Source organism: Dasypus novemcinctus, chromosome 12 (assembly GCF_030445035.2).
Source record: "Dasypus novemcinctus isolate mDasNov1 chromosome 12, mDasNov1.1.hap2, whole genome shotgun sequence".
NCBI classification, from domain to species: domain Eukaryota; kingdom Metazoa; phylum Chordata; class Mammalia; order Cingulata; family Dasypodidae; genus Dasypus; species Dasypus novemcinctus.
In genome coordinates this window covers 32844329-32951794 of record NC_080684.1, presented here as the reverse complement: position 1 = coordinate 32951794, position 107466 = coordinate 32844329, and the positions used below count along the sequence as shown (strand labels likewise).

At 42.0% G+C, this 107466-nt stretch overlaps 2 protein-coding genes, 1 long non-coding RNA gene and 2 pseudogenes across 4 annotated transcripts; 4 read left to right on the top strand and 1 right to left on the bottom strand.

Moving 5' to 3' along the window:
- Positions 1-19512: 19512 nt before the first annotated feature.
- On the bottom strand, positions 19513-21895 carry LOC101441508 (spermatogenesis-associated serine-rich protein 2 pseudogene; annotated as a pseudogene).
- A 5236-nt stretch (positions 21896-27131) lies between these two features.
- On the top strand, positions 27132-28864 carry LOC139440150 (uncharacterized). The gene is made up of 2 exons (XR_011650246.1): positions 27132-27435; positions 28076-28864. It is a non-coding gene; the product is annotated as an uncharacterized lncRNA (long non-coding RNA).
- Positions 28865-33931: 5067 nt separating this feature from the next.
- Positions 33932-85832, top strand: SP1 (Sp1 transcription factor). Of its 2 annotated transcripts, none has more exons than XM_004467440.3 (6): positions 33932-34064; positions 35125-35273; positions 35587-37099; positions 74276-74444; positions 79816-80015; positions 80462-85832. In XM_004467440.3, the coding sequence occupies exons 1-6, from the start codon at positions 34058-34060 to the stop codon at positions 80773-80775; spliced, it is 2352 nt and encodes a 783-aa protein (XP_004467497.1). In that variant the 5' UTR covers positions 33932-34057; the 3' UTR covers positions 80776-85832. The 2 variants fall into 2 exon arrangements, with proteins under 2 accessions (XP_004467497.1, XP_004467498.1); XM_004467441.2 differs by lacking the exon at positions 33932-34064 and adding an exon at positions 34572-35016.
- LOC105747004 (cytochrome c oxidase subunit 4 isoform 1, mitochondrial pseudogene) lies at positions 55742-58001 on the top strand (annotated as a pseudogene).
- Positions 85833-92903: 7071 nt separating the features above from the next.
- Positions 92904-100694, top strand: AMHR2 (anti-Mullerian hormone receptor type 2). The gene is given in 12 exon segments (XM_071218731.1): positions 92904-92943; positions 93508-93702; positions 93928-94119; positions 94399-94473; positions 94663-94775; positions 94909-95139; positions 98337-98451; positions 98591-98763; positions 98959-99106; positions 99278-99414; positions 100269-100457; positions 100459-100694. Coding segments are annotated over 12 exon segments (1761 nt in total). The 3' UTR covers positions 100612-100694.
- The last annotated feature ends 6772 nt before the right edge of the window (positions 100695-107466 follow it).

Below are 107466 nucleotides of genomic sequence, written 5' to 3'. Positions count from 1 at the left end.
AAAGCTTTGTTTGTGGTAACAGGAAGCTAATTAGTCATCTCTAAAGAAATAAGTAAAGTAAATACTACTTCCAGGAAGATGACTAAAAGACACGGGACTCTTCTTTCCCAGAAAAATACATAGAAGATAGGCAGAAACGGCCCAGAAAAAAATCTTCTAGTATACCAGGGGAAGGCTGGACACTGTCCAGAAGACAGAGGGACAAAGGAAAAGAATTGCAACAGCAAAACTGTGAGTTAAAAGCAGCAGCAAATAAATACAATCAGAAATGAAAAGGGGAAATTACAACTGACCCCAGAGAAACAAAAAGGATCATAAGAGGATATTATGGGGGTAAGCAGATGTGGCTCAAGTGATTGGGCTCCTGTCTACCATTAGAAGGTCCAGGGTTTGATTCCAGGGGCCTCCTGGTGAAGGCAAGCTGGCCCACGTGGAGTGCTGGCCCTTGCAGAGTGCTGGTCTGTGTGGAGAGCTGGCACAGCAAGATGATTAAACAAAAAGAGACACAGAGGAGAGACAATAAGAGATGCAGCAGACCAGGGAACTGAGGTGGTGCAAGAGATTGAGTGCCCCTCTCCCACTCTAGAAGGTCCCAGGATCAGTTCCTGGTGCTGCCTAAAGAGAAGACAGACACAGAAGAACAATGGACAAGAAATGAACACAGAAAACAGACAGCAAGTGCAAAAACAATGAGGGGTGGTGGTGGAAATAAATAAATCTTAAAAAAAAAGAGGATATTATGGGGAATCAGATGTGGCTCAAATGATAGGGCTTCTGCCTACCATATAGGAGGACCTGGGCTTGATCCCTGGGGCCTCCTGGTGAAAAGGGAGAAGAGAAAGCGTGTCTGTTCAGTGAGCTGAGTTCTCATGCGAGTGCCAGCATGGTGAGCTGAGTGCCCTTGTGGTGAGCTGAGTGCCCGCATGGTGAGCCAGTGCAGCAAGATGATGATGCAATGACAACAAAAAAGAGACAAAGGGGAGAGTCAAGGTGAAGCGCAGCAGAAACCAGGAACTGAGGGGTGCAGCTGACAGGGAACCTCTTTCCACATCAGAAGTCCCCAGGACTGAATCCCAGTGAATCCTAGAGGAGAAAAGGTGAGAAGAGAAGACAAAAATAGAAAGAGATACAGAAGATCACACAGCAAATGGACACAGGGTGGGGGGAGGAGGAGGGAAAGGGATTTATTTATTTATAAATAAATAATAAATAAATCTTTTAAAAAAAGAAGACAGTGAGCTGGTGCCACAGGCAGGTGTGGCAAGCTGACACAACAAGAGACACAAGAAGAAAAACATAATGAGAGACACAACAAAGCAGGGAACAGAGGTGGCTTAAGTGATTAGGCACCTACCTCGCATATCGGAGGTCCCCAGTTCGGTTCCTGGTGCCTCCTAAAGAAACTGAAAAGAAGATGAACAGACACAGTGAGTGCAAACAATGAGGGGTTGGGGAAAGTAAAATAAATAAAATAAATAAAATAAATCTTTTAAAAAAAGGATATTATGAGATATTGTATGCCAGTAAACTACATGACCTACATGAAATGGACAAATTCCTAGAAATGCATAAGCAACCTACACTGATGCAGCAAGAAATACAAGAACTCAACAAACCAATCACATTTAAAGAGATTGAATCTGTCATCAAAAATCTTCCAAAAAGGGAAGCAGCTGTGGCTCAATCAGTTGGGCTCCCGTCTACCATATGGGAGGCCCTGGGTTCGTGTCCCGGGGCCTCCTTGTGAAGGCAGGCTTGCCCGCATGCTGCGGAGGGCTGCCTGGCCTGCAGACTCCATGGAGTGCTGCCTGGCCCGCAAGCAACACGGGAGCTGACTCAGCAAGGTGACACAACAAAAAAAGGAAGACAAGCAAAAAAAAAGAAACACAGAAGAGCGTGCAGTGAATGGACACAGAGCACAGACATCATGCAAAAAGCCATAAGGGGGGGATAAAAAAATATCTTCCAACAAAGAAAAGTCCAGAACCAGATGGCTTCACAGGTGAATTATACCACATGTTTTGAAAAGAATTAACATCGATCCTGTTTAAACTCTTCCAGAAAATTGAAGAGGAGGGGAAATTATCCAACACATTTTATGAAGCCAACATCACCCTAATACCAAAGTGAGATAAAGACACCATAATAAAGGAAAATTACAGGCCAATCCCTCTAATGAACATAGATGCAAAAATCCTCAAGAAAGTATTTGCAAATCAAATCCAACAGCATACCAAAAGACATATACATCATGACCAAAGTAGGATTTATTCCTGGTATGCAAGACTCATTCAACATAAGAAAATCAACGTAATATACCATATTAACAAACTGAAGAAAAAGCAACACATGATCACCTCAATTGATGCAGAAAAGTCATTCAACAAAATCCAGCATCATTTCTTGATAAAAACACTTTGAAAGATAGGAAAAGAAGGAAATTCCTCAATATGATAAAAGGCATATATAAAAAGCCCACAGCCAACATTGTACTTAATGGGGAAAGGTGGAAAGCTTTCCCTCTAAGCTCAGTAACAAGACAAGGATGCCCACTGTCACCATTGTTATTCAACATAGTACTAGAAGTTATAGCTAGAGCAATTAGACAAGAAAAAAAAAATAATAAAGGCATCCAAATCAAAAAAGAGGAAGTAAAACTCTCACTATTTGCAGATGACATGATCTTATATTTAGAAAATTCTGAAATGTCTACAAAAAGCTACTTGACCTAATAAACAAGTTCAGCAAAGTGACAGGATACAAGATCGACATGCAAATATTGGTAATGTTTTTGTTCACTAGTATTGAACAATCTGAGGAGGAAATAAGGAAAAAAATTCCATTTACAATAGCAACAAAAAGACTCTAATACCTAGGAATAAACTTAACTTAAAGATATAAAGGTCTTGTTCACAGAAAACTATACAACACTGTTAAAGGAAATCAAAGAAGACCTAAATAAATGGAAAAATATTTCCTGTTCATGGATTGAAAGACTAAACATCAAGATGTCTGTCCTACCTAAATTGATTTACAGATTTAATGCGATCCCAGTAAAAATCACCACAGCATTTTTTACTGAATTGGAAAAGCTAACTATGAAATAACTAAAGACATATTGAAAAAGAAAAACAAAATTGGAGGAATCACACCACCAGACTTTAAAACATATTATAGGGAAGTGGATGTGGCATCAGTGATAGAACTTCTGCCTATCATATGGGAGGACCTGGGTTCGATCCCTGGGGACTCCTGGTGAAAAAGAGGAAGAGAAAATGTGCCTGTGTGACAAGCCAGTGCCTATGTGAGTGCCCACGTGGTGAGCCAGTACCCTATGTAAGTGAGTCACGTAGCAAGATGGTGATGCATCAAAAAAGAGATAGTGGGAGAGTCTAGGATAAGCACAGCAGAAACCAGGAACTGGGGCAGCACAATTGACAGGGAACCTCTCTCCCTATCAGAGGTCTCCAGGATCAAACCCTGGCGAATCCTAGAGGAGAGAAAATGAGAAAAGAAGACAACACAGAAAGCAAAAAACAGCAGGGCAGGAGGAGGGGAGGGGGGGGAATAAGTAAATCTTTAAAAACAACAACAACAACATACTACAGGGAAATGGATGTAGCTTAGGCAACTGGGCTCCCACCTATCACATGGAAGGTCGCTCACATGGAAGGTTGCTGGTTCGGATCTATTTGGTGCCTCCTAAAGGAGACAGCAAGTTGATGCAATGGGCAGGTGTGGCAAGCAGACACAATAAGAGGGTGCAACAAGAGACGCAGGGAGGAAAAACATAATGAGAGATACAACAAAGCAGGGAGCAGAGGTGGCTTAACTAAATAGGCATCTCTCTCTTACATCAGAGATCCTGGGTTTGGCTCCCAGTGTCTCCTACAGACACTGGGAAGATGAACAGATACAGCAAGTACAAATAATGGGGGTGGGGTGGTATAATGGTTAGGCTATTGTGTCAACTTGACCAGGTAATTCTGCCCAGTTGTTTGGTCAAGCAAGCACTGGGCTAACTGTAATACAAGGGCATTTATGGACTTTAGTCACATTGACTTTACTGCAATGGTAAATCATAGATAGCTGGTTATAATTACATCAGTCAGGGAGATTGTCATCAGCAGGGGTGACGCTTAACCCAATCAGTTGAATGCCTTAAATGGGGAAGTGATTCCAGCATTGGAAGAGAATTTCCCAGCTCATCTTTGGATAGCCATCATCTCCCAGAACTTGTCAAGAACCTTCATTGGACCTTCATTGCGGCCCCAGGTTGCAGCCTGCTTGTGGAACCTGGACTTGTGCATCCCCATGGCTGTGTGAGAGACTCTTATAGAATTGCATACCATTGACAGGTATCTCTCATTGACTCTGTTTCCTTACAGAACCCTAACTAATATAGATGTGGTGCAGAGAAATAAATAAATTTTAAAAATCTTTTTAAAAATTGAAAAAAATACTACAAAGCTAAAGTGGTCAAAACTGCATGGTACGGACACTAGGATAGACATACTGACCAATGGAACAGAACTGAGAGTTCTGATATAGATCCTTATATATACCGTCAGCTGGTATTTGACAAGGCCACCAAGCCAATTCAACTGGGAGAGAATGGCCTCTTCAATAAGTGGTGCTTTGAGAACTGGATATCCATATCGAAAAGAAAGTGAGAGGATCACCATCTCACACCCTATACAATAATTAACTCAAGATACAGCAAAGATCTAAATATAAGAGCCTAGACCATAAAGTTCCTAGAAGATAATGTAGGGAAACATCTACAAGATCTTGCAGTAGAAATGGTTTCATAAACTTTACACTCAAAGCATGAACAATGAAATAAAAAATAGATAAATAGACCTCCTCAAAATTAAAAACTTTTGAGCTTCAAAGGAGTTTGTCAAAGTGAAAAGAGTGAATGGATGTGGCTCAAGCAGCTGGGCACCTGCCTACCACATGGGAGGGCTCAGGTTCAGTTTCCGGTGCCTCCTAGAGAGGACAAGCAAGACATCTAGCTGATGCGACAGGCTGACTCAGATAGATGACACAGTGAGATGACGCAACAAAGAGATTCTCTGAGGAGACAACGATGAGAGACCCAATGAGCAGGGAGAGGAAGTGGCTCAGGTGATTGCAAGCCTCCCTCCCATGTGGGAAGTACCAGGTTTGGTTTCCAATGCCTCTGAAAAAGATGAACAGAATGCAGACAGTGAGCACAAACAGCAAGGGGTGGGGAGAGAAATAAATTAATAAAATAAATCTTTAAAAACAAAAAAACGAAAAAGCAGCCTATTCAATGAGAAAAAATATTTGGCAACCACTTATCCAATAAGGGCCTAATATCTAGCATATATCAAGAAATCCTACATCTCGAAAATAAAAAGACAACCCACTTAAAAAATGGGCAAGAGTTTTGAGTAGACACTTCTCCAAAGAAGAAATACAAACAGCTAAAAAGCACATGAGAATATGCTCAACATCACTAGCTATTAGGGAAATGCAAATCAAAACTACAATGAGGGACACGGATTTGGCCCAACAGATAGGACATCCACCTACCACATGGAAGGTCCAAGGTTCAAACCCAGGGTCTCCTGACCCGTGTGATGAGCTGGCCCACACGCAGTGCTGATGCGCGCAAGGAGTACCATGCCACGCAGGGGTGCCCCCCCACATAGGGGAGCCCCATGCGCATGGAGTGCGTCCCGCGCAAAAAATTGCAGCCTACCCAGGAGTGGTGCTACACACACGGAGAGCTGATGCAGCAAGATGATGCAATCAAAAGAGACACAGATTCCCAGTGCCACTGACAAGAATGCAAGCGGACAGAGAAGAACACACAGCGAATGGACACAGAGAGCAGACAATTGGGGCAGGGAAAAGGGAGAGAAATAAAAATAAATCTTTAAAAAACAAAACAAACAAAAAACTACAATGAGGGAAGCAGATATGACTCAAGTAGTTGGGCACTTGCATAGCACATGAGAGGTCTCTGGTTGGGTTCTAGTGCCTCCTAAAAGACAAGCAAGGCACAAGGCATCAAGCTGATGCAGCAAGATGAAGCAATGAGATAATGCAATGAAGAATGACCACAGGTAAGCACAGTGAGAAACACAACAAGCAGGCACAGAGGTGACTCAAGTCCTTGGGTGTTTCCCTCCCACGTAGGAGATCCCAGTTTCAGTTCCCTGTGCCTCCTAAAAAGAAGATGAGCACACAATGAATAGGCACAGAGAGCAGACAGAGAGTGCAAAACAATGAGGGTGGGGGGAGAAATAAAATAAATCTCTAAAAATAAAAAAAAATTAAAAACTACAATGAGATATCATCTTACACCCATTAGACTGGCAGCTATTAAAAAAAAAGATGGGGAAGCAGACTTGGCCCAATGGATAGGGCATCCGCCTACCACATGGGAGGGCCGAGGTTCAAACCCCAAGCCAACTTGACTTGTGTGGAGCTGGCCCACGCCCAGTGCTGATGTGCGCAAGGAGTGCCCTGCCACGCAGGGGTGTCCCCTGCATAGGGGAGCCCCACGCACAAGGAGTGCTCCCCGGATGGAGAGCCGCCCAGTGCGAAAGAAAGTGCAGCCTGCCCAGGAATGGCGCCCGCACACACGGAGAGCTAACATAGCAAGATGACACAACAAAAAGAAACAGATTCCAGGTGCCCTGATAAGGATAGAAGCTGTCACAGAAGAACACACAGGGAATGGACACAGAGAGCAGACACCTGGGGGAGGGGGTAAGGGGAATAAATAAAAATTAAATCTTTAAAAATAAAAATAAAAAAATGAAAAAACAGAGAGGGAAGCAGATGTGGCTCAACTGATAGAATGTCTGCCTACCATATAGGAGGTTCAGGGTTCGAACCCTGGATTTCCTGGCCCATTTGGTGAGCTGGCCCACGTGCAGTGGTGCTGCGCACAAGGTGTGCCATGACACTCAGGGGTACCCCCCACATAGGGGAGCCCCATGCGCATGGAGTGCGCCCCACGTAAAAAATTGCAGCCTACCCAGGAGTGGTGCCACACACACGGAGAGCTGATGCAGCAAGATGATGCAACCAAGAGACACAGATTCCTGGTGCCACTGACAAGAATGCAAGCGGACAGAGAAGAACACACAGCGAATGGACACAGAGAGCAGAAAACTGGGGCAGGGGAAGGGGAGAGAAATAAATAAAAATAAGTCTTTACAAAACAAAACAAAAGAGAGAACTATAGGTGTTGGAGAGGCTGTGGAGGAAAGGGAACACTTATCCACTGCTGGTGGGAATGCAAAATGGTGCAGCCTTTGTGGAGGACAGTCTGGCGGTTCCTCAGGAAGCTAACTCTAGAACTCCCATACCGTCCAGGAACCCCACTGCTGGGTATCTATACCCAGAAGAACTGAAAGCAGGGGTATGAACAGATATATGCACACCGCTGTTTATAGTGGCAGTATTGACTATTGCCAAAAGGTGGAAGCAACTGAAATGTCCATCAACAGATGAATGGATAAGCAAACTGTGGTCTATACATACAGTGTAAGAAGGAATGCAGTAGTAACACATGGCATAACGTAGGTGAATCTTGAAGACTTTATATTAAGTGAAGAAAGCCAGGTGCTGAAGGACAAATATTACATGACCTCACTGATGTGATTTAAGCCAATTGAGCAGACTCACAAAACTAGAGTCTGGAAGATAGGTTTACGAGAGCCAGAAAGAGAGTAGAGTGTTGTGGGCCTGATGTTCATATGGGCAAAACCTATGATAAGGTGGAAGGGTGTGGGTGGGCAGGGGTGGGGGTGAGTGTGGTGCAGTGATGTGATTGGGATTGACAGTGATCGTGAGGGGGAGTAGCGTGGGGGGGTTGGGTTGGACTGTACAATACAGTGAACCCTAATGTAAACCATGGACTACAGTTAACAATACAGTTATAATATTCTTCCATAAATTGTAATAAAGGTATCACACTAATGTAGACTGCTAATATTAATAATAGGGAAAAACTGTCGGGGAGGGGTGAGATGTGTGAACTTTGTATGTTCTGCATGCTTTTTCTATAAACCTACAACTTCTCTAAAAAAAAAAATAGAATCAAAGAATCATGATCTCCTACTCAGTTCAGGTGTTTCCAGCCTGGATTAGGCTTTCCTTACATATTCACCCTTAACACTGCAATTTCTACTGTCAAATTATCTGAACAGTTCATCTCAGTATGCTGGGATTGATTGAATGTTTTGTATCCCATCCTCTGCCTAAAATCTTTCAGTATTTTCCCTTACCCTCCAAGATAAAGTCCAGACTTCTTACTGAGGAATGTAATTCCTTCGGGCGCTGGGTTATCTTTACTTCTTTCATCCATTCCACCATTATCAAGTGTCTATTATGAAGCAAACACTACACTAATCAATGCAGATAAAGGGGCAAGCAGGAGCAAGATAGTCTCTGCCCTTGAGGAGCTTCCAATCTTTTTGGGAAAACAAAAGTTGCACAAGTAATTACAGGGTTATATAGGGCCCTAGGCTGATCCAGGAATTGAGGAAGCTGTCCTGAGGAGATGACAGGCTGAGTCCAGAAAGGTGGCTGGGATTAAGTTGGGGTTGGAAGGAGGAAGAGGAATGTTCCAGGCAGAAGAAACAGCTTTGTGCAAGGACCCTGAAATGGGGCAGAACACGCATTTTGGAAGAACTGAAATGGGTAGCCAGAGAGGAGGAGACCAGTGACCAAACTTGATGAAGGCCAGATCTTTACAAAGTGTATTCTAAAAAGAAAAAAAAATAACAAAAGTAAAAAAAAACCAAAATGTGTACTGTAGAGCATGTATTAGATTTGGGTGCTCCCAGATCTCATCGCCCTCTCCCTCACCCATAATCCTTTTGAAAATATTTATTTATTTATTTCTTCCCCTCCATTGTCTACTCTCTGTGTCCATTTGCTGTGCATTCTTCTGTATCTGCTTGTATTCTCATTAGGCAGCTCTGGGAACTGATCCTGGCATCTTCCGGAGTGAGAGAGGTGATCATTCTCTTGTGCCACCCCAGCTCCCTGGTCTGCTGAGTCTCTTATTGTCTCTCCTCTGTGTCTCTTTTTGTTGCGTCATCTTGCTGCGTCAGCTCTCCCTGTTGGCTGGCACTCCTGTGCAGGGCAGCACTCCTGTGTGGGGCACTCTGCGTGGGCCAGCTCACCACGTGGGCCAGTTCGCCTTCACCAGGAGGCTCTGGATGTCAAACCCTGAACCTCCTATATGGTAGATGGCAGTCTAATCGCCTGAGCCACATCCATTTCCCCCTCACAGATCTTTTGGGTTTCTTTTACAAATGGTTAAGCTCATCTCCTATAACTTGTTTTGATTAGCCAAATTATCAGAATTTATTTACAACTCTTGGGGTTGGCAGTGCAATTTCTCATCTTGGTTGGGTCAGTCACTGGAGGGTGTTTTGTGCCTTGTATAGGTCCAAGCCCAGGTGCTGGGGATATAAAGATAAATAAGACCCGACCCAAGGTGTAAAAGAAAACGATGGACAGGTGTGATCTGTGAAAAAATAAATTCTATTGAATATATACCCAAAACAAAGTTAAATGGCAAATGACTGGGAGAAAATATTTCCAATATATATTTATTTATTTATTTATTTTAAAAGATTTATTTTTTATTTATTTCTCTCCCTTCCCTCCCCCCCCCCCCCCCGGGTTGTCTGCTCTCTGTGTCCATTCAGTGTGTGTTTTTCTGTGACCGCTTCTATCCTTATCAGCGGCACTGGGAATCTGTGTTTCTTTTTGTCCCGTCATCTTGTGTCAACTTTCTGTGTGTGCGGCACCATTCTTAGGCAGGCTGCAATTTCTTTTGCGCTGGGCAGCTCTCCTTATGGGGCGCACTCCTTGTGCATGGGGCTCCCCTACGCGGGGGACACCCCTGAGTGGCACAGCACTCCTTGCGCACATCAGCACTGCTCATGGGCCAGCTCCACACGGGTCAAGGAGGCCCAGGGTTTGAACCACGGACCTCCCATGTGGTAGGCAGATGCCCTATCCATTGGGCCAAGTCCGCTTCCCAATTTATATATTTTTAAAGGATTAGTATCCAGGACATAAAAAGTATTTAAAAATGTAAAATGCTAATGGATAGATGGATGGATGAATGGATGATGGATGGATAAATAGGTAGGCAGAAAAATAGCATGATTTGGAAAATGTGGCAAAATGTTAAAAGTGGGTGGATCATGATATCTGGATGAGGTTATTTTGGAATTCTCTGTATTGGGTTTTGTATTGTTTTTGCAACTGTCCTGTAAGTTTGAAATTATTTTTTTTTAAAGTTAAAAAAAAAAAAGCAAAATGCTCCAGCAATTTTAGAAAACAGTTTGGCAGTTTCTTATAAAATTAAAATTTTATCACAAGAGGGACAACCAGCAAGATGGTGGCAGTGTAAGGAGCTCCTAGAGTCAGCTCCTGCTACAGGGCAGTTAGTAAACACCCAGAGCTATCTAAAGCACCAGTTGGGCGGCGTTTCCAGGAGACCAGAAGAGCATCCCGCAACATCCTTGAAAGAACGGAAGGAGGAGACTGCTCATCTGCAGAAAAGATTCGTAAGCAGAGCACTCCTTGCCACAGAGGCCAGTGTCCATCCTCCAGTGGAGGCTTAAACTGCCTCGGGAGCTGTTCCATAGCTGGGATTGGAAGCTCCATTTCCCTAAAACAGGGGAGGAAGGAACGGTTGGCCACCGATTTCAACTACTAATTAGTAAATTTGGCTGGCTAAAGTATAGCCCTAAGAACAGCTAAAGTTTAAACCTGTTCAAGGTGGAAAGAGGCTGGTAGCCACTATTTTGACTCTGCCCCCAGCATGAGGGGAATCCAGGCTGACTGAAAATCACAGTGATGGTAGAGACCAGTTTCTTTCACACAGATTGGCCTGCAGCCCTAGCCTAGGCTTCAGCTCCACCTCTGGCAGGGAGGAACTGGTGGGCCCTGCACCAGCCTATCCAGGTAACTGTAGTACATTTGGCTGGCACAGACTGAATAATCCGAAGTCTACTGGAGCAACTGCGGTCATCCTGGACCTGCATTGCATAGATTGCTGCCTACAGCTGCAGCTCCATCCCTGCCTCAGGCAGGGGAGAAAGGGGCATGAAGCTTTATTAGTCTCTCTGGGCAACTACAGCCTAGGTCTGCACAACTTGGATTATTACACATAGCTGTGGCTCTGTCTCTACCCCTGGCAAAGGAGAAAGTTGAGAGAAGTTTTTCATTGGTCCCTGGGGAAATGAGGGCAGCTTCAGCTTCCACAGCATATAGCACCAAATATATCCTTGGCTCCTACTACACAAGCAGCAAGGGAGAAAAGGCAGGAAGCCCTAAACTAAAGAGAAAAACTGCACCTAGAATAAATATCTTAGTAAGCCAGATGCCAAGACACCAACAAAAAATTACAATCCACACCAAGAAACAGGAAGATATGGTCCAGTTAAAGGAACAAGATAAGCCTCAAGATGACATAAAGGAGTTGAGAACATCATAGATGTCCAAACAAATCTCCTTAATAAATTCAATGAGATGTCTAAAGAGATTAAGGATATTAAGAAGACATTGGGGGAAGCAGACTTGGCCCAGTGGTTAGGGCGTCTGTCTACCACATGGGAGGTCCACGGTTCAAACCCCGGGCCTCCTTAACCCGTGTGGAGCTGGCCCATGCACAGTGCTGATGCGCGCAAGGAGTGCCCTGCCACGGAGGGGTGTCCCCCGCATAGGGGAGCCCCACGCGCAAGGAGTGCTTCCCGGAAGGAGAGCCGCCCAGCGCTTAAGAAAGTGCAGCCTGCCTAAGAATGGCACTGCCCACACACAGAGCTGACACAACAAGATGACACAACAACAACAACAAAAAGAAACACAGATTCCAGTGCTGCTGACAACAACAGAAGTGGACAAAAGAAGACGACGCAGCAAATAGACACAGAGAACAGACAACCAGGGTGGGGGGGGGGAGGGGAGATAAATAAATAAATAAATCTTTAAAAAAAAAGAAGACATTGGATGAACACAAAGGAGAATTTGAAAGCATACATAGAAAAGTAGCAGATTTTATGGGAATGAAAGGTGCAATAAATGAAATAAAAAATGCATTGGGGAAATAAAAAGAGATTGTAGAACCAAAAAAACAAAAAAATGCATTGGGGGAAGTAGTTATGGCTCAACTGGTAGAGTGTCCACCTACATATGGAGGGCCCAGGGTTCTACTATACCCAGGTTCTCCTGACCCATGTGGTGAGCTGGCCCACGCGCAGTGTTGCCGTGTGCAGGAGTGCTGTGCCATGCATGGGTGTCCCCCAGATAGGGGTACCCCACACACAAGGAGTGTGCCCCACAAGGAGAGCTGCCCAATGTGAAAAAAGTGCAGCCTGCCCAGGAGTGGTACCACACACATGAAGAACTGATGCAGCAAGATGACACACATACAAAAAAACAACAGTTTCTCAGTGCCACATGATAAGAATGCAAGCAGACACAGAAGAACACACAGTGAATGGACACAGAGAGAAAACAGGGGGAAAGGGGAGAGAAATAAATAAAATAAATCTTAAAAAAAATGCATTGGAATCATAAAATAGCAGATTTAAGGAGGCAGAAGAAAGGATTGGTGAGCTTGAAGAAATTGCCTCTGAAAGTGAACATACAAAAGAACAGACGAAGAAAAGAATGGAAAAAATTGAACAAGGTCTTAGAGAACTAAAGAACAGCAATAGACATGCGAACATACATGTCATGGGTTTCCCAGAAAGGAAGAGAAAGAAAAAGGGCAGAAAGAATATTTGAAGAAATAATGGTAGCAAATTTCCTACCCCTGTTGAAGGACATAGATATCCATGTCCAAGAAGCACAACATACTCCCATCTGAAAAAATCCGAATAGATCAACTCCAAGACACATACTAATCAGAATGTCAAATGCCAAAGACAAAGAATTCTGAGAACAGCAAGAAAACGCAATGCATAACATATAAGTGAACTCAATAAGATTAAGTGCTGGCTTCTCAAGAGAAACCATGGGGGCAAGGAGACAGTGGTATGGTATATTTAAGATACTGCAAGAGTAAAACTTCCAGCCAAGAATCTTATATCCAGCAAGACTGTCTTTCAAAATGAAGGTGACTTTAGAATATTCGCAGATAAATAGAAACTGAGAGAGTTTGTAACCAAGAGACAGGATTTGCAGGAAATACTAAAGGGTGTGCTACAGCCTGAAAAGAAAGGACAGGAGAGATAGACCTGGAAGAGAGCCTAGAAATGAAGATTATATTAATAAAAGTAACTAAAAGTGTCAAAAGAGTGATGAAAATAAAATATGACAGATAAAACCCAAACATTCAGGAATAAACTTAACCAATGATGTAAAGCACTTATATTCAGAAAACTACAATTCAATGTTAAAAGAAATTTTAAAAAGGTCTAAATAATTGGAAGAACAGTCCATGCTCACAGATTGCAAGACTAAATATCATTAAGATATTAATTCTACTCAAATTGATATACAGATTCAATGCAATCCTGATAATAATTACCAGCATTTTAAAAATAAATGGAAAACATGATTATCAAATTTATTTAAAAGTTTAAGGGGTTCTGAATAGCCAGAAACATCTTAAAAAGGAAAAACAGGGAAACGGACTTTGGCCCAGTGGTTAGGGCGTCCGTCTACCATATGGGAGGTCCGCGGTTCAAACCCCGGGCCTCCTTGACCTGTGTGGAGCTGGCCATGCGCAGTGCTGATGCGCGCAGGGAGTGCCGTGCCACGCAAGGGTGTCCCCCGCGTGGGGGAGCCCCACGCGCAAGGAGTGCGCGCCCGTGAGGAAAGCCGCCCAGCGTGAAAAGAAAGAGCAGCCTGCCCAGGAATGGCGCCGCCCACACTTCCCGTGCCACTGACGACAACAGAAGCGGACAAAGAAACAAGACGCAGTGAATAGACACCAAGAACAGACAACCAGGGGAGGGGGGGAAATTAAATAAATAAATAAATCTTTAAAAAAAAAAAAAGGAAAAACAAAGCTGGAGGACTCTCATTTCTGAACTTTAAATCATATTACCTAGCTATAGTTGTAAAAACAGCATGGAACTGGCATAAAGACAGAAACATAGACCAATGGAACCAAACTGATGGTTCAGAAACAGACCCTCACATGTATGACCAAGTGATTTTTAAAAAAGATTTATTTATTTATCTCCCCTTCCCCCCCCGACCCTGGTTGTCTGTTCTTTGTGTCTATTTGCTGCATCTTCTTTGTCCGCTTCTGTTGTTGTCAGCGGCATGAGAATCTGTGTTTCTTTTTGTTGCGTCATCTTGTGTCATCTTGTTGTGTCAGCTCTCCGTCTGTGCGGCACCATTCCTGGGCAGGCTGCACTTTCTTTCACGCTGGCTGGCTCTCCTTACGGGGCACACTCCTTGCACGTGGGGCTCCCCTACGTGGGGGACACCCTTGCGTGGCACGGCACTCCTTGCGCGCATCAGCACTGCGCATGGGCCAGCTCCACACGGGTCAAGGAGGCCCAGGGTTTGAACTGCAGACCTCCCATGTGGTAGACGGACACCCTAACCACTGGGCCAAGTCCGCCGCCCACCAAGTGATTTTTGACTAGCCCATCAAACCCGCACAGCTCAGACAGACTAGTCCATTCAACAAATGATGCTGAGAGAACTGGATATCCATTGATAAAAGAAGGAAGGAGGATCCCTATCTCACACTTTATCCAAAAATTAACTCAAAACGAATAAAAAACTTAAAATATAAAATTCTAGAAGAATTCTAGAAGAAAATGTAGGAAAATATCTTCAAGACCTGGTGGTAGGTGGTAGATTCTTAAAGGAGATAAGAGGAGGACTGAGATGAACTACCGATGTTTAATGTATGTAGATGTTCTAATTAGCTTTACTGTGAAAGTGTGGAAATGTATAAGAGTTGATGATAAGGCATTAGAGTGAGTAACAGCTAGTTTATAAATGGGAATGTGACTGAAAATGGTAGTCTAGGGATATAAATACCAATTGACAGAATGCTAGAGAATAATCTAGGGATTGAATAGCACAGTAAACCTAGAGATGGATGAGAATTGTGGTTGATGATACACATGCAAGAATGTCCTTTGTTAGCTAGAGCAAATGTATATCACTTTTGCAGGGTGGTGGGAATGTGGAGAAGCATGGGAGTGACCTATGGACTGTGGTTAGCAGTAATAAAGTAATATTTTTGCATCTATGCCAAAGATGTTCTGTGTTGATAATGGAGGAGTATGGAAAATGTGTGCCAAATGTACCCTATGGACCTGGCAATAATTGGTTGTATTATCTCATAATCTGTAACATATATTCCGCCATGGTGTGGTGTGTTTGATAGAAGGGTGTTGTTTGGGAATTCTTCACATGTGTGTGATTGTTTTGTAAGTGTACAACTTCTGCCATAAAAATATCTTTCAAAAATAATAGGGTGGGTTGGGGGAAAAATACACCAAATGTAAGATAAGGGCTAAAATTAGTAGTAAGATTTTTACAATATTCTTTCATAATTTGTAACAAATGTCTTACAACAATGAAGGTGTTGGTAGAGGGTTGATGTATGGGGCCCCTGTATGATGTTATGCATGTTTGCTTTGTAAGTTCACAACTTTTACTATACACTTATTGTTTATGTATGTTCATATATAAATGATATAAAAATAATAGTAGGGTAGGTTGGGAAAAATATTTTGGTTAGTAGTAATATTTTGAGGATGCTCTTTAATTATTAGTTAAAAATGTTTAACAACAATGCAAAGTATTGGTGGTAGGGTGAAGTATGAAAGCCCTGAGTGACGCTATATATATTTGTTTTGTAAGTTCATAACCATTACTAAAACATTTATTGTTTATCTATGTTCATGTATGTGATATGATTCAATAAATTTTTTAAAAATTTACCATAAAACCCAGTTATTCATCTCCTAAGTATGCAGCCAAGAGAAATGAAAATATAATCACACAAAGATTTATACAGTAATTCATAGCAGCTCTGTTCATAATAGGCAAAAACTGAAAATAACCTAAATGTCCATCAACAGACAAATGGATAAACAAATTGTGGTATGTCCATAAAATGTAATATTACTCAGTAATAACAGGGAACAAGAAACTGATATACCCAATAACATGGAGGAATTTCAAAAATATTATGTTGAGTGCAAGAAGCCAGACCTTACCCTTGGCCCGCCCCCCAGAAAAATAGAGAACATATTGCATTATTCCATTTCTATTAAGTTCTAGAAAGCTTTATACAAATCTAATCTCAAATCTAATCTACAGTGACAGAAAGCAATTCATTGGCTGCCAGGGCCTGGGGTGGGTGGTAGTTAGTAGGATTGTCTGGGAGGATGGGGCTCAAGGGAATATTTTAGGGTAATAGAAATGTTTCATATCTTGATTGTTGTGGTTACTCAGTTATATACACTTGTCTAAACTCATTGAAATGAATATTTAAAACTGGTGCATTTTTTTTTCTTTTAAATAGGTGCATTTCATTGTTTAAAATTATACTTTCCTAAAGTTGTTTTTTTAATCTCAAAAAAAAAAGACAATCGAAAGGGAGAAAATATTAACGATATTTTAAACAAAGATTATTCCCCTTGTTTGTAATTAATTTTTCTGCTTGCAGTGTAATTGATACCTTTTTTTGTTTTTTTTAGGAGGTACCAGGGATGAAACCCAGCACCTCGTACATGGGAAGAAGGCACTCAACCATTTGAGCTACATCCACTCCCCATAATTAAAACCTAATATATGGGAAACGGACTTTGGCCCAGTGTTTAGGGCGTCTGTCTACCACATGGGAGGCCTGCGGTTCAAGCCCTGGGCCTCCTTGACCCGTGTGGAGCTGGCCCATGCACAGTGCTGATGCGCACAAGGAGTGCCGTGCCACGCAGGGGTGTCCCCCGCGTAGGGGAGCCCCACGCGCAAGGAGTGCGCCCATAAGGAGAGCCGCCCAGGGAGAAGGAGGGAGCAGCCTGCCGAGGAATGGCGCCGCCCACACTTCCCGTGCCGCTGACGACAACAGAAGCAGACAAAGAAACAAGACGCAGCAAAAAGACACAGAAAACAGACAACCGGGGGAGGGGAGGGGAATTAAATAAATAAAAAATAAATCTTAAAAAAAAAAAAAACCTAATATACATAAGTTGCTACTTTAAGGCCAACATTTCAATAGAAAAATGGAGAAAGATATGAAAAGACAATTCACAGAATACAAAATACAAAGAGACGATAACATAGAAAAGTCACTTTTTATATATCGCAATAAATCAGGAAATATAAATTTCAATAATAGATTGTCAATGACAAAAATTTTTTTTCACAAATTAATTTTATTGATATTTATTAATAAAGCATACAATTCCTCCAAAGTGTACAATCAATGGTATTTTGTATAATCACATGGTTGTGCATTCATCACCTCAATTATCATTAGAACATTTCCATTATGTCAATAATAATAATATTAAACCAAAAAATTTTAATTGGAGAGAATTCAGGGGAATCATCTTTGTTACAGTGTTGGTATGAGTGTAACTGGACATATTTTGGAAGGTAATTTGGTAGTGTATCAAAAATTGAAATGTGCAGAATGTGGACTTAGCAATTCTACTGCTAGGAATCTATACTGATAATACTAATAAGCATTAGGTATTAAGTGCTAACTGTGTGCTGGGATTCTACGACAATTACTGAGCACAGAGTCTAAGTGACTTGCCCATGGTCACGTAGCTAGTGAGTGTTAGGGCCTAGATTCCCAACTAGCAGCCTGTCTCCAAAATTTGTGCTCTTTAATCATTTTGCTATACAACTGTCCACTCCTAAATGCCATATGTAGGCACAAATATAGATGTACAAGGATATTCACTGCAGCAGAGTTTCAAATATTAAAAAAGAATGAGGTAGGGAAAATATACCAAATGTATGCTACGGACCATAGTTAGTGGTAATAGTCTGGTGATATTATCTCAGAATCTGTAACTGATGTTCCACAACAGTGTGCTATGTTGGTGAAGGGCTGTTGTATGGGAATTCTATACATGTGCAGATGGTTTTGTAAATTCACAACTTTCTTAATAAAAATATATTTAAAAAAAAGAATGAGGTGGGGGAGCAGATAGCTCAGAGACTGAGTGCCTGCTTCCTAAGTACAAGGTACCTCCTAAAAACAAAACAAAACAAAAAGAATCCTCAGTAACTTCTGAAAACAAACAAACAAGTGAAAAACCCAACCAACTCTCATTGGGGAGCAGATATAGCTCAGTGGTTGAGTGCCTGCTTCCCATATAAGAGGTCTTGGGTTCAACCCCTGGTTCCTCCTGAAAAAAAAAAAAAAAATGAATGAAATAAACTAACCTGAAAAGATCCTTACTCATTTAAAGTTAAAAAAAAAAAAAAAAAGGCATGCTATAGCATAATACTTGTAGTACCTATTTACCTAAAAATACCAACAACAAAAAGATAAGTAACAAAGCGCATAAATTGAAAAGAGCAGAGGCTGAGGCTCTTTTCTATTTTGTTCACTGATGTACTCTCATTACCGTGCCAGAACAGTGCCTGGCATGTAGTATGCGTTGAGTAAATACCTGTTGAATGCATATAAACCTATGTATACGTATAGAAAAGAGACTGAAAAGCTACAAACCAAACGGCTAGTTGGTGAACATGGTTACCCTGCCTCTGGGAGAAGAGAGTATGGTGCATGGGAGATATTTGGTGAGGGAGATGTGCATATACTAAACAAACTTCTGTTACAATCTTCTCCAAAGAGATGATGTTCATGTATTACTTAGGTGGCAAAAATACATACACACACAATAAGAGTTAAAAAAGACTGACCACATTTTCATTCAATTTCTCTACAATCATTCCAGATAAATAATAATATTGAGGCAGGTTAGTATAGTGAAACGGGAAAGGCGGCTGGGGCCCAGCAGACCACATGGCCGTGAGACCCTGTCAGGGAACCTCCCGAGGGATCCCTAGTCATGAGATTAATTCAGTTTGGGGTCAAGGGAAAGCCCCGGATACCCTCAAAATGTCTCACTATCGGCTCCTGAAAACTAACAGGTGGGGCAAGCAATCAGAACAGCAAACGGCTGGAGTCCCACCCCTATATTATGAAAGGGGGGGAAGACTTTATTTATTTATTTTTAAAGTTTTTTAAAATTAAAGTTAATAGATTACAAAGAATGTTACATTAAAAAACATTAAAAAAAAAAAAACAAGAAACATAAGAGGTTCCCATATAACCCACTCCCTGCCCCTCACCACATCATTTTTGTAAATTGTATTTTTCTGAGGATACATACATCACACACAAAATGTTACACTAAAAAATATAAGAGGTTCCCGTATATCCCCCAAAGAAAGACTTTTAAAAGCCCTGAGCTGCGGCCCCAACTTGGAACTCACCTTGCAGTCAGTGCTTGGACTGAGTACTTTTCTCATTTTCTTTTTTTTTTTTTTTTGGGGAACATTTATGCAGTGTTTTTATTTATTCAACTATAAAGACTGACTGCAGCAATTTTTTTGATGGGTAACATCTTAGATTAACAATAATTATATTGCTATAAATTTAATTCAGCATCAGAACAGGATTCAGGGAAGAGGGAAAAGAAAAAAATCTCCAAACACTGAAAGGGAGAAACATCTTTTTTTTTTTCTTCCTTTTTTCCCCTTTAATTAAATGCTACCTTCCCATAGACTTCTCTGGTTTGCAGTCTAAGGTAAAAGGAAACAAGGCTTTGGGCATTTTGAAGAAAATGCAAGTTAAGCTATGGTGCCAAGCAGGAGACTGAAACCCAATTTGACTGTCAAATCTTAGGCACATTTTGGGGGTAAAGGCAGATTCTCTGGAGTGCAGCACTCTGATACCTGGAACTAGATGAATACCATGAGTTATTTCTGTAACGACCCACACTGTCATGTCGCCCTTGGTTCATGGGGTCGTTGGACTTTTGGCCTTGTGGCCTGTAGCCTTGTCCTCCTCGTCTGTTCCCCGGCAATACCTCTCGATGAGGCTGATAGGGCCGGCCACTGGAGTTTGCTATGGCAGCAGGAGTCTCTCCTGGTGCAGAGTTTTTCTTACTAGCACTTGTAAGGCTGGGAGCAGAGGCACAAGTGGAAGAGGAAGCAGGAGAGGCATCACTTGGGTTACTCAAGGACACAGACGTAACCGAGCTACAGCGGGATCTAGTAGAGTAGCTATTCTTTGGATGGGACACTTGTCCAAATGAATCAATGCTCCTCTTTAGGGTTTCTACATCACAGGTGAACCGGGCTACTCGTCCCAGATCCTCATCATATTTACGTTCACTAACAAAGTGTTTGATATCAGCTCTGAGCTCAACCAATTGCTCCTCTGACATCCGAACAGCCACATCAGTCATCTTCTTCAGAAGTTCGGCTTTCTTTTGTCGGCTGAGCAAAATTTCCATTGCTTCAGCTTTCACTTTGTCCATTTCAGCAAGTAATGCCACTTCTCGGTCCATTAAACAGCTCTGAAGTTCAGCAAAAGCTTGTTTCATTTTCTTAATGGAGGTATCCATCTCTTCTTTAACTACAACTCGATATCGTGCAAGAGACACTGTGCAGCGCTGGAGGTCTTTAACAGATTTTTCAATATTGGAACCTAGCTTTTTGTTAGTAGAGGACAGTGGAACATCGTCCATTCCCAGATTTGAACACTGAAGTCCTGTGGTCGGTCTTGAGAGAGATTTGGCAGCATTCCTGGATTGTTGAGAATTCTGAGAAGAGTTCATAGTCAGAGACTTGGGCTCAAAATCAGAGACACTGTTCTCAGGCATGGATCCTGTTCTATTCAGCAAATCTGGTGTTGCAGACTCAGGATCCTCCAATTCTCTGGCATCTATTGAAAGGGTCTCCAAACCTTCACTGAGTGAGTCCACAGATTCAGTGTCATTGATGGCACCGTTCACATGGTAACCATTAATATCACCTTTCTCTGAGGAAGGCACAGAATGCTCCACTTGAATGGAAACTGATTTACTGGAATCTGGGACACTTGCTTCTGTGGTAGGTTTTGGTTTGCTTTTCTTCTTTTTGTTCTTTTTCTTGCCTGTTACGGTCCATTCTTTGAGTACTTCACTGGCACTACCTTCCATGAATGCTTGTACTGTTTTGTCCACACAATTATCAAAGTGCTGCAAGACCAGGATAATTTCATTGTTGCTCTTATTGGGAACTATTGCACGCACTGCATTTATCTTCTCTTTCATATTCTCAAAAGTTCCTCCCTGGGCCAGCACAGTATTGGACTGCAAATCAAATATGAATCCTGATATATCCTTCTGATTTTGTTTCCTAGACATTGCAGTTTCTTTTATCTCAAAAAATACAGAAGAAAAGGATTCTTTTGTTTGTCTTGGTTCTGAGTGTTGGTATTATCTCTGGTTTTAAAAGTCAGCAGCAGAATTCTGTGGTTGGAAGGATGAAATACAAAATCCTGCTTGTTTGAAATTCCGCTAACTAGGTGTTATCTCCGTTTCCTTATATCAACTTCTTGTCAGGAAATATCATTGCAGACATTCATGTCTCTTTTTTCAAAGGAAATTCTTAGCTTAATGTGATTCCAAGTTAGTTACAGGTGAGTTTCACTGCATTCATCAAATGTGATGGAGCCTCTTATGATGAGATCCTTGTAGAGAGGGTTCATGCAGGATATGCAGATAGGCTATCAAGGCAATTTACTACGCCGACCCCCGCCGTCGCCGCGTCCACACAGTTCCGGGCGCTCCAGGGTCTGAGAAGAGGAAAGGATATCCTCCGCCGCCTCCTCCGCCTCCTCCGCCTCCTCCTCTAGGGCTGCCGCCGCCGCGCTCCTCCCCCAGCGCTCGCGGAGCCGGACGCCGCCCCACCCCCACCGCCGCCTCTGCCCGCGCCCCTGCTCGGCCCCGCGGCGGGCTGGAAATCGCAGCCGCGGCGGGGGGCCAGAGTGCCAGCCGATCCCCACCGACCCTCGCCGGGGCTCGAGCTGTTCGCCCCGCCCCGGAGCCCGCTCATTTTCTTGTTTCTTAAAAATCTCTTTACTCCCTTCCTACCCTATGGCATGTCCTTAAATTATTTTATGTGACAGATGACAAGAACCTAGAAGCTCAGAACCCAAAGCCTTCCGCTAACAAGACCCTCATTTTATAAATGAGGCAACAAAGAGGCTAAATAACTTGCCTAAAGTTGCACAGTTAAGAAGCCTGGATTGGGAAGCAGATTTGGCTTAACTGATAGAGCATCCACCTACCACATACGAGGTCCAGGGTTCAAACCCCAGGCCCCCTGACCCCTGTGGTGAGCTGGCCCACACTCAGTGCTGATACATGCAAGGAATGCCTGGCCACAAAGGGGTGTCCCCCGTGTAGGGGAGCCCCCCACACAAGGAGTACACCCCGCAAGAAGAGCTACCCCGCACGAAAAAAGTGCAGCCTGCCCAGAATTGGCGCCATATACATGGAGAGCTGATGCAGAACTAAGTATTGTAGCCCACAAGAGGTTGTAGAAGTTGCAGTGGGGGACGTAATGGAAAAGTGCGGGCAAACTAGGGAGAGAAGGGATGCTTCTGGAAAGGATTCCTTAAGCTAAGATTTGAAAGGGGAGAAGGTCACTCTAGGCACACATTTGTGTGTGTGTATCAGTCAATCTCACAAGACAACCAATCACTGGGCCTATTCTGGGCATGGCTAGAGCTTTATATAGCCTCTAAGTGAAAGGTGGTGCCTGGGAAGATTTGCTTATCTTGTAGGATGAAATATTTGTTCAATAAGATTCCCTAGAGCCACAACATGGAGCCTATTTTGAAGAGGATCAACCTAGAGGCAAGGAAACCAAGTGAGCAGTAATGGAGATGGGTGTATTAACAAAGGCAATGACTAGGAGTGTGGAAAGAGAGAGGAAGAGATGGATCGGAAAGATCTTTGTGAATCACTGGGGCTTGATGACTGATTTCATGTGCCTTGAGGAGGGCTGAAAGAAGAGTCGGAGTTTGTTGGGGAGAAAACTAGGTGCAAGCTCTCTGAAAAAGGGATGGCTTGTGTATGTACCTCCTTCCTTGCACTTAAGACAGCATATTAGCTGGACATGAGCGGCCTCTTCTAGGCTATAAGTTCCTTGAGGCAGGACCATGTCTCCTCCATCTGGCCTCTCCAATGTCTAGCCTTGCACAGAACACGTTTCATCATTGAGTGAAAAACATCAGTCGAGAGATTGACTTTGCTCTGGGGTGGAGGTGAAGGAAGAGGAGAATGGTGCATATGTAAATAAACACTCAGGCTGGGAGGCAGGAGGTTCTCCAGCCTACTCCCACCCACCTCTGCCAACATCAGAAAACTGCCCCAGGGGGCAGGGGCGTTGGGGGGGGGGGGAAGGGGGAGGATTGTTTAAATTCTCCTGAGTCCTCTCCTCTGGGCTAGCCACACTGTGAGATAGATGATGACTGGCTGGGACTTGGGTGGCTTCAATGTGGGGAAGAGGGTCTCCCCTTAATTCTGCCGCCACCACCCAGAAACTGATTCACAGAAGGTGCTGCAGGAGAAGGCTCAGACTTCTTCCCTCCTCTAAACCACAGGAATGGATGGCAAGAGGCGGCATGCCTTTGGCTTTATGCCGTAGGCTGATGTGGCAAGGGGAAAAGAGGAGAGCGCAGCTGAGAAGGTGCTGAACTTCCGCAGAAAGGAAAGGAGATCACGGGCCTGATTCTGGGGTTGTGAAAGAAGAAAGAAACCAGGAGGTCTTTAATTATTATTGTTATTTATTTACTTTAAAAGTTTTGTAACCAGGAACAGATGTAGCTCAATTGGTTAAGCGCCCGCTTCCCACGTATGAGGTCCTGGGTTCGATCTCTAGGACATCCTGAAAACAAAAACAAACAACAAACGAATGAAAAAATCCAACTTGAGAGTGCCACTGTAGCTCAGCGGTTGAGCTCTGGCTTTCCCTGTATGAGGTCCCAGGTTCAAAAAATAATTTTTTTGGTAACCATTTATATTATTAAAAATTGTTTAAATTGGAATAGAGAAGAAAATGAATCTGATATATCTATCATCGTGACCTAACAATTACTAATATTGGCCATATTTAGGACATTCTTTTTTTTTAAGTATTTTAAGATGTTTTACAGACACTTTGACATTAAACCCTTCAATGTTTTAGTAAGCATTGCTAAGAACATTTTCTTATACAGTCTCAATGCTTATTTCATGCCCCTCAAATTAACAGTAATTTCTTTTTTTCTTTTTTTTTCTTTTTTTAATATTTATTTATTTATTTAATCCCCCCCCTCCCCCGGTTGTCTGTTCTCGGTGTCTATCTGCTGCGTCTTGTTTCTTTGTCCGCTTCTGTTGTCGTCAGCGGCACGGGAAGTGTGGGCGGCGCCATTCCTGGGCAGGCTGCACTTTCTCTCGAGCTGGGCGGCTCTCCTTACGGGGCGCACTCCTTGCGTGTGGGGCTCCCCTACGCGGGGGACACCCCTGCGTGGCAGGGCACTCCTTGCGCGCATCAGCACTGCGCATGGGCCAGCTCCACACGGGTCAAGGAGGCCCGGGGTTTGAACCGCGGACCTCCCATGTGGTAGACAGACGCCCTAACCACTGGGCCAAGTCCGTTTCCCCAACCGCAATTTCTTAATATCATCTAATACCCAATGAATATTTAAATTTTCTCAACTCCCCAAAATGTCTTTTTACAGTTAATTTGTTCCAATCAGGATCACATTGCATGTGGTTGTTATGCCTCGTAAACCTCCTTTAAGCTAGAATAGCCTATCCTCTCCTTTTTTCATTGCCATTGACTTGAAAAAACAGTCACTTGCCCTATAGAAAGTCCCATCTTTTGGATTTTTCTGATTTGCTTCTTTGTGTTTTCAAGTATCTTCTTCTTCTATCTCCTGTGTTTTCTGCAAACTGGAGATCAGAGCTAAACGCTTGCATGGATTCAGGTTCAATATTTTTGGAAGGAATATTTATTAGGTGATGCACTACACTTCATATTACATCAAGGCACATCATACACATGTCTGGTTGTCTGAGGCATCCTTTTTTAAAAAAGAGATTTATTTTATTTATTTTTTAACTCCGTCCCTCATTTTGTGCTCGCAGTCTGCTCATCTTCTTTTTTTAGGCAGCACAGGGAACCAAACCCGGGACCTCCCATGTGTGAGGCAGGTACCTAATCTCTTGAGCCACCTCCAGTCTCTGCTTATTGTCTCTCATTGCTTCCTCATTGTGTCATCTCATGGCGTCATCTTTTTGTATCAGCTCACCATGCCAGCCCATCACATCAGCTCGCTGTCTTGCTCACATTTTTTAGGAAGCACCAGGAACTGAACCCAGGACCTCCCACGAGGTAGGTGGGTGCCCAACGGCGGCTTGAGCCACATCCGCTTCCCTGGAGCGTCCTTTTTGAATTTGCTGGAGGAGGTTCAACCTGGCTGGTACTATTTATGGGCCTGGTTGTTGAGCTCTGACTGGGCGTGAACCTCCCTTGCTGCTGGCCTGTCCAGGCATAGAGTGGGATATGGTCAGGGAGGACGCATTCAGAGAAGCATAGCTAAGGGACCTTGATGTTGGCAGACTGGACTGGCTCAGACCTTGTGGGCAGGACTGAGCAGAAGGTCGTGGGACCGAGGGGCCACACAGGTAGTGAGCCTCCCTTCAATCTGCCAGATGTTCCTCGCAGGAATGGAGAATAACCAGACTGAATTTCCTAGAATTGGGGGCAGGACTGCTCAAGGACCTGTTCACCCTGTCCTGCCACTCTCCATTTGTGGAGAGCAGCAAGTCGTCTTCTTCAGCTCTGGACCCTTGGGTGGTAGTCATGGTAGTGGATTGGCTTAGGGGAAATTCCTGACTCATTTTATGGACTTAGCTCAGTTTTTCTTGTTCTCAGGCTTCCACTTCCTGTTTTAAAATACTCTTTAGTAGCTCTTAAACTTTAGAAGGTCAGAGCTAGAAGGAAACTCTGGGGTCATGCAGACTAGTCCCCTCGCTGGAGCATTCCTATTCTCCCTCATCCTTCCTTAGCAATAGGTGCACATTAGATGGTGAAAGGAGAGAGCAGAGTGCAGAAATTCCCCAAACTTCCCAGTCTTTCTGTCTACCTTCATAACTTTTACTGTAATCATGTACCTACTGCTTGTTCCATAGTACATGATTTCTATTTTTCTTTATCCTATCAATATCTGTGAAATCATTGGTTGGATGCCTAGTTCAATTTCTTTCTAAAATTCATTAAAAGAACACATAAAGAAATACTGCAGTTCCACCAGTGGAAAGGGCACTACACTTAGGAAGTGCTAGAGAAGCAGACTTGGGAGTCAGGAAGCTGGCTTAACTCTGCCTTTTGATATAGGTTGGTACCTCTCAAATTCTGAATTGATGTCCTAATCTTATGAAGGGGATAATGTAATATCTACAGGTGTTAGTTCTTATTCTATTATAAGAAAGAAATTCTTCCTGGAAGATTCTCAGGGACCTTTGTCGAGGCACCGCTGGTCACCTACAGTGGTCGAGGGAGGGCAAGAGCAGAGAGGAGAAAGGCGGTGGCGAAGGTTAACACGACAGGTTAAGTCGGACAGGACAGCGGAGGTTGGTGACCTTCTCTGGAGGCAAAAGTCTGCGGAGCCCCGGCTCTCTCCCTCATCTCCCCGGCCACCCCGAGGAGGAACTGACGGTGTTTCAAGACCTTTCCCCTGGATGAGCCACCCGCCCAACCTGTTTTTCTCCCTGGGGAGGGAAGACTTGAGGAAGAAGCAGGAAGTCAAGTGTCAGCACTCAGCTGCGGCGGGCCTCCCGAGCAGCCAGGGCGAAGCGGGAGGGAGGGGCTTCGGCCCGGGAGCCGCGGCGGCCCAGCCCCGGCCGCGCGCGCGCAGCAGAGCCGAGCCCCGCCCACGCGGCCCCCGCCGGGCGCGCGGCCCAGGCCCCACCCCGCGCCTCCGGGCACCGCGTGGCCCGGGCGGGTTTGTTTACGAATCCGTCTCCCTCCTCCCCTGGCCCAGCCCTCCGCCCGCCCCCGGGGTGGCCCCAGCTGGGTGGGAGTGGGAAGCAGGACCCGCCTCGGGCCGCCTACGAGCCGCTGCCCTCCGCGTCCTTCCTCCGGCCGCGGCGGTGGAGGACGGGGGCGGGCGGGTCCTCTTCCCAGATCTGCTACGCGTGTCGGGGGCCCATTCTCCGTTCCTGGGAATGGGAAACTGGGGGTGTTGTTGGTCTCTCCTCAGCTCCCAGCTCTGGCGGGACTGAAGGCTACTCTTCCCAGGAGAAGAAGAAAGGGAAACTGCTTCATTTTTAGTTAAAAGAATTTTTTTTTTTTAAATGTTGAACTGCTAGGCAGGTCCCCAGGTGCCCTTGGGGTGCAGGAGAGAGGCTGGGGTGGGGAGTGTTAATGGCGAAGGTAAATTGTCATTAATCACCGTCTTCCTCTAACCGTGTCTGGCCCTTGCTGCAGCTCCCAGTTCTGGTTAGCTCAGGTTCCCTGAGGAGTTTAGACATTCTGGGGGAGGGAAATGTTTTGATTATGTGTTAGTTCTAAATTGGAGTTTCTAGGCATCAGATTTAAATGTTCTGAAAAACTGTCGATTTGTGAGTCCAGCCTCTCCAACCTCTCTGGCTGCCCTGAGCGGATCTTTTCTAGCTCTCAAGAATGCAGATGATGGGACTGTATAACACAGGGAACCATGTGGTGGGAGATGGACTGTGGTTAACAGTACAAATACGAGTGTTCTTTCATGAACTATAACAAATGTATAACACTAATACATAGTGTTAATGATAGGGGGTTAAGGAAAAAATATACCAAGTGTACGTTATGGACCATAGTTAGTGGTAATAGTCTGATCGTATTCTTTTATAATCTATAACAAATGATCTACAACCATGTAAGGTTTTGATGGAGGGGTGATAGATGGGAATTCTGCACATTATGCATGATTGTTTTGTAAGCTCGTAACTTGTCTTAAAAAAAAAAAAAAAGAATGCAGATGGATTGTGGAACTTGCAGTCTCTTAGCAATGTCTCTTTTTCTTCCCCACCAGGCCCCAAGCCGCCTTTCCTTTAACTTGGCAAAGGTCTTCAAGGTCCAGAAACTGTCAGCTGATCTACGGTCTGGACTGTGTTCTTGCAGACCTCTTCAGAAGAGAGACATTCAAGAAGGTTGGGATAGCATTCAGCTCCAGCAATAACTAAGTTGTATTCTTGACTATGCTTTCCAACCTTCACAGAAAAATTCATCCCCCCTGCCTTCTCTCCAGCCCTTCTTCCTCACCTGCAGGGCATTCAGGACCACCACAGTCATAGACTGGTTGCTGGACTAAATAAATACCTTCCTAGTGCAAGGGACGGTCTAGGCAGGGGTGAATCACAATGCATCTCAGGTAAGGAGAGAAAAATTCAGATAGGGTTCCAAAGGAGTCATTTAAATAATGATAATGATAATAATGAATATTCGCACAGTGTTGGACTTCTCATCAACAGGTTCTGGGTTTCTCCAAACAGAATGAAGCCCACCTTACAGTTCTTTTCTGGATAAAGCTCTTGCCTTTTCAAAGCCCTAAAACATCTGAGAGGGGGGAGCAGATGTAACTCTAGTGGTTGAGTGCCTGCTTCCCATGTATGAGGTCCTAGGTTCAATCTTGGGTACCTCCTGAAATAAAAAGAAAAAGTCTGAGAGGTGTGCAAAGAATTCTAGAAGCTGAACCATCTAGCTTCTAGCATCGCCATTTCACCGTGAATGACCTTAGCCTGCTCATCACAGACTTGTGATGTGAAAAACCTAGGTTTGTTTTCTTGTTCAGAGAGCTAGAAAATAAAGGTTAAGAAGACTTGAGGCTTGATCATCTTATAGAGTACTCTTACTTTTCCTCTTCTAACCTAATTTATCCTAGAGTGGTCAGAACAGGTAAATAGTAAAATTTCAATTAGTCTGTTTTGTACATAACAGATCTAGTTGAAAGCCTATTAAGAGAGATTACAACAATGGTATAAAAGGAGAGTTTTGAGTATTTTTTAATAATTTTTTTAATTAGAAAAATTGTGGGTTTAGAGAACAATAATGCATAACATACAGGATTCCCATATACCATCATATTATTAACACCTTGCATTAGTGTATTAAATACATTTGTTACAATTGATGAAAGCACATTTTTACAATTGTACTATTAATGATCATCCCTGGTTTAATTTACGGTTCACTGTTTATGTTGTGCAGTTCATCTGTGTATTTTAATTTTCCAAGTATCAGATTGTTAACTGGGACATTGATCAAAACTGAGCTGAAGAGCAATTTCAAAATCAGGAAGAATGATTTAACCCACTGCATAAGGCAATCAAATGAAGGCTGAGACTCAATTCTGAGCACTGTAATAGCTGGTGATTTTTCAGGCTTCCCCATTGCTTACATGTTTGTGTCCCAGCTACATGCCAGGTACTGAGGATACAAAATGAAATGCCATCAACTTTACCTTCAAGTTGCCTAATCTATTTGGGGAAGTCTGAAAACTTAGATACCTTTCATGGAGGTATGTTTTTAAAAAAAAAGCATAATGGATGTAGTATTCATACTTGGGGGAGATTGGAAAGACTTCACAGGAGTCATTCTTATCAAAGATAAGAATAAGAATTTGGTAGCCCAGGAGTGAGCTGGCGGTTATAAAGGTCTGGACTTTGGAGACCCAAGAAAACATGGCTTTGGGTCAACAAAGAACAAGGTGCAGTAGATAGTAATGGATGATGAGTCTGAATAATGAATAAGTGCCGTGACTGCCATGCAGGAACGTTGTTTCCCTTTAGGCCATATGAGGCTTACTACATCAGAGCCAGGCCCGTTTGTGTTCGTGCTAGTGGTTCTGAAGTGAACAACCCTCTAGTAATCCATATTGCTTTATTTTTCCCACTTTTCTTTTTTAAAATATATATTTTTTTATTAGAGAAGTTGTGAACTTACAAAACAATCATGCATAATTTGCAGAATTCCCATATATCACCCCGCCACCAAAACCTTATATCTTTTTGGAACGTTTGTTACAAGTAATGAAAGAACATCATCAGACTATTATCACTAATGATGGCCCATGGCATACATTCAGTATATTTTTCCCATACTCCTCCTTATTAACACCATGTATTAGTATTGCACGGTTGTTATAGTTCATGAGAGAACACTTTCACATTTGTGCTGGTAGCCACAGTCCATTTTCCACCATATGGTTCACTATGCCTTGTAAGGTCCCATGCCTTGTCCTTGTACAATCTATCCAAAGTGGACACTCAGTGGCTCTCACTTTTATCACAGAGTCGTGCAGTCATCATCTCAGTAAATTTTTGAATGTTTTCCTTAGTCCTAAAGAAAAAACCTTATAGCCCCTATTATTGACCCTCAGTATAGATTTATTGCCTTCTTTGATATTGATGCAAGAATATTACAATATTGCTGTTAACTATAGTTCATAAATTACAGTAATTGTATTTTCCCATACATCACCATATTCTTACCACCTTGCAATAGTGACGTTTATTTGTTCTAATTCATAGAAGAACATTCTTGTATTTGTACTATTAGCCACCATCCTCATCCACCCCCTGGGGTTCACTGTGTTATTCAGTCCCTGGATTATTCTCTAGCTTTCTTTCAATTGACATTTACATCCCTAGACTACCCCTTTCATCCAGAATCCGATTTATAAGCGAGCTGTGTTAGTTATTCTCACTATAATTCCACATTACTTTTTAAAAACAGTCATTAGGAGTAATTTCAGTGTCATAGATGGTTATGTAGGTAGGCAGATGCTGAACTGTGAAAGATTTGAGAAGCCTTGAAATAAATTTATTCATTCAATTTGAGAGGGGTGGGTAGGACTTAGTCTAAAGAAAATTTATTTGTTCACGTTTTCACAGGGGAATCGGACATTTTATATTACAATTCTTTAGCTCTCAGGGACTATCAATGAGCAGGGGGTACGTCAAGGATGTTTCTCACTGGCCAGGTGCTGAATTCTATTTTGTCCTATGAGGAACAAAGGGAACAGATTGTGAAAGAGACTGTGGCTATTGAATTTCTGGGTCTAAATCTAGGCCTTTTTCTCAGGCTGTGATAAAATTAAATCCTACTTCTCATTTCAGGCATAGACTAGCTCAGAACTATGGAAAAGACAGACTTTGAGGCTAAACAGAACAGTCATTAATAACTAAAGGACTGGGCCTTAATTTTCTCATCTGTAAAAGGGGACGACAATCTCTTCAGTTGGTGAAAGGATTAAATTCAACAACAGAATTGTTAGTTACTCTCCCCTCCCCCACTCCGCCCCAGAAAGTGTAGGTGTGGCCTTTTGCTGAATACACTAAACAGCTGTTAGAATATCCAGAGCTTGGTTTACAGTGATGAGTAATGCATTTTCTTCCCTCCAGGAAGTTTCTTCTTTCCAGTTCCTTCCCTTAGTATTTCTCAAACTCTGGTGGAGGAACTAACCATTGCAAGAGCTACTTAAAAATGTATATTCTTAAGTCTTTCCCTGCTCGAGCGGGGGTTGTAGAGGCACCAGGCGCGACCTCGACCCGCGGAACAACGCCTGCGAGTTCGTGGAACTGTATTTGGCAAGAAATGCTCTGCCAGCGACCGCACCATCGGCACAAGGACCACAGGTCCGTCCAGATGAATGTGACCGAGGTAGACAAGGTCACAGGCAGGTTCAACGGCCAATTTAAAACTTAAGCTGTCAATTCTCTGACTGGCCAAGGCTGACGGGCATCGTCTCATAGAACTTCTAATTGGAGAGTCATGGATGTGGAATATTTGTCATAAATAGTAACACTGCTCCCCTCCACACCCCAAATCATATTTTCAAGCCCCATTCAACCCCCTTCCCCAGATGTACTAGGTCTAGGGTGGGGTTTAGGAATCTCTTTAAGAAGCACCCAATAGGATTCTGATACAGACTGATCTGTGATCAGAAACTTTGATCCAGGGAGAGATACAAAGAATTGTAACATAATGTGATGGGTTTTGTAATAAATGTATACAAGAGAATGAAGCCATGAGCTAGCTGTCCAGTGAGTATGGGAAGGATTTCCCCCCCCCCCCCCAGAAGATAGGAGGTAGAAATAAAAGTTTAAACATTTTTTTTTTTTTTTTTACTAAGTCTATTCATATAAACGGTTATACAGGCATAGTTTTATTCATGTAAGGATTTTGTATTCTGGGTTGAAATCTGGCGCTACAGGCTTAATTTTTGTGACCTTGGGCAAGTTACCAAAATTTCTTCACTGATAAAATACATAATAATATCCCTAATATTTAGTAATATCTTCCTTAATTAGGATGACATACGAAATGCAAAGCCCTAGCCAACCTAGGTATCTAACACAATCATTCACCTTTCCCAGGCCCTGCCCAAAGCAGCAGAAGCCTCAGTTCCTACCTTTAAAAGGCTTAAATCTTTTAGGGAAATCCAGACTTTAAAACATGACAATATACATTAAAGTGCTGAAATGAAGATAATGAAGTGACAACATATAGGATTCAAGTACTAAAAGAATGACTTCATCAGTCACCCAAGCCTTCTCCACCAGAACTAGGGTAAAAGAGACATAAAATGGAGGCTAGAAATTCAAGTGCCTTGTGCAAAATCTCCTTTAACCATTGTGGTCGCAAAAAGCAGTAACTCAGCTATCTTGCTTTTTACTTAGACAGTATTTAAATTAAGGGGAGAAAAAAGGAAGCAGTTTAGGACTCTGTGTCCGGGAGGTTCCCTAATGTACCTTAGCCTCAAAGACAAGCTCTTGAAAAGTAAACTCGTCATTTAGAGGCTAGTCTTTGTCTGGGGAAACTTAATAAAATGGCGTTCGCTGGAATCTCACAGACCTTGCAAAATTGGTGAGATAAGTATTAACTACTTGTGCAAGCGCTGTCGCCGGATTTCGTGCCACAGTACTCACAGGGCTTACACCCACATTCAAAGGCATCCGCCCGCCGGGGAGGGGTGAGACTTAAGAAATACTTTTTAAAGGCGGTAAGATGAGGACTCAAACGGGCCCCAGTGGAGGGGCAGAAATGCGCGCTGAAGGCGACTTCTTGATCTTCGGACTGACACCTGTGGAGCTGCAAAGCTCGTTGAAGCGTACCACCTAATTACTGTAAAGACGTACCCCGGGAAAGCCAATATGGCGACAGACTTCTCCTGGCACAGCCCTCTCCCCTCCCATGATGGGCGGCTCTAGTAACGCCCATTGGCCAATATGGAGGAGGTGCCTGGATAACTTCACCCTCTCATTGGACTGAGCGACTGAAGGAGACGCCAATTCTCCTCTGCCCACTCCAAGTTCCCGCCCTCAGAGTTCATTCGGCGGGTAATTGGCTTTTAGTCCACGTCAATATGAATCCTGCACTGTCTCTTTTCAGCGTTTTATCCAATCATAACTTCCTTGACTACCCGCCTGATTTCTGATTGGTTTTGATTAGCTTCATCCTATCTCATTCCTACCTACTTCTTTCCTCTCCTCCCACCAGGACTTTGCCTAGGCATATCCAAGATTCTGGTTGGTCGTTGTTCTGTCATTCTTATCAAAGTTCTCCCTATCCCTACCTCTCAAGGAGCCCGCCTGGCAGTTGATTGGATTGCTTGCAAGCCTATCATATATAGCTCCCGCCCACTTCCACTTCCTGCATTTTTCATTGGTTTTAAAAATTTTGAAGGCGGTCTTTTCGGGCGGACAGCAAGCACGCAACTCTGTCTTACACGCCCCAGAGTGCAAGCGAGCCTTGCCATTGGATAAATTGCCCGCCTTTCTTCTGCAAGTTCCTCCTTTCCCCCTCCCTCATTGGGCGGGGCAGGAGCGAGGGGGCGGGGCAGGAGCGAGGGGGCGGGGCCTAGGCCGGGCTTGTGGCGCGCTGCTCCCTCCTCCTTACCCCCCCCTCCCTGTCCGGTCCGGGTTCGCCTGCCTCGTCAGCGTCCGCGTTTTTCCTGGCCCCCCCCCTACCCCCCCGGACAGGACCCCCTTGAGCTCGTCCCTCAGCTGCCACCATGAGCGGTAAGGATGAGTCCACTCCGAGCTTAGGGGTGGGAAGGGAGTAAGGGGGCGCGCGCGAGGGCCGACCGGGCGGTCCCCGCCGTGAGGGGGGGCGGGCGGGAGGCGGCGGCGGCGGTCTTGGTCCCGCCCGGGGCGGAGGGAAGGGAGGGAGAAGGGGCAGTGGCGGGGCCTCCGAGGAGGAGGGGGATGGGCCGCCCGCCCCGGGGGAGGGGGCAGCGTGGCCTTGCCCGCCCCCTGCCCGCCCCGGCCACGGGGGACGGGCCTTACCCCCCACTACTCGACCGCCTGCCTGAGGCTCCTCCCGCCGGGGCTGGAGCTGCGGGGGCGGCCCGTGTAGTGCAGGCCCCGCCCGGGCCAACCGCCTCCCTGGTTCGCCCTCTGGTCGCCGCCAGCCCCAAGGCCCTCCCCCCCCTTCCCGTACATTTCCCCTCCCCCCACCGTCCCGCCCTCTCCACGCCCCTCACCCCGAAACCGCCCTTTCGCTCTAGGGCCCGCCCTCTTCCCGCCTCGAAACCTCCTGATGTAGCCCCAGGACCACTTCTAGCCGTTTCCCAGTGTTCACAGATGTTTCCTCATCTCACGTTTTTTCACCTCTTCTTTCCTCCATCCTCCTGCTCTCCTCTTTGTACCTTTTACATTTGTATTTTTTTCTATCTTCTTTAACCATAATTTTAGCAAGCTTTCCATTCACCCACATGTTTTTTGCCTTATCTATCTTTCTCCTTTTTTCCCCCAGCATACTTTTTCTTATTTTAAAACTTTCAGCAGGCCCACAGTCCCTTACATTACCTACCTCAAAAGCATATTTTAAATGTTTTCTTAGTTTAATTTTGTGCAAAGGAAAATTGAGGCCCAGTTCTGGCATCACTGAACCTAGTTCACGTCGTGTGTACACGTCCTACAGTTTATCCCCCCAATCCATTTTCTTTACACTGGCATCTTACAGCTTCCTGTTAGTTATTTCGGTTTCATCATAGTCTCCTTTCTCGTTTTACCCTTTCTTACGTGACCCTGTTTCTTCCCCCAACTTTAAGTTGTTTTTCGTTTCTTTCTTTTTTAGACCAAGATCACTCCATGGATGAGATGACAGCTGTGGTGAAAATTGAGAAAGGAGTTGGTGGCAACAATGGGGGCAGTGGTAATGGTGGCGGTGCCTTTTCTCAAGCTCGCAGCAGTAGCACTGGCAGTAGCAGTAGTGGAGGAGGGCAGGTAAGTGATAATGAGGCAAAGTGGCAGAAGGTGTTGAGAGAATGTAAATACTTTTAGGTAATTGCATTACTCATAGAAAAAATATTAGGAAGGTACAAAACCGTTTTACAGATGGAAAAGTAAGTACAGGGAGAGACAAGTATATTGGAGATCCTCAAAGATGGGCATTTCAGCAATATAGATAAGTTGGCTTTTTGTTTCTGTTTTTGCTCATTTTGTGTCTGCACTGTTGCTCTTTATTTATTGTGCACTGGTCCCTGGGCTGGCAGCTTGGTATCACTAATTCCTTTCCTCTGCCTTATTTTCTGGCCAGGAATCCCAGCCATCCCCTTTGGCCCTGCTGGCAGCAACTTGCAGCAGAATTGAGTCACCTAATGAGAACAGCAACAACTCCCAGGGCCCAAACCAGTCTGGGGGCACAGGTGAGCTGGACCTCGCAGCCACACAACTCTCACAGAGTGCCAATGGCTGGCAGATCATTTCTTCCTCCTCTGGGGCTACCCCTACCTCAAAGGAACAGAGTGGCAACAGTACCAATGGCAGTAATGGCAGTGAGGCTTCAAAAAATCGCACAGTCTCTGGTGGGCAGTATGTTGTGGCTGCCACCCCCAATTTACAGAACCAGCAGGTCCTGACAGGACTACCTGGGGTGATGCCCAACATTCAGTATCAAGTAATCCCACAGTTCCAGACAGTTGACGGGCAACAGCTGCAATTTGCTGCCACTGGGGCCCAAGTGCAGCAGGATGGTTCTGGTCAAATACAGATTATACCAGGTGCAAACCAACAGATCATCACAAATCGAGGAAGTGGAGGCAACATTATTGCTGCTATGCCAAACCTGCTCCAGCAGGCTGTCCCCCTCCAAGGCCTGGCTAATAATGTGCTCTCAGGACAGACTCAGTATGTGACCAATGTACCAGTGGCCCTGAATGGGAACATCACCTTGCTACCTGTCAACAGCGTTTCTGCAGCTACCTTGACTCCCAGCTCTCAGGCAGTCACTATCAGCAGCTCTGGGTCTCAAGAGAGCACCTCACAGCCTGTCACCTCAGGGACTGCCATCAGTTCTGCCAGTTTGGTATCATCACAAGCCAGTTCCAGCTCCTTTTTCACCAATGCCAATAGCTACTCAACAACTACTACCACCAGCAACATGGGGATTATGAACTTTACCACCAGCGGATCAGCAGGGACCAATTCTCAAGGCCAGACACCCCAGAGGGTCAGTGGGCTTCAGGGATCTGATGCTTTGAATATCCAGCAGAACCAGACATCTGGAGGCTCACTGCAATCAAGTCAGCAAAAAGAGGGAGAGCAAAACCAGCAGACACAGCAGCAACAGATTCTTATCCAGCCTCAGCTAGTTCAAGGAGGACAGGCCCTCCAGGCTCTCCAAGCAGCACCATTGTCAGGGCAGACCTTTACAACTCAAGCTATCTCCCAGGAAACCCTCCAGAACCTCCAGCTTCAGGCTGTTCCAAACTCTGGCCCCATCATCATCCGGACACCAACAGTGGGGCCCAACGGACAGGTCAGTTGGCAGACTCTTCAGCTGCAGAACCTCCAAGTTCAGAACCCACAGGCCCAGACAATCACCTTGGCCCCAATGCAGGGTGTTTCCTTGGGGCAGACCAGCAGCAGCAACACCACCCTTACACCCATTGCCTCAGCTGCCTCTATTCCTGCCGGCACAGTCACTGTGAATGCTGCTCAACTCTCCTCCATGCCAGGCCTCCAGACCATTAACCTCAGTGCTTTGGGTGCTTCAGGAATCCAGGTGCATCAGCTTCCAGGTCTGCCACTGACTATAGCAAATGCCTCAGGTAAGGCTCCTCATCTTTTGTATTTACTTCCAAAACTAACTCTAGCATCTCAGCTGAAATATTTACGGCTCAGGAATGGAACAGAGCCTTTTGGGATGTTTTCTTCAAGGCTGGTCATTTAGGCAATGATAAGAGGAATAGTAGTGATTCTTCTGCTAAGTCATTTGGAGCTGAATTAACCGAAACTATTTTTTCAGTTAATCTAATGATTCAGTTAATCTAATGCCCATTTCTGGGCGGGGGGGGGGGGGATGTCTTGGGTTCCCTGTGTCTTTGGTGCTGTACCTTGGGCTGTAGACAAGGCCAGCAAACTTTTTCTGTAGAAGGCCAGATAGTAAATATTTTAGGCTTTGTGGGCTTAATGGCTTGACACATTATTTTTTGTTTGTTTTTTGTGTTTTGTTTTGTTTTTTTCCCCTAACATTCTTCGCTTGAGGGCTGCATTTGACCTATTTGCCATAGTTTGACAACCCTTTATAGATTATAAATTGATTGTAAGTTTGACATATTTGTAGGACAGGTATTAAGTCATCAGATAGTTCTCGTGAACTTTAACTCTTAAGTGGGAGAAAAGTGAGCTAGTGTTGAAAAATCAAAAAGGTCTTTTAACAAATTAAGTTCCCTGGTTAATCTAGAGTTAACCAGAATATCCTGTTCTCTGAGCAAGCTGGTTAAATAAAGTTTATTTATTTATTTTTAACTCCTGATTACCTTAAAAACAGACTTTCTCCACCTCCCGTCACACTAACTGTATGTTTTTAATAAACTTCCTAGGTGATTCTGATAGTTCCTTGATAGAGAACCATTCCCTAGACTGCTTTAGAAAGTGTCTTGTATGGTTTCCAAGGAAGAGGAGAGAAGGGGAGTTAGGAAAGGTGGGGGTGGAATGGAATGGGGAGATGGAGTGGAAAGGGAGTTAGGAATAAGGAATGTGTTCAAGAGAAAGGGAATATATATAGGGATATATATTGAATCAGTTTACCACTATATTCATTTTGAACCATGTTTTTTACTGTTGGTTAATTTGAAATTTAAAACATACACTAAAAAGGTGGAGGTGAAAGTTTTTTTAGAATTTCTCATTTTAAATTCCATCGCAATGGAGCTAATTTCCAACAAGGCCGATTAAAAGGCTATTCACATAGCATACATCTTTATATTCTGGCATGATAAGTTATGATGGAAATTAGATTACTATCACTGAGTTTCTAGTTGTATTGGGTTTATGTATGTAGGTTTATGAATTGTTTGCTTTTATTATAAAGTTCTCATTCCTTCTAGACTGGTTCTTATGTAAATGATAAGTAGACTACCATATTTCCTACCTCCTGCAGTTTTGGAATATGGGGTGGGGAGGGAGGTCTGCTAAGGTTTCTTAACTTATTAAAATGACTATATTTTGAGCTTTAGCAAGACAGTAATTTCTTAGCATATTAGAGGTCTTGAAATAGAAAATTAGAGCTGATAGAGACACCTAAGGAATTACATATATAACTGCCTTATTTCCTAAGTGAGGAAATTAAGGTATGAAGAAAAGCAGTTAAGTGATCAGACAGGAGCCAGCTTTTGGCTGAGCTAGGGCTCTTGGTTGTTTCTCAGATGCCTGGTCTAGGGCCTTAACTACTAGTTTAAACTCGATTTGAAATCCCTTAGATTGTTAAAAATGTTTTAGAAAATATGCCTTTGTTTCTTTAAAATTTAGTGCTTTCGAGCTGGTAGGTGTTCTGTAGGTTAAAAATTGTGGGAAAAGTTTTGTAAAAACAGAATTCAACAGTCTGGAAAATTAGACTCTTTCTGGGTAATGTACACCAGGATGTTTGTTTTCTCTTTGCTCTTAGGTTATTATATCCAGCAGTTTTGCTCTTCTTCACAGGAAAGCAGGTCTGTGGGATTGCTCCAGTAAATAATTTGAATTCTTGCAATTTCTAAAAGGTTTCTAAAACTTACGCTCTAGAGAACAGTTATGAGGCACTCTTATTGCTAAATCATGCTCTGGGGAAGCCTGCCATTTAATATGTCATTGGATAGGGCTACCTAACTGTTATTGATGGTCTCTGAGCTCAAGAAAATGCATGTCTTCTGTAGGATTACAGCAGCTTGACATTCACTAATGAGAGAATGAGGCACTGAAAGGCCATTTTGTGAGTTGAGATTGTTTACTTATAGTGGTTTCTGGAGATGCAAGTTTCCTCCTTTCTGGTTAGTCATAATTGTGCAACATTTTCCCCCCTTCAATTGATCTATTTTTAATGAAAGATAATAAAATCATTTCCTGGAAATGTAGTGTTGTTCAGCTGTTGCCTGGCTACTACAAATTGTTGCATTTTTACCCCCTTTTCTGGTATGTATTTAACTGGAAAATTTCAACCTCTTGGCAGTATGATGTAGTAGAAGGAGCAGTGGATGTAAAAGCATGTTGTAAGATATATACATGTATACGTATATGTAAATATTTCTTCAAAGCGAGGTATAAAAGACAAATTGGAGTCGAGTTGCAGTTTACAACATTTTATTCAGATCACCAAGATAGCAGCAAAGAAACCATTTATTTGCCTGCAAAAGCAGCTTCAAGGCCAGGGTGCTTGTGGACGGTTTTATAACAGAAAGAAGGAAGTTGGCTAAGTTTTGGTGATTGGAGCCAGGGACCTTGTAGTCTTATAGGGGTGGGTTAAATATAAGTAGGACTTTATTTTTAATTGGGCCAGGTGTGCTTAACTAGGGACTTAATTGGCTTTTTGGGGTCAAGTTTCCATGTAGGGACTTGTGGAAGAAGATGCTTGTCGTATAATTCTCTTCTAGTTTGGGGAATTTAACTTTTGGGTTGGTTCTGAGAAAACACAGGAGCTAACTTTTTTTTTTTTTACACAACATAAAAATATTGTTCAGTGCTTTGTTTTTCCAGATGCGCAATAGGCTATTATAAATAAGCAAATCTCCAATGATGTATATTAAAATGGCAATCCTATCATTGTTTGACATCTAAATGAAAAAATTTTTTCAGCACATTTGATCTGAGTTTTTTTTAATACTTTTTTAAATTAAAAAATTACTTACATAAAAAATATAGGGGCTTCCCATATGCCCCACTCCCTATCCCTCCCACACTTTCCCACATTAACATCATTCTTCATTAGTGTGGTACATTTGTTCCAGATCTGTGAGTTTTAAAGAAACTTGTTGAGGTAATGACAGATTGATTTTAGTTTTGTCTCCCCAAACACTTGAGCACCAAAATTGTCAAAGAATGTTAATATTAACTGTAACAGTAAGGGATATAAAAATTGGGAGGGGGGGACCTCACATATATATTTTTAATGTAATATTATTACAAAGTCAATAAAAAATAAAAAAATTAAAAAAAAAATGATAATAAAAAAAAAAATTGGGAGGGGGGAATTTTCAAAACGAAATCTTTGGAGATCAGTTTACTGCAAATAAAACATACTGAATGGTGAGTGCACTCTATAGGAGCTACTTTTGATGGTCAGTTCCCCCTTTTCATTCCCTTGGTTACAAAGGTTTGACCAAAGACATTGCTGGTTTCTCAGTCACCACTCATTGCTTTCTGTGTCTTATGAATTATCTGTAGCTGAGTAGCTCAGTTTCCCAAGTCTTTGCAAGGTCATTTTAATGTCATTGTTAATATCATTTTTTTTTGGCTTTATGGCTATATAATAGCATTTAAGAGTTGAAAGATGAGACAACAAATGAGGGATATTAATGATCATTAGGACTGAAAAGATACTAAGTGCTCCTATTAGGATATCTCCAGGAACCCAAACTAATTTGAAAATAAGTCCCCTGTGCCAAGGGGTCCACTCAGGAAAGTCAAATAGGCTTTTCTTTTTTCTTTTTTTTCAAAGCTTTTGTACAGCCTATTTCACTTGTACTATGTAACAGAATTAGGACTGTGGCAACTGTCTGGTATAACCTAAGGATGGCATTTGAATGAGCAGGTGCAGCTACTGTCAGGAGGATCAGGTAAGATGAAAAGAGCTTTGAAAAGAAGAGAGGGAATCATTTTATTTAAACAGATAAATTTTATTGGTACTTATTAATAGAGCATACAGTTCATCCAAAGTATACAACAGTGGTATTTGGTATAATCTTTTGTTGTGCATTCATTACTTGAATCATTATTAGAGCATTTTTCATGATTTCAATAATAATAAAAAAAAGAAAATTCTTAACCTCTCAATTTCTGTTTCCCTTGCTGTACATAGCTGCTATTTCTGGGATTCATTTTAAATAGGGACCTAGGATCTTGAGAGGGTGATGAAAGATGAGGAAGGAGATAAGGAGACAGAAAAGAAAAAACGGATAAGAAAAGGATTTGGCCTTACTGAGGTTGCCCTTTGCTTAGGGGTTATCTGCCTGTTCCTCAGGTCTTAGCTGTCCACATCAGATGCCATTTGCTTCCGGTATCCTCATGTCAATTTTAGTTTGAGGTCTAGTTTGGAGCATGTTTTAGTTGTAATATTAGTTGTAATATGTGGAACCTGGGATTAGTTACTTGTAGTTTTTACAGTTGTGGTATTGGTCAATAAGACTTGATAAGGTCTCTTTTTTATCTTAAGTTTTAAAGCAGTCTTTCATTTATCTCTTCTGGGTATACCAAGTCTCAGGATTGAAGGTCCTATATAGGATCATATATAGGATCTGTGAATGGTGGAACGAGGTATATGAGATTAGTCCTTTATAATGATTAAAATGATTTAAAATTTCATATTGTAATAGGCTGAAGTCAGGTATAATAGGAGAAGTGGTAAGTCTCATGGGTCTTCCCATTATGATTTTATAGGGGGGTAGCTGATATTTTCCCAGTGGGCTAGATTTTACAGGCCCATCAAGACTTAACGGAAGAACCCTAGACCAAGGTAAAGAAAGGAATTTAGATAATTTAATTTACGTTTTAAGATACCATTTTCTTAATTTTTAAAAGTTTTATTTATTTTTGTTGTTGCTTTCTCCTAACCATTGAGGATGGTTAGGGGCAGTTAAGCTTTTGATTGACCTGTAAGACCTTACAAACTTTCTTGATAATAGTTGAGTCAAATGGGTGCCTCTGTTGCTTTGAGAGACTAGAAGGAATCCCCCAGGTTGGAAAAACATAGTCTAATAGTTTTAGCTGCTGGTAGTAGCAACAAGGAGAAAAGCTTTTATCCATCTAGAAAATAGGTCTGATAACACGAAAATATTTATATCCCATAAAAGGGAACAGCTGTATAAAGTCCCTTTAAAGATATTTAAAGGGTCCTGTTGGTCGAGTTTTATGACTCTGTTTCACCTTTAAAGTTTTACCAGGGTCCTGCAATTGACAGGTGGAACATGATGTAGACACTTGCCTTCTCATTTAAAGTCTTTTTTTTCTTGAATGTGAAGCTTTGACCTGTAGTTGACTGCAAATACTTTTAGGGAGGCATTAAAGTAAAGCAAGGTAACAGGAAATTTGGTTGTTTTTGTGGCATGTAATATTTTAAAAGAAAAACTGAAATTAACAGGTAATACTGTATTGTTTAATAACATTGGTAAATCTCTGAAGAATTTTTTTTTAAGAGTAGTAAAGAATTTATTTGGGAAATAGGGAAAGAACAGAGCTTGCTGAGAAATAGGAGAGAAAGATGGAAATATACACCAAGATTTGGTGCAGGCTTCTCTAGGCAGAGAGCCTCTCAAGAATTTTATACAATATCTGAAATATTTATATTAACATTTTGTCTATATAAATTTAACCATCAGAAGGTTAGAAAATCCTTTTTAATTTGACAACACTTTCCATGCATCTCAGAACAGATTAAATAAACCAATTTCTAGCATCTCTCTTTTTAAAAGGTGAAAGAACAAATCCTTTGAAAATTTTCCAGGGGCTCTTTGGAAAATCCCAAGACAGTTTAAACTGAGATCAAGAATACATCATTTAGGGAAGTGGATTTGGCCCAACGGATAGGGCGTCTGCCTACCACATGGGAGGGCCAAGGTTTAAACCCAGGGCCTCCTGACCCCTGTGATGAGCTGGCCCACGTGCAGTCCTGATACACGCAAGGAGTGCTGTGCCACGCAGAAGTGTCCCCTGCATAGGGGAGCCCCACGCACAAGGAGTGCACCCTCTAAGGAGAGCCACCCAGCACAAAAAAAAGTACAGCCTGCCCAGGAATGGCACCACACACATAGAGAGCTGACGCAGCAAGATGACACAACAAAAAGAGACACAGATTCTCAGTGCCGATGACAAGAATGCAAGTGGACACAGAAGAACACACTGCGAATGGACACAGAGCAGACAACTGGGGGTGGGGGGTGGGGAAGGGGAGAGAAATAAAAAAAAAAATCTTTTTAAAAATATGCATCATTTAGGGGAAGTGAAAGTGGCTCAAGCAATTCGTCTCCCATCTACCATATAGGAGAGGTCCATGGTTTGATGCCCAGGGCCTCCTGGAGAAGACAAGCTGGGCCATGTGGTGAGCGGGCCCATGCGAAGTGCTGGCCTGTGCAGAGTACTGCCCCGCGCAGGAGTGCTGCCCCACGCAAGAGTGCTGGCCCACGCAAGAGTGCTGGCCCGCGTGGAGAGCTCTGCAGCAAGATGACACAACAAAAAGAGACACAGGAGAGACAATAAGAGATGGAGCAGATCAGGGAGCTGAGGCAGCACAAGAGAATGATCACCTCTCTCCCACTCTGGAAGGTCCCAGAATCAGTTCCTGGAGCTGCCTAATGAGAATACAAACAGGTACGGAAGAACACACAGCAAATGGACACAGAGTGCAGACAATGTGGGGGGGTGGGGAGAAATAAATCTTAAAATATATATATATTGTTTAGAAAAACAAAATTAAAAAAAAATTACATCATTTAGGGGGGCAGATGTAGCTCAAGTGGTTGAGCGCCTACTTCCCACATACAAGGCCCCAGTTTGATCCCCAGTACCTCCTAAAAACAGAACAAACCAAAAACTCCAACTCTTATGGGAGCAGATGTAGCTAAGTGGTTGAGCGACTGCTTACATATACGAGGTCCTGGGTTCAATCCCTAGTACCTACTTTAAAAAAAATAAGTCATTTAGGATTTGATTTTGGGAAGGCAAAATGTCAGAAGTTGTTAGGTTTGAACATTTGGTTAAATGTGACCATAGGTCATTGTGAAACAGTATTTGGCTTTTTTTTTTTTCCCTAACATGATTGCAAAAAAAAACCTTAAAAGTGAGAGTACTTATTCTTTTAAAAAACGAAGGTCAATGCAGTCAGTATAAAGCACCAGAATCTTTTCTGATAAGACACTGAATATTTGCCTTTAGGTAGATTACTCAGATGGTTAAGAAAAATCTTTTATTACCTTTTAAGAGCAGACCAATAATTCAAGAAAATTTTGTCATTTTAACAGAGAAAACCAAATTCTAGTTCAATGTGACATTATGAATATAATTATATTTGATTTTAAAAATTTATAAACCTATCAAATCTTAGCCAGCATTAACCACAACAAATAAAATTTCTTTCTTGAACTTTCCATATTTATTTAGGTTTTGTCCCACTCTTTCCTCCTCATTCTGGAGCAGTCATTTTACTTTAGGACAAGATAACTTTTTTTTTTCCCCCAAATCAAAAACATACCCTACAGGGGAGCAGATATAGCTCAGTGGTTGAGCATCTGCTTCCCATGTAGGAGGTCCTGTGTTTAATTCCTGGTACCTCCTAAAAAAGAAAAGAAAACAAAACACCCTACATACCTTATCTAAGTTACCAAAAGATGTTTTTCTTTTTTTTTTAATTAATATTTTTGGAGGTAATGGGGATTGCACCCAGAACCTCGTAAATTCTAAGGAGGTGCTAAACCACTGAGCTACATCCACTCCACATCCAAAAAGATCTTGGAAAGTGTTGTTAGGCTGACATAAAGCATAATTAATGTTGAAATAAAGTTTGTCATAATAATTGAATTTTCTTAAATATTTATATTTTATCATCGTAAATATCTAGTAGATACAATGCTAGTTTTTTTTGATCAGTAAGCCTGTATAAATTAAGGAAGAGCTCAAAAGTAGAATAAAATTTTATACCTAACATAACTTAGACATAGCTGTTTTTATTAAACCTCGACATGGAAATATTACAGATTTAGTTTTATATAAAAGGGCTGACTTTCTGTTCTTATTTGTAGATTTTTATTAGAACTGCATTCCCGGCATTGGGACAAGTTGAGGTTAACTGCTCAATATGAGGGCTAAAACTTCTCCACCAATATTTGTGGAGGAGATTTTTAAAAACATTCTTTGTTCTGATATGTAATCTTAAAGAGTTTTACCCTATTTTTCAGGCATCCCCTGCCCATCTTTATATTTATTGTGGAAAGAGGGATCCTATAGTTCCCTTTCCAGGTTAGTCTAATCAGCTTTTGCCATCTATGATTTAGCATCTGAGGTTCCAACTAACTTGTGTTCAAGATGATATAGCTCAGGTAACTATGGATCATATGCATCCAAAAGAATTCTAAATTTTTCTAAAAATGTTTTCTGGTCTTTTTTTGTGGCAGGGTGGGGAAAGGGTTAGGGAAATCTTTTATGACAGCTGTAGGTTCTACTTGAACCCAGGGTTAGAGTCTATAGATGCCCTCATATCTGGCTCATGGGAGGATGGAACTTTAGAGACAACTGGCATTTTAGGGTTTTAGAAGAGGGAAAAAGTAGGGAGTCTGGACAAGGAAAAGAGGAGGAGGTGACCGAGGTGCAGAAACAAAAATCAGAATAAGGCTAATGAAGGAAAACTGGATATAGATATAGGGAGGCAACTATAGGACCAAAAGGGGAAAGATTTGCTAGGGAAACAAGTCTACTTTATTGTGACTTAAGTTTGTCAAAATGCTCATTAGCTTTGGCCAAAGAATATGTTAATGAATCAATTTTGATTTAGAAATTTTGTCTAGAGGTCTCCATATAGCAATAAAAATTGCCACCTGTTGGACCTGAGTTCCTTTCTCTTCTAAAGTACCTTTCAAATGAACAGTTTTTTTCATATCAAAGTTTTCCAGAATGTATGGTATGTGAATATATCTCAGTAAAACTGCTTTAAATTGGGAAAAAAAGTACAGATTAACATCAATTAAAATTTTAAAAATTAAAACAAAAGTTCAGTTCCTCAAAGTGACTACTGCAAAGGCAAATTGTCTTTCCTTGGATCCACCCATGAACAGGAAAGTCACATGTAGCAGGTTCATATAAGAAGCAAGAGTTTGGAGAGCCCATTATGCTGCTTTCAAACAAAACCTTGCTTGTTCACTGGTGTCTTGGGCCCCAGCCACTCGGAAACCGTTCTGACTCCTGTGGAATCCCCTTGAGAGTGGGAGGAGGACCAGACAGACATCTGGACCAAACTTGAAGCAGCTCTATGGACAGAAAGGAAGGCTCATGCCAGTTTTAAGGATGAGTTACCAAGTCCTTCTGTTAATACCAGAGAGGACTGGCAAACCACTCACTATGTGAAGCTGGTTGGGAGTTGGCCTATTGGGCCTCACCCATTCCCAAGCCATAAATTTGCCTCTGAGAGAGACAGAAAATTGTAGAATGGAGGGGAGGAACAGGAATGACAGAAAAATGAAACCAAATGGAGGATCTGACAGTAGAACCAAACCAAGGAACCAAAATTTAAAAAATGTAACCAAAAGTACCTAAACCAAGTCCTGAACAAAAGGGTACTGAACTTGTTGCAAGCTGTAGAGTTCAGTTACGGGAAGAGCCTACCTTGGGGATGTGAAGATGGGGTAGTCGAGCAGTAGACACAAGGGGTCTGTTGTGGGTACTTCACTGGTAGCTCACTGGAACCCGCATCCCTGAAGGGGCACCTTCTATATCTTGGTGGAACCTCCAAACTTGTCAAAAAGTAACATATTATAGCAGTTTATTCAGGACACCAAGATTGCTGGAGTAGCAAGGAAACCATTCGCTTGCAAAAGTGAAAGCAGCTTTGAGGCCAGGGAGCTTGTGGGCAGTTTTATGAAAGAAGGTAGGAAGTTGGCTAGGTTTTGTTGATTGGATCAGGTGCCTGTTAGTGCTATAGGGGTGGGTTAAGTGTAAGCAGGACTTTATTTTTAATTGGGGCAGGTGTGCTTAACAAGGTTTAATTGGCTTTCTGGGGTCAAGTGTCTGGGTAGGGAATTTCAGAAGAGGATGTTTGTCACATCATTCTTTGTTCGTTTGAGGAATTTTAACTTTTGTATTGATTCTGAGAAAACATTAGAGCTATTTTTTATTATATTTATCAGGTATTATTACAGAGTTGTGGAAGACTGCAGTTTCCCCGGTGTCCGTGCAGTCTGTTTACATTAAATTTTCAAAATTTTTTAAAATTGTGTTTTAAAAATCTTTTACGCTCCTGTTCACTTTCACTCAGTTTACTTCTGTTCGCTGAGTGAAGGCACAAAGTTAGAACCAAAATAAACCAGCACCTTGGTGTTGCTGTTTTGCATGACTCTGCCTCTGGTGGGTGGTAGTGAGGAAGGGACAACCCAGTAAACTGAGCTTATTTTCTGAACAGTGAAAAGATCTGTTGGCTCTTTATTTTTTCATTTTATTTTTTTAAGTTATCAGTAACTTTCTTTTTTTATCAGCACCCTTTCCTCTCATTATGTAGTCGGATTCTGTTAGATCTTGTTATTTTTTCAGTTTAAAGCTTCAGATTTTTTTCTCAGCCACTGCTAAGCTCGGGTAAACTCTTGCCCTAAGTGAAAGGGAAGGAGGTTTTGAAAGACTAAGTTTGGGTGACTTCATGGGAGTTCTGCCAATAAAGAGTGTAGGGCTGGACTTTGGCATGAGAATAGAACATATTTCCTTGATGGCTATAATTCACTCAAGAAGCATATTTGAGGCACTAAAAATAAAAAATTCACATCTGCTCAGTTTTATTGGGGTCAGGAAACTGTCTTCTCTTAGAAGTTAAGTTGAACAATGTGATACTGGGGTTAGTTTGCCAACAGTGTCACTAAACTTGGGGTCAGATTGCTGAGGCCTAATTTGTTAAAAACTTGTGCTTCAGACTACTGCATTTGAACACTAATGATAAATAGGTTTATATGATTCAAAATGTATTCAATATTGTCATTCCAGTGCAAAAGGTCACACAAGATAATTTTCCATTTAAAAAATAATATACTTTATTAAATATAACTTCAAATGTTTTTTAATCTCTTGCGTTCTTTAATGTTCTACACATTTTTTCAGCATGTTGGTGCTTTTTAAATGGTGATTTCAGTTTAAGTAGAAAGGGTCTCCTTTGAAATCTAGGTGCCCTGATGGATTTGAAAATCAGTGGGATACCAGAAGTCTGCCAACTGCTTCTAATTATTCATTCCAGTGGCTTTCTGTAAATGATGTCATTGTTAAATCACTTTGCATTGTGTAATGTGGCCATTTTAGTTCTTAATTAAATAACTAGAGCACAAGGTGCCTAGTGTTTTAGAAAAGTTACTATCTGTTCTCCTCTCCCTTTCCCTTTAATTGTTCTACTCTGTAAAGTAGCATGCAAATATTTCCACTAATTCTTCTCATCCCTTGCTTCTCATTGTTTTGTTTTCCCTCCTTGAAAATGTTTTAAAATGTAAAACGAGCAGCTGTAGAAAAGCTTTGTTACATAATGCTTTGTAAATTGCTTACTGGGTATCTGTAAATAATACCCAGTAAATATTATCTGCTAATAATAACAGTTCTGGTTTTTTTTTCCTTTGCAGTTTAATTAAAAAACCAACACATTGTTTTTATATTTTTTACAGAACCAGTGTGTGTTTCGTAATAGTACTATACCTTTTTTTAGTATTTAGCATTATTTTACCAGGCCTAGTATATTGAAGCATTATTTAACCATGTATTTTCCTACATTATGACTATACCATTAATACTAAAGTAGCTAGGTTTTAAAAATTGTTGCCCTTTGAAGACCCTGAAAAAAACATTTCTTTGAAAATCCTTTTTTTTTTTTTAAAGTGAATCTTTTGCAACTGCAAATCTGGGTTATAATTTGAATTTGTACTTTTGCTCCAATGATTTTTAGACTCTGAATAGCTTAGGAAACTGGACAGTTTTACTTGTTTGACAGGTTTGGGTGTGCCTATCTAATTTACTGTGAATACTCCTTCCTACTTCTCTATATATTAAATAGCAATTTAACAACGTTAAAGAAGTAAAGTATAAAATATATAGTTCAAGACAAAGACTTACCCTGTAAGGGATAAGAGAAATAGTTACAAATCTCTGAAAATATAAAAACTGATTTTCATGGGAAGCAAATGTTTGCTGCAAATAATTTCAATTAGGTTAAATGCTACTGAGATGGGTCTTTTCAAATTGTTCAGTGTGTTCTTCATTGAATGACTGTTTTGATGGCTTAAAAGTTATAGCTCTTTGCAAATATAATTAAGCCAGTCTATTCATGATAATGGGGATTAGACTAAGGATTGCTATAGTTGGAAACTCTCATCCAATCCAATGGTTTCATTTTTTTTTACAGAATCCAAGGTGTAGAAAAGATTCAGTGACTTCCCAAAGGTCAATGATAACAGTTATACAGTGTGTCCTGTCTTTTGACTTTCAGATCAGTATCCTTTCCACTATACATTATTTTACTCGACTTTTCTCAAGAAGAAAAATTGATTTGCTTCTTTGCCCAGTTTAATTATTTTTGATATATTATTAACATTTGTAACATAAGACAGATAATAGGAAGAAAAAGAAGCAAAGGGCATGGTAAAGCAACAACTTTTTTATAAACTAATTTATAAATCAAAGTTTATTGTAACCAAATTGATTAACTTGTATTTATTTAATCTGTAATCAAATGTGACATGTTCAGAACATAGGAAGGCAAAAATGAAGTCAAGGCCTTACGTAATCAGCCTTTGAAAATTAGGTCAGCTATGTTATATCTGCTGCGTGAGAGATTATCCTCATCCCCCCAACCCCCTGACCTTTTTTTTTGTTTTAGAAAGATGTGATCTGTTTACCTGACTGTTCCCTTATTTTTTTCACTAATATGCTTGAATCTTTTTTTTTTTGAGGTGCCAGGGCTGGCAATCAAACCCTGGACCTTGTGCTTGGGAAGCCAATGTTCAACCACTTGAACTACAACCACTCCCTGCTTGAAACATTTTTATAGCAGACTTTAACTTCTTATTATTCCACATTTGTTTTCCCTGTTGTTCTGGAAATTCCTTTTCAGTGCCTTCCTTCCCCTTCTCTCCGCATTTCTAATTTTTTTTTTTTAAGATTTACTTATTTATTTCCCCCCCTTCCCCTCCACCTGCCCTGCTGTTTTTGCTGTCTGTGTGCGTCTTCTCTTCTCATTTTCTCTCCTCTAGGATTCACCGGGATTTGATCCTGGAGACCTCTGATGGGGAGAGAGGTTCCCTGTCAGTTACACCACTGCAGTTCCTGGTTTCTGTGGCGCTTCACCTTGACTCTTCCCTGTCTCCTTTTGATGCGTCATCATCTTGCTGCATGACTCAGCGGGGCACTGGCTTACCACGTGGGCACTCACGCGGGCACTGGCTTACTATGTGAGCACTTACATGGGCACTGGCTTGCTGTACAGACACGCTTTCCCTTTTTTTTTTTTTTTCTTTTTCACCAGGAGGCCCTAGGGATCGAACCCAGGTCCTCCCATATGGTAGGCAGAAGCTCTATCAATTGAGCCACATTCACTACCCTTTTTTTTTTTTTTTAAGATTTATTTTATTTATTCCCCCTCTTGCTGCTTGTGCTTGCTGTCTGCTCTCTGTCCATTTGCTATGCATTCTTCTGTGTCTACTTGTCTACTTGTCTTCTCTTTAGGAGGCACCAGGACTTGATTCTGGGACCTTCCGATGTGGGAGAGAGGTGCTCAATCGCTTGAGCCACCTCAGCTCCCTGGTTTATTGTGTCTTTCATTGTCTTTTTCCTCTGTCACTTTTTGTTGTTGTGTCGCCTTGTTGCACCGGCTCTCCACGTGGGCCCGCTTGCCTTCACCAGGAGGTCCTGGGAATCAAACCTGGGAACTCCCATATGGTAGACAGGAGCCCAATTGCTTGAACCACATCTACTTCCCACCCACATTTCTAATTTATTTTAATTAATTATTTTTATTCCAATATACTTGTTGGGGATATGGTTTGGCAACCCTGCTGTTATTGCTGTCTGTGTCCATGTGCTATGTGATCTTCTGTATCTCTCTTTTTTTTGTCATCTCATCTTTGTCCTCTAGGATTCAGAGGGATTAGATCCTGGGGACCTCTGATGTGGAAAGAGGTTCCCTGTCAATTGCGCCACCTTAGTTGCAGGTCTCTGCTGCTCTTGCTTTGACTCTCACCTTCATCTCTCTTTTGTCATGTCATCGTCTTGCTCCGTGACTCACTTGCACAGGCACTTACGTGGGCACTTGGCTCACTACGTGGGCACTCATATGGGCACTGGCTCACCACGCAGGCACGCTTTCTCTTCTTTTTCACCAGGAAGTCCCAGGGATCGAACCTAGGTCCTCCCATGTGGTAGGCAAGAGGCCTTATCACTTGAGCCACATCCGCTTCCCTTGGTGTTCTTTTAAAAAAAAATACCTGTGGCATTATCATGTTTTGAATGGTCTTGATTAGTCATAAATGCCATTTAAGAAATTCTGTAACACCAGTGGTTCAGTTAACTTACATAGACATTTAGTGAACACATATAGTCAGTAATGTAATTGTTCCCAACAAGTCTAAGAAGAATGAGGTACAAAAGTGTGAAAGTGGAAATGGGTTCCAATTATTTGCTTCATTTATAGACAAATTTAGCGCAATTTATTATGCATTTATTATGTGTCAAATGTGCTAGACTCTGGTAGTTCGGTGAAATAGACATGTTCCCTGCCTTCATGGAGCTCCAGTTGCTGTTGAGCTTTGGTTATCTACCTTGTGCCCTTCAGAGGGGATCCTTTTCTACTTAGCTATTCTTAAGAGTCGCATCAACATATATGAAACAATAGGGCCCACACGTATTTTGGATTTATATTATAGTCTCCTACTACTGTGTTACATCTTGTCAGGTTATTATTTTTTACTCAAAATGCTATCATGTCCTTTTATTTTCTTAACTGTTTATCCTTTTATTTATAACTTTGGTCCAAATTTGTAAAAGCAAAAAGCATGGAAAAGAGGGAAGAGAAATATATAAATAATGTGATTTACTTGGTATCTTTGTTCACTGATAAATTCTTAGTGTTTATGTATTTATAGGGAAAAATTGTTAAAAATGAAAGAATATACAAAGCCATATAATTATTTTTGTACCTTTGCTTTTAGCTTCTATAATCATAAAAAAACACACTTTCATGCTATATTTTTAGTCAAAACTATGTTTTCTATCTGAGCAGTTTGCTTATGAGTCTCCTTTTTTCTTAACCTAAAGGAGCAAGAAGAGTGTTGATATATTCTACCTGCTACCCGGCTACTTTTACATTACTTAAATCTTGAATATTTGTAAAGTAATTTGCTTAAAATGGAGTTGAAGAATTGAGATTTGAGACAGGAATTGTTACTACTTAACATTACACCAGAAAAATCATGATTAGGATGTGTTTGAGCTTGCTTTCAAAGATAAATCATTCTTCTTAGGTAACTAGTAAGTGCTTGTTGCTGGAAAGCATTTCCCTTTGTTGGAATTTATTCAATGACCCTCTGAGGCTTAGAAATTGACAGTTGTCCTGTCATCTCAAACATCTCAAACTTCTCATCTGTAGTTTATAACGATGCTTAGAAAAGTGCAGCATGACCCAGCATTTTGGTGTAGTGGAAATTTATCATTTTGTCAAATTGCTGGTCAGAGCAGTCTTAAAGCACCAAACATATTGCCTTATCTATAACCAGAAACATCAAGAGCATTCAGATACAATGAACCTTAAATTATTGATGTTCTTTGATTTATTATGAACATTCTGACAATTGTCTTAAGTCTTAAATTTTTTTTAAGATTTACTTATTTCTCTCCCCTTTCCCTCTCTCCCCCCCCCCCCCCCCCCCGCCCCAGTTGTCTGTTCTTTGTGTCTATTTTGCTGCATGCTCTTCTTTGTCTGCTTCTGTTGTCAGCGGCACAGGAATCTTTGTTTCTTTTTGTTGCATCATCTTGTTGTGTCAGCTCTCCGTGTGTGCGGCACCATTCCTGGGCAGCCTGAACTTTCTTTCACGCTGAGCGGCTATCCTTACGGGGCTCACTCCTTGTGCGTAGGGCTACGCGGGGACACCCCTGCGTGGCAAGGCACTCTTTGCGGGCATCAGCACTGTGCATGGGCCAGCTCCACACGGGTCAAGGAGGCCTGAGGTTTGAACTGCAGACCTCCCGTGTGGTAGAAGGACACCCTAACCACTGGGCCAAGTCTGCTTCCCTTAAAATTTTTAACGTTAATAACTTTGGGTTTTGAGGTAATCCAAATAGAGACGTTACAAAATATTAGTGTAACACATTATATAGGTGTACCTTAAAAATTTAAAAAAATAGGCACCTTCATTTCCTATATTTCTTGGTATTGAGAATTTTTACTCCATAAATTATTTAGTTTTAATCATTGCTTTGTTTGCAAAGGAGTTCAATGTTCTTTAAAATTAGTACCAGCCATGAATTTTATCTCTTTCCAAAAACGAAGCATCAAACTCATAGTGAACCTTTTAGTTTGTTTAGCTCCCCTAAAGCATCAGTCCTACAAATAGCATTGTCCAGAATGATTCTTATTGAGAATGGCACTGAAGGACTACCAATGTTCCATCATGTAAAGACCCCTCATAATAAGTGAAATATCCTAGGACTCAATGGAAGATTGTTGGAGATCTCTGACATTGTACAGCATGCTCCATAGTGTACCTGGAGGAAATAAAATGAAAGGTTATGCTCAGAAAACAGCTTTCTCTTCAGTCAGGAAGTTAAGTTCGGAGACTTTTCTGGTTCTGGTTGGTCAAAACCTCTACCAGGCCCATACGGCTTCCTTCTAAAAGCTGAAATGGGGGCTGATAATGAAACTTACATACTATACATGAATGATTCGAATTATAAATGAATCATATGTTATGTTTTCAAGTATTCCTATGCACCCCATTCCCATTTCTATTCCCTACCTCTCATGTGATTGATATGAACAAACTCAGGAGCTTGCTGAATAGTTCTGTCCACTCCTTCTATCTGTTGTGCTGCTATTGTGAGGGAAAATGAAGTAATCTTTGAAAGTAACTAAAATCCACAAAATAGTGTGGGAAATAGTTTGGAATTACTTTTCCCAATTGGTTAGCACTCTCTTGGGTGGGAAGTTACAGATGAGTGTAAGTGAAATCTTAAACCCAAAATACTTTTCCCTTTTCTGCTTTTGTGGATGAACCCCTTACATCCTTTATAATACAATTGAATGGTGTAGCTATGAATATAGTCCTTAATCTGATGGGATTAAAGGGTGAATTTGTTCCAGCTCTGAAACTAGAAGTAACTGATTGGAAATTTTTTATGAAAGAACACTAGAGTTTGTCCTTTTATGTCCTGAATGAGATATTTCATGTATGGACATGAGAGCATGGGATTTATAGGCAGATACGCGAGCGTCCAAATCATAACTTTGTTTTTTACATAATTTATGGGAAGTTTTTCACCATCTCTGAGCTGAGATTTCTTTATCTGTAAAAGGAGGGTTTATATAAATATTTACCCCATGGGATTATTAAGTTTAAAGGAGATAGATAACATGGAACAGCATAATAGGTGCTCAACACATATTAGCTCTCTTCTCAATGAAAGTTCCCTCCTTTGCTGTCCTGTCCTCCCAATTAAAAAATTGGGAAGTATCCAGGCCTTTACATTATTTCCTGTTCCTTATATTCTTTGTCCCTCAGCCTTTTCAGTTAAACCAGTACCACTACCAGAAGTAAGCTCCGGCCAATATGCTTGGTTCTTTCATAAACCATTCTTATAGTTGACAACGAAGGTGTTTAGGATTATCCATAGATTTTTCTCTTTCTCTCTCATTGGCATGGTTAAGAACCTGCTACAGAGTGTGTGTATTCTTGTGCTTTTTCTATGGACAGTTTGCTAGAAAAACATTCTCCTGGACACTATTGACACCCTATCTATTGATTATTTGGTTTCTTAGTTTTCTGCTTCTACGAATGAATTTCTCTTTCCCCTGTTTTCTTTCTAAAATTTGCTTGGTTTTCTAAGTTTTAAATGATATACATTTTTTCCTTTTCTCTTTACCTTTCCAGAACTTGGCTTTAATAAAGCACTATCTTCCCTTTATCATTTCCCACTTTTAGCTAATTCCTGTCTCTCAATTATCCCATCCTTCCACCAAAAAACTCAACATAATTTAAGATATTTAAGCAAGTAAAAAAGGAATTATACAATGATATTCTTTTATCCATACCCCACTTCATGAAATTGTACATTACCAATATTATTATTAAAGCCCACGCAATATGTCTGCTCTCCCTAACACTTTTTTTTGAGGGATTGAACCCTGGGACCTCATATGTGGGAAGTCAGTGCTTAACCACTAAGCCTCATTGGCTCCCTCATTAACACTTGATAGCATTGCTGCTAGTTGTCTTATCAAGTAATGATAATTTTGGTTGTGTGTGTGTGTGAGCACAAGTTTGCTTTAAATGGTTTGTTGCAGAAATTTCAAGATGAAAGTAGAAGATTAACAAACTAGATAAGGGCTGAACTTGACTGTTAATTTTGCATTCTGGGAATTTGACTTCCTTCCATTTGTCTGTGAAATAAGGATGATGATACCTGCCCATTTCTTCATGATAGATTCAAGGGTGTACAAATGCATACAAATATCTTTAAGACATTTTGTAACTGTTCTTTGTATAATTTTAGATATGTTAGTGTTTTAGATCTTAAATACCAATAGGGCATAGACCATCCCTATGGTACCATAAACATTGGTGTAAAATAAATGACTCTGAAGGAAGAACACTGGTTGCCCACAAAAGGTAGTTTCAGTCTGGGAAATATGAACATTCAAAACATCCACTTTCATAGAGATCCATAGACTTTTTTGGTTGCGAGCAGTCGGGGTATAGAGGGTGGTTGCAGTAGGCAGTGACGGGAGGCAGCAGAATGTTGACCTTCAGGGTGTTTGGCCTAATTGGCAAGCAAGCAATTTCCACCACAATGTGTGCGGGAGCACATGGAAGTGTCATGAAGAGTGAAGACTATGCCCTCCCAGCTTCTGTCGTTCGGTGTGACTATTTCCTGCCTGATGTGGCCTATGTCAGATACCTTTCAGCCAGCCAGAAGGCCTTGAAAGAGAAGGAGAAGGCCTCCTGGAGCAGCCTCTCCATGGATGAGAAAGTTGAATTGTATTGCCTTAAATTCAAGGAGAGCTTTGCTGAAATGAACAGAGGCACCAGCGAGTGGAAGACGGTTGTGGGCACTGACTGCCCTGTTCTTCATTGGCTTCACTGCCCTCAGCCTGATCTGGGAGAACCAGTACATGTATGGCCCCATCCTGCACACCTTTGATGAAGACTGGGTGGCCAAGCAGACAAAGAAGATGCTTGACATGAAGGTCAGCCCAATCCAGGGGTTTTCTGCCAAGTGGTACTATAACCAGAATGAATGGAGGGAAGTGGACTTGGCCCAATGGATAGGGTGTCCGCCTACCACATGGGAGGTCCATGGTTCAAACCCAGGCTTCCTTGACCCATGTGGAGCTGGCCCACGTGTAGTGCTGATGCGCGTAAAGAGTACTGTGCCACGCAGGGGTGTCCCCCACGTAGGGGAGCCCCACGCGCAGGGAGTGCGCCCTGTAGGGAGAGCCGCCCAGTGTGAAAGAAAGTTCAGCCTGCCCAGGAGTGGCACCGTGCACATGGAGAGCTGATGCAGCAAGATGACACAACAAAAAGAGAGATTCCTGGTGCCACTGGCAAGGATAGAAGTGGTCATGGAAGAACACCCAGCGAATGGACACAGAGCGTTGACAGCAGGGGCGGGGTGGGGGGAAGGGGAGAGAAAAAAAAAAAAACGAATGGAAAAACTAAAATTCTGCTGTTCATTTATTTGAACCTTAACTTTGCTTTGTCATTTCCATTCAGCTCACCATATTTACTGGAAACATGTAAAACAGTAATGATGCTAATAAATTACCAATTTACTTGAAAGAAAAAAAAAGGTCCATAGAGCTGAAATTAGAAAACTTATTTTGAGGATAGGATAAAAAACAAAATAAAAGGTATGTTTAAAAAATAACTAAAATGGAGGGAAGCGGACTTGGCCCAATGGATAGGGCGTCCGCCTACCACATGGGAGGTCCGTGGTTCAAACCCCAGGCCTCCTTGACCCATGTGGAGCTTGCCCATGCGCAGTGCTGATGCATGCAAGGAGTGCCCTTCTATGAAGGCGTGTCCCCTGCGTGCGCCCTGTAGGGAGAGCTGCCCGGCGTGAAAGAAGTGCAGCCTGCCCCAGAATGGTGCCGCGCATGCGAAGAGCTGACTCAACAAGATGATGCAACAAAAAAAAGCACAGATTCCCGGTGCTGCTGATAAGGATAGAAGTGGTCACAGAAGAATACAGACTGCGAAAGGACACAGAGAGCAGACAACGGGGGGAGGAAAAGAGAGAGAAATAAATCTTTAAAATAAAATAATAAATAAAATGGATTGCTTTATAGCTGTCCACTCATCTTTTTTTATTTGCACGATAAATTACAATTTGAGATAGCATAGTAATCCTAGAATCATCTGCACTCTGATCCTGAGTATCAGCATTTCCCTGATACTTGAGTGTATCTTCATTTTTGTTTAAATGACATTGTTAGGAAACATGCAAACAATACAAATATTATGGAAAACAAAGTAAAAATTACTTGAAATTTAACTGTCCAAAGATATATATATAAAAAGATATATCCACTGTTGAAATTTTGGTAAACATCTGTCCAGCCTTTTTGTACATTTGTGTACAATTTACAAAAAAATCTATATACAATTTTATTAATACTTAAATAGGATCATACTATCCACAGTGCTCTGTAAGTGCTGTTTTCACTGAACAGTATATTCTTTCCATGTCAATAGCTGTTCACCTACATCATTTTAAATGATCCTATGGTAATTCCATAATATATTTGTATTAGGATTTATATAACCATATTGATGTACATTTGTTTCAGAACTTCACTGTTATAAGGAATTCTATGATGAAAATCCCTGAAACATGCTTTTCAGTTTAAATTTCTGTAGGTGTTAGTGGGTCATAGGTTTTTTTCTTTGTACTTTTTTGATATTTATAGCTAAACTGACTTTCAAAAAATTAGGAATTTATTTTCCCACTGATTACCAATCTTTGTCAGTATTATGTGAAAAAATTTTTGCTTCAATTAGCATTTTATTATTAGGGAGTTGAATCTATGTTCATTTATCTTTTTTTCTCTTGTCTTTATTTTCACATTTTTCTTTTGGACTATTTTTTTAAAAAGATTTCTATGAACTCCTTGTAAAGTGGGGCTATTAAGCTTTAATTATGTATTGAAAATACTTATACTGTATTTTTCCTTTTAGTCCTGGATGGGAGATATATATATATTTTTAAAAGATTTATTTATTTATTTCTCTCCCCTTCCCCCCCTACCCCATTGTCTGTTCTCTGTGTCTATTTGCTGCGTCTTCTTTGTCCGCTTCTGTTGTTGTCAGCGGCACAGGAATCTATGTTTCTCTTTTTTTGTTGCGTCATCTTATTGTGTCACTTCTCTGTGCGGGCGGCGCCATTCCTGGGCAGGCTGCACTTTCTTTTGCGCTGGGCGGCTCTCCTTACGAGGCGCACTCCTTGCTTGTGGGGCTCCCCTACGCGCGGGACACCCCTGCGTGGCAGGACACTCCTTGCGCGCATCAGCACTATGCATGGGCCAGCTCCACATGTGTCAAGGAGGCCCGGGGTTTGAATGTGGACCTCTCATGTGGTAGACGGATGCCCTAACCACTGGCCCAAGTCCGCCGCCCGGGATATATTTTGTTATACAACAGTCTTTTAAATTTCTAACTAGTGTAATTTATTAATTTTTTCCCTTTCGTTTTTTTTTTTACATGATTAGGAAGATTTTCTCTATCCCAAAATCATGAAAATATTCATGCATGTTTCACTTAGTATATTCTTTTTTTTCTTCAAGATTTATTTCTCTCCCCTTCCCACCCCCCCAATTGTCTGCTCTCTTGTGTCCATTTGCTGTATGTTCTGTGTCTGCTTGCATTCTCAGCGGAACTGGGAATATGTGTCTCTTTTTATTGCGTCATCTTGCTGCATCAGCTCTCAGTGTGTGCAGTGCCACTCCTGGGCAGGCTGCGCTTTTTCACACGGGGCAGCTGTCCTTGCCGTGTGCACTCCTTGCACATGGGGTTCCCCTGTGTGAGGGACACTCCTGCGTGGCATGGCACTCCTTGAGCGTGGCAGCACTGCATGTGGGCCAACTCATCACATGAGCCAGGAGGCCCAGGGTTTGAACCCTGGACCTCCTATATGGTAGGCAGACACTCTTACCAGTTGAGCCACATCTACTTCCCAGTAAAAACAACAAATCGGTTTTATTTGTACATATTAATAAAGCATATAATTCATCCAAAGTGTACAGTCAGTGGTATTTGGTATGATTACATAGTTGTGCATTCATCACTTCAGTCATTCTTAGAGCATTTTCATTATTTCAATAATAATTTTAAAAAATTCTTCACCCCTCAATCTCTTTGTTTTCCCTGTTGTACATAGCTGCTATTTCTGGCTACTCTTGCACAAATATTTATTTATTAAGCAGTTTTACATACCACATGATTTATTTAATCAGTGGATTTTAGATTATTCACAGTGTTAATGCATTCATCACCAAAAAAATTTAAGAACCATTTCATTATTCCAGAAAAGAAAAACTTCACCCCTTAGCAGTCCTTCCTGAGCCCTACATAACCACTAATCTAATTTTGTCTTTGTAAATTTATTTGCATTTACATTTTATATAAATGGAATCAATAATATGTAGGACTTTGTGTCTGGTTTCTTAGCATAATTTTTTTTGGTTTGACATTACCATCTTGTATTTAAAATAGAGAATCCTTCCATTTTTATATGTCAAATGAATTGATCTTTTGTGATTTCTTTGATAGTTTCAAAAATCATATCAGGAGAATAGAAGTGGCTCCATCAGTTGTGCATCTGCTTCCCACATGGGAGGTCCTGGGTTCAGTTCCTGGTGTCTCCTAAAAGAAACAAAAACAAACAACAAGCAAAACACATGAAAAAACCAACTTCGAAAAGCTGATGTGGCTCAGTGGTTGAGCGCCATCTTCCCACATATGAGGTCCCAGGTTCAATCCCCGGCCTCTGGTACCTCAAAAAAACCCACTAATAATCATATTAAGATGCCTTCTAGAGTTTGATAATTCTTTTCTTTCCTCCATATTTAAGTGTTTGTGTATGTATGTATTTAACTCCTTGTCTTTTATTTTTCTGTGTCTGTACAACATTTTTGTCAATTTTGAATTTTATCTGCCTAGAATTATTTTTTAACTGTGTTAAAAGTTGAGATAGCTAAAGTTATTTTGTACATCAAATTTGTCTCTGAACCTTCTGACATCCAAAAGGGGCAACTGGAGATAAACTCCTCCTCTCCTGAGTGTTATTTCACTAGATGCTAACTCTTTGACTAGATCCTTACTATTTTGTCTTTATATCTAGCACCTAGCATTTGCCTTGTGTAAAACAAACATTCAATGAAAGCCCATTTTTACTCCTAAATATTTCTTATAAATCCCCTTCTCTTCATCATTGGGAGTGCTGCCCTATTTTATTATCTTTCACCATTTTCAAATTAATAGGCCAAAATAACCCACTTTTTTCTTCTAACATCCCTCTCCAACTCTTATACTTCTTTTATCAGAGTATTTTATTAGTGCTTTATTTTACAAGTTGTAGGGCAGATACTATATTTGTTTCATTTTTTAATCTTTCCAGCTCTATAATGGCCAGGATTATATCTCTCTGAATTATCCACGGAAATTAGTACAGTATCTGGCATTTGTCATTATTCCTAGAAGTATGCTTGATGTATCAAAGATTAATCACATCTTAAAGACTTAATCTTTGCCACAGTACTCTACACACCCTGCTGTTTCCTTGCTATATTATATGCTTTTGTGCAGTCATGCTACTAGGAGTTGTAGGAAATAGCTCATTTCTCCATTCCCTCTCCACCATCACTTTTTTTTTAAAAAAAGATATATTTATTTTTAATTCTTCCCCCCTCCCCCGGTTGTCCGTTCTCTGTGTCTGTTTGCTGTGTCTTGTTTCTTTGTCCACTTTTGTTGTCGTCAGTGGCACGGGAAGTGTGGGCGGCGCCATTCCTGGGCAGGCTGCACTTTCTTTCGCGCTGGGCGGCTCTCCTTACAGGTGCACTCCTTGGCGTGGGGCTCCCCTATGCGGGGGACACCCCTGCGTGGCAGGGCACTCCTTGCGCACATCAGCACTGCGCATGGGCCAGCTCCACACGGGTCAAGGAGGCCTGGAGGTTTGAACCGCGGACCTCCCATGTGGTAGACGGATGCCCTAACCACTGGGCCAAGTCCATTTCCCTCCACCATCACTTTTTAAAAATCTCTGTCATTCTAATGTCTGTCTTGCATCTCATAATACCTGTTTTGAAGTTCATCTCTATCATCATCTTCCTTTACCCCACTTCCATCCCCATGCACCATGTTCTTTATTCCACTACATTCCTTTACTATAGCCATAATGTTCCCTGTGTATGATGTGTATTTCCTTTCTGCCATTCGTCACCTGCCTAACCCCTGTACATTCTTTTAAAGTTTGGTCCAAGTGTCAGCTCCCTAGGAAGCCGCCTTTAAGAATCAACTCAAGTTTCCAATGCTAGATCATTTTTTTGGGTGCGTTTTACTAAAACATTTATCGTATATTGAAATTATCTGCTTCTGTCTTTGCTAGTAAACAGTAAGCTCTTTTATTTTTCAAAGATATGTAGATCACACAAAATGTTACATTAAAGATATAGGAGGGGGAAGTAGATGTGTCTCAACTGATAGAGCATCCACCTACCACATAGGAGGTCCAGGGTTTGAACCCAGGGCCTCCTGGCCCTTGTTGTGAGCTGGCCTACGCACAGTGCTGCCGCGCACAAGGAGTGCCCTGCCATGCATGCCGAGTAGGGGTGTCCCATGTGCAAGGAGTGCACCCCACAAGGAGAGCCACCAGTATTTTTTTTGCTGTGCAAAAAAAGCACAGCCTGCCCAGGAGTGGTGCTGCACACACGGAGAGCTAATGCAGCAAGATGATGGCAATGAAAAGAGAGACACAGATTCCTGGTGCTGCTGAGAATGCAAGTGAACGTAGAAGAACGCACAGTGAATGGGATACAGGAGAGCAGACAGTGGGGGGGGAATAAATAAATAAATTAATAAATCTTTAAAAAAGAGGTTCCCATATGCCCCACTCCCCACAACCCCCACTATAAGCTCTTCAACAGCAAGAATTGATCTTTGAATCTTCAGAACTTAGTATGGTACTTAGAAACAGCAGGCAGTAAATAATTGATAAACATTTCTACAGTCTGCTCTTATATATATACACACTCACATTTTTATTTTTATTTTTTAAAGATACTTAGAATACGTAAATGTTAACATGAAAAATATAGGGACTTCCCATATGCCCTGTTCCCTACCTCTCCCACATTTTCCCACATTAACAATATTAACAATATCCTTCATTAGTGTGGTATATTTGTTAGAATTGATGAACACGTTTTGGAGCATTGCCACTAAATGTGGATTATAGTTTACATTGTAGTTTACACTCTCTCCTGCACATTTTTGAACATTATGACAAGATATATAAATGGCCTCTATCTGTCATTGCATTGTCAATCAGGACAATTCCCAAGTCCTGAAAATGCCCCCAAATTACACCTATTTTTCCCTTTCTTTCCCCTCAGAACCTCCAGTTGCCACTGCTTTTAAAAAGTCCAGATGGAATAGGGCACTATAGGAATAAACTCTGTATATTTTTGAGGAGACAAGTTTGTTGAAGTTTTTGTATAGTAAAGGCCTTTAAATGATCATATATATATATATATATATATGTATGTATATGCTGTAATAGTTCTGTAATTATAATCAAGGAAATTCAGTATGGAAGAAATAATTGTGGAACCAAGTTGTATGGAGCACAAGTTACTAATGACTGTGCAAGGATTAGTATTCTGGAGCAGAAGGAAATGTCTTTGGTGCCCATATTCTTCTTTCATGTGGTCTAATTTGATAAATTAACATCATAACTCTTTGTTAGGTGCTCAGTCACTTGTAGCACAGTTTTGGGAGTTGGACAAAGAAAATTAAAGGTTCTTAACTATTTGACACAAAACGATAGTGACATAAAAATACTGGCAAGAATTTCAAAAGGAATATTCCAGAACCTTATCCACCACCCACCCCACCCTCCATTGCCAGAACTCCTCAGCCACATGAAGGATATAAGAAGGCATCAGTACAATACAAAGTGAGCCCTAATGTAAATGATAGGCTATAGTTATTAATATGGGTTCATCAGTTGTAATGAAGATAACACTAATGGAAAATGTTAATAGAGAAACTGGTGGGGTATCTGGGAACTCTGGACTTTCTGCATGATTTTCCTGTAAATCTACAAGTGCTTTAACAAGTACATTTTTAGAAGTTTTTTAAGCCAATAAAGGCATTAAAATTGATCAAAAAAAAAAAATACTGGCAAGATATACTGAGAGATGGAATGTAAGTCAAGAAAAACTGATATGTCCAGCATAGTCATAACTCATTTTAATAAAATGTTCTATTTTTTGTGTGGTTAAAGAGTGTATTTAGCTATAACAGAAATGCTGAGCCCCCCTACTACAGTGACTTAACCAGATAGAGGTTTATTGTTCTCATATAACACAAAGACTAGAGGTAGTCAAGGTTGATATGACAAATCTATTTAACAGTGGGAACTTTTAACTTTTAGCTTTCCCCTAGTGTTAGACAGTTTCCATGCTTGCAAGGCATTTGCTCCATGGGTGGTCATTGTGACCCCTTTCCAGACAGGAAATAGGGGGAAAGGTAAAGTTTGATAAAGAAGGAAGCAAGCTGAGTTATTCTCATTTTAAAAACTTTGCTAAACGTCTCACCCAGCAATTTTGTTTTATACCAGATTGGCTGAGACCTAGTCACTTGGCTACTGCCCACTTTTCTGCAGTGGAATCTGGGAAGGAGAACATTTTTGACCTAACACATTACCTTGAGCAAAATCAGACTTCATAAATAGAGACTGGGGAGTCGACCTAAATTGTTACCTCAGATGACTGACTCTTTACTTTAAAACTCTCAGAAGATAATTTACTGAACACTATGGGAACACAGCAATTGTGGCAATCAAGTTTTTAATCTTCCTGAACCTCCCTCACAAAAACTGATAGAATATGTTGATATTGTATACCCCTTGAAATGTTGGGTTGAGAAGGACACTTTACCTATGTGAAATCCTTTCCCAAAATCATAACCCCAGTCTAACCATGAGAAAACACCAGATAAATCCAAATTGAAAGACATTGGACAAAATGCCAATCAGTATTCTTTGAAACTGTCAAAGTCATGAAAATCTGAGAAACTGTCGTAGATTAGAGGAGTCTAAGGAGACAAGACAACTAAATGCAGTATGGTATCCTAGAACAGAATAAGAATATTCAGGAAAAAACTGGTGAAATTGGAATAAAGTCTGTATTTTAGTTTATATATGGAATAAAGTCTGTATTTTAGTTTAATAGTATTAAACCATACCAATGTTTTGACTAACATACCATGATTATGTAAGATTATTAACATTAAGGAAAATTGGGTGAAGGATATATGAGAACTTTCTGAACTGTCTTTGCAGTTTTTTTATAGATCTAAAATTATCCAGAATGGTTTACTGAAAACAACAAAGTAGGATAGCAAAACCAAAAAATCTGCAATGTAAACTTATATCTACGTGAATTTTGTAATCCCCTGCAGTTGGGAACAAACTATGAAATTTGTGAGGGAGAAAGCAAAAGGGCAGCAACAGGGCCACTAAGAACAGGAAAACCTCCAAATCATCGGTAGATATCCATTGGCAAGCATGGAGAATAGGAACAAACAGGGAGGGTTTTAGTTTTCTGGCTGTTTAAAAAAATAATGCAGAGTGGATTGGCTTAAACAATGGGAGTTTATTGGCTCACAGTTGAGAGTCTAGGACAAGTCCAAAATCAAGGCATCAGCATAATGCTTTCTCCTAGAAGACTGGCATTCTGGGACTGCTAGTGATTTTTGGTCCTTGGCTTTTCTGTCACCTGGAAATGCGCATGGTTTTGTCTTCTTTCTCCTTCAGGTTTTGTTCATTTCCAGTTTCTTGCTCTTTCGGGGACTTCTTTTTTTATGTCCAATTTCCTTTGTTTATAAGGACTTCAGGCATATTGGATTAAGACCCACCCACATGATTTTGGCACGTCTTAACTAACAGTATCTTTAAAGGTCCTATCTACAAGTGGGTTCATTTTCATAGGACCAGGGTTTGGGGAAACATGAGTCAATCCCCAATAGGAAGTGTGATAGAAGTTATTAAAAGAAAAATATAAATTCAAATTAGAAAAACTCAGAAATGAAGTGATTGGTGAGGAGAATTTGAAGAGAGAAATGACACCTCAGGGAAAATTAGAAATAAATAAAAATAATATCTTTTCAGGAATAAAGATGAAACTAAAAGGAGTATGAGTAAAATTTTAATAAGTACATCAGATAATGCCTCAATAAAATTAAGACCAAAAAAAGGTAAAATAAATTTTTTTGTATATAGTAAAAAAGAGAGATGCTTTAAATTAAAAGAAATGGGAGAAGAGTAACAGGAATTGAGAGAAAATTATATATAGTACAGGCATAGAAGAACCTGCATTCATATGAACAAAGTCTCCAGAGAAGAAAACCAAAACTATAGAACAGAAAGAAAACTTTTCCAATGTGTACTGAGAATATGAACCCAGAATGGCCAACACTGAGGTATATTCCAGCAAAACTCACACACCACCTAGTGGACTTTAAGGAAAAAAGATAATTTGGGCATCCTAGCCAAAAAAAAAAAGATCTAATCACTTATAAAGGAAAAGAAAATGGATTTTCAACAGACTTTTTGACAGTGTATTTAGTGCCAGAAGACAATGGATTAAGATTTAAGGGAATCAGAGGAATAAAACATGAGCCATGAATTTTATATCCAGACAAAAAGGCCTTCAAATAGAAAGGCCACAGATTGTTTAATATTAACATGAAAGAATTTAGGGAATAGTGTTCATATAATGTCTTTCTGTGAATCTACTCCAACTTCAAATAACCAGAATGACAGGAGATTCAGATTATGTTGTCTTAAGTGCTATTTCCCATGAAAAGAAACTAGGAATACTCAAAATTGGTGACTTTAGGTTTAGAGCAGAGAAATAACAAACATGGGCTATCTTGTCATACTGGAAAGTGAGAAAGACTACAAATGTGTATCAAAAGGACTCAGGAACCTACTTGAAAATATGTCTATGGCCAAAATATAGAGCAGTTTGAGCACCAATAGGAATAATAACCCACAATGGATTAGAAGCACCAAATGTATTTAAATCCTTTAATTCATATTGATATAAAAAAAGAAACATCAACTGCAAAGGGACATTAGGGAATTTTTTGGGGGGGATAATGGAGATACTCTATATCTTGTAGTAGTGGCTATTCTACTGTGTACATTTGTCTAAACCAGGGCTTCTCAAGAGAACCTCAGCACTGCTGACATTTTGAACCAAATAATTATTTTGGGGGGGGAGGGCTATCACAATGTAAAATGTTCAGCAAAAGCATTAGATGCCAGATATAGAGAATTTAAATTCCTGATTTGAGACTATATTCTGGATACCAGATGTTACTCAGGCATAACTCATGTGTTATCAGTATTCTGTTTCAACATGACTTGAACACATAAACACTTTATGGTCTGAGATATACTCTTTGGATTATAGGCTCAGGTATACTTCTTTGGTTAAATCTATTTTGTGTAAAATGAAACATGTTCAGAAAACCCAGAGTGTGCTTAATATATGTATAGCTTCAGAATCAGCTTTACTATATTAATACTGTCAGAATTAAAGTTAAATAACACAGTGCTCCCCAAATCGTTCCAGGCAGCAGAAAGGAAAGTGAAAGGAAGTCCTAGCCCTGGAGTATCTTTAGAAATCCATAGGAGGGAAGCAGATGTAGCTCAAGCAATTGAGCTCTGTCTACTCTGTGAGAGGTCCTGGGTTTGGTTCCCAGTGCCTCCAAAAGAAGATGAGCAAGACAGCGAGCTGATGCAAAAAGGTGCGGTGAACTGGCACAACAAGTTGATGCAGCAAGAGATACAAGGAGGGAAACATAATGAGAGTATCACGAAGGAGGGAGCAGAGGTGACTCAAGCAATTAGGCTCCTCTTTCCCACATTAGAGGTTCTGGGTTCAGTCATGAGTGCCTCCTAGAAAAACAAGGAAGATGAACAGACATAGCAAGTGCAAACAACAAGGGGGTGGGGAGAAATAAATTAATCTTTAAAAAGAAAAAAAGTGCATGATAGCCTTTTGAAAATTACTGAAGAGGTTCTTATTTTGTCTTATTTTAGTATTGCCCAAGTTTTTTCTTGGAGGAGAATAAGGTTTTTAACTTATGGGGATCTCCTTGAAAGTTCATGACCTTAGCACACTTGGTCACTTTGAGGAAACTAAAAAAAAAAGTTTGTATCTGCAACAGATGTTTCAGAAACTGATGCTAGAAGCTACCACTGGACTAGGCAAAACTGTCATTAAACTGTACCTCTGGTTTACTAGTTTACTTTCATCATGAAAAGGACAAGCTTTTTGTTTTTTTTTCATTGCTTAACCAGTACCACATTTTAAGGTAAGGCAGCTACTTTTTGTAAAAATTTATATTAAAAAGGGGGCTAGAAATAGATTTTTGGTCTAATGTTGGTGCTTTGTTGTTTCATCCCTCTTCTTTTGTTAAATGAAATTTGAAATTGTTCATTATATCTAACTGTATTGTTAGTTTTTGGTTTCTATTTTTGTTTTTGTTTTTTAGGAGGTACTAGGGCTTGAACCCAGGACCTCGTACATGAGAAACGGGTGTTCAACTACTTGAGCTATATCTGCTACCCCCAGTTTTTATATTAAAAAAAAAAAACCTTTGAAACCAAGATGAGGTGAGGTCAGGAGGGTATTAGTTTTGACTGTCCATTTTGTAAGAATTTAGAAGAGAGTTGGAGATATGTTTTAGAGTCCCAGTATCTTAGTATTTCTTTGTTTCCTCTTTACTGAATCATAACCTTTCCTTAATTTTATGCTTACATTTTATTAAAGTTTACCTCTAATTTACCCAGTTGAGTAAGAAAAGATGGCACAGCAGAGAATTTTGGGGGAGTAATAAATTACCTATCAAGATTTAATTGAGTTAGGTTAGGTTGGGCAATAAATAAAAGATGTTGGCTTGCTTATATGTACTATAGTTTTGTCTTGTCTTGTTTGTAAAGACCTAGGATAGTTGTAACTACAGTTTTGTAAATATCTTTTCAAAGGAATCTTTTGATGGGTGTCCACTCACTAGAGGTTACTATCTAGTGTCTTGCCTTAACTTTATCCACTGTTTTTCAGATATTGAATGTGACCCATTAGGCTTGTTTCAGTCAACCTTCAGAATCCATGTTTCAGAATGTCATCCCTTTTTACAGCTGAATAGTACTCCATTGTATGTATCTGTCACATTTTGTTTATTCAGCTGATGGTGGACACTTGGGTTGTTTCCACCTTTTGATTATTGTAAATAATGCTGCTATGAGCACTGGTATACAAATATCTGTTTCTGTCCCTGCTTTCAATATTTGGGGTTAAAAACAAAAACAAAAACAAATTTGGGGGTATATACCTAGAAGTGAGATTGCCAGGTCATATGGTAGTTCTGTGTTTAACTTTTTGCAGAACCACCAACCTGATTTCCACAGAAGCTGCACCATTTCACATTTCCATGAACAATGTACAAGAGTTCCTATTTCTCTGCATCCTTGCCAGCACGTACTTTCTATTTTTTTAATAATAACCATTCTAGTGGGTATGAAGTGATGTGTCATTGTGTTGATTTCCATTTCCCTAATGGCTAATAATGCTGAGCATCTTTTCACGTGCTTATTTTTTTTTTATTTATTTTTTTTATTTTTATTTTTTATTGACTTTGTAATAATATTACATTAAAAATATATATGTGAGGTCCCATTCAACCCCATCCCCTCACCCCCCCTCTCCCCCCCCCCCCAACAACACTCGTTCCCATCATCATGACACATCCATTGGATTTGGTAAGTACATCTTTGGGCACCTCTGCACCTCATAGACAATGGTCCACATCATGGCCCATACTCTCCTCCATTCCATCCAGTGGGCCCTGTGAGGATTTACAATGTCCGGTGATTACCTCTGAGGCACCATCCAGGGCAGCTCCATGACCCAAAGACGCCTCCACCTCTCATCTCTTCCTGCCTTTCCCCACACCCATCGTCCACCATGTCCACTTTTCCCAATCCAATGCCACCTCTTCTTTGTGGATTCACGTGCTTATTGATCATTTGTATATCTTCTTTGGAGAAATGTCTGTTGAAGTTATTTGCCCATTTTTTGGTTGGGTTGTTTGTCTTTTTGTTGAAAAGGTTCTGGATTTTAAACTCTTATGAGATGTACGGTTTCCAAATATTTGCTCCCATTCTGTAGATTGCCTTTTTACTTTCTTAATGATGTCCTTTGATGTACAAACGTTTTTGTTTTTTTTTTAATGAAGTGCAGTTTGTTTATAGTTTGGTTTGTTGCTCATGGTTTTGGTCTAAAGTCTGAGAATCTGTTGTATAGTACAAGGTCTTGAAGATATTTTCCTATGTTTTCTTCCCGCCCTGCCCGCACTCACTGTCTTCTCTCTGTGCATTTGCTGTGTGTTCTTCTGTGTCTGCTTGTCTTCTCTTCTCTTTAGGAGGCACCGGGAACCAATCCTGGGACCTCTGATGTGGGACAGAGGCACTCTATTGCTTGAGCCACCTCAGCTTCCTGGTTTGTTGTCTCTTGTTGTCTTTCCTTTGTATCTCTTTTTTGCTGCATCATCTTGTTGTATCAGCTCGTGGCACGGGCCAGCTCTACATGATGCAGGCCAGCTTGCCTTTTACCAGGAGGCCCTGGGAACCAAACCCGAGACCCCCCCATATGGTGGACAGGAGCCCAATTGCTTGAGACACATGCTTCCCCCTATGTTTTCTTTTAAGGGTTTTATCTGTGTAGTTCTTATATATAGGTTGTCGATCCATTTTTTTCCCCATAATTACTTTAACTGCAGAGTTGTTTTTGTTGTTGTTTTGCTTAAGGAGATACCAGGGAATGAACCCAGGACCTCATACATGGGAAGCAGATGCTCAAACCACTGAGCTACACCTGACACTTGGCATTAGGGTGGTTCCTTTGTTATAACTGATTTTAAAATATTAAAAGTGTACTGTTAACTATAGTCCAAAATTTTCTCATTTAGCAACCTATTATTAATACCTTGTATTAGTGTGATAACATTCGTTTTAATTCAAGAAAAGAACATTTTTATACTTGTACTATTACCTGTAGTCCACCTGTTTACATAGGGTTCATTGTGTTATACAGTTCTATGTTTTATCTTTTAATTTTTATTCTAGTAACATATAAGACCTAAAATTTCCTCTTTTAACCACATTCACATGTATAGTTCAGTGCTGTTAATTACACTCATAATATTGTGCCACTATTACCACCATCCATTTCCAAAATTTTACAATCAACCTAAATAAAAAATCTGTATAAATTAATCATTAACTCCCCATTCTCTACCCCTCACCTAGCCCCTGGTAAGTTGTGTTCTGGATTCTAACCCTATGAGTTTGCTTATTCTAACTTTCGAATCAGTGAGAGCATAATAATATTTTCCTTTTTTGTCTGGCTCATTTCACTCAAACGTGATATCTTCAAAGTTCATCCAAATTGTTGCATGTTCCTTTTTAGGGCTGAATAATATTCCACTTTATTTATATATAATATTTTATTTATCCATTCATTGGTTGATGGACACTTGGGCTTGGGTTGCTTTCATCTTTTGGCAATTGTGACTAGTACTGCCAAGAGTCTCAGTATGCAAATATCCGCTTAAGTCCCTGCTTTCAATTCTTGTGGCTATAGACCTAATAATACAGGGATTCCCGGGTAATATGGTAGTTCTATACTTAGCTTTCTGAGGAACTACAAACCATCTTCCTCTGTGGCTTCATCATTTTACATTCTCATCAGCAATGAGTGAATGTTCCTATTTCTCCACATCCTCCCTAACCCTTGTAATTTTGTTTTTTTTTTAATAGCCACTCTAGTGGGTGTGAAATAATATATCACTGTTGTTTTGATTCATTTTCCTAATAGCTAGTGATGTCAAACGTCTTTTCACATGCTTTTTAGCCATTTTCATATTCACTTTGGAGAAATGTCTGAGATTCATATTCAAGTCTTAAGGTCAATGACCTTTTTTTTAAGAGCAGTTTTATTCACACTCCATACAGTCCTTCCAGAGTGTACAATCATTATTAGCTCTCAGTATAATCAACAGTTATACAGTCGTCATCACAATCAATTTTAGAACATTTTCGTTGCTTTAAAAAGAAAAACCTCACATCCCTCATACCCCTATATTATGGACACCTTAGCATTGTAGGTACCTTTGTTACAATTGATGAAAGATTATTAAAATATTACTGTTAACTATAGTCCATAATTTGTATTAAGTGTATTTTTTCCCATATATCACCATATTATTAACATCTTGTAATAGGTACATTTGTTCTAGTTTATGGAAGAACATTCTTACATTTGTACTATTAACCACATTCATCATTACAACAGGTTCACTATGTTATAGTTTATAGTCCCATGTTTCATATTCTAGCTTTTCTTCTAGTGACGTACACTACCCTAACCTTCCCCTTTCAACCACAATCATACATACAATTCAGCTCTGTTAATTTATCCATTTCTAAACTTTTACAATCAACCTTATTAAAAATTCTGTACAAATTAAGCATCAGCTAACCATTCTCTGGCCCCATTCTATCTCCTATATTCTAGATCTAACTCTTTATGAGTTTGCTTATTATAATTAGTTCTTATCAGTAAGTTTCCCATTTTTAAATTGAGTTATTCGTCTTTTTTATTGTTGAATCTTGGGGTTTCTTTATATATTTTGGATATTAAACCCTTATCAGATATGTGGTTTCCAAATATTTTCTCACTTAATAGTTTTTTTTTTCACTTTCATGATAAAGTCCTTTTGATGCACAAGCATTTTTAATTTTGAGGAAGTCCCATTTATCTTTTTCTTTTGTTACTTGTGCTTTGGGTGTAAAGTCCTAAGAAACCATTGCCTAACACAAGATCCTAAAGATGCTTCCCTGCGTTTTTTCTAGGAGTTTGTAGTCCTGGTTCTTATATTTAGGTCTTTTATACATTTTGAATTAAATTTTGTGTATGGTGTGAGGTGGACATCTACTTTATTTTGCATATGGATATCCAGTTTTCCAGCACCATTTGTTGAAGACACTGTTCTTTCCCCATTGAGCGACTCTGTACCTTTACCAAAAATCAATTGGCCATAGATCCATGGGTTTAATTTTGGACTCTCAATTTTATTTCATTTGTTTATATATCCTTTTGCCAGTTCCACACAGTTTTGATTACTGTAACTTTCAAATATATTCCTTGCTGTGGGTTGAAAGTTTTAAAAGTTTGAAAAACTGGTATAGAGCTTTGTAGCATTTATCAATTTTTTTATTTAACCAGGACAGAAATTTCCGTGTGTTCACACTGATATTACTTTTAAAAGAAAATAGAGGGAAGAAATGTGGCTCAGGCAACTGGGCTCCTGCCTACCACATGGGAGGTAGCTGATTCAGATCCTGGTGCCTCCTAAAGAAGACAGTGGGTTGGTGTGAAGGGCAGGCATGGCAAACTGATGTAACAAGAGACAGGAAGAGAGAACATAATGAGAGACTCAACAAAGTGGGGAGCAGAGTTCCCAGTGCCTCCTAAAGAAGACAGTGAGCTGATGCAATGGGCAGGTTCCACGAGCTGACATGACAGGATGACACAATGGGAGACACAGGGAGGAAAAACAGCCAGAGACACAACAAAGCAGGGAGTGGAGGTGGCTCAAGTGATTAGGTACCTCCCTCCCACATCGGAGGTCCCAGGTTCAGTTCTTTTTAGGTGTCTCCTAAAAAGAAACAAGGAAGAGGAACAGACACAGCAAGTGCAAACAAGAAGAGGCTGGGGAGAAATAAATAAAATAGATCTTTAAAAAAAAAAAATAGCACCATCAGATAATATAGTATGTGTTTGATGTTGCTTCTTTTTAGTCATTTCCATTGGTTGATTCCATGGTACTTTTAACGCTGGGAATACCTGCAAGTGAATAAGAGATTTTTCTTTTTTAAGATCTTTCTAGAACAGTGTGTAACTTTTATCTCATTCTGTTTAATGGCTACTTAGTAGCCCATTGTATAAATGTATCATAATTTATTTAGTTCCTTAATGGTGTGTGTTTAGATGGTTTCTAATTCTTTGTTATTTACAAAGCTACAGAAAACATTATCATATATCTTTGTGTACTCCCGACTATATTATAGGACATTGCTTGTTCAAAGAAGATGTGCATTTGAATTTTTTAGCAATATAAATTTTTAATAATATTGCCAAATTAGTCTCCAAGAGGTTGTATGAGTTTACTACCAACTGTATATTAAAATGCCTGTTTTCCCATATATTTGCCAATAGTGTATATCATCAGAGTTTTAACTTTTGGTAATCTGATAGGTGGAAAATTGCAATTGTATTTTATCATTGTAAGTGAGACTGGCTGTTTGTATTTTCAAAGACAATTCTTAAGATTTCAGGTATGGGTAATAATAGTGATGAATGTGACATCAGATATTTGAAGAAATGGTGCCAAGAATGTAGGTGTCACTAAGATCCTTGAGGCTGGATGACCTCCCTTCCTTCCTACTTTGTCCCTTTTATCTCGTAATTTCAGGTGATCATGGAACTCAGCTTGGCCTCCATGGGGCAGGTGGTGATGGAATACATGATGACACAGCAGGTGGAGAGGAAGGAGAGAACAGCCCAGACCCCCAACCCCAACCTGGTCGGAGAACTCGGAGGGAAGCATGCACCTGCCCCTACTGTAAAGACAGTGAAGGAAGGTGAGTTTACAAAGCTATTCTCTTAGGAGTATGAGGAAGAACTTTTAATGGGCTTGGAGGTAAGAGGAAGAGGACTAATTTTTAAATATTTAATACCCAACAGTGTTGCAAAGGGATCAGAATTAGTACATTTGAATAAGTTCTATTACAGGATCTTGGTTCTAACATTGACTCTTTCATTGATTCTTGTTTCTCCCCTGTGATGTTGTAAATCGAAGTACTACTTTACTAGATGAGTTATTTTATATAATGTGAACATCAGTATAATTACAGTTGTAAAAACATTTTATAACAAGGATGGACTGATGTAAGATTTCCAAATTAGAGTCAACTGTACATTTTACACAGAATTGTCTTTGCATGAAGCCCAAAAGGGAACAGCATAAAAATTAGTGTTTCTGTAGCCCCTTTATTTTTGCTGATCAACAGTTTGTTAGAAAAACAGCTACAGGTTTGTTTCCTAAGGTCTGAGACAGTAGAAGAGTCAAAAGTGTCATGAATTTACCTGTAAACAACTTTACAGCTGAACATCAGCCAGTTCTGGAGGAAATGGAGTCTTAGGATGCTTGCCCTCAAAGTGCTGCTTGAAGGTCTTAGGGTCTGGCATTTGTGTCCTACGGACAGTTCAGGTATATATTAATGCAGCTTTGGCAGCAGCCTTTTGGTCATGTCCTTGTTTCTTCTTTTGTCCAGCTTGCTTTTTGGCATTTTTCTGTTGAGACTGAATCTTCTGCTGTCCATGAACCATATCTGTTCAAAAATGAAAGGCACTGCTTTTTACTATTGTTGGTCTGAAGTGAACCTGGGCTGGGATAGTCTTGCATCTCTCTCTCTTTTTTTTTTTTTTTTTTTAAGATTTAATTTTTTAAATTTATTTCCCTCCCCCCCCATTCACTGTGTGTTTTTCTGTGACCACTTCTGTCTTTATCAGTGGCACCATGAATCTGTGTTTCTTTTTGTCGTGTCATCTTCTTGTGTCAGCTCTCTGTGTGTGTGGTGCCATTCCTGGGCAGGCTGCACTTTCGCGCTGAGCAGCTCTCCTTATGGAGCGCACTCCTTGCATGTGGGGCTCCACTATGCGGGGGACACCCCTGCGTGGCACGGCACTCCTTGTGTGCACCAGCACTGAGCATGGGCCAGCTCCACATGGGTCAAGGAAACCCGGGGTTTGAACTGCAGACCTCCCATGTGGTAGGTGGATGCCCTATCCATTGGGCCAAGTTCGCTTCCCTGCATCTCTCATTGATTTTTTTTTTTTTTTTAAGATTTATTTTTTAATTTATTTCTCTCCCCTTCCCCTCCCCCCCCGGTCCAGTTGCTGCTTTCTGTGTCCATTCGCTGTATGTTCTTCTGTGTCTGCTTATATTCTTTTCAGCAGCACCAGGAATCTATCTCTTTTTGTTGTGTCATCTTGCTGCATCAGCTCTCCGTGTGTGCGATGCCACTCCTGGGCAGGCTGCACTTTTTTCCCACTGGGCAGCTCTCCTTACAGGGTACACTCCTTGCGTGTGGGGCTCCCCTTCGCAGGGGACACCCATGTGGCACAGCACTCCTTGGGCACATCAGCACTGCACATGGGCCAGCTCATCACATGGGTCAGGAGGCCCTGGGTTTGAACCCTGGACCTCCCATGTGATAGGCGGACGCTCTATCCATTGAGCCAAATCTGCTTCCCACTCATTGATTCTTAAGACCCTGAGCCTTATTAATACATAACCTGTTTTCACCTGGAAATAAGGAAATCGAGTGAGTCAGCCAGTCTAATAGTTGTTACCAAATGTCTGTCTTGAGATAGTTTTAACAAAGTTGTTTGCTGCAAAACAGTCTTACAGAGAAAAAGAAACTTCCTACTATGATGATTTTTTTTGTTTTCCAGAGTCTTCCTTTTCCTTAAAATAGACCAAAATACTGATTCCAGATAGAACGTTATATCATGGAATCTAAAGTATACCTCAGAACAAAGGTCTGATAAATCTGATGATTTTCTCATTAGTAACACCTTTTTTTTTCCCTTAGAATTTATTTCAATACCTGATAACATTCAAACTAATCAAAGTGGTATCACTGTAATTTCTTATTTTATATAAATACTTCATATAAAACTTGTGAAAACATAGATTCTATTATCTAAGCCCTAAACAGCATACTTTAAAATTTTAAAAAATAAAGCATTCACATAGTCATGAGGACCTAATGAGCAGCAGACTATTCAAATAAAGCACAAATTTATTTTTGCATTTTACATGGTTTTTTTAACTATTTTATTTTTGTAAAATTAAAAATAATAGACCAGCGTATATATAGTTACAGTTCCAAAGCAGAGAAATTATTGCAGTTTTAAAGAAAAGTATGGGAAGCGGATGTGGCTCAAGCAACTGAGCTCCTGCCTACCACATGGGAGGTCTGTGGTTTGGTTCTCAGTGCCTCTTAAAGAAGACAGCTGGCGTGACAGGCAGGTGTGGCAAACTAATACAAGATGATGCAACAAGAGATGCAAGAAGAAAAAAACATAATGAGAAACACAACAAAGCAGGGAACAGAGGTGGCGCGAGTGATTAGGTGCCTCCCTCTCACGTGGGAAGTCCCGGGTTCAGTTCCTCGTGCCTCCTAAAGACACAGCACACAGCAAGTGCAAACAAGGAGGTGTGGAGAAGAAATAAATAAATCTTAAAAAAAAAAAAGTGTAACAGCCAAATGATGACCAAATAAGCTTTTTTTTTGAAGCCAACTTGATTTTTACTACAGCAATTCCATTTTATTTTTTCTAAATGTCTTAGCACAATTCTGTAAAATAAATTTCTAGCACCTAAGAGGTATTAAGTTAAATGACCAGAGTATATGGTGTTCAGGTTTAAAGTAGCAAGGTCAATATAAAAACACAATTTTTTAGCTGCTTTAAATTGAAGCATCTTTTGTTCAAATATTTAATTTCAAACATTAAAATTTTATAAAGAAATGAAAAAAGCCACTAATTGCTTTCTTTGCCGCAAACTGATGCACCAAAATAAAATACGGTCTAACTGAATTTACCCATGTTTCCCCTTTTCCAACAATATTTTGACATTTTTCTATATACTTTATAAATATTTTTATTGAAGCCAGTTTTTTTTTTTTTTAAGATTTTTAATTTATTTCTCTCCCCTTTCCACCCCCCCCCACCTCCTCAGTTGTCTGCTCTCTGTGTCCATTCACTGTGTGTTCTTCCGTGTCTGCTTGTATTCTTGTCAGCGGCATGGAGAACCTGTGTCTCAATTTTTTGTTATGTCATCTTGCTGCGTCAGCTCTCCATGTGTGCGGCGCCACTCCTTGGCAGGCTGCACTTTTTTCACGCACAGCGGCTCTCCTTGTGGGGTGCACTCCTTGTGCGTGGGGCTCCTCTATGTGGGGGACACCCCTGCGGGGCACAGCTTGTGGGCCAGCTCACCACACGGGCTAGGATGCCCTGGGTTTGAACCCTGGACCTCCCATGTGGTAGATGGACACTCTATCAGTTGAGCCAAATCCTCTTCCCTAAAGTCAGCTTTCTAGTTCATTTAGTTCATCTGGTTCATCTAGTTCATAGATGAGGTAAAACTGATTTATAATGAGTTGTTGTCCTTAAAATTATATATTTTTTTTATTAAAAAAAATTTTTTTTTAAATAATTTTAAGGACGTACTGGGGATTGAACCCAAGACATCATACATAGGGAGCAGGCGCTTAACTACTGAACTATACCCACTCCCCTAAAATTACATTCTATATACTGTCCTTTCTCTCCACCAAATCTGAGCACCTGTTATTTAATATTATCTCTGATAAGTTCATTCTTTTCTTTTCCTCGTAGTCACCACTTTTGAAAGAGAACTGAAAGAATTAACTAATCCGCATAGTCTTTCCCCTCCTTTATTAGGAAAGTCATGGGTTTACAGAACAATCATGCATAAAATAGAGGATTCCCATATTCCACTCTGTATTACAAACACCTTGACATTGATGTGAAATACTTGTTACAGTTAATGAAAGCACGCTTTTATAATTGCACTAGTAACTGTAGTCCCTGTAGTCCATGGCTTATGTAGGGTTCACTGTGTAGTGCAGTTCCATGGACTTTTTTTTTATTCTGTTATCATATATGCAACCTAACATTCCCCTTTTTAACCACATCCAGTGATATTTTTCAGTGCTGTTAATTATATTCACAATGTTGTGCTACCATCACCACCATCCATTACCAAAACCACAGTCTTTTATATGCCTCTGAAAAGTGTGTTAAAGTTTCACCTCAATACAAATAAGTACAAAAAGACACACACACATATAAAACACCAAGAAAACTACCAAAATAAAAGTAACTTGATTTCATTACTGTGTAAGTTATCTTAAATTATAAGAAAAGCAGACCAGGCTCCCTGAGTCAGAAGCACTGAGTACAGTACATTTATACTCTAACAAAGCTTAAAGTGGGTTTAAATTTCTGAAGGAAATTCTTGGATTTCCACCTAAGTGTGATTTCAGTTCCATTAATATCTTTTTCCTCTCTACTAGTATGTGCTGTTAAAACCCAAGGAATATCCCTCTTGGCAATTTCCCCATTGCCCGCAAATGGATCACACATGGAACAAATTGGTTTGGCAGAAATGTTTGAGAACTGATTTCCTGAAAAGAGCTTGGGATCTGCTACTAGTGGGGAATATGTGTGTATTTTTTGCATACTTTGAGGTAGTTAAAGGTCCTTGTTCTCCTTTTACTTTCTTCCAGCCTACACTCCTCTTCACTGAAATCCCTGGTATTGTCCTAGTTTTTCAGCTTTCAGTCTTCCCCATATGGCTCTTGACCCTTAATCTAGGAGAAAAGTTTTAAGTAAATTCCCAGCCAAAAGTAATGTCCAGTTGAGAGAAAAATCTACACCATGAATTTTGGGTGTTAAGAACCAAAATCAATTAAGGTTTGTCTTGCAATACTAAAGAGAATATGAGCTATGTATCTTTTAAAAATAAATAAAAAATATATTTTAAAAAATACTAAAGAAGCCTTTTTAAAATAAAAGTTTAGTTCATCAGTTGTAACAAATGTAGCACCCTAGTGGAGCTATTGTAGCTCAGTGGTTGACCACCTGCTTTGCATATATGAGGTCCTGGGTTCAATCTCTGGTATCTAAAAAAAAAAAAAAAGGTAACATACTAATGCAAAATGTTATTAATAGGGAAAACTGTATGTGAGGGGGTGGTATATGGGAGCTCTTTGGTAAACCTAAAACTTCTCTAAAACATTAATATAAGGTAAGAGTTTGGATTAGTTTTAAATGGGTCAGATAATTGCTGTGATGCTTTGTGACTGTTTAATTTCTGTCTCTAGGATAAATGATGAATAGTTGTGTTCTTGCTTGCAGGGGCACTGGGGACCCTGGCAAAAAGAAACAGCACATTTGTCACATCCAGGGTTGTGGCAAAGTATATGGCAAGACGTCACACCTCCGGGCACACTTGCGCTGGCACACAGGCGAAAGGCCATTTATGTGTACCTGGTCATACTGTGGGAAACGCTTTACACGTTCGGATGAGCTACAGAGGCACAAACGTACACACACAGGTGAGCTGGGGATTGGGGAAGAGAGAAATAATAATAGACCACATTGGAAAGACGTAAAATATACTTGGAAATAATCAAATACTCAGAGCACCTTACTTTTGAAACTGACTTTATGGGTCACAAATGAAGTTGGAGTTAATCTGGAAAACCTTTAAAAAGAAAAGCTAGATTTTTTAGTAGGATTTTGAAGGAGAGTTGATCTGATACTTTTCTTAGTCTCTGTCTCTCCTTACCTTTCTGCTATGTTAAACCTTCCTTACTGAGTATTCCCCAACTCATTTCTTTTTCTTCCCCCAAAAAGCAAAGGATACTTTCCAGATTTTTCTTCTTCTTTTCACCTTCTAAAACAGGCCTTATTCTGCCTAATATAGTTTAAAGTCAGTGAATTGGCAAAGGTACCCCCATTCCCAAGATGTAGCTGCTTATCTTTTTCTTTCTTTACCTAGGTGAGAAGAAATTTGCCTGCCCTGAGTGTCCAAAGCGCTTCATGAGGAGTGACCACCTGTCAAAGCATATCAAGACCCACCAGAATAAGAAAGGAGGCCCAAGCGTAGCCCTGAGTGTGGGCACTTTGCCTCTGGACAGTGGCGCAGGTTCAGAAGGCAGCGGCACTGCCACCCCTTCAGCCCTTATTACCACCAATATGGTAGCCATGGAGGCCATCTGTCCAGAGGGTATTGCCCGCCTTGCCAACAGTGGCATCAACGTTATGCAGGTGGCAGATCTGCAGTCCATTAATATCAGTGGCAATGGCTTCTGAGATCAGGCACCCGGGGCTAGAGACATATGGGCCATACCCATCATCCCCGGGGTGCAAGGTAGCATGGGTCCAAGAGACATGTGGGAGAAAGAGCCATGAGGCATTAAAATGCATGGTGGTGGGAAGAATTGGGAGAGGGATACAAGAGAAGAGATGGGGTCCTGGCACTTACCTATATCACCAATGCCTGCTTGAAGTAGGAAACATTAATGAAAATTCTGTTGGTGCCACTCTTTGATGAGCATTTGTTTGACCCCAAATAATTCCTTCTTTCACTTCTTACCCCCACCTCCCCTTCCTGCCTTTCCCTTCTCAGCTCCCCATGATGGATCCCCCCCTTTCCTAAAGCCATCATGCCTTGATAAATATATATGATCATTGAAATACTTTTTAACAAAAAACAGATTCTATATTATATATATATCTATATATATATAAAGATATATAGAGATGCATTTGCAGGGGTTGGCTGGGAGGAGGAAGGAGACCATTCTGTGACCAAAATACCTTGGTCATTTTTTATATTGCCTTATTTCCCTATGGCTGAGCCTTGTTGTGACACATCAAGATTTTCTGTAGATGTTGTCTTGGCTTCCTACCAGATTAAGTGTTCATATGCTCTGCTTTTAGTTTATATATACAATTCATAATGTTTTTCCTCTCTTAATTGTCTTTATTTGGGATCAGCTATATGCACTCCTTTCCTGACTCAACCCTTTCTGTTTCCCCTTCTCTCACCTGATCACTTTGTGTTTTGTTTTTGGTCATGATCCCTGAATGAGATGCTTCTGTCAATAATCTTTTAAAGTCCTAATCCCAGCAGCAGAATGGAAAAGCCTTGAAGCCCAGGCTGATGCTTGAGGTAGTTGTAGAGGGAGTGTATAAAAAAACTACTGACGCAGGCACCCTCTTGGCGCTGGAGAGTCAAAGACACTTCCCTTGACTAGCTGCTCTAAGCATTAAGAATTGGAAGTCTTTCTATGGAAGTGGACAGGAGACCCTCTGAAGGTGATAATCTGAGATCAGAATGTATAGATTTTTTTTTTTTTAAAGTCTAATAATAGATACAGGCTTTCAATAGGAAAATGATTTGTTCAGAAGAGGAGGTAACTCAAAGTAGTTGGGTTCAGGAGTGAAATATTGGAGTATTAGAAATTTTGTACAGCTGTCTTCCAGGGTAGCTCTAGGCGTTGATGTGTGGGCTTATGAGTTTTCATTCTAAAAGGAAATATACTTCCTTTTTTAAACACCCCCAGTAGTTTTCCCATTATGTTATTAAGGAGCATGAACCAATGAATCTATTTGAGATTCTGCAGAAGTCCAGTCCATGTACTAGTGGAAGGCAGGGGTTCTTATGTTCTCTTAACTCTTCCTCTGTGTACTTGGGTGGTTTCTAAGGGAAAAGGAAGCACAAGATCATGGGAATGTTAGTGCAGAACAAAAAGGAATCTTGCCTTGCCACTGTGGTTTAGCAGAGAGATGGGGAGAAAGCATCCTGCCTTCTCCATGGCTTAATTCCAGAAGAGTGATCCAAAAATTATAGCGGCAGGGAGCTTGGTGCATTTGGCACTAAGATTTAAATGCAACCAGAATTGTCCTCAAGGCCCAGCCATTAAAGCATTGTCTCTCTTGACCTTCTGGTATTTTGTCAGAGAGCTTTTCACTGTGAGGAAGTGTGGAAATGATTGTGTGTATGTGTGTAATCTGTTAGGTTGGGGATAGGTTTTCTGTTAGCCAATTCTAAAAGAGATCTGCAATAAAAAATTATCCTGATCTGATAGAAAGTGAAGTGTTTGTGAAAGATTGTGTGTGAATGTGTGTTCATACCTGTATATATCTACACACAAACGTGAAATTATATTTGAAATTGTTGGAAAGTAAATCAAATCCAGATCAAAATGCCTTTCAGGCCCATTACCTAGAAATCTATCTTAAAACCTGGGTATGTTCCTGAGGTCATTTCTTTGCTTATGTTAAATCAGTTACAATTATGAATGGGGAATATTCTACTGCACTTTTAAAAGAGAAAACTTTTTTTGTGTTTTAAGTAAAACCAACATCCAGATCTATAGCAGGGTCCTAGTTCTTTTTATAGGTCTTTGGCCTGTAGATAATGCTACAAATAGATGAGGCAATGATCCTACTATATATTTTATAGAAAATCCATCCAAACTAAGATTTGGGTAAGTTTGTGTTGTTGTTGTTTCACCTGTAATACAATAATTGTTAATATTCTGAACAATAGTTCACTTCATTTGGTCCGTTCTGCAGACTTAATACTGTTTTCAACACTCAGGAACTGTTGCAAGATCTTTCCCCAGATCACATTCTATTAATTCTGAAGTAAAAGTCACCTATGCCCAGATGCTGACACCCTTTATTTCCACTGAAAGAACTCAGAACCTTTTATTTTGTATCTGTAATCATGTACTTTGGCATCTTTTGGAGGAAAGGGGTAGGATAACTCACTGGAGTATGCAGTATTTTGCTTCAGCATTTCAAGGAATGGAATCTCCTCCAGGATGGAATTATTAGATATAAACTAGCTTAATATCAAATTCTTTTTTTCTGCTTGCCCTATTCCCTTCTCTCCAGGGAAGCTCCAGGTCCAGTATTTTGTTTGGCCCAAGAACTAAAGCAACTTCTGCTTTTGTCCCCCAGCAGCAATGAGCCACTCAGTCTTTTCCACAGGAAATTAGGAGCCTACATTCCTCGAGTCAAGGGCTCATTACTGAAAATCCCCTTTCCCTGAACTTTTAGCCGAAGAAATTAATGTAACATACTGACAGGCATACTGATTCTGATTTTTTTCCCCAAGAGTCGCTCTTTAATTTTATTTTTTAATGACCAAATCTTGCAGGGAGGGAGATGTCCAGAAGAGTGGTAAAGTTAAAGCACTCATTCCCTTGTCCATTCAAGTTGCCCATTCACACTCATCTGCTTATTATTTGTGTCACTTTTTACCCAGAGCAATAACAACCCACACTATCTTCCTTCAGGGACCTCTCATTTGGCACCCTATTTTGGGGTGGTGTGCACAATGCAATTTAATGGCTGTTTCTCAGCCTGTTCAGAATAAATGGAACCCGTGATCCCAGAAAGTATAGACTGAAGTGTGGGGTAAAGATTATGATTGGGGGAGGGGAGGGTTGGAGACAAAAGCTGTAAATTACTATGGCTGATTTATTTCAAATATATACATATATATATTTTTTGCTTTCATATATCCTATATAGGAAACTAAGCATTGTATTTTTTTAACAAATCTGAGAAAGCACTATGAACTGCAGGTGTTTGACTTTCAGAAAATATTTTGTATTAATATCTTCACATTGTGTGAATACTGGAAGCTGCAGATCTTTGCTAGGACGCAATAAATTTATATACTTTTTGGGGGATTCTTCTGGGGGTGCTAATCAAGCCCCTGTTATGCTTTGGGGGAGCCCTGGTGCTATTTGCTCAAAATTTTCTTTTCAATTGTAAGTGCCCTGATGCCTTTTGGACCTTGGGTTCATCAGATCAAAAGATTTTTTGAGATCAGATACCAAGGAAATGAGGATGGTCTAGCTGCCTCAAGTAAGGGTTCCTTTTCATAGCTCTGCTTCTCTCTGTCTGAAACTGGGTAGTCCCTTGGGGTTGGGAGGAGAAATGTGAAATCTCAAACTTTCATATCCCTTAGAAGAGAGCCAGTAACTTATGTGCAAGGATGAAAGGTGGCAGCAGTAGTGGAAAAGGGAGGAGGATATGGCACTTCTCCAACCCCGGAAAACATTGCTTTTGAAAATTGCTGATAAAATATGGGCAGGTTATTACTTTTGTTTGGGAGATTGTGTTCTCCCTGGTGCCTCTCTTGGCTCTACTCCTGGGGTACAGACCTCTTCTAGGAGAAGAGCAGACCAGCTTTGAGGTTGACCTGTTTCTTTTCTTTGTCTGTCTTTCCTAAACACCAGCCCCCAGGAAGACATTAAGCAGCCTTAAATTTAGATTCCTACTCCCTCTTCCAAATTTGGCTCACTTGCCTCAGATTGAGGACTAGGAAAGGGAAAAAGAAAAAGGAGTCCCTGACTTCATTCCTCCCCTAGGTTTTTTCAAATCTGACTTCCCCAAACCCAAAAAAGATTTCCTCCAGGACGTTCACTTGTGAGAAATGAGTGTTTTGCTCCATTTTCCCCTTTCCTTCTCATCAAGCAGCCCCTCAGCCCCTGCTTTGTCTCCCTAAGGGCATAAAGATATGGTAATCTGTCCAACTCCGCATAGTTCCCAGTCCAGGAAAAAAGGTTAGGCTGAGGCTGCAGGTAGTGAGGACTTTGTTAATACCTCTCCTGGGGTGTGTATTTTCCTTTATCTCACTTTCAGGAATTATATAGTGCCTTAGCCTGGAGACTGGGCTTCATCTACCCAGCCTTCCACTTTTCCAGCAAATTCTCTTGAGCAATGTGGAGAGATCAGGTCTTCATATTTCTGATCACCCCTTTCTCCCAGTGGCATCCCACAGCCCTTACCTGGAGTTTAGGTCACAAAGACTTTGGGGGAAAGATGGGGAAAATATGCTGAGATTGACCTGAAGAGACCCTTTCTACACACGCCAATGGCAGCTGCCCGGGGCCTGCTTTCTCTTCCTGTGGCTGTCATCCCCTGGGGGGGAGGGGCGGTGCCCCAGTCTCTGGTGCCTAAAACAAGTTTTTCTCTTAACACTGGCAATAACCAGTCTCCATACCACTGTTGCCTTTTTAAACCTCTTAATAATCTCGTGTTTGTTGTTGGTTCTAATCTGATTATCACCAGGGCTTTGTGGAGAAATACTTTTAAATGCTCTCATCTTGATCTTTTTTTTCCCCACTTTGCTCTTGTGTATGTATGATGCTAATCTCCTGTATTTCAGTTTCTTCCTGCTCTTTTTTATTTTCTGTTCTTGTCATTCTCCCTACCTTTTGTCTCTGGGTGTAATAGGGCTCTTTTTTTTTTTTTTTTTTTTTTGCAGTTTTGTACAAAGATTAGTTTCAATGTAGTCTGTAGCTCCTTTGTAAACCAATTAAAAAACATTTTTTTAATAAAAAGCCATGTCTCTGGTGTGTTGAGGGGGTTGGGAATGGGGGGAATATGATTTTAACTTAATATTCTGAAACAAGCTAAAATACATTGTTAAATCAGTGCAGCTGCATCACATTTAACTCCCATATCATTGTTCTTTGACTACATAGAAATGTGAAGGACCACAAAGATAGGGGCAGCCCCAACATTTTTTAAAATAAATATTTTATTTTGGAATAATTTTAGATTTACAGAAAACTTGTGAACATAATACAGAGTTTACATATACCCCTCATTCAGTTTGCCCAACTGAATTATGTTACAATGGATGGTATTGTCAAAAGTAAGAAACTGACATTGTTATATAACAACTAACTCAGACTTTATTTGGGTTTCTCCCAGGATCCAGTCCATGATACACATTGCATTTAGTTGTCATTTCTTCCCAATCTCTTCTGATCTGTTTCAGACTTTCAGTATCCCCTAATCTAGGTTTATCTGATATTTTTCTCTTGATTAGACTGAGCTTATTTTACGGGTTTTGGAAAAGTTCACAAAAGTGAAGCGCCCTTGTGCCATCCTATCGGAGGGTATGTAAGACCCACATGACATCGCTGATTTGGTTAAGTGTTTGCCAGGTTTCTCTGCTGTGAAGTTACCATTTCCCCCTTTCCCTTTTACTCAATCCTTTGGAAGCAAGTCTAGCCCACCCTCGGTGGAGTTGATGGAAATTAAGCTTCACTTTCTGGAAGGGGTGGTGTCTGCATATATTAATGTGGACTTCTGTAAGAGATTTGTTTCTTCCCCATGCGTTTATTCAGTCATTTATATTAGTATGGACTCGGGTATATTTATTTCATACTTTGGATTATTTTGTTGCCCATTTGACCCAGTTTTGACCACTGGGGCTCTTGTATTTTAGCTCTTTTCCCCATCCTTTTGTGTTTTTTTCCTTTTGAGAACTTTCTTACTCTCTGATATAAATCATTCAGGCTGTATTTCCCATCACCCTGTGGATTTACTTCCCTTCCTACCCATCCAAGAATCCTTGGTCAATTTGATTTCCTTATGTACCTGTTAGCAGTATACCTAAATATTGAGTTTATTGCAGTGTTTTTGTTTTTGCAGCCTTAAATGAGCCTTTAATAGCTGTGTCATTCATTTTCTCAGTAAACATTTATTGAGTCCTTACTATGTGCAGGGTACTAAGGTTGAGGACAAAAAGGTAAATCAGGTAGACTCTGCCACCAAGTACTTAATAGTCTGGTGAGTGAGACAGGTGCCATTAATTCCAAGTTTCCCAGCTTTAACCACCCTATTTTCAGCAAATGACTTCCCTCCTATTTCACAGAAAAAATGGAAGCATTAATTTCTTCAAACTCCCTATCCTTTCCCTACAAACATCTGTATATTCACCAATTTACCCATTTCTCTCTTCAGAGAGAAATACTCCTGCAAGGCCAACCCTGCCACTTGTGTTCTCAACCCTATTTTCTTTTACTTCCTTTTGATCTTTGTTTCACTGATATTTTCTATGTAATGTATCTTCAGTCTCTCCATTCATTCCCTTTTGCCTGCCTACAAACTTGTTCAAGTCCTTCCCCCACCCACCCCCATTTTCAAAAGCCTTGTTGCTGCTTCAAGCTACTGATCTAATTATTCCATTTCCAAAGTTAATGAAAATACTTTGCACTCATTTTTCCTCCTCTTTTATTCACATTTCAGACCACTGTTTACTTTCTTCAGCCCTCATCATATACCCTAAATTTTCAAATGAACAGCAATCTGGTTGCCAGTTATGGTGATTTCTTTCAGCTGTTCCCCTCTTAGACCTTTTGCAACAATGTACTACTGTTGGCCATCTCATCTTAAAACATTCTTCCCATAGAGTGTGAAACTGAACCTGGATCTCCTTTAACCGTTCTATTGAGTCTCCCTCATAGCCACTTCTTCCCCTGGCTGTCCCTTAGATGTTGATGTCCCTGTCTTGTGTCCTTAACCAACTCTACTTTTGTCCCCCCTAAACAAGTCCCATCCACTCTTTAGCTATTACATACATGTTGATGACTTCCAAATCTTGAGCTCTTAACTTTTCTCTTGACCTGGGAGCCTACCTACTGGACATGTTCATCTGGATAACTCAGTCAACATGTGAAAAGAAGAAATAACCCTTTGTTTTGCCCATCTCCCTTAACAGTATTACATATTCCTTGATCACTCATATTTGAAATTTCAGAATCATCTTTTAATTCTCCCTTTCATCTACCAACATTCATTTATTTGATTACCAAATCCTGTCAAATCTACATATTAAGTGTATCTCAAATTTGTCTTTCTTTTTATGTCCATTGCCTTAGAACTCTCCTTGAGGTTCCTGCTTAGGTCTTATACTTAGTCACCCTGCTTCCAGTCTCCCTAAGCCCTAGTCATCCATCTTCCACATTGCGGCCAAACCCCTGCCTAAAATATTTTGCTTTTAGGAAAAGTCTAAGCTCCTTGGTATAGAAGTGACAGTCTTTCCAGTCTGGTCCCATTTTACTCCCCTTAGAGTGACTTTATGCCTCATATCTGATACTGTTTTCTCCTGCTCACCACCCCCTCACACACTCACACTGTTCACTTTGTGCCTTAATTCACAAAGTTCACTGCCTAAAACAACCATCCTCCTCATATTGTGTTTACCTTTGAGACATTTTAAATATCCCTTTCTCTATCAACCATCTGGACACCTTTCTTCCCTCTCTATGCCATAGGCAGTTTATTTAATTTTTTTGCTTGCTCCTTGTTCACATCCCTGCTGTGTTCTGGTTGCCTGTTGATAAGTCTGCCTGCCTTTCTAGACGGTGACCTCCTGGACAGCAGAGATCACACATATCTTTGTAGAACAAACGCCTAATGAACAAAATACCTTTTTCAAACTGGGACCTAATAGATATTTGCTGAATTAAATGAATAACCACTTCAGCTCTGTAGTCAGTGGGGTCAAAGGTAAATCACTGAGGTGGTCTCTTAAATCTTACACCCAAAGCATGAGCAACAACAACAAAAAAATAAATAAATGGAACCTCCACACAAGTAAACATTTCTGTAACCTTAAAGTTCTTTGTGAAGAGCGTCAAAAGGCAGTCTACTCAATGGGAGAAAATATTTGGAAATCACACATCTGACAAGTATAATTTTCCACAATATATAAAGAGATCCTACAGGGAAGCAATTGGGCTCCCGTCTACCAATAGGGGAGGTCCAGGGTTCTATTCCCACAGCCTCCTGTTGAAGACAAGCTGGCCCACACTGAGCTGGCCCAAGTGGAGTGCTGGCCCACATGACAAGCTGACCTGAGAGGAATGCTGGTCTGCGTGGCAAGCTGGCCCAAGCAGAGAGCTGGTGCAGCAAGATGACGCAACAAAAAGACACGGAGGAAAGACAATAAGAGATGCAGGGAAATGGACTTTGGCCCAGTGGTTAGGGCGTCCGTCTACCATATGGGAGGTCCGCGGTTCAAACCCCGGGCCTCCTTGACCCGTGTGGAGCTGGCCATGCGCAGTGCTGATGCGCGCAAGGAGTGCCGTGCCACGCAAGGGTGTCCCCCGCGTGGGGGAGCCCCACGCGCAAGGAGTGTGCCCGCCCGTGAGGAAAAGCCGCCCAGCGTGAAAAGAAAGAGCAGCCTGCCCAGGAATGGCACCGCCCACACTTTCCGTGCCGCTAACGACAACAGAAGCGGACAAAGAAACAAGACGCAGCAAATAGACACCAAGAACAGACAACCAGGGGAGGGGGGGGGGAAATTAAATAAATAAATAAATCTTTTTAAAAAAAAAAAAAAAAAAAAAAGAGATGCAGCTGACCAGGGAGCTGAGGTGGTGCAGAGATTGAGCACCTCTTTTCCACTCCGGAAGGTCCCAGGATCAGTTCCCAGTGCCACCTAAAGAGAAGACAAGCAGATACAGAAGAACACACAGCAAATGGACACAGCAGACAACAAAGGGGGAGAAATAAATAACAAAAAAATAAAGATCCTACAACTCAAAAAATAAGACAAATCACCCAATTTTTAAAAAATGGGCAAAAGAGTAGACATTTTTCTAAAGAAATACAAATGGTGAAAATACACATGAAAAAAATGTTCAACATCAATGGCTAGTAGAGAAATGTAAATCAAAGCATTTCACACCTACTAGAGTGGCCCCTATTAATAAAACAGAAAACTACAAATGTTGGAGAGGATATGGAGAGAGAGGAATACTTATTCACTGTTGGAAACGTAGAATGGTATTGCCACTGTGGAAGTCTGGCAGTTCTTAAGGAAGTTGAATATAGACTTACCATGTGACCCAGCAATGCCACTACTAGGTACATACCCAGAAGAACTCAGAGCAGTGACAAAAACATCTGTACACTGATGTTCATAGTGGTGTTATTCATGATTGTCCAAAGTTGGAAACAACCCAGGTGTCCATCAACTGACACCTTGAATGAATAAACAAACTGGTATATAAACACGATGGGGTATTATTCAACTAAGAATAAATGAAGTCATGAAGCATATGACAACATGGATGAACCTGGAGGACATTATATTGACTGAAGCAAACCAGGCATGAAAGGACAAATATTACATGATTTTGCTATTATGAACTAAATGTAATGAGCAAATTTGTGGGGTTAATAGCTATTACTAGAATAAAAGTCACTAGAGGAAAGAATGTGGTTAGAGAATGGAAAGCTGAAGTTTAATCTGTGCAGAATTGGTAAAAAGTTCTTTGTAAATGTTTGGAATGAATCGAAGTGGTGAAAGCACATCATAGGATTTGTAATAGTGCTAGCAGATGGGTATGATAGCGGTTTTGTTGTTTTTGTTTTTGTTTTTAGTAATGAAAATGCTCTAATATTGATGGAAGTGAACGAGCAACTCTGATTATACCAAATGCCGTTGATTGTACCCTTTATATAAATTATATGGTTTATGAAGAAAAAAATAATAGATTGGGTTGGGAGAAGAATACACCAAATGTAAGAGACGGACTATAGTTGGTAGCAATACTTTTGAGGATGCCCTTTCTAATTTGTTACAAATGTTTCACAGCAGCGCAAGGTAATTGTGGTGGGGGGGATGCATGAGAGCCCTGTATGATATCATGCATGTTTGTTTTGTAAGTTCACAACTTTTACTATACACATAATGTTTGTGTTTTCATGTATGAAATACTTCAATAAATTGTTTTTAAAATGAAAAAAGAAGAGAAAAAGGCTAGAAGGAAATATGCCAAGATGTAAAATTAAAACAGAAAGGTAAATCACTGGGGCATGGTAGGCTTGAATCAGGGGACCCTAATGAAGAGCCTCGTGTTTGTGGAGTCCAGGAAGCCTTCATTCCAGTGCTGAGGTCATTTCTCAGGACCTTCCTTAGCTCTCACCGTCTTGACTCTAAGCCATGACTACCCATAGCAGGTAAAGTTTTCCCCATAAACCTGGCTGGAATGTTTCTATCTTTGAGAGAAGTAGCTCCTCAAGGCCATGGGTAAGGAGATTGCCTTCCTGCCTGACCCTTATCCCGGTTCCCACTGTGGAGGAGATAGTCTCTTGAGACGCTCCAGACACAAAAAATCTTGTCCTCCTGCTCCCCACCACCCCACCACCCCTGGGAGCTGGTGAAAGGATCTAAGCACAACATTCCACCTCGCTGACTGGGCCCGGCAGACTTCTAGAAGGGGCCAAGAAAGGATAGGCAGCTGTCTGTCTACTGTAGTCCTGAACATTCCTCCAGCTGCTTCCTTAAAACTTGTAGCTTTTACCCTGTTTCTTTCATCAGGCTCCCACAGGAGAATGGCTCTATAATCAAAGTCAGTACTCAGATCCTCATCCCTGGCCCAAGTCATCTCATTCACGAAAGGGCTTCCAGGAAACCAGAGGGACAGAACACTCTGACTCCCATTCTCCTGGGAGCCAACTAATCACAGAAGTGGAAATGAATTTTTGCTATAGCTTCTACTCTGGGGAAGAGTCCAGTAGAATTGGACTCCTGTCGCTCTACAGCACAAGCCATAGCCTCTTCCAACTCCAAGCTGGACATTCCCTCTACACACCCTGTGCCCTCCCTTCATATTGTATAGCTCCTGTAGCTTAGTACACGTAGGAGATGGACTATGCATATTAGGGATCACAGGAGGCGCTTTCTGCCCCTTCACTACAGCCCTGAAGTTCTCCCATGGCTGCTGACCTCTGGTGGTGGTAGTTTGAATTATACTCTCCTTTTCTAGGTAGTGGCCCGCTAGTAGGTAAAGGCAAGTATTTTTCCAACAACCCAAATTCAAATATTCTTGCATTAAATAGAAGTACTTTTATTGAGCAATTGTTAATTTTATTTTAGGCAGCATGTGTAATGTGATGAGCAGAGCCTGGACTTTGGAGTTAGACATACCTATGCTCAAATCCCAGCCTGCCATTTCCTAGCAGAGTGATCTTAGGCAAGTTACTTAAGCTCAGATTTGTTACTTATACGCTGTAGAAAATAATAAATATCTCAATGAGAAAATTATATAAGATGATTGCAAAGCACATAGCCCTAGCTGTGCCATAGCACATAGTAGGTGTTTAATTTTTTTAAAAAATGTTACTTCCCTAATAATGATGATTTTCTCAGTGTGTGACTCAATGTGATTTTTTAAAAAAATTATTTTGGTAAAATACACAAGATAAAATTTACCATTTTAACCATTCTCTGTGTGACTTTTTTTTTTCTGTGTTGCTTTTTTTTTTTTTTTTTTAACACTTTTTAAAATCTATGTGACTTTTAAACTCAAATTTTAGATGAATAGTTTCTGATTCTGAGTTTGGAAAGCAAAGTCAACTCTAGTTGTATGCTGTGAAGGCCCTTCTGGCTGTGTGCTTTCCTCTGCCCACGGAACTGCAAATCTGAACCCTGAAAATATAGATTAGAAGGGATCTTGGGCACAGCTCAGTGGCTCTGAGCACTTGACCCCACTTTGGTTAAAAGCCTGAGAAGGACTGACAGGGTTCAGCACCTTCTTTCAGGGTCAGTAAAGAGCAGAGGCATCACTGGGTTCTCAGCTGGCCCTCCAAAGCCCCCTCCTCCCGCTATGCAGAGAAAAAAGGAGGTGGCTGAAGAAGCTGAAGGATGTGAGACTGGTTCTCTGCTCCTCCCTTTCTTTTCCTGCTTTCCTCCATACCACCCTCTCCCCCACAGCAGGCATCTCCCCCACAGAGACTGGGATAGGAGGGAGGGGGGCGGAGTTGGGGACTGAGGGATCCAAAGGCCCACAGTGCCCCATAACTGAAGGAAGCTCTGGCAGGGGGCAGCTGTGCTGGCTGTTGCTGTCCTCCTCCTGCTGCTGCCATCCCTCAGCAGGATGCCAGGGACTCTGGGGCTTTGGGCACTGCTTCCCTCAGCTGTACAGGGTAAGTGTCTACAGGGAGGGGCAGGATCTTTCCACCCAATGGGGGAAAGGGGCACTGGAAGCGGCAGCCACCACTTTGGAGGAGTGGTGAGTGGGGTGGGTGAGTGAGAGAAGGGGAGAGCCATGTGTCCCGATGGTGGGGGTCAGGTTCCAGGCCTCGGCTGACCCTGTTTCCTCCTGTGGCTTTCCCATGCTGACACTGAGAGCTGAAATGTTTTCTCTCTCCTTTTGGCTGCTGTTTTTGCCCCTGCCTTCACTCTCATCTTGAACCCTCTCCTTTCCCCAGCCTGGGCAGCAGCACCCCCAAGCAGGCGAACCTGTGTGTTCTTTGAGGCCCCCAGAGTGCGGGGAAGCACAAAGACCTTGGGGGAACTGCTAGATGCAGGACCAGGGCCCCCCAGGGTTATACGCTGCCTCTACAGCCGCTGCTGCTTTGGCATCTGGAACCTGACCCAAGACCAGGCACAGGTGGAGATGCAAGGTGAATGGCAAAGTATATGGCAGGTGATAGCTAGGGCGGGAGACAGGCACATCCTGGAACAGGGGCGGATGTGGAGGGGGAAGGGGAGAAATGAAATGTGTGGAGGGAAAGGAAGGCCCTCGTGAGATGGAAGGGATGCCTCTGACAGAAGAGATTTATCTCTCTGTTCCCAGATCCCATTGCAAGCTCTGTCTCTCTCCTCTTCCCCTAATCCTACCCCATCAGGATGCCGAGACAGTGATGAGCCAGGCTGTGAGTCCCCGCATTGCCACCCAAACCCCAGAGCCCACTCTGGCCCCGGCTCCACCCTCTTCACCTGCTCCTGTGGCACCGACTTCTGCAATGCCAATTACAGCCATCTGTCTCCTCCAGGAAACCCTGGGACTCCCGGCTTCCAGGCACCCCAAGCAGCCCCAGGTAGCCACCCCAGCGGTGCTGGAGCTGCGTGGGGGCCAGGGCCCAGGTTAGGATGAGCGGTAGAAGCAGGGCCAGTTCTCACCCTGCCCCCGCCCAAGCTTCCCTTCTCCTGGCCTTGAGAAGTTGGTTGCCCTGGTGACCGGGTGATAAGGGGGCCTGTGACCAGGGTGGGTGGGGGTGGGTTGACGAGCAAGCTCTCTGGGAAGGGGGGGAGAGGGGGAGAGGAGCAGAAGGCATGCTGGGGCGGAGCTCACGGCTCGCTCTTGCTTTGATGTCCAGGCGAGTCCATCTGGATGGCACTGGTGCTGCTGGGGCTGCTCCTGCCGCTGCTGCTGCTGGGCAGCATCGCTCTGGGTACTGCTCTGTCCCGTCCCTCCCTTGTGAACGCAAGACACTGCCCCAAATCTCTGGCCCTTCTCCAGGCTCACCTGACCCTTTGGTCCAGGGTCTCTCAAGCCTGGCCCCATAACCTCCCACAAAGCTCCCTCTCCTGCCTGTCCCTGGAGCTGTGCCCCTCGACCCTAAAGCCCTTTTCTGCCCCAGCCCTGCTACAGCGAAAGACCTGCAGAGTGCAAGGGGAGCCGGAGTCGGAGCCAGACTCGGGCAGGGACTGGAGCGAGGAGCTGCCGGAGCTGCCTGAGCTGTGCTTCTCCCAGGTGCCCCCAGGGGGGCGGGGAGGGCTCCTCCGGGCACTCCTGGAGGTCGCGCTGGGAGGAGGCCTTGCGCTGGGAGGAGGCCTCGCCCTGGTTCCAGCCTAGAGGCCTGCACCCAGCACACTGTCCCTACCAGGTCCTGCGGGAAGGAGGTCACGCGGTGGTGTGGGCCGGGCGGCTGCAAGGGCAGCCTGTAGCCATCAAGGCCTTTCCCCCGAGAGCCACTGCACAGTTCCGGGCCGAGCGAGAGCTCTACGAGCTGCCAGGGCTGCGGCACGACCACATTGTCCGCTTCATCGCCGCCGGCAGGGGTAGCCCAGGCCCCCTGCCCTGTGGGCCCCTGCTGGTCCTGGAACTGCACCCCCAGGTGAGGACCAAGGAATGCCATGTGTGTTCATGCTGGGGCGGGGGTGGCAGTGCGGGAGGGGGAGGGGGCGGGAACGACAGCAGGGCAGAAAGCAGGTGGCCGCCAGGCCCTGTCCTCGCTTAATCTCCTGCCTTAGACTTTCTCTTCTCTAACATAGTGAAAGCAGTTTTATTTCGTTATTTCTTATTACAAAAGCAATATGCGTTAATGTTTTTAACTCATAAAATGTAACTAAGGAAAGGGAGAAATCAAAATCGTTCCTTTTCCCAACCTCAGAGAAAACCATTGTTAAAGAAACACCTGCATGCATAGCTCTCCAAACTCAGTCATGTATTCATTCAGCAAGTATTTGTAAACCCGAGGTCAGGCACTGTGCTAAGAGCTGGCGAAAACGCACACAGTCCCTGCTTTTATATACACTGGGTTAGGGGGAGACAGATGGATCAGATAATCACAGAAAGAAGTGTAAAATGTCAAGTGTGCTAAGTGCAACAAAAGAGAGGGTGAAGGACTGTAAGAGAGAATGATGAGATTTCACCAAGCCTGGGAACACAGGCAGGCCCCCTGAGGTGTGATGACTCTGCTGGAAGTGGAAGGAGAGGGCCAGCTAACCTGCGCAGCGAGTGGGGGTGGAACCAGAGTAAATAACCACCCTGTGAGAGGAGGGGCCCTGGCCAGCTCCTGAGGACTGAGAATTAGGGGAGAAATAAGGAGGAAGAGGAGAAGGCAGGCAGGGACCAGGGGCTGGCGCCAGGCCTTAGGGTCTTGCGAAGAATTTTGGTCTTTTTTTTCATCCTGTACCATTTACTGTTTGCTTCGTGCTAGGCATCACACGAGGCCCTTTAAAGGTGTTTTCATACCTAACATTAATAAAAACACATGAGTCATCCATTGTATTAATAACAAATGTCCCACACCAGTGCAAGGAGTTGGTGTTGGGGTGGCATTTGGGAATGCTGTGTATTATGCATGACTATTCTGTAAACCTGTAACTTCTTTCAGAAAGGGAAAAAAAATCCAAACGAGAGCGAAAAAACACCATGAGGTAGGAATTATCCACATGGGGTCAGAAAAGGGAAGTTATCTGCACAGGGTCTGTGCGACTCCAGAGACTGCCCCTTGAATCCTTGTCACCATCCCCTTGTCACCACCCTCCTGCCTCTCTCCTGTCTACCCCTCCACCAGGACCACCTTTCTCTCAGTCTACTACCCCCAACCCCCTCGCCTCCTCTTCTCACTGCGGCTCAACCCCTTCAACCTGTTTCAGCCCCCAAATACTGAGGTGTCAGACTTTATCATGGACTTGATCAGCACCCACAGCTGTACCACCTCTGAAATCTTCTGGCAAGTACCTTCTGTGCTGTGATCATGTACCTCAAGGCCCAGTTCAAAAACTGCTTAAAAACAAAAGCAAACAGCTTTCTCTGACTTCTCCAGACAGAGTTTAATCTCTCCTGCTTTATGCCCCGCACTGGATTCATTCTTCCACCAAGAGCATTTTGGTAGTCTATTATTTCCCTTATCTGCTACCTGTCCCAGAGTTTCTTTTTTTTTATTTAAAAAAATTTTAATTGCCTTTTTTTTAAAGACATAGATAAAAAAATGTTACATTAAAAAATATAAGAGGTTCCCGTATAACCCCCCCCTCCTCCAACATCAACAACCTCTTTTATCATTGTGGCACATTCATTGCATTTGGTGAATACATTTTGGAGCACTGCTGCACCGCATGGATAATAGTTTACATTGTAGTTTACACTGCCCTAGTCCATTCAGTGGGTTATGGCAGAATATATAATATCCTGCATCTGTCCTTCATCCTGTGGACCCTGGGATGGTGGTGTCCATTCTACCTCTCAACTGAGAGGGGGCTTAGATCCCACATGATTGATGAATGTGATTCTCCTGCTTGCAGTTGTAGACACTCTCGGTTCCCTGGTAAGGTGGTTGACCATCTTCACCTCCTTGTTAGCTGACCTGGGTAGGTCCAATGAACTGGAAAATAGGAGTTGCAATTCTGCGGAGGCTCAGGGCCCAGTTGGCACATGACCAGTCTAGAGATTCAAGTCTCCTGAGTATATACCAACTCCACACCAACCACAGGTTCGGTAAAAGTGACAGAAGAGGCATATATAGAAAGGTCACATCTGAGTCTAACTCCATCACACTCAGGAGCACAAATTCCAAAGTAAGACCCACTGACAAGGTATTGAACTCCAGAGCCATCTGCCATGACAGTAGAACCTGTGTGTCTCTGTAGGCCTCAGGAGCACCAGTACCTGGGGCTGTATTTACTTTGGCTATCTCTGGGGCCCTGCTGAGGCATGCATAGGCACGACCCCTCTGATGACCTCCTGACTCATTTTGAAGTCTCTTTGCCATATAAACTCATTTGTCTTTACCATTTTCCCCTTTTATTCAAGGTCTTTCTCTAGTTGCATCACCAGCTGGTGATTGGCAGTGATCCCTCAGCACCAGGGAGGCTCATCTCTGGGAGTCATGTCCCACACTTGTCCCAGAGCTTCTTGAGCATCTAAGCATGGCTTAGCATGGCTCCTGGCACATTGAAGGTGCTCAACAATGGTTGGTGAATCAGGCACTCTATTGCTCCTTCTCCAATTTCCACTCAATGCCCACCCACTGCTCTCCTATCCACTGATTCTTCTATAAAGGCCTGACCCCAGGACATTCACTGAGGAAGATCCCTGCCCAGCTTGCTCTGGTCTTACCTCTTCTATTTCTGTCTTTGTCCCAAGTCCTCTGGGGCAGTATGGAGTGGCAGTTAATAATGAATGACAGCAGGAGTCAGAGTGCTTGGGTTCAAGCTCCACTTCTCTCTCCCAAGTGACTTCAAGCAAGTTTACTTGGCTCTCTCTAAACCTCCTCATCTGTCAAATGGGGATGATAAAAGTATCTACCTCCTAGGACTGCTGTGAGGATGACAGGAGGCCACGTACACAGGGCCTGGCACAATAAGCGGAGAGTATGCTTGAGCTATAGTTATTATTTTTCCTGTCAATCTCACTGTTGCACATTCTCACCCTTCCAGTCCTTGGTGCCTGGGTCTGTCAGTGTACCTGACTGCTGGAAGATGCAAGGTGGAAGTCTACCAACTGGTCTCTGCTCCCTGGGATGGACCAGCTCTCCCCTCCCACCCCCCCACCTTTGTGCACTCCCTCTCCTCTGTTTCTCTCCAGGGCTCCCTGTGCCACTACCTAGCCCAGCACACCAATGACTGGGGAAGTTCCCTGCGGATGGTGCTGTCCTTGGCCCAAGGCCTGGCATTTCTCCATGAGGAGTGTTGGCAGGATGGTGGGTGAGAGGGGCCAGTAAGCCTGGGATGTTGGGAACACACTCCTATTTTTCTGATTCTCCCTTAGTTTGATGGGGAAGGATTGGGTCAAAAGAGAGAAGAGGATACTTGACCTTTTGACTTTGGTTTCCCCTACAGGTCAATATAAACCAGGTATTGCCCACCGAGACCTGAGCAGTCAGAATGTGCTCATTCGGGATGATGGGTCATGTGCCATTGGAGACCTAGGCCTCGCCTTAGTGCTCCCTGGCCTTACTCAGCCCCCTGCCTGGGCCCCTACTCAACCCCGAGGCCCAGCCGCTATCATGGAGGTGAGTGATCCGGATAGGGGTGAGGCCTAGGATGATGGCAGTGGTGCTGATGGTGATGCTACTGTTGCTATGGCAACAATGCACTGGAACCTGTAGCATTTGGGACATTGCTTGAGTTGGGGGGATGTTGCATGGACCAGTGTTGCTGTGGGTGTTGCCATGGAGATGATTCGCCCTCCTCACCTTGCACTTCAGGCTGGGACCCAAAGGTACATGGCGCCAGAGCTCTTAGACAAGACTCTAGACCTACAGGAGTGGGGCTCGGCTCTCCGGCGAGCCGATGTTTACTCTCTGGCTCTGCTCATGTGGGAGATACTGAGCCGCTGCCGAGATTTGCAGCCTGGTGAGCATGGGTGGGTCAATTCTCTCCCCTTCTTGCTCTACCCACCCACGCTAGGCCCCCACCCCCCTCCTGACCTGGTTCCCAAGAAACCCTGCCCCTCCACCCCTTGGCCTTTCACAAGAGAGGCACCTCCGGGGCTAAATGACCTCTATTCCATGTGCGTTCTCCCAGACAATAGACCACCACCTTTCCAACTGGCCTATGAGGCAGAACTGGGCAGCACCCCCACCGCCTGTGAGCTATGGGCCTTGGCAGTGGAGGAGAGAAGGCGCCCCTACATCCCGTCCACCTGGTGCTCCTTCTCCACCGTAAGAGAACACAGGCTGACTGGCTGGGGGCCCGGAGAGTGGGGGCTGGGAATGAGCCCCAGGGACTTGTCTGCCAGGGCCGACTTGTCCCCTCCTATCTCCTCTCATCTCTGCTCCCCCACCCCACCCCTACTCCTTGGCTCAAGTTCAGCTGGAGCCTGGCAAACTTGCTCTTGCCCTCGGGTCACCCTCCTCCGCCCTAAGTCTCACACATCCCACTCCCTCCGCCTGAGGCACACCTTCCTCCCGCTCCTGTCTGCCAGTCTGTCTCTCCCCTCATCACCTTGCTTAAGCCCTGTCCCTCAGTGGCCTCCTCCAGAAAATCGTCCCGGCTCTGCTGCTACCCTAAGCTCGGGGATCCACAATTCAGTCCAATAACTCTTTGTTCTGTCCTAAACATCCTTGTTCCTGCCTGTGTTCCAATAAAAGCCAGTCTCAGGCATAAAGGGTTACAGCTTCACTGTGAAATTTCAGGGGTCTGCACAAAGAATTTCTTAAACTGACGACCCTTCTGCCTGGTTTGAAGTTTCCACGGTATAAGGGTCTGTTGGGTTAGATAACAGAGGCCCAGGCATTGTTTCCAGAAGACTCTGGACACCTGAGAGCAAAGAGAATAATTTCCCATCAGCCTGTGAAGGCTTTAACTTGAATTCACTCTTCAGATGAAAAGGAAGACCCTATGGTCTGCCTCACAGGGAGCAAGATGCAGAAGTGGGGAATATGGTAAGGGAGGCTCCAGGAACAATCGAAAGTGGAGTGCTCAAAACCGGGGAAGGAAGATGCCCTTTGACCCGGGTGCATGGGGGCCACTCAGGATCCTGGGGTCAAGCCTTCCTCCTGGTCATTCCTCCCAGGAACCAGGCGGGCTCAGGGAGCTCCTAGAGGACTGTTGGGATGCAGATCCGGAAGCACGGCTGACAGCTGAGTGTGTACAGCAGCGCCTGGCCACCCTGGCCCACCCTCAGGAGGTCCACCCCCTCCCAGGGGGCTGCCCACACAGCTGCCCTCCTCTCTGCCCAGAAGACTGTCCTTCAACTCCTGCCCCCTGCCATTCTCCCCTGTAGACCCCAGCCTAGTGTCTGCCAGCATTCTTGCTCCAGGAAATCTGCCAAGAACTTGCTCCAGGAAATCTTCACCTGCCTGTGCCATCGCTCATGTGTAAATACACAGTTTCTAGGTGATCTACGTGCATGCTAATGTAAACATGGCGAGCAGATGCCTGTCTGGTCGGCCTCACCTCCCTCTTTCCCTTGGGTCCTTCTGTGGGCATCCAGGCCACAGCGATTCTGACCAGTGACTGGGAGTGGGTGTGCATAGGAAAGAGATAAAGTCAGCTCTCCTGACTCCTGTCCTTAGGCCTTCCTCTGCTCCTGTGATCCTGAGTTACTCCTGTCCTTTTCCTTTTCCTTCTCCTTAAAAAGCGTTTATTTGGTGGGAATTTATGCTGGGCACTGGGGAAAGAAGGGTGAATAAGATGAAACCGTTGCCTTGAAGATGCTCAGAGTTTGGCAGCTCTCTCTGTTGGGGTCCTGAGCAGTGCCCCGGGGTAACGAGAGAGGCACACACCGGGCTGGAGTGGGTCAGGGACAGCCTCGCGGGGCACAGGACACTGGAGTTGGGTCTTGAATGATCTCGAGTTTTCCAGGAGGATGGAGGGCAGGAGGGCATTCCTGGCCCAGAGAGGAGTGGGATCGCTCAGTGCATTAGGAAACTATGAGGATTTCTCAAAAGAGGAGACATAAATGGCCAATAAACACCTGAAAAGATGCTAAATATCATTGGTGATTAGGAAAATGCAAATCAAAACCACAGTAAGATACCACTTCAGACACACTAGGATGGCTATTACTTAAAAAACAAAACAGAAAATAACAAGTGTTTGTGGGGATGTGGAAAATTTAGAACCCTCATGCCTTATGGGTGGGCACATGAAACAGTGCAACCACTGTGGAAAGCAATTTGGCAATTCCTGAAAAAGGTAAGCATAGAATGACCACGTGACCTGAGAATTCTTCTTCTGGGTGTGTACTCAAAAGTTTGAAAAGCGGGACTCAGACAGATGCTTGTACACCCATATTCATAGCAACGTTATTCACAATAGACAAAAGGTAGAAGCAACCCAAGTGTGCATTGACAGATGAATGGATAATCAAAATGTGGTATATACATGCAATGGGATATCATTCAGCCAGAAAAATGAGAGTAGTGCTGATATGGATGCGCCGTTGAAATATTATGCTGATTGAAATAGGTCAGATACAAAAGAGCAAATGTTATATGATACCCTGTAAATTGAAATATATAGAATAAGCAAATTCATAGAGACTGAAAGTAGGTGAGAGGTTATTAGGGGCTGGAGGTAGGGGAAATGAAGAGTTTTATTGCTTAATGGGTACAGAACATCTGTTTTGGGTGATGAAAAGTTTTGGTGGGAAGCAGACGTGGCTTAGCTGATAGAGCATCCGCCTACCGTGTGGGAGGGTTCAGGGTTTCGTACCCAGGGCTTCCTGACCCGTGTGGTGAGCTGGCCCATGTGCAGAGCTGCCGTACGCAAGGAGTGCTGTGCCACGCAGGGGCGCCCGCGCATGGGGGTGCCCCACGCACAAGGAGTGCGCCCTGCAAGGAGAGCCACTTGCTTGAAAAAAGTGCAGCCCACCCAGGAGAGGCGCTGCACACATGGAGAGCTGCCGCAGCAAGACGACGCAGCAGAAAAGAGATGCAGTTTCCTGTTGCCGCCGAGGGTGCAAGCGGATACAGAACACACAGTGAATGGACACAGAGAGCAGACAACTGGGGGGAGGGGGGAAGGGGAGAGAAATAAATAAAATAAATCTTTAAAAAAAAAAAGAAATTTTTGGTAATGGATGATGATAATGGGCAGCACAACAAAGAGAGTTAATGCCACTGACTTATACACTGAATTGTTACTTAAAAATAGTTTAAAAAAAGGGGGGTGGGGGGTATATGGGGACTTCATATTTTTTGAATGTAACATTAAAAAAGTAAATAAAGGAAAAATGCAAAAAAAATAATAAAAATAATTAAAATGGCTAATTTTTATGTTATTACACATAGATGTTACCACAATAAAAAAAAATTAAAAACAACTACAAGTTATCTGGGTGGCAAAAGTGTACTGTGAGATGGTGACGTGAGACCCATCAGGATTCCATCCCCCACAGAAGCTTTGAACAACCAGCAAGAACCGCAGAAAGATCTTCTCAAAGCTCCAGAAAACAATGAAAGGACTGCAGTAACAGAGCGAGCACCAAACCGAGAAAAAGGCTCCTCAAAGCAGTAGGATCTCGTGGTGTCCTGGCTGGCCCTTCCCCACCCCTCATCCGCCCTCCCAGCGCGGATATCTGGCCGCAGTTCTGGAGGGCGCAGGTAATCCTCGTGCAGGTCCTGGGAGTGTGTCTCGTTTGGCGTCTGTCTGGTGGTTGTCTGAGGGACTCATCATCCAGGCACTTGCCCTGTGCAGAGAAGGCTGCTCACTGAGCTCCCCTACCCAGCTCCGCTGCCTGCGGCAAGGGATTGCTGGCTGTTGGGCATGCGGTGCAGTGCTGGGGACTGCGAGGAAACTGTTTCCAGAGGTGTGGAGGGGGCTTTCACTACAGAGGATTGCCTCCTGATGAGTCACCCACCAGCTCCATGTCCTGGGACAAGTTACAAATTCCTCCGAGTCTCAGTTTTGTTACTGGTAAAATGTGGCTGAAAACACCCAAGCTGGCTGCAGGGCTAGTTTAAGGTGAGAAAGAACAGGTGACAAGGCTTACCCAGCACCTGGCCATAGCAGACATTCCATCAAGGGTGGCGGTTGTGACTGAGCCTTGAGCTGATCTCTAGGCCCTTTCTGGCCTGGTTGTTCTAGAGTTCCAGAATTAGCCCCTCAAGAGACCGTCCTCTCCCGAGATCTGAGACTTCATTCTCCTTCAGACCCAGATCTCCAATTCTCATCACTAGGATCGGTAGCTGCCAACGGAAACTCAACACAACAAAGTCCAAGCTCCAGTCATCTGAGGGACAGAAGCTCGAGACGTGCTGACACATTGCTGCAACGTGGATGAACCTTGGAAGCATTCTGCTGCATGGAGGGAACCGGACAGAGAGGGCCACAGAGCGTATGATTTTTTAAAAAAATTTATTGAAATATATCACTCATACATAAACAATAAGTGTATAATAGTTGTGAACTTACAAAACAAATATATATAACATCAAACAAACATATATAACATCTTACCCTACCACCAATAAGTATATGATTTTATTTTTATGAAATGTTCAGAATAGGCAAATCTGTAGAGATAGAAAGCAGGTTAGTGGTTGCTAGGGACAGGGAGGAGGGGAGAATGGGGAAATACTGCTTAATGGGCACAGGGTTTACTTTTTGGAGTGATGAAAAAGTTCTGGAAATAGTGGGAATGATTGTACAACATAAATGTACTTAAATGCCCCTGAACTGTGCCCTTTAAAGAAGGCTAAAATGGTAAATTTTATGATATGTGTATTTTACTAAAATAAAAAAGAAGTTATCTCAAAAAAATTTTTTTCCCCAAGCTCCCACCTCCCCATCACCAGCAGGTCTGCTTTCTCCTCTTCCCTGACTCTCAAAGACACCAGGTTTCTCTGGGTTGTACAGGATCCTGACAAGGGTGGTGCTTTTCCTTCCCTGCTGTGACCCAGCTCGTCCATCCCACCCAGGCAGTCCCTGAGTCACACGGAGGCTGCCTGGGCAGAGCCTGCTTCGTGACTCTTCCTCCTTTCCTTCCTCCTAGGCTGGGCAGGTCCTACCTATTGTAATTGTCCTTTGTTATCAATCTTTCCTCTGATCACCCCTTTGGGGATAATCTTTAAACCTAACTTTCAGTGTGTCTTGCCTGTGCTCAGCTGTCTACTTACCTTTCCCCCTACAATCCTGTGAGCACCTTTCACTGCCTAGGTTCAGAGAAGTTTAGAAACAAGTCCAAGGTCACACCCCTTTAAGTAACAGAGCAAGGATATTCAGCCATTCAAAACAATGTTTATCCACAGAGCTGTCCAGCATGAAGAGTGAACCCTAATGTAAACTATGGACTTTAGTTAATAGTATAATTGTATTGGCTCATCAATTGCAGCAAATGTACCACATTAATGTAAAATGTTAATAATAGGGGAAACTGGGTATGTGTACGTGGGGGTATATGAGAACTCTGTTCTTTCTATATGATTTTCTTTTTTCCAAGTAAATCAGTAATTTATTAGCATCATTACTGTTTCACATATTGGTTTCTAGTGAGTATGTTGAGTTGCATGGAGGTGACAGAAGCAAAGTTAAGATTCAGATAAATATTTTTTCCACTCATGTGGCGAGCCGAGTGCCCATGCAATTAGCCAAGTGCCCACAGGGCAAGCCAAGTGCCCATGTAGGTGCCTGTGCAGTGAGCTTGGTGTCCATGTGGTAGGCCGAGTGCCCACATGAGGGCCTGCGTGGCGAGCCAGGTGCCCACGTGGTGAGCCAGTGCCCACACAAGTGAGTCACGCAGCAAGATGGTGACGTAACAAGAGAGACGAAGGGGAGAGTCAGGATGAAGCGCAGCAGAAACCAGGAACCGAGGTGGCGCAAATGATGGGGAACCTCTCTCCACATCAGAGGTCCCCAGGATTGAATACTGGTGAATCCTAGAGGAGAGAAAATGAGAAGACAAAAAAGAGAAACAGATACAGAAGATCACACAGGGAATGGACAGACAGCAAAAACATCAGGGGGTGGGGGAAGGAACAGAATCGGCAAGTGAGCAATTTCCACTGCAGTGTGGGTACAAGCCCAGGAAAGTGTCCTGCAGAGGGAAGACTACGCCCTCCCCGCTTATGTTGACTGGCGTGACTATCCGCTGCCGATATGGCCCGTGTCAAGCACCTTTCAGTCAGCCAGAAGAGAAGGAGAAAGCTTCTCGGAGCAGCCTCTCTGAGGAGAGGCTTGCTGTACAAGCACACTTTCTTCTTTTTCACCAGGAGGCCCCAGGGATCGAACTGGGGTCCTCCCATATGGTAGGCGGAGGCCCTATCACTTGAGCCACATCCGCCTCCCTTCCTTGCCAATTAAATTCCCTGGTGGTCAACATTCTGCCGCCTTCTGCCGCTTCCCACCATGACCACCTTCTACACCCTGGCTGCCCACTATATGGTTTTTCTGTAAACCCATAACTGTGCTAAAAGTTAAAAACAACAACAAAATGATGTCTATGACACCTCTATGGCCAATTGATATTTTTCTTTATTATAGAAGTTGTGGGTTTACCGAACAATTATGCATAAATTATAGGATTCCCATACACCACCCTACCACCAATTCCTTGCGTTGGTGTGGAACATTTGTTACAACTGATGACAGCACATTTTTATAACTGTACTATTAATTTAAGTCCAAAGTTTAACACAGGGTTCATTGTAGGAGTACTGCAGTTCATGAATTTTTAAATATTCTATTCTGTTATCATACAGACAATCTATTTCCCCTTTTAATGATATTCAGATAGATATTTCAAGGCTGTTAATTGTATTCACAATGTTGTGCTACCATCACCACCCTCCAATACCAAAACACTTCCATCATTCCAAATAGGAACCCAATACATTTTAAGACTTGACTTCTCATTCCCCACCTCTACCCTGTCCCCTGGTAATCTATATTCTAGCTCCTGACCCTTGAGTTTGCTTATTCTAGGTTGTTTCAAATCAGTGAGATCCTTTTCTGTCTGGCTTATTTCACTTAACATGCTGTCTTCAGGATTCATCCGTGTTGTTACATGTATCAGGACTTAATTTCTTTTAGGCTAAATAATATTCCATTGTATGTATATGCCACATTTTATTTATCCATTCATTGGCTGATGGACACTTTGGGTTGCTTCCATCTTTTGGCCATTGTGAATAATGTCACTATGACTTTCGGTGTGAAAATATTGGTTCGAGTCCCAGTTTCAATTCCTAGTAGAAGGATTGCGGGGTGATATGGTAGTTCTACACTTAGCTTTCTGAGGAACGACCAAACTGTCCTCCACAGCGGCTGCACCATTTTACATTGCCACCAACAGTGAATGAGTGTTCCTATATCTTTGCATCCTTTCCAACACTTACTATTTTCCATTTTTTTAGATAGTAGCCATTCTAATGGGTGTGAAATGGTGTCTCATTGTGGCTTTGATTTGCATTTCCTTTTTTTTAAAACATATTTATTTATTTATTTCTCTACCCTCTCCCTCCTAACCCGGTTGTCTGTTCACTGTATCTATTTGCTGGGTCGTCTTCTTTGTCTGCTTCTGTTGTTGTCAGTGGCACGGGAATCTGTGTTTCTTTTTGTTGCGTCATCTTGCTGTGTCAGCTCTCCGTGTGTGCGGCGCCATTCCTGGGCAGGCTGCACTTTCTTTCGTGCTGGGTGGCTCTCCTTATGGGGCGCACTCCTTGCGCGTGGGGCTCCCTTACGCGGGGGACACCCCTGCGTGGCAGGGCACTCCTTGCGCACATCAGCACTGTGCGTGGGCCAGCTCCACACGGGTCAAGGAGGCCCGGGGTTTGAACCGCGGACCTCCCATGTGGTAGACGGACGCCCTAACCACTGGGCCAAATCCGCTGCCTGATTTGCATTTCCCTGATGATTAATGATATTGAGCATCTTTTCATGTGCTTTCTGGTCATTTATATATCTTATTTGGAGAGATGTCTGATTATGTCTTTTGCTGATTTTTTAATTGGGTTGGGTTTTGTTGTTGTTGTTAAGTTGAAGGATTTCTTTATGTATTCTGGATATTAAACCCTTTTTGAGTATGTGGTTTCCAAACATTTTATCCCATTGTGTAGGTTGCCATTTACTTTCATAATAAAGTCCTTTGTGGCATGAAAGTTTTTAAATTTGATGAGGGCCCATTTATCTATTTTTCCTTTGTTGCTTGTGCTTTGGGTGTAAAGTCTAAGAATCTATTGCCTAACATAAGGTCTTGGAAATGGTTACCTACATTTTCTTCTAGGAGTTTGATAATTACAGCACTTATATTTGGGTCTTTGATCCTACCT

Coding starts and splice junctions, on each gene's coding strand:
- SP1 (XM_004467440.3), top strand. Junction 35,274..35,586: donor GCAGTAGTGGAGGAGGGCAG/GTAAGTGATAAT, acceptor TTTTCTGGCCAG/GAATCCCAGCCATCCCCTTT. Junction 80,016..80,461: donor GCACAAACGTACACACACAG/GTGAGCTGGGGA, acceptor TTCTTTACCTAG/GTGAGAAGAAATTTGCCTGC.